At 43.3% G+C, this 118,336-nt stretch overlaps 3 protein-coding genes across 3 annotated transcripts; all 3 read right to left on the bottom strand.

The window, feature by feature from the left end:
* Positions 1-37,076: 37,076 nt before the first annotated feature.
* LOC135548908 (exocyst complex component 3-like) lies at positions 37,077-73,816 on the bottom strand. The gene is made up of 13 exons (XM_064978982.1): positions 73,710-73,816; positions 63,681-64,180; positions 62,750-62,970; positions 57,561-58,284; positions 57,037-57,151; positions 56,731-56,841; positions 56,429-56,529; positions 56,207-56,317; positions 55,732-55,867; positions 55,420-55,542; positions 55,105-55,260; positions 41,296-41,417; positions 37,077-38,745 (listed from the first exon to the last, which is right to left on the bottom strand). Exons 2-13 carry the CDS (start codon positions 64,151-64,153, stop codon positions 38,427-38,429), a joined length of 2,712 nt encoding a protein of 903 aa, XP_064835054.1. The 5' UTR covers positions 64,154-64,180; positions 73,710-73,816; the 3' UTR covers positions 37,077-38,426.
* A 5,110-nt stretch (positions 73,817-78,926) lies between these two features.
* On the bottom strand, positions 78,927-90,016 carry LOC135548907 (protein phosphatase 1 regulatory subunit 14A-like). Its single transcript, XM_064978981.1, has 4 exons — positions 89,731-90,016; positions 85,158-85,238; positions 84,999-85,031; positions 78,927-79,474 (listed from the first exon to the last, which is right to left on the bottom strand). The coding sequence occupies exons 1-4, from the start codon at positions 89,995-89,997 to the stop codon at positions 79,304-79,306; spliced, it is 552 nt and encodes a 183-aa protein (XP_064835053.1). The 5' UTR covers positions 89,998-90,016; the 3' UTR covers positions 78,927-79,303.
* Positions 90,017-92,963: 2,947 nt separating this feature from the next.
* LOC135547893 (delta-like protein B) lies at positions 92,964-98,861 on the bottom strand. The gene is made up of 7 exons (XM_064977103.1): positions 98,811-98,861; positions 98,477-98,716; positions 98,312-98,369; positions 97,937-98,194; positions 96,780-97,141; positions 96,219-96,435; positions 92,964-93,685 (listed from the first exon to the last, which is right to left on the bottom strand). Exons 1-7 carry the CDS (start codon positions 98,859-98,861, stop codon positions 92,964-92,966), a joined length of 1,908 nt encoding a protein of 635 aa, XP_064833175.1.
* Between the last annotated feature and the right edge of the window lie 19,475 nt (positions 98,862-118,336).

Here is a 118,336-nt window from a genome sequence, read left to right as displayed (position 1 = left end):
GAAAAATTCCGATAGAGGCCAATAGAGAGAATTGAACTACTTGGCTACTTTTGACTGACTCTGAGATTTACTGATTTAATGAGACATTTACAATGTTTATTCTTAAAGAATCCATCTATGTAGGCCTCCCAAGCGGTGTAGCAGTCTAAGGCACAAAGCCGGCTGTGTAGCCCCATAGGGCGGCACACAATTGGCCCAGCACCATCTGGGTTTAGGGGAGGGTTTGACCAGAAGGCTTTCCTTGGCTCATCACCCTCTAGCAACTCCTTGTGGTGGGCCGGGCACCTTCAAGCTGACTTCGGGCATAAGTCGAACGATGTTTCCTCCGACACATTCGTGCGGGCGGCTTCCGGGTTAAGCCAGCAGAGTGTTAAGAAGCCGCATGGATTGGCGGGTCATGATTTGGAGGATGTCTCGACCTTCACCTCTCCCTAGCCCGTTGGGGAGTTGCAGCGATGAGACAAGATCGTAACTACCAATTGGTATATGAAACTGGGGAGAAAAATGGGGTAAAATCCATTTACATGTAACAGTGTTGCTTCTGTCCTGGGCTTGAACCAGGGACCCTCTGAACACCGACATCTGCCTCCCATGAAGCATTGGCTGCACAAATGTAAAGGCACTTGCAGAGAAACAATTACTTCAAGGTGTCAGTGAGTGAAGTCACCAATTGAAACGCTACTAGCACGCACCGGTAACTAGCTAGCCATTTCACACCAGTTACATATAGGCTATCGAAATTGATCAGCAGGAAATCCTGTGGATTTGTGGCTTTAAGTGACAATAAAAGAGAAACATAATTCTGTTCATTTGGAGGGTCATAAAAATGTTGTTGTTTTTTATTAGATTTTAGGTGTATCACACTGCAAACAACTTTGGAAATAATTGATTTAGCATCCTAGCCTTTAATGCTATACTCTGCCTCTTCTAGCCTCTGGGTAGCGACAATGAGCTGTGTTTGTAATATCACTACAAGCCAGACTGGTGTAAGCATTCAGCAATGCATGCAGTCCCTCGCTGGATTAACAAATATTCACGTCAATACATCTTAGCATTCTTAGATAAGAGCGACAGAGAGGAAAAAGGGAATGAGAGAGAGAGGGAGAAAAAACACAGAAAGGGGAATACCTTCCAGTTGCGGAGACAAAAGAAGAAGATGAGTAGGCACCCGTCTCAAAGGTCTTGTGGTCTCATTGTAAACTGTGGAAGAGCTTTGCGGTTGTGTGAAATCAGAGTATGCACCCCCAAATGGCTGTTCCGGTGCCATTTGGGACGAGGTACCAGAGGGATGAGGCGGCAGGGCCGTGTGGGGACTGGGGAGGATGTCATGTTAACAAGGTCAAACCACAACTCCCTAATGATGAAAGATGGAAGGGGGTTCACACAGACGTGACAGGCGTCACAGAGAAATCATGTTTTTCTTTTGTCCCAAGGCAAGGCCCCTGAACAGGCAGTTAACCCACTGTTCCTAGGCCATCATTGAAAATAAGAATTTGTTCTTAACTGACTTGCCTGGTTAAATAAAGGTAAAAAAAAAAAAATGACGGTCCATATCTCTCCAGGGAGAGCATGATGTCCCCGCCACATGTTTGGGACTCATTTAGCAATTAATATTATTCCGAAAAACACCCTTCCACAGTAAATTAGCCAAATGTTCATGTTGTACGATGTACCCTCTTCTGCCTTGTAGCAACCTGGACACATGCGCTGCTATATTAGTTTGTTTACAGCAGTAGGCCTACTACGATTCCAAGACAATTTCCCCCCTCTCCTTGCTTATCCTATCCATTCGTGTCCTATCCTATCCTATGATTAGGGACTGTCTTGATGTACTGCATGTTCAACAATAATCATGTTGACTCACAATAGTGGGCTTTATCGATAAACCACAACAATACATGTAGTCTACATTTTGACAACAACAATAAAACCCGATAATGAGTCCCGGCGGTATTCATTAAGCACCAAACCGAAGACAGCGGACTGAAACAAGGAGGGGAGGGGATTATATCTGTCTGTCAATTACAGATGAAAAAGGAATACCCAGCCATGATCTGTCCAACGATGCCTCTCTACCAGACAAACTCAATGCGTGCTTCGACAAAAATAACAATGGGCCGTGCTTGAGGGCCCTTGGCGACACAGGGGACTGGGTGATCTCTCAGAGGCCGACCCGAGGAAAGTTTTAAATCAGGTCAACACTCTCAAGGCCGCGGGACCGGATGTTATTCCAGGGCGCATTCTCAGAGCGTCCCCTCCGGTACTCCCTGTTCACCCATGACTGTGTGGCAGCGCACGACTCCAACACCATCATCAAGTTTGCTGACGACATGGATGTGATAGGCCTGAGACAGCCAACAGGGAGGAAGTCAGTGACCTGGCAGTATGGTGTCAGGAAAACAACCCTCCACGTCAATAAGACCAAGGAGCTGATAGTCGGGCTGCAGTGGAGTGGGTCGAACTGTCAAGTTCCTTGTGTCCAAATCACTAAGGACTTAAAATGGTCCACACACACAGTTCTACAGCTGCACCATTGAGAGCATCTTTACTGACTGCATCACTGCTTTGTATGGCTACAGAGGGTGGTGTACATACCCAGTACATCACTGGGCCCAGCTCCCTGTCATCCAGGACCTCTATATCAGGCAGTGTGAAAGAAAGGCCCAGAAAATAGCCACCCACGCCATAGACTGTACTCTGCTTCTGTACAGCAAGCATCAAGTCTGACACCAGCAGGCTCCTGAACAGCTTCTATCCCCAAGCCAATAGCTAAGAAAATGGCTACACAGACTATCTGCATTGACCCTTCTATTTTATTTTTGACTTTTGCACTGACTCTATGCACACTCACAGGACAACACACTCACACTGACACTCCAACACACACACACGCACACGCACGCACGCACGCACGCACACACACACACACACACACACACACACACACACACACACACACACACACACACACACACACACGCACACACACACACACACACACACACACACACACACACACACACACACACACACACACACACACACACACACACACACACACACACACACACACACACACACAACACACACACACACTTAATTTGCTCACACACACATAACACGCACACACATTCATACTGACTCTACACACAAGAACACACACTCACATACAATCATCATATACACTGCTGCTACTCTGTTTATCATATATCTCCTGACGCCTAGTTACTTTACCTCTATACTGTACATATCTACCACTCCAGCATCCCTGCACATTGTAGATATGGTATTGGCACTGACCCTGGAACTGACCCTGTATATAGCTTACTTTTCTTGTGTTCTTCTTCTTTCTGTTTCTCGTGTGTCTTTGTTCTACTTCACTTTTTTTTAAGTACTACTGATATTGATTTCTGCGTTGTTGGGAAAGAGCGTGCAAGAAAGACGTGTACATGTGACAATAAAACATGAAACTAAGAAACAATCAGTTTTGTTTTCCGTTGTAAAATATTTTGTTACAGTGTGCCCTAATGAATACAACCAAGTAGTAGTTTCACGTTGGCTGACTTCAGTGAGGATGCCAAAAAGTTCCATAGGTCAGCATGTCTCCACAGGAGGGGGAAGTGGCAAGCTGAGTGCATGGTGCTCTCAGCTCGGGGATCTCCGATAAGGATCACACTGGGGGTCTAATGCTGTGTGTTTACCCTTGATTCTACCTCAGGTTTGGGCTTCCTGCAACGCCTCGAGAGAGCAGGGAGCACAACCTTGCTTACGTAAATAAGGCAGGGGGAGAAAAGCACACAGAGCCAAAGGTGAGACCCTGTTGCTATATTTCAAGACAGCCACCATTGTTTGTGTTCCAGACTTCTTTCTTGTCATGTAAAGTAGCTTCCGTTCCTGGGATCGGATCGCGCCAATAAATGTGTTGTTCTGCAGAAACAGACACATTTTTAGGAGGGAGGTGAACGATAAAACAAAACACAGTGGGGGAGGTCCCTTAGAGAACAACTGTCTTTATTGTACTCTTTGTCTAGCTATTAGCTCAATTTGTTCACAACTCAGCATACAAGCTGTGTCCACCATAAACTAAAAGTACAGGTATCATGCTCACTAACAAATTCCAGTGTTCAAAATCCATATTAATAGATTATGTTTTAGAAATAATGTTTTGTTGTTGCATTTAAAGGAATAGTCCACTCAAAACCACAAATTCCTATGATTTACATAGTTAAATAATATAAATAGAGTACCATTCAACAGTTTGGACACACCTACTCATTCTAGGGGTTTTCTCTTTATTTGGACTATTTTCTACATTGTAGAATAATAGTGAAGAAATCAAAACTATGAAATAACACATATGGAATCATGTAGTAACCAAAAATGTGTTAAACATCAAAATATATTTTATATTTGAGATTCTTTAAAGTAGCCACCCTTTGCCTTGATGACAGCTTTGCACACTCTTGGCATACTTGACGGGTACTGTAGATGGATGGATGAGTTCCATACAAGTATGCCCATACCATCTATTGGCTGATCTGGAGTGCAGGTCATTGTTTTTATAAGCTTTATGAAATGTGATGGTGTGTTATCCCCTGTCTCCAGTGACAGAACTATATAGCTATAACACGTTCCTACACAATTTCCTGATTTCACAGACCGATCACATAGAAGTTAAATCATGGTGAAAATTGTTATTTTACCCGCTGAGATAACATAGGCTTTCACCAAATTGACAGGCGTTTCAAGAGGTCAGCATGTGGGAGAAGTCGGAGGTCAGGGATGATAGACGAGTTTCCCACTAGTAATTACCAGTTGGAGGGGTGTTCAAGTGGACCTTTCCCAGTCATATGTGGTAAATACCACCTTTCCACTTTGTTAGGAACACAGGGTAAGACCAGTTTTCAGTGAATTTATGTAAATCGGGCAGGACTATTCTCAGCAACAAAAGAGTCATCAAATTAAGATCCTACATCTGTAGTAGGAGTGTTAATCAAATGTAAAACATTTTTTGACAACGTAATAAACTCAAGCTCACATCAACAAACACAAATCTATTAACCACGTGTCATTAGGTTCATGAGGTTTTGGAAATGGCTCTCAGACTGCTACTCTTACAATATCACTTTGCTTACAGGCTCACATAATATATCTTTCCTTTTAGTTCACCGTTTCAAATGTTTGGTGTGTGTGTAGAAAAACTCAAATACCCGACTAAGTGTAAAAGTGAGAACTATAGCCCCCTAGCATGGCCCATGGACTTCCCCTTCTATAGTGAAAACACTGAGGATGTCAGTTTGTCCACCCTGTTTTCCATTTAAAGGTCTGAAGTCCCTGGAGTTATAGGTCTACTCGGGCAGATTATAGGCATTCCCCTTCTATAGTGAAAACACTGAGGATGTCAGTTTGTCCACCCTGTTTTCCATTTAAAGGTCTGAAGTCCGTGGAGTTATGGGTCTACTCGGGCAGATTATAGGCAGACTATCACATTCAACCTGTGAAGGATCCCTTTTAGCCCGTCCATCCTATTAAAAATGGACTGAAGACAGAAACAGATAACTTGGATCCATTTAGTTTGTCCAGACAAGCAAAATGCATGTCTTCCTAGCTCCAACAGTGCAGTAGTATCTAACAATTCACAACAATACACAAATCTAAAAGTAAAAGAATGGAATAAAAAATATATACAAATATTAGGACGAGCATGTTTGAGTAGCATTGACTGAAACACAGTAGAATACAGTATAGACAATGAAATGCGTTAAACAGTACGTAAACACCATTAAAGTGACCAGTGATTCCATGTCTATGTACATAGGGCATCAGCCTCTAAGGTGCAGGGTTGAGTAACCGGGTGGTAGTTGGCTAGTGATGGCAATTTAACAGTCTGATGGTCTTGAGATTGAAGCTGTTTTTTTAGTCTCTCGGTCCCAGCTTTGATGCACCTGTACTGACCTCGCCTTCTGGATGATCTAACGGATCCTTGCAGACTGGCGGCACTGGCGGCTCCTTGCAGACTGGCGGCACTGGCGGCACCTTGCAGACTGGCGGCACTGGCGACTCCTTGCAGACTGGCGGCACTGGCGGCCCCTTGCAGACTGGCGGCACTGGCGGCTCCTTGCAGACTGGCGGCACTGGCGGCCCCTTGCAGACTGGCGGCACTGGCGGTGCTGGGCAGACTGGTGGCACAGGCGGCCCCTTGCAGACTGGCGGCACTGGCGGTGCTGGGCAGACTGGCGGCACTGGCGGCTCCTTGCAGACTGGCGGCACTGGCGGCCCCTTGCAGACTGGCGGCACTGGCGGTGCTGGGCTGACTGGCGGCACTGGCGGCTCCTTGCAGACTGGCGGCACTGGCGGCTCCTTGCAGACTGGCGGCACTGGCGGCCCCTTGCAGACTGGCGGCACTGGCGGTGCTGGGCAGACTGGTGGCACTGGCGGCTCCTTGCAGACTGGCGGCACTGGCGGCCCCTTGCAGACTGGCGGCACTGGCGGTGCTGGGCAGACTGGCGGCACTGCTGGCGCTGGGCAGATGGGCGGCTCAGACGGCGCTGAGCAGACGGGCGGCTCTGATGGCGCTGGGCAGACGGGAAGCTCCGGCAACGCTAGAGAGGAAGGCTCTGGTAGTGCTGGACTGAGGAGCTCTGGCGCATCTGGAATGAGGGGCTCTGGCGCCTCTGGACTGAGGGACTCTGGCGCCTCTGGACTGAGGGGCTCTGGCGCCTCTGGACTGAGGGGCTCTGGCGCCTCTGGACTGAGGGGCGGGAGCTCTGGCAGCGCCAGACAGACGGACAGCTCAGATGGCGCTGGGCAGACGGACAGCTCAGGCAACGCTGGAGAGGATGAAGGCTCTGGCAGCGCTGCTCAGGACTGAGAGGAAGCTCAGGCAGGTTGATGGATCTGGCAGATCCTGGCTGGCTGGTGGTTCTGGCAGATCCTGGCTGACTGGTGGTTCCGACAGATCCTGGCTGACTGGCTGTTCTGGCAGATCCTGGCTGACTGGCGGATCCTAGCTGAATGGCGGATCCTGGCTGACTGACGGCTCTGGCAGATCCTGGCTGACTGGCAGTTCTGGCAGATCCTGGCTGACTGGCAGTTCTGGCAGATCCCGGCTGACTGGCGGATCCTGTCTGAATTAAGGATCCTGGCTGACTGGCGGCTCTGGCGGATGCTGGCGGCACTGGCGGCTCCTGGCTGACTGGCGGCACTGGCGGCTCCTTGCAGACTGTCGGCACTGGTGGTTCCTGGCTGACTGGCTGAGACGTGGGAGCATGACGACCTAGAGCGCCGGAGAGAGAGCATATGTGACGGTACCCCCTCCCCGGCGCGTTCGGCTCCAGCCGCAGGACACCAACCAAAGGGACGATCCCAGGGATCCAGAGCGGACCGGTCACCACCACTGAGGTGCTGAAACCTGACGAACTGGCTGGGGCGTGGGAGTCCGTCGAGCCCGCTGAGGCATAGCAGTCCGTCGAGCCCGCTGAGGCATAGCAGCCCATCGAGCCCGCTGAGGCGTGGCAGCCCGTCGAGGCCGCAGATGCAGGGGAACCCCACAAACCTCCCAGGTAGCTCCGGTTCAGACACCCAAACCCGACATCACCTCCAACACATTTTTTGTTTTAAATTAAAAACACCCCCTGATGCTTTCCTTTGGTGAGGCGTCATTCTATAGCGATGTGCGCTGGGAGTCGGGAAGAAAGTTTAGGGAGTGTATAATTTAATAACAAATAACAAAATAAAAATAATAATAAAACAAGAAACACGAACAACGCACAGACAGGAAACTGAAACAATGACGCCCGGGGAAGGAACCAAAGGGAGTGACATATAAAGGGCAGGTAATCAAGGAGGTGATGAGTCCAGGTGAGTCTGAAAACGCACAGGTGCGCGTAATGATGGTGACAGGTGTGCGCCATAACGAAAGGGCCTGGTAACATAGAGGCCAGAAATGGAGCACACGTGACAGCCAGACTTATTTCCCATACCTTTCCCATACCTTTCCCATACCATGTGGGGTCAAAAGACATCAGGATGGCTAGCTTGGAACGTTTGAAAATGGATTTTACAGAACTGATTTTAGCATTAAAAGACACTAAAAAACAGCCAATCATTTCAGGTCTAGTACCATCGTTGGGCCACGGGTGTGAAGGATTCAGCCGACGCTGGCATTACACATCTGGATAAAAGATTACTGCATCTCTGCTAGAGTCACTTTTATAGATAACTTTGACACCTTATAGGAAACAGAAGATACTCTACAGCAGTGGTTCCCAAACTTTTTATAGTCACATACCCTTTCAAACATTCAACCTCCAGCTGCGTACCCCCTCTAGCACCAGGGCCAGCGCACCCTCAAATGTTTGTTTTTTTGCCATCATTGTATGCCTACCACACACACACTATGCATTTATTAAACATAAGAATGAATGAGTTTTTGTAACAACCCGGCTCATGGGAAGTGACAAAGAGCTCTTATAGGACCAGGGCACAAATAATAATATAATAATCAATAATTTTGCTCATTATTTAACCATATTACATATAAAACCTTGTTTGAAAATGGTGAATAACTCACTGCAGGGTTGTATTGGAGAGAGTCTCAGTTGTAAATCATTCCCACACACAGTCTGTGCCTGTATTTAGTTTTCATGCTAGTGAGTACCGAGAATCCACTCTCATATAGGTACTTGGTTGCAAAGGGCATCGGTGTCTTAACAGCACAATTTGCCAAGGCAGGATACTCTGAGTGCAGCCCAATCCAGAAATCTGAAAGTGGCATCTGATTAAATAAAATGTTTAATTTCCTTTTCACTTGTTGCGATTTCGATGAAGCTGTCTTGTTCAGATATCGGTAAGTGGACTGGAGACAGGGCATGAAAGGGATAAGGAATACAGTTGTTTGTGTCTTCCGTTTTGGGAAAGTACCTGCGTAATTGCATTCAGGTACTTCGCTATATCACATTTGATATTGTCCGTAAGCTTGAGTTCATTTGCACACAAAAAAATTATACAATGATGGAAAGACCTGTGTGTTGTCCTTGTTAATGCAGACAGAAAAGAGAGCCAACTTCTTAATCTTAGCCTCAATTTTGTACCGCACATTGAATATAGATACGGAGAGTCCCTGTAATCCTACATTCAGATCATTCACCCAGATAGCCCAGTCATGTGAGAAACTCGCTTCATACTCGTCGCCAAACCCATAGGCTCCATGTCATCTACAAGACCCTGCTATGTAAAGTCCCCCCTTCTCTCAGCTCGCTGGTCACCATAGCATCTCCCACCTGTAGCACACGCTCCAGCAGATATATCTCTCTATTCACCCCCAAAACCAATTCTTTCTTTGGCCGCCTCTCCTTCCAGTTCTCTGCTGCCAATGACTGGAACGAACGACAAAAATCTCTGAAAACTGGAAACACTTATCTCCCTCACTAGCTTTAAGCACCAACTGTCAGAGCAGCTCACAGATTACTGCACCTGTACATAGCCCACCTATAATTTAGCCCAAACTACCTCTTTCCCTACCATATTTATTTTATTTATTTATTTATTTTGCTCCTTTGCACCCCGTTATTTTTTATTTCTACTTTGCACATTCTTCCACTGCAAATCTACCATTCCAGTGTTTTACTTGCTGTATTGTATTTACTTTGCCACCATGGCCTTTTTTGCCTTTACCTCCCTTATCTCACCTCATTTGCTCGCATCGTATATAGACTTGTTTATACTGTATTATTGACTGTATGTTTGTTTTACTCCATGTGTAACTCTGTGTCGTTGTATGTGTCGAACTGCTTTGCTTTATCTTGGCCAGGTCGCAATTGTAAATGAGAACTTGTTCTCAACTTGCCTACCTGGTTAAATAAAGGTGAAATAAATAAATAAAATAACCAGTACACTTCTGTATGTTGTAAAAGTGTTACATGGTCGCTGTCCATATCATTGCATACACAAGAGTTCAGGGGCCTTGCTTTAACAAAGTTAACAATTTTCACTGTAGCGTCCAAAATGTCTTTCAAGCTGTCAGGCATTCCCTTGGCAGCAAGAGCCTCTTGGTGGATGCTGCAGTGTACCCAACTGGCGTCGGGAGCAACTGTTTGCATGCACGTTACCATTCCACTATGTCTCCATGTCATGGCATTTGCGCCATCGGTACCGATACCAACATGGGCAGCAGCTACGTTTTGCTACATACGGACCGTTAGTGGAATTCCTGTGAGAGAGTAACGGTATGTGATTGGATGTTAATTATTTGACTAGGCTACCTGTGTTTGACATTGTGTTGTTATTTCGCTGAACACTAGATGGTTTCATTTTATTTTTGGCAGTGAAACAAGACAACTCAGGCGAGAGAAAAAAACTAACCCAAATGTATAGCCCTGTTGGAAAAAATAAATAGACTGTTTGAAAATATGAAGGAAAAAAAATATTGAGTTGAAGTACAAACCGATTGTCCCACGCAGTCCCACGCAGTCCCAGTCCCATACATCTCAGGAAGGAGACGCGTTCTGTCTCCTAGAGATGAACGTACTTTGGTGCGAAAAGTGCAACTTAATCCCAGAACAACAACAAAGGACCTTGTGAAGATGCTGGAGGAAACAGGTACAAAAGTATCTATATCCACAATAAAACGAGTCCTATATCGACATAACCTGATAGGCCGCTCAGCAAGGAAGAAGCCAATGCTCCACAACCGCCACAAAAAAGTCAGACTACGCACATGGGGAAAAAGATCGTACCTTTTGGAGAAATGTCCTCTGGTCTGATGAAACAAAAATAGAACTGTTTGGCCATAATGACCATCGTTATGTTTGGAGGAAAAAATCGGGAGGCTTGCAAGTCAGAAGAACACCATCCCAACTGTGAAGCATGGGGGTGGCAGCATCATGTTGTGGGGGTGCTTTGCTGCAGGAGGGACTGGTGCACTTGCCAAAATAAATGGCTTCATGAGGCAGGAAAATTATATGGATATATTGAGCAACATCTCAAGACATCAGTCAGGAACTTAAAGCTTGGTCGCAAATGGGTCTTCCAAATGGACAATGACCCCTCAAAATGGACAATGACCCCAAGCATACTTCCAAAGTTGTGACAAAATAATTTAAAGACAACAAAGTCAAGGTAGTTGGAGTGGCCATCACAAAGCCCTGACCTCAATCCTGCAGAAAATGTGTGGGCAGAACATAAAAAGTGTATACGAGCAAGGAGGCCTACAAATCTGATTCAGTTACACCAGCTCTGTCAGGAGGAATAGGCCAAAATCCACCCAACTTATTGTGGGAAGCTTGTGGAAGGCTACCCAAAACGTTTGACCCACGTTAAACAATTTAAACGCTACAAAATATTAATTGAGTGTATGTACACTTCTGACCCACTGGAAATGTGAAGAAAGAAATAAAAGCTGATATAAATCATTCTCTCTACTATTATTCCAACATTTCACATTCTTAAAATAAAGTGGTGATCCTAACTGACCCAAAACAGGGAATTTTTACTTGGATTAAATGTCAGGAATTGCGAAAAATGTGAATTTTATTTGTATTTGATAACGGTTTGTGTAAACTTCTGACTTCAACTGTATATATATTTTTAAATGTGAACCACATTTTATTTGGCGTACCTGCCACGCCCTGACTTTAGTTATCTATGTTTTCTTTATTATTTTGGTAAGGCCAGGGTGTCACTGGCCTTACCAAAAGTGTGGTTGGTTTAGTTTTTGTATTGTCTAGATGTTTGTTACTGTAATTTAATTATACCAATATGTTTTAATTAATTGAATTCCCTTAATCTATTTTATGAGAATTTGTAAGATTCTTGTTTGCATAAAATAGACGAAGACCAATCCTATCAATAATAGGTAACAGCATTTATTCTCGGAGTGCGCTGCCACGTTACCACGAGCAACAGTTTATATACAATAACATGACGTCATTTCATTGCTTCTAGAATGAATCTCCTCTCGACTGTGACAAAGGAACTTTAAAACTTAATTCAAAGTTCATTCTGACCCCCTAGCACATACACAGGACACGCAACACAACTAAATTAACTTTTGACCCCTCACCATTATCGATCACCACTTAGCTGACAGTTCTAGTTAACAGAAAACCTAGGAATGCACTCACTGCCTTATCTAAAACACCCCAGAGCTAAGTTTCGTCGGTTCAACCATAGGTTCTGCTTACTTCAGACTAGACTAGACCTCTCCAGACTAGTTTGGAATGGTGTTCGTTATATTTAATTACTCCTTGTCCGTGTCACACAATCCCTTCTTATGAACTCATATTGTTAATCAGATATAATAAAACAGAGTATAAGTTTACTTAGTAATAGTTTAATTTAAAATGAGAACATTGTTCAGTCATTTATTCATAATATTCCTAACAGTGTTTTTGTTCTGTCTAAGTTTTTTTGTATATCTATGGGGTTTTAGTACATCTAGGTATATGTAGGTCTATGGTGGCCTGAATTGATTCCCAATCAGAGACAGCTGTTTATCGTTGTCTCTGATTGGGGATCCTATTTAGGTTGCCATTTTCCATTTTGGTTTTGTGGGTTATTGTCTATGTGTAGTTGCCTGTCAGCACTCATGGCGCATAGCGTCATGGTCATTTTGTTGTTTTGTTAGTTTGTTTAGTGTTCTTTGTGTAAATATAAGAAGAATTTATTCATATCACGGTGCACCTTGGTCTCCTCATTATGACGAACGTGACAGAATAACCCACCAAACCAGGACCAAGCATCGTGAAAAGGAGGAACAGCGCTTAATGGGGAAATGGACCTGGGAGGAGATATTAGATGGAGCAGGACCCTGGACACAGCCGGGGAGTATTGCCGTCCTAAGGAGGAGTTAGAGGCAGCGAAAGCGGAACAGCGACGATATGAAGGTACACGGATAGCACGGAAGCCCGAGAGGCAGCCCCAATAATTTTTTCGGAGGGAGCACATGAGGAGATTGGCTGAGTCAGGTAAAGACCTGAGCCAACTCCTCGTGCTTACCATGGGGAGTGTGTAACTGGTCAGGCACTGGTCAGTGTTATACAGAGATGAGCATGGTGTCTCCAATGACGGGCCACAGTCCGGAACCTCCAACGACGGGCCACAGTCCGGAACCTCCAACGACGGGCCACAGTCCGGAACCTCCAACGACGGGCCACAGTCCGGAACCTCCAACGACGGGCCACAGTCCGGAACCTCCAACGACGGGCCACAGTCCGGAACCTCCAACGACGGGCCACAGTCCGGAACCTCCAATGACGGGCCACAGTCCGGAACCTCCAACGACGGGCCACAGTCCGGAACCTCCAATGACGGGCCACAGTCCGGAACCTCCAACGACGGGCCACAGTCCGGAACCTCCAACGACGCTGGAGACCCAGGGCTGGGTCTCCAGCGGCGGTCCCTAGTCCGGGGTCTCCAGCGACGGTCCCCTGTCCGGGGTCTCCAGCGACGGTCCCCTGTCCGGGGTCTCCAGCGACGGTCCCCTGTCCGGGGTCTCCAGCGACGGTCCCCTGTCCGGGGTCTCCAGCGACGGTCCCCTGTCCGGGGTCTCCAGCGACGGTCCCCGGCCCTGGGTCTCCAGCGACGGTCCCCGGCCCTGGGTCTCCAGCGACGGTCCCCTGTCCGGGGTCTCCAGCGACGGTCCCCTGTCCGGGGTCTCCAGCGACGGTCCCCTGTCCGGGGTCTCCAGCGACGGTCCCCAGCCCTGGGTCTCCAGCGACGGTCCCCAGCCCTGGGTCTCCAGCGACGGTCCCCGGTCCGGGGTCTCCAGCGACGGTTCCCAGTCCAGAACATCCGGCGATGATCCACGCAGCGAGAGTCCCCAGCCCAGGGTCTCCGACAATAATCCACAGGTCAGTGATACAAGAGCGGACTCAGTGTAAAGAAGGGGGGCGGCGTCCAGAACCAGAGCCGCCACTGAGGTTAGATGCCCACCCAGACCCTCCCATATAGGTTTAGGTTTGCGGCCGGGGGGGTACTGTCACGCCCTGACCTTAGTTATCTTTGTTTTCTTTATTATTTTGGTCAGGTCAGGGTGTAACAAGGGTGGTTGGTTTAGTTTTTGTATGGTCTAGTTTTTTTGTCAGCCTATTCAGTGAGACCCACAGAACTGTGAAGAGGTTACACACACATTAGTGTCATAGCTCTTATTACAGGACTTTGAATGTGGGAAATCACCTCACTATTCAAGTTCAATTTTAAACTTTATTGTCCCAGAGGGCAAATGGTTTTGCAGAAAAGAAGCATAAAAAACAGCATTGACCATATACAATCCTCATGGATCACAATGACCCACAGTTATTGTTAATTCAACGATCTAGCAATACAAATATGTGTGATTTTGCAAATACGGGCCTTTTTGTGTCTCAGGATTAGATTATGTAGATAAAATGCGAATGTAGATTTTATTTTTTATTTTACATCATTAAGTAGAGACGAAAATAAGCTTAACCATTTTTTTTCTTTCAATATTTCTTTTTCTTTTTTTATTAAGCATTTCATGTCTGGATTTAGTTTTTCACTGTAGTGGAAAATAAGTATTTGGTCAATAACAAAAGTTTATCTCAATACTTTGTTATATACCCTTTGTTGGCAATGACAGAGGTCAAACCTTTTCTGTAAGTCTTCACAAGATTTTCATACACTGTTGCTGGTATTTTGGCCCATTCCTCCATGCAGATCTCCTCTAGAGCAGTGATGTTTTGGGGCTGTTGCTGGGCAACACGGCCTTTCAACTCCCTCCAAAGATTTTCTATGGGGTAGAGATCTGGAGACTGGCTAGGCCACTCCAGGACCTTGAAGTGCTTCTTCCGAAGCCACTCCTTCGTTGCCTGGGCGGTGTGTTTGGGATCATTGTCATGCTAAAAGACCCAGCCACGTTTCATCTTCAATGCCCTTGCTGATGGAAGGTTCTCCTTTGTGAAGACTTACAGAAAACGTTTGACCTCTGTCATTGCCAACAAAGGGTATATCTTCCGGCGCCGACAGAGATGGCCGCCTCGCTTCGCGTTCCTAGGAAACTATGCAGTTTTTTATTTTTTACGTGTTATTTCTTACATTAGTACCCCAGGTCATCTTAGGATTCATTACATACAGCCGAGAAGAACTACTGTATATAAGATCAGCGTCAACTCACCATCAGTACGGCCAAGAATATGTTTTTCGCGACGCGGATCCTGTGTTCTGCCTTACAAACAGGACAACGGAATGGATCGCATGCAGCGACCCAAAAAACGACTCTGAAAAATAGGGAAACGTGGCGGTCTTCTGGTCAGACTACGGAGACGGGCACATCGCGCCCCACTTCCTAGCATTCTTCTTGCCAATGTCCAGTCTCTTGACAACAAGGTTGAAGAAATCCGAGCAAGGGTAGCATTCCAGAGGGACATCAGAGACTGTAACGTTCTGTGCTTCACGGAAACATGGCTCACTGGAGAGACGCTATCCGAAGCGGTGCAGCCAACGGGTTTCTCCACGCATCGCGCCGACAGAAACAAACACCTTTCTGGTAAGAAGAGGGGTGACTAACATCAAGGCGGTGGCCCGTTCCTGTAGGTTCATGCTCTACAACATCCGCAGAGTACGACCCTGCCTCACACAGGAAGTGGCGCAGGTCCTAATCCAGGCACTTGTCATCTCCGTCTGGATTACTGCAACTCGCTGTTGGCTGGGCTCCCTGCCTGTGCCATTAAACCCCTACAACTCATCCAGAACGCCGCAGCCCGTCTGGTGTTCAACCTTCCCAAGTTCTCTCACGTCACCCCGCTCCTCCGCTCTCTCCACTGGCTTCCAGTTGAAGCTCGCATCCGCTACAAGACCATGGTGCTTGCCTACGGAGCTGTGAGGGGAACGGCACCGCAGTACCTCCAGGCTCTGATCAGGCCCTACACCCAAACAAGGACACTGCGTTCATCCACCTCTGGCCTGCTCGCCTCCCTACCACTGAGGAAGTACAGTTCCCGCTCAGCCCAGTCAAAACTGTTCGCTGCTCTGGCCCCCAATGGTGGAACAAACTCCTCACGACGCCAGGACAGCGGAGTCAATCACCACCTTCCGGAGACACCTGAAACCCCACCTCTTTAAGGAATACCTAGGATAGGATAAAGTAATCCTTCTCACCCCCCCCCCTTAAATGATTAGGATGCACTACTGTAAAGTGGCTGTTCCACTGGATGTCATAAGGTGAATTCACCAATTTGTAAGTCGCTCTGGATAAGAGCATCTGCCAAATGACTTAAATGTAATGTAATGTAATGTAATGTAATGTAATGGGTGGGGGTGTATGCCTTATGGCTAATGAGGCATGGTGCAATGAAAGAAACATACAGGAACTCAAATCCTTCTGTTCACCTGATTTAGAATTCCTCACAATCAAATGTAGACCGCATTATCTACCAAGAGAATTCTCTTCGATTATAATCACAGCCATATATATCCCCCCCCAAGCAGACACATCGATGGCTCTGAACGAACTTTATTTAACTCTTTGCAAACTGGAAACCATTTATCCGGAGGCTGCATTCATCGTTGTTGGGGATTTTAACAAGGCTAATCTGAAAACAAGACTCCCTAAATTTTATCAGCATATCGATTGCGCAACCAGGGGCGGAAAAACCTTGGATCACTGTTACTCTAACTTCCGCGACGCATATAAGGCCCTGCCCCGCTCCCCTTTCGGAAAAGCTGACCACGACTCCATTTTGCTGATCCCTGCCTACAGACAAAAGCTAAAAAAAGAAGCTCCCATGCTGAGGTCTGTCCAATGCTGGTCCGACCAAGCTGACTCCACACTCCAAGACTGCTTCCATCACGTGGACTGGGACATGTTTCGTATTGCGTCAAATAACAACATTGTGAATACGCTGATTCGGTGTGCGAGTTCATTAGAACGTGCGTTGAAGATGTTGTTCCCATAGCAACGATTAAAACATTCCCTAACCAGAAACCTTGGATTGATGGCAGCATTCGCGTGAAACTGAAAGCGCGAACCACTGCTTTCAATCAGGGCAAGGTGTCTGGTAACATGACTGAATACAAACAATGCAGCTATTCCCTCCGTAAGGCTATCAAACAAGCTAGCGTCAGTACAGAGACAAAGTAGAATCCCAATTCAACGGCTCCAGACACAAGAGGCATGTGGCAGGGTCTACAGTCAATCACGGACTACAGGAAGAAACCCAGCCCAGTCACGGACCAGGATGTCTTGCTCCCAGGCAGACTAAATAACTTTTTTGCCCGCTTTGAGGACAATACTGTGCCACTGACACTGCCTGCAATGGAAAAATGCGGTCTCTCCTTCACTGCAGCCGAGGTGAGTAAAACATTTAAACGTGTTAACCCTCGCAAGGCTGCAAGCCCAGACGGCATCCCCAGCCGCGCCCTCAGAGCATGCGCAGACCAGCTGGCTGGTGTGTTTACGGACATATTCAATCAATCCCTATACCAGTCTGCTGTTCCCACATGCTTCAAGAGGGCCACCATTGTTCCTGTTCCCAAGAAAGCTAAGGTAACTGAGCTAAACGACTACCGCCCGTAGCACTCACTTCCGTCATCATGAAGTGCTGAGAGACTAGTCAAGGACCATATCACCTCCACCCTACCTGACTCCCTAGACCCACTCCAATTTGCTTACCGCTCAAATAGGTCCACAGACGATACAATCTCAACCACACTGCACACTGCCCTAACCCATCTGGACAAGAGGAATACCTATGTGAGAATGCTGTTCATCGACTACAGCTCGGCATTCAACACCATAGTACCCTCCAAGCTCGTCATCAAGCTCGAGACCCTGGGTCTCGACCCCCGCCCCTGTGCAACTGGGTACTGGACTTCCTGATGGGCCGCCCAGGTGGTGAGGGTAGATAACAACATCTCCTCCCCGCTGATCCTCAACACTGGGGCCCCACAAGGGTGCGTTCTGGAGCCCTCTCCTGTACTCCCTGTTCACCCACGACTGCGTGGCCACGCACGCCTCCAACTCAATCATCAAGTTTGCGGACGACACAACAGTGGTAGGCTTGATTACCAACAACGATGAGACGGCCTACAGGGAGGAGGTGAGGGCCCTCGGAGTGTGGTGTCAGGAAAATAACCTCACACTCAACGTCAACAAAACTAAGGAGATGATTGTGGACTTCAGGAAACAGCAGAGGGAACACCCCCCTATCCACATCGATGGAACAGTAGTGGAGAGAGTAGCAAGTTTTAAGTTCCTCGGCATACATATCACAGACAAACTGAATTGGTCCACTCACACAGACAGCATCGTGAAGAAGGCGCAGCAGCGCCTCTTCAACCTCAGGAGGCTGAAGAAATTCGGCTTGTCACCAAAAGCACTCACAAACTTCTACAGATGCACAATCGAGAGCATCCTGGCGGGCTGTATCACCGCCTGGTATGGCAACTGCTCCGCCCTCAACCGTAAGGCTCTCCAGAGGGTAGTGAGGTCTGCACAACGCATCACCGGGGGCAAACTACCTGCCCTCCAGGACACCTACACCACCCGATGTTACAGGAAGGCCATAAAGATCATCAAGGACATCAACCACCCGAGCCACTGCCTGTTCACCCCGCTATCATCCAGAAGGCGAGGTCAGTACAGGTGCATCAAAGCTGGGACCGAGAGACTGAAAAACAGCTTCTATCTCAAGGCCATCAGACTGTTAAACAGCCACCACTAACATTGAGTGGCTGCTGCCAACACACTGACACTGACTCAACTCCAGCCACTTTAATAATGGGAATTGATGGGAAATGATGTAAATATATCACTAGCCACTTTAAACAATGCTACCTTATATAATGTTACTTACCCTACATTATTCATCTCATATGCATACGTATATACTGTACTCTATATCATCGACTGCATCCTTATGTAATACATGTATCACTAGCCACTTTAACTATGCCACTTTGTTTACATACTCATCTCATATGTATATACTGTACTCGATACCATCTACTGTATCTTGCCTATGCTGCTCTGTACCATCACTCATTCATATATCCTTATGTACATATTCTTTATCCCCTTACACTGTGTATAAGACAGTAGTTTAGGAATTGTTAGTTAGATTACTTGTTGGTTATTACTGCATTGTCGGAACTAGAAGCACAAGCATTTCGCTACACTCGCATTAACATCTGCTAACCATGTGTATGTGACAAATAAAATTTGATTTGATTTGTATATAACAAAGTATTGAGATAAACTTTTGTTATTGACCAAATACTTATTTTCCACCATAATTAGCAAATAAATTCATTAAAAATCCTACAATGTGATTTTCTGGATTTTTTTCCTCATTTTGTCTGTCATAGTTGAAGTGTACCTATGATGAAAATTACAGGCCTCTCTCATCTTTTTAAGTGGGAGAACTTGCACAATTGGTGGCTGACTAAATACTTTTTTGCCCCACTGTAGATGTGCATAAGCCACTTGTTACTTTTTTTGCGTCTCTAAGTATTGGGTCATTACCACCACGACAAGCAAATTACATGAAAGTAATGTTATTTTAAAAGTTTGTTCTTGGTTACCATGGATGTGAATAGTGACAGTGGACCACATGGATGTCATGGAGGGAGATTCACATTTTGATGCCTGGAATGACAGTAAATACGACTTGAGAAGATAATATTTATATTGTATGTCATTACCAAAAAGGTAATTACCCCAAAAATGTAAATTATGTTTTAATTATGTGTATTTAGGATACATTGTATGCTAGCTGTTCAACTGGAGTTAGCATGCTAGAATCCCTTTTATTTATGACCAAATACTGTAAAAATGTAATTCCACCACACGTCATTACCACCACATAATGAACTGTGATGTTAAGGACAGAATGTGGTGGTAATGACTAAATGTATTAGATCTTACATTTTGATTTACCTTAAGACCCGAAAATACACACAAATTACAAATACTGTATGATCGTGGTTAAGTTGAAATCGAACACTTATTTGCTAAATAAGACTATTACATTTTGTATTATGTTAGGATGATTGAGTGATTTTGATGTCTATTTATGTGACTTGCTATGGTTATTACTGACTTGAAATATTATTATTATAATTGTTTTCTATAAGATGCCCACTAAATCAACCAAGGAGAGGACAAGGACATACACTATATACACAAATGTATGTGGACACTCCTTCAAATTAGTGGATTCGACTATTTCAGCCACACCCGTTGCACACAGCCATGGAATCTCCATAGACAAACATTGGCAGTAGAATAGCCAGTACTGAAGAGCTCAGTGACTTTCAACGTGGCACCGTCATAGGATGCCACCTTTCCATCAAGTCAGTTCATCAAGAGCTGCCCCGGTCAACTGTAAGTGCAAGTGTAAGTTATTGTGAAGTGGAAACGTCTAGGAGCAACAACGACTCAGCCGCAAAGTGGTAGGCCACACAAGCTCACAGAACGGGACCACCGAGGTAAGATTTGTCTGTCCTCGGTTGCATCACACTACCAATTTCCAAACTGCCTCTGGAAGCGATGTCAGCACAGGAACTGTTTGTTTATTGTTAAGCAATAGAGTGCATTAAGGACAAAGCCTAATCTTGAGTGAGCACACACCTGTCTCGTGTGTCTGAATCCATAGACTGCAGCCAGAACAGTAATGTGTTTAATGTCAACCAGTGTTTTCAACCTTGTATATGTATTTATGCCTAATGCATTAAATCCCAAATTGTTCTAAAATATGCTTTAAGTTCTTGAGGCATGTAACCTTTGTTTTTTGAGGTTCTAAATGGTCTGTTCTATACCTTCAATAAAATTAAACATGTAAAACTGTGACAAAATGTTTAATGGTATTTTATATTAAATGTAATTTCCACCACAATCTGCCATTACTACAAAACGGTACATATTTTTGAGGAAAATGTATTGATATTGATGATTTTTCCTATATGTGAACCTTATATGCATGTTCAAAAGATAATTCCTAAAATAATGTAAAATATTAAGATTTTGATTTGGTAAATACATGTTTTTGAGTATCATTCCCTTGGAAGCTGCAGTGAACCCAAGTGGCGTCGGGAGCAACTGCTTGCACGAGCATTACCACTCCACTATGACCATATTGAGCAGCAGCTACGTTTGGCTACAGACCGTTAGTGGAATTCCCGCGAGAGAGTAACAGTTAATGTGATTGGATGTTAATTATTTGACGAGGCTCCCTGTATTTGAAACCGTTATTTCACTGAACACTAGATGGTTTAAGCGAGGCTGTTCAGGCGATAAAAAAAACCTCACCCAAATGTATAGCCCCGTTGGAAAATATAAAGAAAATATAAAGTTTAAAAACATGTTTTTTTTTAAATGTGACATTTAAAAAATATGTGAATCACATTTTTACTTGGCGTACCCTCGGCGGCATTGCGATTCCCTGGTTGGGAATACCTGTTTAAGGGTATCTGTACTTTTCTATTTATATTTTGTGACAATTTTTACTTTTCACTGCAATCCTAATCTGGCGGACTCACTAAACACAAATGCTTTGTTTGTAAACTGTTTGAGTGTGCCCCTGATTTAAATTAAAAAACAAGAAAATTATGCTGTCTGGTTAGCTTAACATAAGGAATTTGAAATGACATTTGAAACTTTGACTTTGACTTTTGATACTTATATATATATATATATATATTTTAGCAGTTACATTTAAAACCAAATACTTTTTGACTTTGATTTAAATTGTTTTATTGGTTGACCTTCACATTCACAATCATTTTTCTATTAAGGATGACAATTGTGTACTTTTTTCACTACTGCAGCACTCAACCTACATAATGCATAGTGCATTTAATATCTTTTTTTTTTTACTGAAATTGAAAACCATTACTATTTTTCTATAATCAAACCCAAAACTGAACTAATCGCTCAGAACTAGTTGCCGTACCATCACATAAAATAAAATGTTAAGACGGACTACAATATTTATAAAAAGAGAGTCATTAAGGTCCTGTCTACATGGAACTTACTATCTTAATATATATATATAACTTAATATATTATGTCATATATTATCTCAGAATGTAGTCTGAACATGTGGGAAACATAGAAGAACCTGGATCATTTGAAATGTAAGAACACTGCACACCAACGGAAAACACATTCATTTCAATAGCTAGGTTTCCATCCAGTTGGTGACAGATTTTCATGTGAATACTCTAAAATCTGCATAAAAACAATATGTGCATTTTCCCACCAGCGATGTGTTTCCATCAAATTGACTTCAGTTTTTTGGTTAAATCCCCATGTGCCAAATAAAAAATACAACTTAAACAACTCTACTGACGGTTTTCAAAAAATGTTGAGTTATATAGCGAGTGTGCACTCAGCACTCAGGGCGCAGACTATATATACACTAAACAAAAATATAAACGCAACATGCAAAAATGTAAAATATTTTACTGAGTTACAGTTCATATCAGAAAATCCATCAATTGAAATAAAGTCATTAGGCCCTAATCAGATTACAGAATACAGATATTCATCCGTTGGTAGGGGTGTGGCTTTAAAAAAGGTAGGGATGTGACATCAGCAAACCACTCGCCCACACAATGCCATACATGCTGTCAGCCATCTGCCTGGTACAGTTGAAACCGGGATTCATCCATGAAGAACACTTGTCAGTTGTCATCGAAGCTGAGCATTTACCTGAAGTTTACTGAAGTCGGTTACGACGTGGAACTGCAGTCAGGTCAAGACCCTGGTGAGGACAACAAGCACGCAGATGAGCTTCCCAGAGATGGTTTCTGACCGTTTGCCTGCAAAAATGATTTGGTTGTACAAACTCACAGTTTCACCAGCTGGGAGGCTGGTCTCAGACAATCCCGCAGGTGAAGAAGCCGGATGTGGAAGTCCTGGGTTGGTGTGGTTACACATGATCTGCAGTTGTGAGGCCGGTTGAACGTACTGCTAAATGTTCTAAAACGATGTTGGAGGTTGGCTTATGGTAAATAAATGAACATTAAATTCAACAGCTCTGGTGGACATTCCTGCAGGCAGCATGCCAATTGCTCGCTCCCTCAAACCTTGAGACATCTGTGGCATTGTGTTGTGTGACAAAACTGCACATTTTAGAATGGCCGTTTATTTTCCCCAGCACAAGGTGCACCTATGTAATGATCAAGCAGTTTAATCGGCTTCTTATGCAACACCTGTTAGGTGGATTATTTTGGCAAATTAGAAATGCTCACTAACGGGAATGTAACCAAATTCCTGCACAGAATTTGAGAGAAATAAGCTTCTGGTGCGTATGGAAAATGTCTTGAATCTATCGGCTCGTGAAACATGGGACCAACACTTTACATAATGCGTTTTTATTTTTGTTCATCGTGTGAAGTTCATTGTGATTTATTTTATCTGTAGCCTAATAAACCGCATGCTTTCCTGATGAGTTGAAGTGGGAGGACCTAATTTACCTAGATGTGATTCTGATTTTATCAGTACTTTTGCATAAAAGCATTTCCACCAGCATTTCTCACATAATGTGAATTTTCTCACAAATGATGAGTTTCAACCAAACTGACTTGTTGCAGATAAAAATCAGTGCGTGATGACGTAGTGCACACAACATTTTTTTTAGCTTAAGTTTTCATGTACCAAATAGAAATCTGAAGTTCAATGTGTTTCCATCACATTTTCAACTCTACCGATAGTTTTGTAACAAAAACTGTTACATGAAATAGCAAATGTGCCTACTATGGTCAGTTTGCAGATACAGTGCGGGTAGGCTGTGTGGATAGGCTAGTCTACATGAGGAGCTTTGTATTTGTCTAACAGCATTCCAGCATTGATCATCATGTCACCAGAATTAGACCCTCAATATTTATTGGAAAGGAGCATCAAGATCACTGCACTTTCACCACCCTATGAATTTTAGCGTAATTTATTTAATCTGTAGCCAAAAAACTGCATGGTTTCAGTAGTCGTAGTGGGACTCCAAGTTTACTTCGATATGGTGGTTGTTATATCACTATTTCTGCATAAAGGCGTTTCCACCACCATTTATCGCATAATACTGTACATTTTACAGACACAAAAACATCCTTCCATGTCGAACAAACTAATTATCTGTCGGCATTTATAAAACTGTACCGAAACTTCCTGTTTCAATCACAACTGACTTGATTTTTAAAAATGAGGTATGACTCACATAAAAACTGTGAATGGAAATGTGGTTCGTGTAATTTAATATTTATGCTGAACATACAAAATCACCATAACCATTTCATGTAATATCATTGAAATGAGTCAAATTGCTTTACAAATTTCCCGTCTAATATTTGCATTGCTGGTATGACTGTTTTGACTTCACAACCGCCTGTTAGTGCTCTGTTATTTCCAAAATAAACATCAGGTAACATTTTTCAAGAAGAGACAGTTAAAGGGTAAAGCTGAAAGTAAAGTGAAGGTATATCATTTGATTGTGTAGCTTAATTAAGTTACTTTAAGATGATTTGTGCAGGTAATTTAAAACCTTCTAATTTTGACTTTGTATTGACTTGCATTGGTGATTGGAATTTGGTGACAGCAGCCAGGTAAACTGAACCAAAGCATGGATTTGTGTCTCTTCTTGTCCAAAGACTGCTTACAGGGTAAGGACACAAATATGTAATTGTGTAATTTGGGTGAACTATCCCTTTAAGTGTGTCCAATTGAGATACAATATTTTCCTCAAAAGAGACATGGAAAAGGGATGACATTTACAGTGTTAAGGTTTGGACAGTCTGATGACCTAAAGGAATAGTTAAACTTTCTTACTCATCATTATTCATGATACATAAAGTACATGAATTTCTAAACGGTATAACAGATATGAATGAAAATACCCTCAAATAAAAGGTGGCATTCTGTATTGTAACCTCAGATAAAATGTTTGATCTCAAATCCAGAATATTGGTGTTTAGAGCCAAATTAAACGTTTGAGCTTCATTGTCCAAATTAATTCGTAGTGGAGTGTATCTCTCCTACCTCCCCTGTCATGTCTGTTCAGTAAAATATAGGAAATATTCAGAGTTAAACACAACAACAAAAAATATAGACCGTGATGGACCCCAACAGAGTATTTTGGGCATATAAATAATATCATTGTATTTCTATAAGTTCGAACTCCTGTTTGCATTATGAAAACGAGGTGGGGTGATCTGTCCTGTGTGTGATGAGTGTAGACAGGGCTCCTGTATCGCAACCAGATCTCTAAGGACAGGGGATGTGGTCGCATAAAGAAAGAAAGCTGCATACGCACGCAGGATGAGTAAGGCATCCCTCTGTGTTTTTCTCACTATTATTCAAATGTCCAAACAGTTTACTCAAAGGAAAACAAATATCCCAGCCACTTTGGATGTTTACAGTGTCAGTGACATCATGCAACGCAGGCCCAACAAAATATTTATAGGAACATACTTTGGCCAATTCAGTCTTGTGTTTCGTGGCATTGTATTATTATTTTAGAAATATGGGCGATCTCTCTCACTCTGTCAGAATTATGAATTGCCCTCAAGCCAGAATGAATCTTGTGTAGAAAAAATGTAAACACAATTAACTAAGTAAAGAAATGAATGAATGAATAACTTATTATTAAACCCTGAGCTTATTTTTGATAGGGTTGTTTATAGTTCCCCTTATCCTTCTGTACGTTCTCATATTGAGTTTGATCCGTTTTCACAATGAATATGTATTTTTGTGCATGACATGACACATTTTAAAAACACAAGCATGGAACCTTAAATTTGACTTTGTGGCTTACATGATTTCGTCTTAGAGAGGACACTTGTGGAAGACGTCTAAGTCAGATTAGATTTTATCAAGGTTATTTTACTATGCCCTCTGAAGAAAAGTGTGCATCAGCATCTCATGTTCTGGTCAAGGGTAATAATTTAAGGTGGACATGGATACTGACACAAACAGGGTGGGTGATCCACCAGCCAGGAATCCAGAGAAAAATACGGAGGCTGTGCATCCCAAATGGCACCCTATTCCACTTATAGTGCACTACTTTTGACCCAGAGGTCCTGGTCAAAAGTGGTGCTCTGTATAGTGAATAGGGAGCCATTTGGGATGCACACTGAGTCTTATTCTCAGTTCACAGGTTACGGAACCATATGTCTCCTACAGGGCTAAATAAAGAGTAACCTGATGGATACACTGTGATAACATAAATCAGGATATCCCATCGGGTTTGACGAAGTGCCCTATTGTTTTGATTCAAGTGGGTAGCCATCCTGACAGACGCAGAGCAGACGTATACAGTAGTGGAAGAGGACATGGGGTTCTATTGAGTCTTCCTCTGTCGGCCTGCGGCGTGTTATGGCGGGCTGCATTGTGATGCGTTGTTTATAGGAACGTTGTTAAGCAAGCTATAGGCAGTCGATGCCACAACCCTGCCCTGCTGGGTCGTCACCCACTAGGAGAGAAAGAGTGCCCACTGGGCACACACTGGTTGAATCAACGTTGTTTCAACGTAATGTGATGTGGAATCAACGTGAAAAATACATTGTATTTGAAAAACATAATCAACCAGTACTGTTTTCCTTCTCAATTCAACCAGCGTTGTAAACAATGTCGTGAACAGAATGAAAAATATTTTTTACGTTTCTATGTGGAATTTTTGATGCAATTTCAACTTATACATAGTTCTGATGATTATGTTTAAATTAGATTGATGTAACAACCAGTTAGTCAGGTTAAGTCAATGTATTTACGGGTATGTTTTACCCTAATTTCAATGTTGAAAATAGTACTGGTTGATTACTTTTTTCAAATCCAATGTATTTTCCAAGTTAATTCCATATCACAATACTTTGACAAATAGTGTTGAAACAATGTTGATTCAACCAGAATGTGCCCACGTGGGTGGACACAACTCAACCTTGAGGCACACTCAGGCCAGAACCTTGTATTTATAATCAAAGGGAATAGATGGTTGCTGTGCTCCAGACTGGGCCGACCCCTTCTCTCCCTCCCTCCTCAACAGAGCCAGGCAAAATCCAGAGCAAACAACAACAACAAAAATGTAGGAACCAAACCATGAAAATGTGTATTCATTGAGCGGAAAAAGAGAGGGGGAGGCGGTTGAGGCTTTGTTCCGAAAACAAACAGTGGATTGTTGGTGATTAAGTCAGATGTGTTTTCCAGTGCTGGCCAGTATTAATTAGGAGGAAGCTGGGTGGTTCTTCCCAGGGACTTCATTGTGATGTTCTGTTGCCGTTGCGCCATTAAAGGACCTGATCAGTGGGAACCTCCATGTACATGAGCTCATTTGGTTCCTACCCCTACCTGCCTGCCTCTGCCAAAAAGGTTGGTCCTTGCCTGGAATACACACCGGTGGCGTCCGTGTCCGTAGTGTTCTAGGTATATGAAAGGATTTCTGATGATTCCGTGAGATATCCATATCAAATTGAGTCAGCCAGCCAAGCTCAACATTTAAAGCAATGCCAGACTTAAATTGACTTACTTCCTGTCCTTTACAAGACTTGCCTAAATGGACAAAACATTGTGCTTTTCTAGGTCAAATAGCCTAGTCTCACTGTGTTCTGTACACTTTGGATGTTTCAACAGGGTTAGCATTGGAGCTAACATGGCTACAGCTAAAGGGTTAGCTCCAATCAACCGGTGGTGTAAAGTACTTAAGTAAAAATGCTTGAAAGTACTACTTAAGTTGGATTGTTTTTGGTACCTGTACTGTACTTTATTTATATATTTTTTTTACTTTTACTTTCACTACATTCCTATAGAAATAATGTACTTATATTAATGTACTTATATTTTCCCTGACACCAAAAAGTAGTCATTACATTTGGAAAGCTTAGCAGGGCAGGAAAATTGTCTAATTCACGCACTTATCAAGAGAACATCCCTAGTCATCCCTACTGCCTCTGTAACCGATGTGAAATGGCTAGCTAGTTAGCGGTGGTGCGCACTAATAGCGTTTCAATCGGTGACGTCATTTGCTCTGAGACCTTGAAGTAGTGGTTCCCCTTGCTCTGCAAGGGTCGCGGCTTTTGTGGAGCGATGGGTAACGATGCTTCTTGAGTGACTGGTTGATGTGTGCAGAGGGTCCCTGGTTCGAGCCCAGGTTGGGGCGAGGAGAGGGACGGAAGCTATTCTGTTACATCGATGCTGTTGACCCGGATCACTGGTTGCTGCGGAAAAGGAGGAGGTCAAAAAGGAGGTGAGTGTAACCGATGTGAAATGGCTAGCTTAGTTAGCGGTGGTGCGCGCTAATAGCGTTTCAATCGGGGACGTCACTTGCTCTCAGACCTTGAAGTAGTGGTTCCCCTTGCTCTGAGACCTTGAAGTAGTGGTTCCCCTTGCTCTGAGACCTTGAAGAAGTGGTTCCCCTTGCTCTGAGACCTTGAAGTAGTGGTTCCCCTTGCTCTGAGACCTTGAAGAAGTGGTTCCCCTTGCTCTGAGACCTTGAAGTAGTGGTTCCCCTTGCTCTGAGACCTTGAAGTAGTGGTTCCCCTTGCTCTGAGACCTTGAAGAAGTGGTTCCCCTTGCTCTGAGACCTTGAAGTAGTGGTTCCCCTTGCTCTGAGACCTTGAAGTAGTGGTTCCCCTTGCTCTGAGACCTTGAAGTAGTGGTTCCCCTTGCTCTGAGACCTTGAAGTAGTGGTTCCCCTTGCTCTGAGACCTTGAAGTAGTGGTTCCCCTTGCTCTGAGACCTTGAAGAAGTGGTTCCCCTTGCTCTGAGACCTTGAAGTAGTGGTTCCCCTTGCTCTGCAAGGGCCGTAGCCTTTGTTTGAGCAATGGGTAACGATGCTTCGAGGGTGACTGTTGATGTGTGCAGAGGGTTCCTGGTTCGTGCCCAGCTTGGGGCGAGGAGAGGGACGGACTAAAGTTATACTGTTACACCTCTGATCTGGCAGACTCACTAAACACACATGCTTTGTTAGTAAATTATGTACGAGCATAACTGTGTCCCTGTGTCACGCCCTGGCCTTAGTATTTTGTGTTTTCTTTATTATTTTGGTCAGGGTGTGACATGGGTATTTATGTGGTGTGTTTTGTCTGGGGTTTTTTGTAGGTTATGGGTTGTGGTTTAGTGAAGTAGTCTAGGTAAGTCTATGGTTGCCTAGAGTGGTTCTCAATCAGAGGCAGGTGTTTATCGTTGTCTCTGATTGGGAACCATATTTAGGCAGTCACATTCTTTGTGTTTCATGGGTGATTGTTCCTGCCTCTGTCTGCACCAGATAGGGCTGTTTCGGATTTTCACGTTTATTGTTTTTGTATACTGTTCGTATTTTCATCTTTCATTAAAGATGTTTATGAATAACCACGCTGCATTTTGGTCCTCCTTCCCAGGAAGAAAACCGTAACACCCTGGCTATCCGTAAATTTAAAAAACAAGAAAATCTGGTTTGCTTAATATAAGGAATGAAAAATGATTTATACTTTTACTTTTGATACTTAAGTACATTTAAAACCAAATACTTTTAGACTTTTACTCAAGTAGTATTTTACTGGGTGACTTTCAGTTTTACTTGAGTCATTTTCTTTTGAGGTATCTTTACACTTACTCAAGTATGAACATTGTGTACTTTCTCCACCACTGCAATTCATTTTTATATTGACTAGTTAAGTTTAAGCTTTGATCAAAGCTTCAAATTTTTTTATTGTGAGCAAAAGTCGCACCTATTATTTATCTTAGGTCAATATATGAGGACATTTCTTGATCTAAACGAACCCCCGAAGTGATGCTGCAAGTGCAAGCTAAGTATTAGTAACTAGTTTTGATTATTTTCTGAGTCCTGTCTGTTTCAAATGTTTAGGTTACTTTGCGTTTACAAGAGGAAATGTCAACCATAGTGTTTACTTAGCATAGTGACAGGAGGCAAGATGCAATAACCATTGGCAGGAAGAAACTGAAAGTTAGGCAAAAATGATATTGTAGTACAATTTAAGTATTTCTCCCAACTTGTTTAGGCCTGTATTACAGATCTATTCCACGTTATGGCCGACTCATCTCAGAATCGGCTTCCTATCGCATCACTGGCCTGGGGAGACTACAGTATGTAGCAAACCTGATACACAAACACAAGAGTACCTCGAAACTGTTAAAGGGGGAGAGAGAGAGAGGAGAAGAGGGAGGATTAGGAAAGGATTGATGACAACCCCAGTCAGAGGAAGAGCGAGGAGAGACATGACAGACAAAGTGAGCTGACAGGGGAGATAAGAATGCTATGGACGGAAACTTTCATGTCTGGTATTCTAACCATGGGGAATGAAGTCTGTAGACTAACCTTTCCTCTTTGTTTCAGATGACAGAGCAGCCTGGCACCAGGGACAGTTGGTTGTCTGACAACTGAAGACTTCCTAACTCTATTGTTTACCCATAGGGTTGCAAAATTCGAGTAACTTTCCCAAAATCCCAACCTTTTTCAGATGACATGTTGGAGGATTCCTGCTAATTCTCTCTTGATTCCAGAAAACTTCCAGACAGGACATTGGGGAAGTTAATAGAATTTTGCAAACCTACCCTGGTAGTTCAGTGTCCTTGTGGTTAGTATACGCCCTGAGATTGGAAGGTTGGGAATCCAATCACCGTCATACCAATGATGCATCTCCGCTTGGCAGAGGAGAAACAGCGCCTTACAAAAGTATTCATCCCCCTTGGCGTTTTTCCTATTTTGTTGCATTACAACCTGTAATTTAAATAGATTTTTATTTGTATTTAATGTAATGGACATACACAAAATACTGAAATGAAAAAAATTACTTGTTTCAAAAAATTCCAAGAAAAAAAAAAGTGTTGTGTGCATATGTATTCACCCCTTTGCTATGAAGCCCCTAAATTAGATCTGGTGCAACCAGTTACCTTCAGAAGTCACATAATTAGTTAAATAAAGTCCACCTGTGTGCAATCTAAGTGTCACATGATCTCAGTATATATACTACTGTTCTGAAAGGCCCCAGAGTCTGCAACACACTAAGCAAGGGGCGCCATCAAGCAAACAACACCATGAAGACCAAGGAGCTCTCCAAACAGGTCAGGGACAAAGTGGGGGAGAAGTACAGATCAGAGTTGGGTTGTAAAAAAATATCAGAAATGTTGAACATCCCACGGAGCACCAATAAATCCATTATTAAAAAATGGAAAGAACATGGCACCACAACAAACCTGCCAAGATAGTGCCGCCCACCACAACTCACAGACCAGGCAAGGAGGGCATTAATCAGAGAGACAACAAAGACACCAAAGATAAGGAGGGAGCTGTGAAGATCCACAGCAAAGATTTGGGTATCTGTCCATAGGACCACTTTAAGCTGCACACTCCACAGAGCTGGGCTTTATGGAAGAGTGGCCAGAAAAAAGCCATTGCTTAAAGAAAAAAATAGGCAATCACGTTTGGAGACTCCCCAAACATATGGAAGAAGGTACTCTGGTCAGATGAGACTAAAATTGAGCTTTTTGGCCATCAAGGAAAACGCTATGTCTGGAGAAAACTCAACTCCTCACATCACCCCGAGATTACCATCCCACAGTGAAGAACGTTGGTGGCAGCATCATGCTGTGGGTATGTTTTTCATCGACAGGGACTGGGAGACTGGTCAGAATTGAAGGAATGATGGATAGCTCTAAATACAGGGAAATTCTGGAGGGAAACCTGTTTCAGTCTTCCAAAGATTTGAGACTAGGATGGAGGTTCCCCTTCCAGCAGGACAATGTCCCTAAGAATACTGCAAAAGTAACACTCAAGTGGTTTAAGGGGAAACATTTAAATGTCTTGGAACGGCCTAGTCAAAACCCAGACCTCAATCCAATTGAGAATATGTGGTATGACTTAAAGAACTCGAAGGAGCTGGAGCGGTTTTGCCTTGAAGAACGGGCAAAAATCCCAGCTGCTAGATGTGTCAAGCTTATAGAGACATACCCCATGAGACTTGCAGCTGTAATTGCTGCAAACGGTGGCTCTACAAAGTATTGACTTTGGGGGTGGATAGTTATGCACGGCCAAGTTTTCTGTTATTTTTTCTTATTTCTTGTTTGTTTCACAGTAAAAAAATATTTGTATCAAAGTGGTAGGCATGTTGTGTAAATCAAATGATACAAACCCCCCAAAATCTATTTTAATTCCAGGCTTTAAGGCAACAAAATAGGAAAAACGCCAAGGTGGGTGAATACTTTCGCAAGCCACTGTACACTATACAGAGCCTTCGGAAAGTATTCAGACCCCTTGATTCAGACCCCCTTCCACATTTTGTTATGTTACAGCCTTATTCTAAAATGTATTTCTTCTTCATCAATAGTGACAAAGCAAAAACAGGTTTTTAGACATTTTTGCTAATTAATTAAACACAAATAACTGAAATATCACATTTAGATAAGTATTCAGACCCTTTACTCAGTACTTTATTGAAGCACTTTTGCCAGCGATTACAGCATCAAGTCTTCTTGGGTATGACTCTACGAGCTTGGCACAGCTGTATTTGGGGAGTTTCTCCCAATCTCCTCTGCAGATCCTCTCAAGCTCTGTCAGGTTGGATGTGGAGCGTTGCTGCACAGCTATTTTCAGGTCTTTCCAGAGATGTTTTATCAGGTTCAAGTCCGGCCTTTGGCTGGGCCACTCAAGAACATTCAGGGACTTGTCCCGAAGCCACTCCTGCGTTATCTTGATTGTGTGCTTAGTGTCATTGTCCTGTTAGAAGGTGAACTTTCAACCCAGTCTGAGGTCCTGAGCTCTCTGGAACAGGTTTTTATCAAGGATCTCTCTGTACTTTGCTCCATTCATCTTTCCCTTGATTCTAACTAGTCTCCCAGTCCCTGCTGCTGATACTTTGTTGAACATCCCCACAGCATGATGCTGACACCAACATGCTTCACTGTAGGGATGGTGCCAGGTTTCCTCCAGCTGTGGTGCTTGGCATTCAGGCCAACGAGTTTAATCTTGGTTTCATCAGACCAGAGGAACTTGTTTCTCGTGGTCTGAGAATCTTTAGGTGCCTTTAGTCAAACTCCAAGGAGGCTTTCAAGTGCCTTTTACTGGGGAGTGGCTTCCGTCTGGCCACTCTACCATAAAGGCATAATTGGTGGAGTGCTGCAGAGATGGCTATCCTTCTGGAAGATCTCCCATCTGCACAAAGGAACTCTAGAGCTCTGTCAGAGTGATCATCGAGTTCTTGGTCACCTCCTCGACCAAGGCCCTTCTCCCCCAGTTTGGTCGGGCGGCCAGCCATAGGAAGAGTCTTTGAGCGGGTTGAGAGTTTCAAGTTCCTTGATGTCCACATAACCAATGAATGATCATGGTCCAAACACACTAAAACATTTGTGAATAGGGCATCACTGCCTGGTATGGCAACTGCTTGGCATCTGACATAAGGTGCTACAGAGGGTAGTACGTACGGCACAGTACATCACCGGGGCCAAGATTCCTGCCATCCATGACCTATATACTAGGCGGTGTTAGAGGACGGCCCAAAAAATTGTCAAAGACTCCAGTCACCCAAGTCATAGACTGTTCTCTCTGCTACCGCACGGCAAGAGGTACCATGTACACTGCTGCTTCTCACTGTTTATTATCTATCTTAAAAACCTGTTTGGGATAAGGGGCAGCATTTTCAGCATACTTCCTTTGACATGTTTCTCCGAACTGTAATATGACTTTTCTTCTGAACTTTCGCCTGGACTTGTCCACGTGTAGTGTGTTTTGATTTGTGAACTGAACATGCTAATAAAAGGAGGTATTTGTACATAAATTATGGACTTTATTGAACAAATCAAACAATAATCAAATTTATTGTGGAACTGGTATTCCTGGGAGTGCATTCTGATGAAGATCATCAAAGGTAAGGGAATATTTATAACGCTATTTCTGACTTCTGTTGACTCCACAACATGGCGGATATCTGTATGACTTGTTTTGTTGTCTGAGCACTGTACTCAGATTATTGCATGGTTTGCATTTTCAGTAAAGTTTTTTTGAAATCTCACACAGCAGTTGCATTAAGGAGAAGTATATCTCTAATTCTGTGCACAACACTTGTATCTTATTTTAAAGTTTATGATGACTATTTCTGTAAATTGATGGGGCTCTCTGGATGTTCATTCACCGGATGTTTTCGAGGCACAACATTCATTACTGAACAATAACGCGCCAATGTAAACTGAGATTTTTGGATACAAAATATGAACTTTATCGAACAAACATACATGTATTGGTTAACATGAAATCCTTTGAGTGCCATCTGATGAAGATCATCAAAGGTTAGTGATTAATTTGATCTCTATTTCTGCTTTTTGTGACTCCTCTCTTTGGCTGGAAAATGGATGTACATGTTTTTGTGACTAGGCTCTGACCTAACATAATCATATGTTGTGCTTTTGCTGTAAAGCCTTTTTGAAATCGGACACAATGGGTAGATTAACAAGAAGTTAAGCTTAATTTGGTGTATTGCACTTGTGAATGTATGAAAGCTAGCGGAACCCCTCGCCATAAGAAGTTTAACAGCTTCTACCCCAAGTCATAAGACTGCTGAACAATGAACTTCTTATGGCTGCAGGGGCAGTATTGAGTAGCTTGGATGAAAAGGTGCCCATTGTAAACGACCAGCTCCTCAGTCTCAGTTGCTTATATATGCATATTATTATTAGTATTGGATAGAAAACACTAGTTTCCAAAACTGTCAAAATATTGTCTGTGAGTATAACAGAGCTGATATTGCAGGCGAAACCCTGAGGAAAGTCAAAACAGGAAGTGGCTACTATTTTGAAAACTCCATTTTCCATAGCCTCCCTTTGCTCTAGTTAAAGGGATATCAACCAGATTCCTTTTCCTATCGCTTGCTCAAGGTGTCAACAGTCTTCAGACATAGTTTCAGGCTTTTATTTTGAAAAATGAGCCAGAACGATAACATCACGTCAAGTGGTCGCATGAATTTTGCTCGTGCAACAGAGTTGCCATTGCTTTTCCCTCTCCTACTGATAAAGACATTTGCGGTTGATATATTATATCAACTCGAGGATTGATTATAAAAAACATTTGACATGTTTCTGTGGACATTATGGAAACTATTTGGAATTTGTCTGCGTTGTCGTGACTGCTCTTTCCTCTGGATTTCTTTTTTTTTAATTACTCCTTTTTCAAGGTATCCAATTGTTAGTAGCTACTATCCCGCCACAGGAGTCGCTGGTGCAAGCATTGGCTAGAGTGGTGTAAAGCTCACTGCCATTGGACTCTGAAGTAGTGGAAAAGCATTCTCTTGAGTGATGAATCCTGCTTCACCATCTGGCAGTCCGACGGACAAATCTGGGTTTGGTGGATGCCAGAAGAACGCCCCATTGCATAGTGCTAACTGTAAAGTTTGGTGGAGGAGGAATAATGGTCTGAGGCTGTTTTTCATGGTTCGGACTATCCCCTTAGTTCCAGTGAAGTGAAATCTTAACGCTACAGCATACAATGACATTCTAGACGATTCTGTGCTTCCAGCTTTGCGGCAACAGTTTGGGGAAGGCCCTTTCCTGTTTCAGCACAACAATACCCCCATGCATAAAGCGAGGTCCATACAGAAATGGTTTTGTGTGGAAGAACCTGACTGGCCTGCACAGAGCCCTGACCTCAATCCCATCGAACATCTTTGGAATGAATTGGAACGCCGACTGCGAGCCAGGCCTAATTGCCCAACATCAGTGCCCAACCTCACTAATGCTCTTGTGGCTGAATGGAAGCAAGTCCCCACAGCAATGGTCCAACAACTAGTGGAAAGCCTTTCCCAGAACGGTGGAGGCTGTTATAGCAGCAAAGGGGGGACAAACTCCATATTAATGCCCATGATTATGGAATGAGATGTTCGATAAGCAGGTGTCCACATACTTTTGGCCATGTAGTGTAGATTGGGGGTAGGGCCCTGTGATAGACTAGAATCCTGTCCAGAAACAGACTCCTGCTCCTACTGTATGCACCGTTCAGACCCGTTCAGAGGCTTTTTTTACTTACCCTGGTTGGTCTGCTGCAACCCTCCAGGACCATGCGGGCTGGTGCAGGTGAGTCATGAATACTCACAGTAGGTAAATGGGACACTGTGTGCTATTGGTCACCATTGAAAATCAAGGATGTTCAAGTGGTCAATGTGAACCATCTGCTCTGAGTATAGAATTTTCTGCCATGTGTTGTAATTTTCCCATGGAAAAGGGTAAGAAAGCTACACATAGACATACAGTGACATAGGCTTTTAGAGATACAGGCCAATTTAGGGAAGCGAATACACAGCACATAACCCATACTGAGGTTGTCTGACTTGTTTCGAACAGCCCAGAGTGTTTATAAAGCATGAAAAAGATCCAACGTGCCCGAACCCCAACCAGCAAAAGGAAGTTCCCTCCTAGTGCGTGGCGTAAACTTGGCTCCAATAAAAGCATCCGTTTGCCACCTCGGCGGTTTGTTTACCACAAAACATCGACGAGTCTGAGGTACGACCCTTCAGTTTCCCTTTCCTCAAGCACCATATTGGAGCCACGGTGGAACCCAAATGGACATACAGCCATAACACATGGTGAAGCATTCTTGATACACACAGGAAACTGTTTAGTGTGAAAAACCCAGTAGCGTTGCAGTTCTTGACACAAGCTTATGCGACTGGCACCTACTAGACACTTAAATATTTTGTCTTGCCAATACACCCTCTGAATGGCACACATACACAATCCATGTCTCAATTGTCTCAAGGCTTAAAAATCCTTCTTTAACCTGTCTCCTCCCCTTCAGCTACACCAATTGAAGTGGATTTAACAGGTGACATCAATAAGGGATCACAGCTCTCAACTGGATTCACCTGGTCAGTCTGTCATGGAAAGAGTATGTGTCCTTGATGTTTTGTACAGTCAGTGTATACCCTTCCTCATACACTATATCAGTTTGTCAGACTGCCCTTTGGTTTGTATTGTTCACCACTGCTGTTTTCAAGATGTTCAGCATTCCTCCCTTGGGCAGGAAACCACCTTTCTGTCATCAAACATATGCTTCTCAGCACATTACATTTTGTATTTTAAAGATGAGTTTGCTCCCAAACGTGACCAAATATACAGTATGTACTTCTATATATGCCCCTATCAAATGAGAAGTTAGTTCAATCCACCCAATCAATGGGGGTTTATTTACTCTTTGGCAACATAATAGATCATATTCATTCACAGTTGAGTGTTCAAAACATTTACAAACCATGTCATATATATATATATATATTTCCATACATATGTGTATCAAACAACAATACAAAGTTAGAGAAAGAGCAGAGAAAAGCTGTGCGGTATCCAAGACAAGGTTAGGATTAGGTTAAATTACCCATAGAATAAAGAGATATTGAACAACATATATATCCATAGGTCATACATTGCATTGGAATCTACAAAGCATTCAACTGGACAATAATTAGTTGGAATATGATGACAACAGTTTGAATAGTTTTGGTAACACTTTACCTTATCAGGTAAAACTTTACATTAAGGTGTACTTAAAATTATTCTTAAATTCAGAGTTCTCTGATACAGAGGGGTTGGGTTAAATGTGGAAGAAACATTTCGGTGGAATCCATTCAGGTGTGTTGACTAGGTACCCCCTTTGTTAGTTATAAAAGTTAAACAGTTATAACACATAAGTTAGCTCTAAGTTATTGTTAAATGAATAATTAACAGTTTATTAACTACTTATTTATGTATAAAAGTATACCTTAATACAGTATTTCTCAATCCTGGTCCTGGGGACCCAAAGGGGTGAACATGTCTGTTTTTGCCCCAACACTAACACACCTGATTCACATCGAAAAGCTTGATGTTGAGTTGATTAGTCGAATCAAGTGCTAGGGCAAGAACAAAAATGTACACCCTTTTGTGTCCCCAGGACCATCATTAAGAAACACGGCCTTAATGTAAAGCGTTACCCAATAAGGTTTACAAAACCATTGAAGTGATACATTCATAGATGATACGAAATCTGTGTTTCAAGTATGCCTTAAAATCAATCCAAGCAATGCAACTGTGTACTGGTTCTCATTCCAAACATGAAGAAATGTCTGAGCTTGAGGTGCAGTAGATGAGCTTGTAGGTGCTATACCTGAGGTCATTTTTTATCACATTCCTTTAAAATGTCTGTAAATGAGTGAGTCAATTTACAGATGAATTAAAAACGGCATTTGATAGTTTCACGTTTCTTTGGAGACTTGAATTTCTTTTTAGTAGTATGTTTCACAGTATTCGGCCCCACAGTAGCAGTCGCAGCACAGTCGTCGCAGCACATAATATGACAGATATTAGGATTGAGTGCTCAACAAACCTCTACCTATGTTATTTACAGCAGAAAGCCAAACAATTACATTACGCACCATCAGTATTAGTTAGTCATACAAAAGAACACATTGATACAGAGTGTTACGGGTGAGCCTCTGTTCTACCAATGTGCTCCATGTCATTTTCCTTGAAGTCAATCACCATCCATATCCTTGTCCTTGGTCAGGCGTTCCAGTGGCCGCGTGGTTCTGTTCCTGGGGGTCTTCTGGCGGTGTCGTCGAGGCCGGGCCTCTGAGAACCAGTTGGCGAGGGTCATGGCGACGCGGATCAGGCCCAGGTTGATGCAGTGCACCTCGGAGGTGACAGGGATGTCTGAGAAGAGGGCGTGATCCCGGCATAGCATGGCAGAGCTGCCGCTGCTCTCGAAGTCTCGGACTATGTTCAAGATCTCCTCACGCTCCGCCGGACGCATCATGCCTCGCACGTTCAGCAGGGTGGAGACGTGCTTCTTCCTGCAGGGAGGGAGAGAAGTGGAGGAAAGGGAGGGAGATAGAGACTGGAGTTAGTGTGTTTCAGTGGTTTTGATGCTGATTCGTGATTCAATTATCAAAGGGCCATAACTTATTATGTTCAGTTGATCTATTGATAAAAAATGATGTGTATTTCACGTCAATTAGACATGATTCAACAAAGATGTGACAAAATATTAATTGTTTCTTCACCCGGTACATCTACCAGACTTTCCAAGTAAATTGAATTTAAAGTGTGTTGCGATTTTAAATTCACTTTAACTTCAGTTTGATTTGATTTGCTGAATGTTTCAATATGAACAAGAGGAAGGGTTTGTTCACAAAGCAATCAAGGGTGAAACTGACTGAGCCTGTAAACAAAGGTGTTAAACAGTGGTTGGGGGGGGACATATGGGACATATGGGGGAGTCCCAGTGGTGGACTGCAGACTTTGATCTCTGAAAATACCAATGGCGAGTTGCGAGCAAGAAAACAAAAGGCACTCCTTGTGCCTGAATGAGTTAACATCGTATCGACCTGCTTTAGCTCCATCCTTTGATTCCAGAGAGTGGCACCAGACTGTCTCCCGTGGGGTGGCAGGAAAAGGAAATGCTCCGCAGCAGCTTCCTGTCTGCCGGGCCACGGGTCATGCGTCACATATTGGGTACGCTGCCAGCTAGCAGTCCAGTGGCTGACCCCATGAAACACACAAACAACGAGGGGCCAGGGACAGTACCTTATGGGGCTAACCAGCCTCTGCCACTCAAAACAGCCCCTCGGTCCTCTCCAAGAATAGCAGGGTTAATATAAGTATGTTTCCGTGCTTCTTTTCCTTGTGTTGACCCATTGTGTCAATAGGAAGTCTACAATGAGTGCACAAAACTTTAGGAATACCTGCTCTTTCCATGACATAGACTGACCAGATGAAAGCTGTGATCCCTTATTGATGTCACTTGTTAAATCCACTTCAATCAGTGTAGATAAAGGGGAGGAGACAGGGTAAAGAATAATTTTAAAGCCTTGAGACAATTGAGACATAGATTGTGTGCCATTCAGAGGGTGAATTGGCAAGAGAAAATATTGAAGTGCCTTTGAACGGGGTATGGTAGTATGCCAGGTGCATCGGTTTGAGTGTGTCAACAACTATGACTCTGCTGCGTTTTTCACGCTCAACAGTTTCCCGTGTGTATTAAGAATGGTCCACGAAGGTGAACGGAAAGGCTCTGGAGCAACGAACCGCCCTTGCTGTCTCTGCCTGGCCGGTTCCCCTCTTTCCACTGGGATTCTCTGCCTCTAACCCTATTACAGGGGCTGAGTCACTGGCTTACTAGGGCTCTTTCATACCGTCCCTAGGAGGGGTGCGTCACTTGAGTGGGTTGAGTCACTGATGTGATTTTCCTGTCTGGGTTGGCGCCCCCTCTTGGGTTGTGCCGTGGCGGAGATCTTTGTGGGCTATACTCGGCCTTGTCTCAGGATGGTAAGTTGGTGGTTAAAGATATCCCTCTAGTGGTGTGGGGACTGTGCTTTGGCAAAGTGGGTGGGGTTATATCCTTCCTGTTTGGCCCTGTCCGGGGGTGTCATCGGATGGGGCCACAGTGTCTCCTGACCCCTCCTGTCTCAGCCTCCAGTATTTATGCTGCAGTAGTTTATGTGTCGGGGGGCTAGGGTCAGTCTGTTATATCTGGAGTATTTCTCTTGTCATATCCGGTGTCCTGTGTGAATTTAAGTATGCTCTCTCTAATTTTCTCTTTCTCTCTTTCTTTCTCTCTCTTGGAGGACCTGAGCCCTAGGACCATGCCTCAGGACTACCTGACATGATGACTCCATGCTTTCCCCAGTCCACCTGGCTGTGCTGCTACTCCAGTTTCAACTGTTCTGCCTGTGAGTATTATTATTTGACCATACTGGTCATTTATGAACATTTGAACATCTTGGCCATGTTCTGTTATCTCCACCCGGCACAGCCAGAAGAGGACTGGCCACCCCACATAGCCTGGTTCCTCTATAGGTTTCTTCCTAGGTTTTGGCCTTTCTAGGGAGTTTTTCCTAGCCACCGTGCTTCTACACCTGCATTGCTTGCTGTTTGAGGTTTTAGGCTGGGTTTCTGTACAGCACTTTGAGATATCAGCTGATGTATGAAGGGCTATATAAATAAATTTGATTTGATTTCGATTTGATTTTAACCAAAGGACCGGGAAGCACTGGAGTCAACATGGGCCAGCGTCCCTGTGGAACTCTTTCAACACCTTGTAGAGTCCATGCCCCAACAAATGGAATCTGTTCCGAGGGGAAAAGGTGGTGCAATTCAGTAGCAGGAAGGTGTTCCTAATGTTTATACACTCAGTGTATATGTGGACTTAAATGGTGCTACCTTTGCCCACATCCCAAAAACAGCACTTATGAAACTGCACTGTGGAATGTAGGTTCTGTGTACTGTGGCATTGCGTATATAGGAAATGGGGACCAATGAATGACACTTGGCAAATTAGTTCACTTAACAACGTTTCTAAACAGTGCTCTATACTGCATTCCCCAAATGATTGAAACCTTTACCGTATGTCTGGAAACTCCTTCACCAGAACAGCAACCTCCATCTGGATGGACGGAGTGTCCTCCAGTAGAATGATGTCAGCTAGATGAGCGAGGACACTGTCCAGCCAAGAGGATCCTGACTCCTGAGAGAAGAGATATAAGATAAGTCATCATAAAAATGTGTAACACGAATGACCACCCAGAGACATATAAAAGCATTTGAAAACGCATATGCATTCATCATTGTCCGTTTTTGTCCTTAAAAGGTTTAGCTAATTTCATTGTTCTGGATGAGTTGCATACTGTAAGTACAAAGGTCAATCATCTCCGTTGTCCATCAGCCATCAACAGATTGAAAAACCATTGTCTCAATCCATGATTGTTGGACAAAGAATCCACCAAAACCACTCATTCCTTTTAATGTAGTGTTAAATATCACTAATATGTGACAATAATGATTTTTGTGAACAAATGTTTCATTTTGGCGTTAAAATAAGATTGGTAGCAACATGGAAAATCATTGTGGAAATCTGTTGCAGCTCGACTACAAAATCCACTAATCAATTCTCTATCTATGAGCTGACTGGCTAGCTAGCTAGGTAGCTAGCTAACATTAGCAAATGTAGCTACACACAATAATACCAAAGACAATGTTAGCATGTAACATAACATGTAGCTAGTTAGCTGTAAAATCGCCTAAACAAACTGTACTATCAATTTAGGAGTCTACGATCTTTGGCGACGGGATTGCTTATTTTTGTCTTTAAGCAATGGCTTTTTTCTGGCCACTCTTCCATGTTCAACCTGCAGATGAATGTGCCTCATAGTGGAGTCTATCAAGCTGACCACACCGACGCGAGCGTTGCAAAATAAAATTTGAAATCTATGTTATTAAAATTATAAAATTATTGCACCCACACTGCTCGCACTCGCCAACGAGCATCTGCGTTGCCACGGGCTAAAATAGAAATCAGTTCTATATCTGATGCAGAGCACGCTGCAAGTCCTGCCTCTCCTATCTCCTCATCGGTTATACCCACATGGGTGACTGAAAGACGAACAAGGTCAGTGGCGGTAATGCACCTAATTTATGAAGGATGCCAATCGCAATATAAAGTCAGCAGAAGAAAAAGCCTGGAAGGAAGAGAGATGACGAGAAACGATTCGGTTGACCGTTTTATGTGTGGATTAATTGTTGCAGTAGAGGACCATGTGCATTTCAGGTTAGCAACAACAAGCTAGCTAAATAGGACAAATTAGCTAGCAAGTGCAAGCTAACTAGCTAAATTGCCATAAATGTTTAATCATTTTCGACCTTTGTTCAGAGTTTGTTTTGATAATTTAACCTGTGTGTCGTGATCGCATTTGGTGTGTGGGGACAAAATACATGTATGCACGATGGCGCACGATGGCGCACACGCACAGCCGATTTGGGTCCCGTGTAACATTCGCAACGGCAGATACACTTTTGATGAGATGGAAAATGTTGTCCATGGCATGTCAATGGTCCATGCAGTGCATTATGGGTGATTCAGAGACAAGGAGTGCTCTCCTACAAGGACTGAATGGGAGTCTTTTGGATGCCGAGCAGGCATGTAGGATGTAGGCATGTAGGATGCCGAGCAGTTGCCATACCAGGCGGTGATGCAACCGGTCAGGATGCTCTAGATGGCGTAGCTTTAGAACCTTTTGAGGATCTAGGGACCCATGCCAAATCTTTTCAGTCTCCTGATGGGGAAAATGTGTAACCATGCCCTATTTACGACTGCCTTGGTGTGTTTGGACCATGATAGTTCGTTGGTGATGTGCACACCAAGGAACTTGAAACTCTCAACCCGCTCCACTACAGCCCCATCGATGTTAATGGGGGCCTGTTTAGCCCTCCTTTTTTTGTCTTGCTCACATTGAGGGAGAGGTTGTTGATCTGGCACTACACTGCCAGGTCTCTGACCTCCTCCCTATAGTCTGTATCATCGTTGTCGGTGATCAGTGTTGTGTCATCAGCAATCCTAATGATGGTGTTGGAGTCGTGCTTGGCCACGCAGTTGTGGGTGAACAGGGAGTACAGTAGGGGACTAAGAATGCACCCCTGAGGGGCCCCGGTGTTGAGGATCAGTGTGGCAGATGTGTTGTTGCCTACTCTTACCAACTGGGGGTGACCCGTCAGGAAGTCCAGGATCCAGTTGCAAAGGGAGGTGTTCAGTCCAAGGGTCCTTAGCTTAGTGATGAGCTTAATGGACACTATGGTGTTGAACACTGAGCTGTCGTCAATGAAGAGCATTCTCACATAAGTGTTAATTTTGTCCAGGTGGGAAAGGGCAGTTTGGAGTGTGATTACATGACAACGTGAACACGATTGGTCAACAGTCTGTTGGGTGGGGCGTTATACGTTCCGTCATTCATTGTATTCCTTTCTCCTTTCTATAATATCGCTGGCAACGGCACCATGCAATGCACCCTGCACTAAAGAGGCAGACACATAGGAAAATTGGGCTAGACCCTCCTTTAAATGACACATTTCTCAAAGTAGGAATATCGCAAAAATATGATCAATGGATCATTCGCGAGAAGACAACCTCCAGAGTTATAACATCGGCTAGTATTGAAATCTGACATGTTTAGATGGTTTAGCGATGTAAAACTTGCAAAACCCAGGGAATCGATCAAACATCTCTCAGAGATACACAAAAACAATATAATATTCAAAAAGGGTGAACCTTAAGGGTCCTCTTAAAGCTAGGGGGAAGAACTTTAACTTTTGGATAAATAGCGTGCCCAATTTCCACTTCCTGCTACTCATGCCAAGAATATAAGTTATGCATATTATTCATAGATTTGGATAGAAAACACTCTGAAGTTTCTAAAAATGTTTGAATCATGTCTGTGAGTATAACAGAACTTATGTAGCAGGCAAAACTCAGAGGACTAACTGTTCAGAATTCCCCCCCCTCTCTGTTCCCTGTATTGTCTTTGCCATGGGATATTTCATAGGAACCGATTTTCAGTTCCTACCGCTTCCACTGGATGTCGCCAGTCTTTGGAATTTGGTTGAGGTTACTCCTTTGTGCAATGAAGAAGTAGGCCAACTCGGAAGTGGGGACACTTTTGTGAGTTGCGCAGACGTGAAAAGCAGCGCTGGTTTGTTTTCTTTCCTGTATTGAATACAGATTGCCCCATCTACATTTTGATCCATTATTAACGTTTAAAAATACCTAACGTTGTATTACAAAAGTAGTTTGAAATATTTTGGCAAAGTTTATAGGCAACTTTTGAAATATTTTGTAGTGACGTTGCTGTTTTTTTCTGGATAAAACGTGCTTTATAATGGACATTTTGGATATATATGGACGGAATTAATCGAACAAAAGGACCAATTGTGATGTTTATGGGACATATTGGAGTGCCAACAAAAGAAGCTTGTCAAAGGTAATGCATGTTTTATACACTGCTCAAAAAAATAAAGGGAACACTAAAATAACACATCCTAGATCTGAATGAATTAAATATTCTTATTAAATACTTTTTTATTTACATATTTGAATGTGCTGACAACAAAATCACAAACTTATCAATGGAAATCAATGAGAATGAGAATGGGGGCGTGCTCGGACCTCATTTTCCTGTGGTCCTCAATCATCTCCTTTGTCTTGGTCACGTTGAGAGAGAGGTTGTTGTCCTTGCACCACACGGTCAGGTCTCTGACCTCCTCCCTATAGGCTGTCTCATTATTGTTTGTGATCAGGCCTACCACTGTTGTGTTATCAGCAAACTTAATGATGGTGTTGGAGTCTTGCCTGGACGTGCAGTCATGAGTGAAAAGGGAGTACAGGAGGGGACTGAGCACGCCCCCTGAGGGGCCCCCGTGTTGAGGATCAGTGTGGCGAATGTGTTGTTACTGTCAGGAAATCCAGGATCCAGTTGAAGGAGGTGTTTCGTCCCAGGGTCCTTAGCTTAGTGATGAGCTTTGAGGGCACTATGGTGTTGAACTCTGAGCTGTTGTCAATGAATAGCATTCTCACATAGGTGTTCCTTTTGTGCATGTGGGAAAGGGCAGTGTGGAGTGCAATAGAGATTGCATCATCTTTTGATCTGTTGGTGCGGTATGCATATTGGAGTGGGTCTAGGGTTTCTGGGATAATGGTGTTGATTTGAGCCATTACCAGCCTTTCAAAGCATTTCATGGCTAGAGACGTGGTTGCTACGGGTCGGTAGTCATTTAGGCAGGTTACCTTAGTGTTCTTGGGCTCAGGGACTATGGTGGTCTGCTTGAAACATGTTGGTATTACAGACTCAGACAGGGAGAGGTTGAAAATGTCAGTGAAGACACATGCCAGTTGGCCAGCGTGTGCTCAGAGTACACGTCCTGGTAATCTGGCCCAGCGGCCTTGTAAATGTTGACCTGTTGAAAGGTCTTACTCACATTGGATGTGGAGAGCGTGATCACACAGATGTGCAGAACAGCTGATGCTCTCATGCATGTTTCAGTGTTACTTGCCTCAAAGTGAGCATAGAAGTTATTTAGCTCGTCTGGTAGGCTTGTGTCACTGGGCAGCTCTTGGCTGTGCTTCTCTTTGTAGTCTGTTATAGTTTGCAAGCCCTGCCATATAAGACGAGCATCAGCGCCGGTGTAGTACGATTCGATCTTAGTCCTGTATTGAAGCTTTGCCTGTTTGATGGCTCATCGGAGGGCATAGCGGGATTTCTGATATGCTTCCGGGTTAGAGTCCCGCTCCTTGAAAGCGGTACCTCTACCCTTTAGCTCAGTGCGAATGTTGCCTGTAATCCATGGCTTCTGGTTGGTGTATGTACGTACAGTTACTGCGGGGATGTTGTCTTGATGCACTTATTGATAAAGCCAGTAACTGATGTGGTATACTCTTCAATCCCATCGGAAGAATCCCGGAACATATTCCAGTCTGTGATAGCAAAACATTCCTGTAGTTTAGCATCTGCTTCATCTGATCACTTTTATATAGACCGTGTCACTAGTGCTTCCTGCTTTAATTTTAAGCTTGTAAGCAGGAATCAGGAGGATAGAGTTATGGTCTGATTTGCCAAATGGAGTCAGAGGGAGAGCTCGGTAGGCATCTCTGTGTGTGGAGTAAAGGTGGTCCAGAATGTCTTCCCTCTGGTTGTACATTTAACAAGCAGATAGAAAATAGGTAAAACTGATTTAAGTTTCCCTGCATTAATGTCCCCGGCCAATAGGAGCGCCACCTCTGGATGAACGTTTTCCTGTTTGCTTATTGCGGAATACAGCTCATTAAGTGCGGTTTTAGTGCAGCCTCGGTCTGTGGTGGTATGGAGACAGCTATGAAAAATTAGGATGAAAACTCTCTAGGTAGATAGTGTGGTCTGCAGCTTATCATGAGCTACTCTACCTCAGGCAGGCAAAACCTTGAGGCTTCCTTAGATATCGTGCACCAGCTATTGTTTACAAATATGCATGGGCCCCCGCCCCATGTCTTACCAGAGGCTGCTGTTCTGTCCTGCCAATGAAGTGTATTATCCGTCAGCTGTATGTTCTTAATGTCGTCGTTCAGCCACGACTCGGTGAAACATAAGATATTACAGCTTTTAATGTCCTGTTGGTAGGATATACGTGCTTTCAGTTCATCCCATTTATTTCCAGCGATTGAAGGTTAGCTAGCAAATCAAATCAAATGTATTTGTCACATACACATGGTTAGCAGATGTTAATGCGAGTGTAGCGAAATGCTTGTGCTTCCAGTTCCGACAATGCAGTAATAACCAACGAGTAATCTAACCTAACAATTCCCCAACTGGTTTAAGTCAAGTTGTAACAGATCTGTTCAGTAGACACTTTTTTTATAACCACCGAAGGAAGACTTGCTCTTGCTTGTCAAGCTATGGCTCTGATTTCTTGTACATTCAAGCCTTTTAAATACCCATCAGTTCACAAACCATCTCTAAGCTCTTTATTGAAGCACAACTTCAACTAATATTGGATCATTAATTAGACAAATAAATCAGAGGAACACTGCTGTTCTGTATCTACCGATGGGACACATCGCTATCTGGAGTCGGTCGGTGTGGTGATTGTCTCACTGAACTGTAGCGAAGCTTTCATCCAACTGATATTCATGAGCATCATAACAATTGACTTAAATGGAAAAAAAGTCTGGAGCTTCTCGCACCCTTTGTAAATATGCTCTAAAGTGGCAAGAGCATCAAAATAACTGTCAGGGACTGTATGGGGAAAATGGTTCTAGTGTTAAAGGTTCTTTGTTGAAAGGGTTCTCCCTGGAACCAATAAATGTGTCTCCTTCAGGGACAGCCAAATAACACTTTATGAATCCTATTTTTTTGTAAGCTATATGTTTTTTCAGAGATACTTTCTCAGAAAGAAAGACAACAGGGTACAGTGTCCTACACAGCTTAAGCTCTCCATCCACTAAAAATATCCTCTTCCCTTTTAGACAGTGATTAAAAATGTATTCAACCCCCAGTTTCCACAGATGTCTCGTTCTGCTTCTCAAGCGAAAGGCAATCTAGGCTACCTAGAAACACATCAAAGTCGTCCAGCTGACAGGAACAGGAAGTTCCTCAAAACACAGAGACTTCCTGTTGTCAGCCCGAGGTGACAGATATTTGTTTCAACTGGCTCATGGAGAGGGGCAAATGCCATGCTGGCAGAACCAGTTCCTCACAATCTCCCACACCCTGGCTAACACTAACGTAGACTTGCACTAATTCATCTCCATCTCTCTGACAGCGGCCATTCTTCAGCCTTCTAGCCCGTATCAACACTGTCTGAGTTACGCCTGACCTGGCAACCCCCAGGGTCACGGGACCATTCGTAACAGACAGGCCTCTGCATTCCAAAGCCGAAGTCCTTTTGTTTCGTCTTTTAAAAAACGTTTTTTTTTTGTTTTTTTTATCTGCTTCAAAGTGATTTTTCAGAACAAGGTCAATGAAGAGTATAGGGAAGTCAGTTTCTCAGTGGAAAGACTGACAGGCCCTATGTTCCCTCAGCATATCTTTTCTGAGCCCTATGTTCCCTCAGCCTTATCTTTTCTGAGCCCTGTGTTCCCTCAGCCTTATCTTTTCTGAGCCCTATTTTCCCTCAGCCTTATCTTTTCTGAGCCCTATGTTCCCTCAGCCTTATCTTTTCTGAGCCCTATGTTCCCTCAGCCTTATCTTTTCTGAGCCCTATGTTCCCTCAGCCTTATCTTTTCTGAGCCCTATGTTCCCTCAGCCTTATCTTTTCTGAGCCCTATGTTCCCTCAGCCTTATCTTTTCTGAGCCCTATGTTCCCTCAGCCTTATCTTTTCTGAGCCCTATGTTCCCTCAGCCTTATCTTTTCTGAGCCCTATGTTCCCTCAGCCTTATCTTTTCTGAGCCCTATGTTCCCTCAGCCTTATCTTTTCTGAGCCCTGTGTTCCCTCAGCCTTATCTTTTCTGAGCCCTGTGTTCCCTCAGCCTTATCTTTTCTGAGCCCTGTGTTCCCTCAGCCTTATCTTTTCTGAGCCCTGTGTTCCCTCAGCCTTATCTTTTCTGAGCCCTGTGTTCCCTCAGCCTTATCTTTTCTGGGCCCTGTGTTCCATCAGCCTTATCTTTTCTGAGCCCTGTGTTCCCTCAGCCTTATCTTTTCTGAGCCCTATGTTCCCTCAGCCTTATCTTTTCTGAGCCCTGTGTTCCCTGAGCCTTATCTTTTCTGAGCCCTGTGTTCCCTCGGCCTTATCTTTTCTGAGCCCTATGTTCCCTCGGCCTTATCTTTTCTGAGCCCTGTGTTTCCTCAGCCTTATCTTTTCTGAGCCCTGTGTTCCCTCTGCCTTATCTTTTCTGAGCCCTGTGTTCCCTCAGCCTTATCTTTTCTGAGCCCTGTGTTCCCTCAGCCTTATCTTTTCTGAGCCCTGTGTTCCCTCAGCCTTATCTTTTCTGAGCCCTGTGTTCCCTCAGCCTTATCTTTTCTGAGCCCTGTGTTCCCTCAGCCTTATCTTTTCTGAGCCCTGTGTTCCCTCAGCCTTATCTTTTCTGGGCCCTGTGTTCCCTCAGCCTTATCTTTTCTGAGCCCTGTGTTCCCTCAGCCTTATCTTTTCTGGGCCCTGTGTTCCATCAGCCTTATCTTTTCTGAGCCCTGTGTTCCCTCAGCCTTATCTTTTCTGAGCCCTATGTTCCCTCAGCCTTATCTTTTCTGAGCCCTGTGTTCCCTCGGCCTTATCTTTTCTGAGGCCTGTGTTCCCTCGGCCTTATCTTTTCTGAGCCCTGTGTTCCCTCGGCCTTATCTTTTCTGAGCCCTGTGTTTCCTCGGCCTTATCTTTTCTGAGCCCTATGTTCCCTCAGCCTTATCTTTTCTGAGCCCTATGTTCCCTCAGCCTTATCTTTTCTGAGCCCTGTGTTCCCTCAGCCTTATCTTTTCTGAGCCCTGTGTTCCCTCAGCCTTATCTTTTCTGGGCCCTGTGTTCCATCAGCCTTATCTTTTCTGAGCCCTGTGTTCCCTCAGCCTTATCTTTTCTGAGCCCTATGTTCCCTCAGCCTTATCTTTTCTGAGCCCTGTGTTCCCTCGGCCTTATCTTTTCTGAGCCCTGTGTTCCCTCAGCCTTATCTTTTCTGAGCCCTATGTTCCTTCAGCCTTATCTTTTCTGAGCCCTATGTTCCCTCAGCCTTATCTTTTCTGAGCCCTATGTTCCCTCAGCCTTGTCTTTTCTGAGCCCTGTGTTCCCTCAGCCTTATCTTTTCTGAGCCCTATGTTCCTTCAGCCTTCTCTTTTCTGAGCCCTATGTTCCCTCGGCCTTCTCTTTTCTGAGCCCTATGTTCCCTCAGCATGTCAGCCCTATGTTCTCTCAGCCTTATCTTTTCTGAGCCCTGTGTTCCCTCAGCCTTGTCTTTTCTGAGCCCTATGTTCCCTCTGCCTTATCTTTTCTGAGCCCTGTGTTCCCTCAGCCTTATCTTTTCTGAGCCCTATGTTCCCTCAGCCTTATCTTTTCTGAGCCCTATGTTCCCTCAGCCTTATCTTTTCTGAGCCCTATGTTCCCTCAGCCTTATCTTTTCTGAGCCCTATGTTCCCTCAGCCTTATCTTTTCTGAGCCCTATGTTCCCTCAGCCTTATCTTTTCTGAGCCCTATGTTCCCTCAGCATGTCAGCCCTATGTTCTCTCAGCACCTCAGCATTCACTTAACCAATTTCAAACAAAATTGGCACGTGTATCGTATTTTATTAGAGGTCTGTTATAAATGCTTAGGGTTTACCAAATAATTGTTGCGAGTGTTAAGCTTAATCATCTTATTTCATTCAGACAGTTGTTCCCTTTCAGTCGGTCACTTGGTATAATATACTACGGCATGTCAACGACCAATCCTATTCACCTGAAGAAAAATGAAAATGAAACGGGCCAATGGATGCTGGGGCTCGAGATTCAGCTCCGCCTTAGGTGTCTTTTAGTGGGGGGAGAGTACTTTGAGTTTTTTTCTGTTTGCTGAAAGCTAAGCACTTTCTGCTCTGCTTGTGTAGCTAATGCTTCCTTGCTTGGATAAGAGGACCAGTGGTAAGAGTTCAAAAAGGCTAACCAGACAAATTTGAACCTGCAACCTCATGCATGGAGTTTCACAATGAAAAGTAAGTGCTGTCCTGTTTGCCTGGAGTGGAACCACACTCAGAACCACACTCAACACCCTGACCTTGACTACCTGAAATTTTGACCTTTGACCCTAGATGTCATTTATTTTACCTCCTCTTTCATATGAGCCCATAAGTTTTGTATGGAAAATTTTGGGGTCCCCATTTACCAAGGTATCGCCTCTCGAGGCGTGAACCCCGAAAATGTTATAATTCATTTTTCGGCGTAGGTGAAAAGTTTTTATATTTTCAAGAGCCTAATTGGATTCCGAACACGACAATATCAAATTTATACCCGTCACTTACAATGACCACGTTTCGTCCTTGTTCCTCACCAGTTCTCACCGAAAATCCTTTTCTCAATCATTTATTTCCTTTAGGATTTTTAAATATTTTTTTTTACTGTAATAGGCCATCCTCTCAAATGAGCAAGGCCAAAAGAAAATTTCAATTCCGACAATTTTCATTCTGGTTTCTCTGGCAGTGTTCAGAGTCTGGATTCCAGGAATGATATACTATCCCTGATTGGCTCTGGATGGTTCTCAGAGTGTGAATCGGATGGCCTCTGTACAGGGAGCCTAAGGCACCGGTTTTAGATTCGGTGGGGGAGTGTGAACCATTGGTGGTTAATGCACCTTTGATGGAGCTGTGTCATAGGCTGGCAGATCACCTGGGGTGGATTGGCCATCTTCTCATCCACAGCGGAGTTCCTCCAGGTTTGGGTGAAGTTATTTACCTCCTGTCCATGCAGCGCTTACCCATGTTTAAAGATTTCGCTGATGACCTGGGATTCCCCTCATTCAACCAGGCTGGTGCTACCAGGTTATGGTGAGCTCAATAATGTAGAGGGTACAGAGGAGGCGGGGTTCATTTACACACTGCCGATGGATGGAAAGCTGACAGGTTACATAGCTCCAGAGGCGAACAAGGGGGCTTATTCTAGCATTGTGATTCCAAATACGCAGTGCCGGTTCTCGGCGGATCAGTTGGACAAAATGTATCAGGCTGAGGGTGTGGCGGCCCTTTCGTTGAATGTGGTCCAGTGCTGCAGATGTATCATATCGATTTGCTGCAGAAGCTAAATAAGACCGTGGAGACGGGGAAGCTTCACGACGAAATCCGTGCTATGGTTGATTTCGTGCTGCGTCTGTCCTGCTGTACTATCCTGGCTGTGGGGGAATGTATGGGGGCAATGGTGTTGGCTTAGCGGGGCTCTCCCCCCAAGAATTTGCTTTGGCAACAGTGCCTTTAAGTGGATCGGTCAATGGGGCCAAGTTACTGGTTGCCGAAGTCCCTGAACTCGGTGTGGGCCGGGCATCAGAACAGAGGTAATACAAAAGCACATTGTTTCTACCCAAGGATCCTTGGTGACTGTGTTTTTTGCCAGGTGTGGGCATAACAAAAAACGAGTTCCTTCCCCACATTCAGACACACGGTTGTCAAGAGTGGTGGATATGAAAAAAAGCACGATAAAAAAATGAATTATCCCAGTCCTCAGGGCGGCGCTTGACCTTTTCAAGAGATAAAGTATGGAAGACTGGCAGCATACTCCAGTCCAGTGGGGGGCAAGCAGTTTCACCATGGGTGATGAGGACGGTGACAGGGGCTCTGAGGTTCGCCTCTGTAGTGCCTCTGGGACTTCTATTGATGCTTTTGTTTTTGTGCTGGGTGACTGCTACGTGTCTGGACGTATCTCCATATCAGTATGCCAGCAGCATACCACCCTGCATACCACTGCTGGCTTGCTTCTGAAGCTAAGCAGGGTTGGTGTTGGTCAGTCCCTGGATGGGAGACCTGATGCTGCTGGAAGTGGTGTTGGAGGGCCAGTAGGAGGCACTCATTCCTCTGGTCTAAAAAATATCCCAATACCCCAGGGCAGTGTGTAGGATGCTGTCTTTTGGATGGGATGTTAAATGGGTGTCCTGACTCTCTAAGGTCATTAAAGATCCCATGGCACTTATTGTAAGAGTAGGGGTGTTAACCCCAGTGTCCTGGCTAAATTCCCAATATGGCTCTCAAACCATCACGGTCACTTAATAATCCCCAGTTTACAATTGGCTCATTCATCCCCCTCCTCTCCCCTGTAACTATTCCCCATGTTGTTGGTGTAAATGAGAATGTGTTCTCAGTCAACTTACCTGGTAAAATAATGGATACATAAAAATGCTGCCACTGCCATCAGCTGCTCATGGTATCCCAGTCATGCCTAAGGGTGTTAATTCCTTGGAGGGACCTGCAACTATTGTCGCAGGGGGTTCTCATGGACTGGGTACTGTCCCGCAGGTTGATCATGACATATGCATCCTTACTGGGATGGGTTAGCTCTGTGTGTGGGCTACTCAGGAAGAGGGATTTGATAAACAGAGCAAAGGGCACTCAATCAATTACCTAGAGCTACTGACTGTTTTCTATGGCTGAGCTGCTTCCTTCCGATGTTGGAGGGCCAGTATGTGTTGGTAAGATCTGACAACAGGACGGTGGTGGCATACATCAACAGGCAGGAGGGGATGTGGTCTCTCTCTCATAAACCTGTCCCGTCATCTGCTCGTATGGAGCAGTATACATTTCCTGTCGCTTAGGGTGAAGTATCTTCCCGGATCTCTCAACGTAGGTTTGGACCTGCTTTCCAGGGGGTGGTCCTATCTCTACGGAGTGGAGACTGTACCCCTCGATGGTTGCCCAGAATGGGACCGGTGTGCAGGGCTGGAGTAGATCTTATGCATTGTGAGAGAACACGTATTCTAGTCTGTTCTTGTCGATGATGGATCTGGATCCTCCATTGGGAACTGATTCTTTGGAGTATCAGTGGCCTTGGATCCTGCTCTATGTGATGGTTGAGGATCCCTACCTGCTATCAGTACACCCTTCCGGGCTTTCGAGCAGTTCCCTTTCTCACCTCCTCTGTTTGCTTCCAATGAACAACCGAGGTTGTATGCCCTGTGTCTGGTGCACGCTTTACGCACGTGCTGTATATGAATAGGACCGTGGATATCTGTGTTTGTGACCAGCTTTTTGTATTTTTTGCTAATCCAGCACGGGGTAGGGCACTTTCTCCCTGGCATATGACAAAAAAGGACAAGGATTGCCTAGCGGTGTGCGTGCTCACACCACTAAGGGTGAGGCGGCTGCTTGGGCATTGTTCGGGGGCATGACAAGGTTTTATCGCTTGGATGCAACTGCTGCCGGTGTGGCTCACAGTGTTCTTATGGCTGGGACTAGGAGTGGGTGTTAGGCAGCGTGCAGGTTGTGCAATTTTCCAGGTTAAAGCAAGTTTCCAGTGGGATGGAGCCCCGGGCTGCCGTGATTCACTCTGGTCGATGCCAAGTCACAACAGCTGGTCTGATATTTTGGACTTTCGGTTCCGTGTACTAGTTCTGATATTTCAAGATCGCAAGGTAAGTATTGTTTTTGGAACCATGGGGTCTATGGACTTTGGCTGCAGTGGCAGCATGTCAGTGTGCATAGTCAAGTTGCAGCAGGTTCTGGTTCCCTATATGGGGCTCTGACAGTTCAGGCCTCATGAGGCTCTGACAGTTCAGACTTCTCAGGTAAGTATTAGGGAAAAGGTGGCTTCTATACCCCCTTTTAGAGGTGGTGGAACCTTTCTGTGCTTGAGCTGCCCTGGGCATCCTAATTTGGTACCCTCTGAGACGGCTTGAGTCGTTGCTGCTCTTAGACATTTCCACTTCACAATAACAGCACTTACAGTTGACCAGTGTGCCAAGCTTATAGAGACATACCCCAAGAGACAAAGTGGTAGGCATGCTGTGTAAATCAAATGATAAAATCCCCCCAAAAATCTATTTTAATTCCAGGTTGTAAAGCAATAATATAGGAAAAATGCCAAGGGGGTGAATACTTTTGCAAGCCACTGTATAGTGTATGTTATACCAAGTGACTGACTGAATGGGAACATAAAGTTATGAATATAACTATTGATCGCTGAAGGAGGGAACAAAGTATTACATATTATCGCCCTGTGCCGTCAGGGGATTTGGGCTCGATGAAGAGAGGCACCAAATTGAGGAAATGAATGCGAGCCCTGGTAATATACCCAGAAAGGCAGGGCTTCCAAGGGCGGGCTTGGCATCCATTGGCCAATTGGGTAGGAGTTCAGTTTTCAGGTGAATAGGATTGGTCGTTGACTCCCCATAGTGTGTTGTACCTTGTTCCCTCCCTTTGGGAACAGTAGTTATATTAATAAGTGTACATTTGTGGTCATTATGACCATAAATCAGAGGGATGACTGACCAGGTCTTTGAAAAGTCCTTTGAGCTGTTTGGCCTCGTCCTGAAGTCGGAACGCCATCCTCTTTCTCATCTTCGATGATGTGCAGATGACCCGTCCTCGCATGATCGCACGCACATACTCCACCAGGATCCGCCTGTGTGCCTCCCCCACCAGTATCTGTCAATCAAATAATCAACCAGTCAATCATTCAGTCAGTCAATTGCAATATAAGTGTTGATAACCAAAAAATATTGGGATAGAAAGGGTAAATATTTATTATTTTATGTATTTTGCACAACATGTTATCGTGCCAGGTATGTGGTCATTGGTGGATACCTGATAAGGTGGGCAGTCCATTCTCCTGAACTTCTTAAAGTGTTGCTTGATGCTTGCTTCGATGGCCTCAAATGCCTCAGTGTTGTTTAGCCACTTTCTCTTCACCAGCTTGTCACAGAACGGCTGGAATAGAAATACACAGCTTTCATTCACATGAAGTTGATGAACAGCTTCTCCTATATCAAAACATTTGTGCTAACGTTAGAGCATGTTTGTTTGTATTTGATCAGTCATGAATAAGTGTGGAATTGGTGAGTTGTGTATTGAGAAGGTTTTACCGCCCTAACAAAAGAAAAAAACACATTGCCTCACCCTGATGTGCTCAAATAGTTTTTCCGTCAGAACCCTCACTGATTGGTTGATGATCCTATTGAGGGAGGAGTTAGCTCTCTGTGTGGACTCCTCACTGCCCTGTGGGTCACACTGCCTGCAGCGCTGTACAAAGGACCTACACAAAAATTGGAATGCAAACACTGTTGGTCTCAGAGTGATCATATGTCTGACATGGAAAAACCATTTGAACCATTTACAACCTTAATCATGTGGATAACCTAGTTTGATCATGTTGTTAACTTTAGCAAGATAGTTAACTTATTATTCGCAATGTTAGCAAGCTTCTCTATCGGGCTGGATTATCTAGCTAACTCATTTGTCTATGCACTCGAATGCTCTCTTGTCGCATTTACGACTTCACCAACTTGAAAATATACGTTTTCGATGAGCATTTGAATGGAGCATCAGTCAACACAGTTGCCACAAGAGATGACCACTCTGTCTGGGTATCCACCTTAGAGGAGGACAACAGTTGACCAGAGCGATGGTCCTGGAGATGTATCCATCACCGCGGTCCCCAAACTCAGCCTGGGTCTCATGGAACATCTCCACTTTCCTCTGGAAACTGGACACACAGTAAAATCGTGAAATGAAATCCATATATATTGATTTACATACAGGTTATTGATTGAATATACTCATTGTCCATGTCTCTATAAGTACATCTTCTCCTCACCTGTACAGGAAGTCAGACAGCCCATTAAGACTGCAGCGGGCCACCCTGGCCCCCAGAAACGAGCTTACAGCTGTGGATCTGTCTAGGTCCACCGTCAGTCTCTGTTACAGCCACACACATACACACTAATAAGGGTAGGAACTTCAAAATCCAACCAGCCAAAATAGGTCATTCCTGAATATGCATAAAAGATTTACAAATGTCTTAGAGTTCTTTGCCACAATGTCAACAGACTTCCATGGTAATTGTGACCTACATATATATACTGTACGGTAGTGTCTCTGAGTGACAGTGTGACAGACCTGGATGATGGAGCGGGCCAGATTGGATTGGTACTCCTCTATGTGCAGCATTTGGGCCCACCGCCTCTCCTCCTCGTCCAGAACCTGAGTGAGTTCTGTGGTCACCTTCTCCTGAGATAAACAACAGAACCCACACAACCATGAAGTCCATTGTCTATCCAAGCATGGGCAGTTCCACTACCATTAGATTAGTGCCAGAAACATTACCTCTGTCAGTGGGCAAGTTTTCACCTGACAGTGTTCAGTATTAAAGGAAGTGTGATTTTCACCTGACAGTGTTCAGTATTAAAGGAAGTGTGATTTTACCCTGACTGTGTCCAGGCAGTCCTGTTCCAGTCGGTCCACTGTATCTTGGTGCAGTAGGGGTTCCAGTGGGGAGTAGTTAATGGGGGTTTTCATGCCAACGGTGCCCAGGACATCCCTTAAAAATACCAGCGGAGAAGGGAGGAAGTGCTACTGTCTGTCACTATTCATTCAAGTCTCAGTTTAAATACCTGTAAAGATCTATATGTTCATATACACGTACATGAACTTACTGACTCTCATAAAATAAAAAGGTTTCTTTGTTTGTTCCCATAGGAGAACCCTTTGTTTGTGAAGAAGGTTATACAAATAACCTTTCAGAGGTGAAACGGTTTCGGGTAGAACCTTGAGTTAGTTAAAAGGGTTCCACTTGGAACCAAAAACAGTTATTTTCAGAGGGTTTTCCCATGTGGACAATTGAATAACCTTTTATGGTTCTAGGTAGTACCTTGTTTTATAAAAGTGTAACCTGTTGTACATGTCATAGATGTTCTTAATGTTGTTATGTTATGAGTTCTGACCCTGACCTGTTGTAGATGTTATAGAACCAGTCCAGCAGGGAGTAGACATCAGTGATCTGCAGCTGGGAGCTGGTGATGATGTTCAGGCGTCGGGCCACTGCCCGGTGGTAGCTCTGCACGTACACCTGGAAGGCCTGGAACTCCTCCGGGTAGACCGACACAACGTTCCTCCGCGCCGCGTCCAGGTCGTCCACCATGCGGTCCCTCAGCCTCTCTAGGTACGAGGCTAGCTGCCCTGCCGGAGTTCTCACCTGCTGGGGCAGGCTCCAGTCAGACGCCTCCCCCACTGCCTGCCGCCATTTCAGCTTGAGCTGACGGGGCCGCTGGCTAGGATGGGGCTGGAGGCCCTCCGTCACGGGCTGGGTCTCCTCTTTCTGTGCCTGGGCGGTGTCGGCCTGCTCCTCCTGCTGGATGACCAGCACCACCAGTCCCAGGTTGGGCCCGGCCGTGGGCTGTCGGAGTGACTCCCTCACCACGTCCCACATCTCCTTCTGCAGGGCCTCGTACAGCAACTCCACATCCTTGGCCTTGCGATGGCTGGCGTCTCTTGACACATTGGGGCTGGAGGGGTCATCGAAGGACCCGAGAGGGTTCACTCCGGGAGGCGTGAATGAGGGTGTGGGGGGGTGGGGCAGGAGGGCCATCAGCTCGCACTCACGCTCCAGCTCCTGGATGTGTGTGTCTGCCAGGAGGAGGTCCCTCTGGTTGACCAGCTGTAGGATCTCCAGTACTGAGGGAAGGGGAGAGTTAGGAATCAATGTCATACTGTTTAGTCTATTGGTTTGTACAGAGTATTAATGTATGGGTAGGAACGGGTGAGGTAAGTGAAGAGATCAGGCTATATTATGTGTGAAATATCAACATTGACATATTGAACGGTGCTGATACGTGTGATATTGAGTATACAAATGATCCAAGCCCAGCAAATGTACATTATACCGGGGTGTTGGTAGACACAATGTAAGTAACCTAATGTATGTCCCTCTATCTGCCCTGAATGCCTCTGCTGATCCTACAGCTATTGTCTGCAGTAATCACGTGTCTATGAACCAGATTTATGCTGTTAGCACTGAGGCGGTGTGCCCTAGGAGGAAGTCCACTGGGTACAGCTCACCCTGCACTAACATCAATAACATGAGCATGTCTACTTCTTCCAAGCTTCCCAGTAAAGCAACAAAAACAAGTAAGCATTCCAGAAGAAAAGTGCTCAAAATAGACCACGTTAACATATGTAGCTTAAGAAACAAGGTTCATGAAATCAATGATTTGCTAGCACCAGATGATATTCATATTCTGACTATCTATGAAACTCACTTAGATAATACTTTTGATGATACAGTGGTAGCAATACAAGGTTATAACATTTACAGACAAGACAGAAATGTCAATGTTAGAGGTGTATCTGGATAGCACGTGTGAAATGCTTGATAATGTATGTGATATCAAAAGAGAGGTATATTTTCTGGGTGATTTAAATATTGACTGGCTTTCACCAAACTGCCCACTCATGAAAAATCTTCAAAACTGTAATCAGTCCCTGTAACCTGGTTCAGGTTATCAGTCAATCGACAAGTTACAAACAGCACAGGAATGAAATCCTCAACATGTATTGATCACATCTTTACTAATGCTGCAGAAATTAGCTTTAAAGCGGTATCCAAATCCATCGGATGTAGTGATCACAATATACTAGCCATATCTAGGAAAACCAAAGTTCCAAAGGCTGGGCCTAATACAGTGTATAAGAGGTCATACAATAAGTTTTGTAGTGATTCATATGTTGTTGATGTAAATCATATATGCTGGTCCGTGGTGTGTAATGAGGGGCAACCAGACGCTGTTGGTCTGTGGTGTGTAACGAGGAGCAACCAGACGCTGCTGGTCTGTGGTGTGTAATGAGGAGCAACCAGACGCTGTTGGTCTGTGGTGTGTAATGAGGAGCAACCAGACGCTGCTGGTCCGTGGTGTGTAATGAGGAGCAAACAGACGCTGCTGGTCTGTGGTGTGTAATGAGGAGCAACCAGACGCTGCTGGTCTGTGGTGTGTAATGAGGAGCAACCAGACGCTGCTGGTCCGTGGTGTGTAATGAGGAGCAACCAGACGCTGCTGGTCCGTGGTGTGTAATGAGGAGCAACCAGACGCTGCTGGTCTGTGGTGTGTAATGAGGAGCAAACAGACGCTGCTGGTCTGTGGTGTGTAATGAGAGGCAACCAGACGCTGCTGGTCTGTGGTGTGTAATGAGGAGCAACCAGACGCTGCTGGTCTGTGGTGTGTAATGAGGAGCAACCAGACGCTGCTGGTCTGTGGTGTGTAATGAGGAGTAACCAGACGCTGCTGGTCTGTGGTTTGTAATGAGGAGCAACCAGACGCTGCTGGTCTGTGGTGTGTAATGAGGAGCAACCAGATGCTGCTGGTCTGTGGTGTGTAATGAGGAGCAACCAGACGCTGCTGGTCTGTGGTGTGTAATGAGGAGTAACCAGACGCTGCTGGTCTGTGGTGTGTAATGAGAAGCAACCAGACGCTGTTGGTCTGTGGTGTGTAATGAGGAGCAACCAGACGCTGCTGGTCTGTGGTGTGTAATGAGGAGCAACCAGACGCTGCTGGTCTGTGGTGTGTAATGAGGAGCAACCAGACGCTGCTGGTCTGTGGTGTGTAATGTGGAGCAAACAGACGCTGCTGGTCTGTGGTGTGTAATGAGGAGCAACCAGACGCTCCTGGTCTGTGGTGTGTAATGAGGAGCAACCAGACGCTGCTGGTCTGTGGTGTGTAATGAGGAGCAAACAGACGCTGCTGGTCTGTGGTGTGTAATGAGGAGCAACCAGACGCTGCTGGTCTGTGGTGTGTAATGAGGAGTAACCAGACGCTGCTGGTCTGTGGTGTGTAATGAGAAGCAACCAGACGCTGTTGGTCTGTGGTGTGTAATGAGGAGCAACCAGACGCTGCTGGTCTGTGGTGTGTAATGAGGAGCAACCAGACGCTGCTGGTCTGTGGTGTGTAATGAGGAGCAACCAGACGCTGCTGGTCTGTGGTGTGTAATGTGGAGCAAACAGACGCTGCTGGTCTGTGGTGTGTAATGAGGAGCAACCAGACGCTCCTGGTCTGTGGTGTGTAATGAGGAGCAACCAGACGCTGCTGGTCTGTGGTGTGTAATGAGGAGCAAACAGACGCTGCTGGTCTGTGGTGTGTAATGAGGAGCAACCAGACGCTGCTGGTCTGTGGTGTGTAATGAGGGGCAACCAGACGCTGTTGGTCTGTGGTGTGTAATGAGGGGCAACCAGACGCTGTTGGTCTGTGGTGTGTAATGAGGAGCAAACAGACGCTGTTGGTCTGTGGTGTGTAATGAGGGGCAACCAGACGCTGCTGGTCTGTGGTGTGTAATGAGGAGCAAACAGACGCTGCTGGTCTGTGGTGTGTAATGAGGAGCAACCAGACGCTGCTGGTCTGTGGTGTGTAATGAGGAGCAAACAGACACTGCTGGTCTGTGGTGTGTAATGAGGAGCAACCAGACGCTGCTGGTCTGTGGTGTGTAATGAGGAGCAAACAGACGCTGCTGGTCTGTGGTGTGTAATGAGGAGCAACCAGACGCTCCTGGTCTGTGGTGTGTAATGAGGAGCAACCAGACACTCCTGGTCTGTGGTGTGTAATGAGGAGCAACCAGACGCTGCTGGTCTGTGGTGTGTAATGAGGAGCAACCAGACGCTGCTGGTCCGTGGTGTGTAATGAGGAGCAACCAGACGCTGCTGGTCTGTGGTGTGTAATGAGGAGCAACCAGACGCTGCTGGTCTGTGGTGTGTAATGAGGAGCAACCAGACGCTGCTGGTCTGTGGTGTGTAATGAGAAGCAACCAGACGCTGCACTTGACACATTTATGAAATAGTTTATTCCAGTTACTAATAAACAAGCACCCAAAGAAAATGACTGTAAAAATGGATATATCCCAGTGGATTGAGGAGGAATTTAAAATTGTGTGGTTAAGAGGGATGAGGCTAAATGAATGGTAAATAAGTCTGACTGTACAACCGATTGGCAAAAATACTGCAAATTGAGAAATCATGTGACCTAAACTGAATAAAAAGAAGAAGAAACTACACTATGAAACAAAGACAACATAAAGAGCGATAGTAAAAGGCATTGGTGCACCTTAAATTACATTTTGGCTAAAAAGGCAAACTCAGCTCCATCATTCTTGAATCAGATGGATAGTTCATCACAAAACCGACTGACAATGCCAACTACTTGAATAGTTTTTTATAGCAGACTTAGGCATGACATGCCAGCAACAAATGCTGACACATCCAAATATGGCTGACCAAATTATGAAAGACAAGCATTATAATTTTGAGTTCCGCAATATGAGTTTGGAAGAGGTGAAAACATTATTGTTGTCTATCAACAATGACAAGCCTCCGGGGTCTGACAACTTGGATGGAAAACGACTGAGGATAATAGTGGACGATATTGCCACTCCTCTTTGCCATATGGAACAGCAGGGACTGTGAAGCAACATAAACATAGGCACAGACACATGCATACACACACACAATAACATACACACTATACAGACATGTACACGTGGATTTAGTACTGTAGATATATGTGGTAGTGGTGGAGTAGGGGCCTGAGGGCACACAGTGTGTTGTGAAATCTGTGAATGTATTGTAATGTTTTTAAAATTGTATAACTGCCTTAATTTTGCTGTACCCCAGGAAGAGTAATGGGGATCCAGAATCTCTTGACCTGGCATTTTGGATTGTTGTGAACACTATTGATTGTCCCTTGTCTGTTTTGGTCCCTATTGAGCTCTGCCGAACAGTAGCTCTGGATGAAGTTCTATCTAAAGGAATCTGCAGTGGGAGGAAGTCAGTCATTTCCGTCTTTCATAGTCTGGTGCTGATTGAACCTGATGACTCAGGGGGTCCGGGGACCGCACACAGCTCATCAGAAACCAGCATGGGATTGGAGGAGGAAATACTGCAGGACCTGACCAGGAAGTTCCTGACTCGTAAAGTAAACACTGAAACTTACAAACACTGACTGTAGGAGGTCTAAGGTGCTCATGCCACAGACAGAAGTAACCTGCACTGACCCTTCCATAATTCAGATGTTTCGATTAGGTGATCTGTGATTGGTTGGCCCTGCAGGAAACATACCATATCTCCCCTCTTGATTGGTTTGTTTTGGAGCGCCATGTATACCTGAGAGAGGTTCCCTGGGTTTGACCACTAGTGGCTCCTCCTCCAGCTCCTCCTCAGCCTCCTGGGAGTTGTGGTCCGACAGGGACTCCCTCTTCAGCTTGCCAAGGCTGACCATCCTGAGGAAGGAGGGCCGGCGGCAGGACTCAGTCTCGCTGTCGGCGCTCAGGTTACCACAGGGCAGGCTCTCTCTGCGTTGCGTCTGCTTCCTCCGCCCTGCAAATCTACAAGCAGAAGAGAACCATTAGGAGAGGGTCGGAATTATATTATGCCTTGCTTTGAAAGGCAAGAATGGCTATGTGTGGATTTACAGAGTCTGAAATATTGTGTGGAAATAAAGGTACCATCTAAAATAGAAATGGATACATAATTATTACCAAGTGTTCAATGTTAACGTGTGACCACCACATCTAGACTAGGCTTCCTATGCTATAAATAAGCAGGTATTTAAATGCTTGAGAGGCGATTGTGGAGGTGTCAAAGTGAAAACTGTTTATAAATAGTGCTTAGGTACACAACATAGTATTAGCAAACAAAGCAGTTCTGTTCATAAACATAGTAACTCATGGAACATTTTTATATTCCATAACCAAATAGGAAATAATTATGCTATATGCTGTGAGCATTTCCGTCATTTTGTTATAGCTTGATAGGAGTTCTCAGTCCTACCAGGTAACAGGAAAATCAGTTTGGATAGGCAAGCAAATCAGTAATTAATGGACCACAACGAAAGCTCTTTGGTCGAGACATTACGAATGAAAATAGTTCCTGAGTCATATTATATATAGACATTACATGTATGTTAATCTGTGTCTCTGAGCCCGTATTTATAAAGCATCTCAGAGTGGGAATGCTGATCTAGGATCAGGTCCTCCCTGTCCATGCAATCTTCATTGTGATCTAAAAGGCGTAACTGATCCTAGATCCCCCGTACCGGAGCAGGGTCATGATCTCCTCTGAGCTCCTGCGGAGGCCCTTCCTCTTCTCTTTCTCAGGCTGGGGTGAGTGGGGGTCTGTGGGGCATCGCTGGGACGGGAATGTCCCCCATACGCTGCACCCCGACATACGCAGCCCCTTCCCCAGCTTCCCCAGGGTCTTCAGGGGCGAAGAGCCGCACAGCCGCTCAAGGGTTCCCCTCAGGGGCCTCCCCCCTCCTCCTTTAGGGGCCTCAGGGCCATGCCTCTCCGCGTTCACCTCATTCTCCTCCTCTTCCCCATCATGTGACGACCTGCTCTGGAGGATTTTTCCCCCGCATACCCCCAAATTGGGGGGCTCACCCTCGTTCCTCTCCTCCTCGAGGTCCACCTCCTCAAAGGGGTTCAGGTCCAAGTTTAACCTGGGCAGGATGAGCTCACCATTCCCATGGTTACTCTTGATCCTCCCCGGGAGGTTCTTAAGGATTGGCATTAAAATGCTGTGCTCAAGAATCAAATACTGCAAAGACACAAGGCAAGTTAGTCAGAAGAGAGAATGAGATCACAGATCATTTGAACAAGCTAGTTAGGCTACCAATACCAAGAGCTCAGTAGGAGTGTGCTGGAGAAGGTTGAACAGATAATGAAAGCTAAAACCAGAATGAATGGTAGAGTAATGTTGTACTCGAGGATCTACAGAATATTGCAATAGCATAGGAACAGTTGTAATTATACTATTCATTACGGACTTAACTCAGAGCTAAAATACCAACACAGATGATTAGCCAACAGCTCTTTTAAGTAATGACAGGACAACTTTCTATAGTAATGTACAGGTAAGAGCCAGAATAAAGGAAACACCAACATAGAGTGTCTTAATAGGTCATTGGACAGTGGTGTGGGGGCTGTGCTTTGGCAAAGTGGGTGGGGTTATATCCTGCCTGTTTGGCCCTGTCCGGGGTTGTCCTCGGATGGGGCCACAGTGTCTCCTGACCCCTCCTGTCTCAGCCTCCAGTATTTATGCTGCAGTAGTTCGTGTCGGGGGGCTGGGGTCAGTCTGTAATATCTGGAGTACTTCTCCTGTCCTATTCGGTGTCCTGTGTGAATTAAGTATGCTCTCTCTAATTCTCTCTTCTCTCTTTCTTTCTCTCGGAGGACCAGAGCCCTAGGACCATGCCTCAGGACTACCTATGACTCCTTGCTGTCCCCAGTCCACCTGGCCGTGCTGCTGCTCCAGTTTCAACTGTTCTGCCTGCGGCTATAGAACCCTGACCTTTTCACCGGACTTGCTACCCCCTCTACCCCCTCTACACCCCCCACCCCCTCTACACCCCCCACCCCCTCTAGCTGGCGCTCCAGAATGACCATGGTCAAGAAGAACGTGCACATTTGAACATCTTGGCCATGTTCTGTTAAAATCTCCACCCGACACAGCCAGAAGAGGACTGGCCACCCCACATAGCCTGGTTCCTCTCTAGGTTTCTTCCTAGGTTTTGGCCTTTCTAACGAGTTTTTCCTAACCACCGTGCTTCTACACCTGCATTGCTTGCTGTTTGGGGTTTTAGGCTGGGTTTCTGTACAGCACTTTGAGATATCGGCTGATGTAAGAAGGGCTATATAAATAAATTTGATTTGGACCACCACGAGTCAGAATAGCTTCAATGCACCTTGTCTGGAACTCTATTGGAGTGATGTGACACCAATCTTCCACAAGAAATCTTATAATTTTGTGTTTTGTTAATGTTGGTGGAAAGCGCTGTCTCCAGAATCTCCCACGAGCGTTCAATTGGGTTGAGATCTGGTGATAAGATGGCCACGGCGTAGTGTTTCCATTGTTTTCATGCTCAACAAACCATTCAGTGACCACTCATGCGGGTCATATACTTGCCCCGAAGCATGATGGGATGTTAATTGCTTAATTCAATATACTTTGTTTCCATACATTACTCAAGTGTTTCCATTATTTTGGCAGTTACCTGTAGATAATCCATACAGTACATAATGACTTTCACCTGTACAGTACATTTACAACCACCTGTTTATCCCATGTACATTATGTAGGACCTAATGCTCTAAGATCTTAAATTGTTTTAGGTTCCTGTACGTCTTCAGAGAGAAGTGGTTCAAAGTTACATACAGGGCATTGGGAAAGTATTCAGACCCCTTGACTTTTTCCAGATCTTGTGACGTTACAGCTTTATTCTCATCAATCTACACACAATATCCCATAATGACAGAGCAAAAACAGGTTTTTAGAAATGTTTGCGAAAGTACTGAAAATAAAAAACAGAAATATCACATTTACATAAGTATTCAGACCATTTACTCAGTACTTTGTTGAAGAACCTTTGGTAGCGATTACAGCCTTGAGTCTTGGGTATGACGCTACAAGCTTGGCACACCCGTATTTGGGCAGTTTCTCCCATTCTTCTCTACAGATCCTCTCATGCTCTGTCAGGTGAGATGGGGAGCGTCGCCGCACAGCTAGTTTCAGGTGTCTCCAGAGATGTTTGATCAGGTTCATGTCTGGCTGGGCCACTCAAGGACATTCAGAGACTTGTCCTGAAACCACTCCTGCATTGTCTTGGCTGTTTGCTTAGTGTCGTTGGCCTGTTCGAAGGTAAATCTTCGCCCCCAGTCTGAGGTCCTGATCGCTCTGGAGCAGGATTTCATCAAGGATCTCTCTGTACTTTGCTCCATTCATCTTTCCCTCAATCCTGACTAGTCTCCCAGTCCCTGCCTCTGAAAAACATCCCCACACTATGATCTTGCCACCACCATGCTTCATCATAGGGATGGTGCCAGGTTTCTTCCAGATTTGACGCTTTGCATTGAGGCCAAAGAGTTCAATATTGGTTTCATCAGACCAGAGAATCTTGTTTCTCATGGTGCCTTTTGGCAAACTCCAAGCGGGCTGTCAAGTGCCTTTTACTGAGGAGTGGCTTCCATCTGGCCACTCTACCATAATGGCCTGATTAGTCGAGTGCTGCATAGATGGTTGTCCTTCTGGAAGGTTGGTGGTTGCTGATAATGGGCCTCAGTACGCCTATGTAGATGTTCCATTAAAAATCTGCCATTTCCACCTACAATAGTCATTTACAACATTAACAATGTCTACACTGTATTTTTGATACATTTTATGTTATTTTAATGGATAATTTTTTTGTGCTTTTATTTAAAAAACAAGGACATTTCTAAGTGACCCCAAACATTTGAATGGTAGTGTATATACATACTGGCAAGAAAAAGTTTGTGAGCTCTTTAGAATTACCTGGATTTCTGCATAAATTGGTCATAACATTTGATCTGATCTTCATCTGAGTCACAACAATAGACAGTCTGCTTAAACTAATAACACAAACAATTATAATTGTTCATGTCTTTATTGAACACACTGTGTAAACATTCACAGTGCAGGTGAATGTAAGAATGTCTATATACAGAGTGTGTAAATGGCATGAGGAGGTAAGGCAATAAATAGGCCATAGTAGCAAAGTAATTACAATTTAGCAGATTAACACTGGTTCACCAACTACTTCACAGACAGAGTTCTGTCTGTAAAATCGGAGGGCCTGTTGTCCGGTCCTCTGGCATAAATGTACAGCTGCAGCGATCGGTTAGCTGCTCTGACAGCTGATGTTTAAAGATAGTGAGGGAAATGTAAGTCTCCAGCTTCAGTGATTTTTGCAATTCGTTCCAGTCACTGGCAGCAGGGAACTGGAAGGAAAGGCGGCCAAAGGAGATGTTGGATTTGGGGATGACCAGTGAGATATACCTGCTGGAGCGTGTGCTACGGCTGGGTGTTGTTATCGTGACCAGTGAGCTGAGATAAAGCAGAGCTTTACCTAGCATAGACTTATAGATTACCTGGAGCCAGTGGGTCTGGGGACGAATATGTAGCGAGGGCCTGCCGACTACAGCATACAGTTCGCAGTGGTGGGTGGTATAAGGCTCTTTGGTAACAAAACGGATGGCACTGTGATAGACTACATCCAATTTGCTGAGTAGAGTATTGGAAGCTATTTTGTAGATGACGTCGCCGAAGTAGAGGATTCGTAGGATAGTCAGTTTTACTAGGATAAGTTTGGCGGCATGAGTGAAGGAGGCTTTGTTGCGAAATAGAAAGCCGATTCTAGATTTGATTTTGGATTGGAGATGTTTGATATGAGTCTGGAAGGAGAGTTTACAGTCTAGCCAGACACCTAGGTATTTGTAGTTGTCCACGTATTCTAGGTCAGAACCGTCCAGAGTAGTGATGCTAGTCGGGCGTGCAGGTGCGGGCAGCGAATGGTTGAAAAGCATGCATTTGGTTTTGCTAGCGTTTAAGAGCAGTTGGAGGCCACAGAAGGAGTGTTGTATTGCATTGAAGCTCGTTTGGAGGTTAGTTAACACAGTATCCAAAGAAGGGCCAGATGTATACAGAATGGTGTTGTCTGCGTATAGGTGGATCAGGGAATCACCCGCAGCAAGAGCGACATCGTTGATATATACAGAGAAAAGAGTCGGCCCGAGAATTGAACCCTGTGGCACCCCCATAGAGACTGCCAGAGGTCCGGACAACAGGCCCTCTGATTTTACACACTGAACTCAGTCTGCTAAGTAGTTGGTGAACCAGGTGAGGCAGTTATTTGAGAAACCAAGGCTATTCAAACCAAATCTATTGAGTCTGCCGATAAGAATACGGTGATTGACAGAGTCGAAAGCCTTTGCCAGGTTGACGAAGACGGCTGCACAGTACTGTCTTTTATCGATGGCAGTTATGATATTGTTTAGTACCTTGAGAGTGGCTGAGGTGCACCCATGACCAGCTCGGAAACTGGCATGCAGCTCTTTCAGAACATCTGGGATCTGGATTTGGGTAAGGAGAAGATGGGGAGGCTCGGACAAATAGCTGCGAGGGGTGCGGAGCTGTTGGCTGGGGTTGGGGAGAAATGAGAAATGCTTGTTGAAATTTTCGATTATCATGGATTTATCGGTGGTGACCGTGTCGCCTAGCCTCAGTGCAGTTGGCAGCTGGGAGGAGGTGCGCTTGTTCTCCATGGACTTTACAGTGTCCCAAAACTTATAGCAACAGGATGCAAATTTCTGTTTGAAAAAGCTAGCCTTAGCTTTCCTGACTGACTGTGTGTATTGGTTCCTGACTTCCCTGAACAGTTGCATATCGCGGGGACTATTCGATGCTATTGCAGACCGCCACAGGATGTTTTTGTGCTGGTCAAGGGCAGTCAGGTCTGGAGTGAACCAAGGGCTATATCTGTCCTTAGTTCTTCATTTTTTGAAAGTGGTATGCTTATTTAAAATGGTGTTGAAATTACTTTTACAGAACGACCAGGCATCCTCGACTGACGGGATGAGGTCAATATCCTTCCAGGATACCTGGGCCAGGTCGATTAGAAAGGCCTGCTCGCAGAAGTGTTTTAGGGAGCGTTTGACAGTGATGAGGGGTAGTCGTTTAACCATGGACTCCATAGCGGAGGAAGGCAATGAGGCAGTGATCTCCGAGATCCTGGTTGAAGACAGCAGAGGTGTATTTGGAGGGTCAGTTTGTCAGGATAATATCTATGAGGGTGCCCATGTTTACAGATTTAGGGTTGTACCTGGTGGTTTCCTTGATAATTTGTGTGAGATTGAGGGCATCTAGCTTAGATTGTAGGACTGCTGGGGTGTTAAGCATATCCCAGTTTAGGTCACCTAACAGAACAAACTCTGAAGATAGATGGGGGGCAATCAATTCACATATGGTGTCCAGGGCACAGCTGGGAGCTGAGGGGGGTCTATAACAGGCAGCAATGGCGAGAGACTTATTTCCGGAGAGATTCCTTTTTAAAATTAGAAGCTCGAACTGTTTGGGCATACACCTGGAAAGTATGACAGAACTTTGCAAGCTAACTCCTCCCCCTTTGGCAGTTCTATCTTGATGGAAAATGTTGTAGTTGGGTATGGAAATCTCAGAATTTTTGTGACCTTCCTAAGCCAAGATTCAGACACGGCAAGGACATCAGGGCTGGCGGAGTGTGCTAAAGCAGTGAGTAAAACAAACTTAGGGAGGATGATTCTGATGTTAACATGCATGAAACCAAGGCTTTTTCGATTACAGAAGTCAACAAATGAGAGTGCCTGGGCACACGCAGGGCCTGGGTTAGCCTCCACATTACCCGAGGAACAGAGGAGGAGTAGGATGAGGGTACGGCTAAAGGCTAGCAAAACTGATCATCTAGTGCGTTGGGGACAGAGAATAAGAGGAGCAGATTTCTGGGCATGGTAGAATAGATTCAGGGCATAATGTGCAGACAGGGGTATGGTGGGGTGCGGGTACAGTGGAGGTAAGCCCAGACACGGAGTGATCATAAGAGAGGTTGCATCTCTGGACATGCTGATTATACTGATTATACTGGACGAGGTCACCGCATGTGTGGGAGGTGGGACAAAGGAGGCATGTACAGTGGGACTAGGGGCTCCACAATAAACTAAAACAATGATAATTATCCTAAACAACAGTATACAAAGCATATTGACATTTGAGAGAGACATAAAGCGAGGCATAAAGCAATCATAGGTGTTGATTGGGAGAGCTAGCTAAGACAACAACGGGTAAGACAACAGCTAATTAGCTAAGACAACAACAACAGGTAAAATGGCGATGAATGGGCAGAGAGGGCTGGTTAACTACACACAGGGCCTGAGTTCGGGGCTAGGGCCGACAGATAAACAAATGTAAACAAAGTGGAGTACTGTGATACATGAACAGTCCAGCAGGCATCAGCTATGTAGCCAAGTGATCATAGGGTCCAGTGTACAGCAATAGATGGAACAGGGAAGCCGCGGAGTAGTCGTTGCTACGCTAGCACGCCAGATGGTATTGTAATTTTGTTTGCTAGCTGGAGATGCGCCTGGCTCAGGGCTAGCGTCGGGGCTGGTTCACTCAGTGGCAGCTAGCTAGCTGTGATGATCAATGGTCCAGGTTTTACGACAGGAATCTGGCGTTGTAGTGGAGAAAGACAGTCCGAGGCTGGCAGGTATTATCCAAGCTAAAATAAATGTCTGGTGCCTGAGCATACTAAATAGCTAGTATGTGAGCCTTTGGATTTAATAACAGGTTGACCCTCCTTTGACAACAATAACCTCAACCAAACATTTTCTGTAGTTGCGGATCAGACCTGCACTGGAGGAATTTTGGACTATTCCCCTTTACAAAACTGTTTCAGTTCTGCAATATTCTTGGGTTGTCTTGTGTGACCTCTCTTGAGGTCATGTCACAGCATCTCAAATCGGGTTGAGGTCAGGACTCTGACTGAGACACTTCAGGAAGATATATTTTCTTCTGTTGAAGCCATTCTGTTGAAGATGTTGCATCACACAACTTCTGTTGAGCTTCAATTAGCAGACAAATATACTTACATTCTCCTGCAAAATGTCTTGATAAATTTGGGAATTTATTTTTCCGTCGATGATAGCAAGCTGTCCAGGCCATGAGGCAACAAAGCAGCTCCAAACCATGATGCTCCCTTCACCATACTTTACAGTTGGGATGAGGTTTTGATGTTGGTGTGCTGTGCCTTTTTTCTCCACACATAGTGTTGTGTGTTCCTTCAAAACAACTCAACTTTAGTTTAATCTTTCCACAGAATATTTGACCATCTGGAACATCCAGATGCTCTTTCGTGAACTTCAGACGTGCAGCAATGTTTTATTGGACAGCAGTGGCTTCTTCCGTGGGGTCCTCCCATGAATACCATTCTCGTTTAGTGTTTTACGTATCGTAGACTCGTCAACAGAGATGTTAGCATGTTCGAGAGATTTCTGTAAGTCTTTAGCTGACTCTCTAAGATTCTTCTTAACCTCATTGAGAATTCTGTGCTGTGCTCTTGCAGTCATCTTTGCAGGACGGCCACTCCTAGGGAGAGGAGCAACAGTGCTGATCTTTCTCCATTTATAGACCATTTGTTTTACGTGGACTGATGTACATCACGGCTTTTAGGTATACTTTTGTAACCCTTTCCAGCTTTATGCACATCAACAATTCAAACGTTGGAAGTGTTTTTTATAGGGTAGGGCAGCTCTAACCAACATCTCCAATCTCGTCTCAATGATTGTACTCCAGGTTAGCTGACTCCTGACTCCAATTAGCTTTTGGAGGAGTCATTAGCCAAGGTGTTAACATACTTTTTCCAACCTACACTGTGAATGTTGAAATTATGTATTCAATATAGACAAGAAAAATACAATAATTTGTGTGTTATTGGTTTAAGAAGACTGTGTTTGTCTGTTGTTGTGACTTAGAGGAAGATCAGCTCAAATTGTATGACCAATTTATATAGAAATCCAAATAATTCCAAAGGGTTCACAAACTTTTTCTTGCCACTGTAGGGTTAAAGATCAGTAAGGGATCATCAAAGGAAAATATTCACAATTATATTTATTTAAACAAATGTATAAGTTGTTAGGTATATATATATATGTTATATGGATTTTTGCTCACAGTTTAGAGATAATTGGGATAGATCCCATTTTGAATGAGTTAAAACTACAGTTTGTGAACATTAGGAACAAATGCTGTGAAATATTTCAGCTTATTTGAACATTAAGTGAGTTTGGAATGAACTATTTGCACATTTTTGTCGGATTCCAAAATGTTATTTTCAAATGTAATTTTACAATGCTCAGCTCGAATCTTAACAGTGATTGTTTCCTTAACTATTAGTGTGTTTCAGAGGAACACTGTGAATCCATGTGTTAAACCATTGATTAACATCTCAGTTCAGAATGCCAAAAATATGTCCAGTGTATGAATATTGGATTGTGTTGAGGCCAATGTTCAGCTGGTGCAGACACATTGAACAGCAACACTGGGAGCAGGGGGTTAGTTTCTAAACAAACACTGGACATTCTGCTCCCTAATAGTTTAGAAAACAACAGGAAATATAAGTAGTGTCTGTAGCTGGCTACATTATTTTATTTTACTAAAACACTTAACTATTTTAACAACTTGGTTTAACATCCAACTATGTCTATGATTTAATCACTTAAAATTCCTCCCTAAGTTCAGAGTGAAAGAATTGATGGGGTCAAATGGTTTTAGTGCCTGGTTGCCTGGGACACAAGCTTGCTGACACTGCATGTAATTACATTTAGTACTGCAACCTACTATATAAACATGTTTAACCATACACTACAGGTATAGGTAATGTGGGACACAGAGGTTCTGTCCAAAAATAACATAATAATGAAAATATACACTGTGTACAAAACATTATGAACACCTGCTCTTTCCATGACGTAGACTGACCAGGTGAATCCAGATGCTACGATCCTTTACTGATGTCACTTGTTAAATCCACTTCAATCAAGTGTAGATTAAAGGTTAAAGATGGATGGTTAAGCCATGAGACACAATATCGAAGTGCCTTGAACAGGATATGGTAGTCGGTGCCAGGCACACCGGTTTGTGTCAAGAACTGCAACGCTGCTGGGGTTTTCACACTCAACAATTTCCGGTGTGCATCAAGAATGGTCCACCACCAAAGGACATCCAGCCAACTTGACACAACTGTGGGAAGCATTGGAGTCAACGTGGGCCAGCATCCCTGTGGAACGCTTTCAAAACCTTGTAGAGTCCGTGCCCCTACGAACTGAGGTTGTTCTGAGGTTGCAACTCAATATTGGGAAGGTATTCTTAATATTTTGTACACTCGATGTATAACTGCTGTTTAGCAGATGCATTTATCCAAAGCTTGCATACATTTGACGTAACATGGTAAGTAAAATATAAAGTAGCACTTAAAGTCTTGGGAGATGGAAACATGAAATGTATATGGAAATAATTGAATTATCAGCCCAGTCTAGAAATATGTCATATTAATTTTTTCTTCTGAGAAAATCAGAACATTCGCACAGACCATCACACTATGGTACAACAAAGCTAACCTGAACATATGATGATTGTATAGCCGTTTAGAGAATTTGAGAAAGGACAGCAAGAGGTTCAGAAATCAGAAGTACAGCGTACGTCCCACTTTTCATAACATGAGAAATATCTGGATTCCTCTTACCTTGTGTAGTTAATGCACAGTGTCTCAGTGGAATGTCATCCCGATGTGTGCTGTATGTATGTGTGGCAGAGTGTGTGTGTGTATCTCCTCTGTGGCTCAGCAGAGCACTGTGCTCACCCGGCTTCCTGACTCTGGCTGTATTGTAGCTGTAGATGATGCGTTTTCCTGAGGAAATTTCCCCCCACACACACACACACACACATACACTCACATGCATGTTATGGGAGATTGCAAATTATACTAATTGCATGACTACTGGCAGCACATTCTTCTACAATGGCTCCTTCTTTTTTAATTCAGCACGTTTCTTTGTGTGTGTGTGTGTGTGTGTGTGTGTGTGTGTGTGTGTGTGTGTGTGTGTGTGTGTGTGTGTGTGTGTGTGTGTGTGTGTGTGTGTGTGTGTGTAGATTCATCTCTGTCTGAGGGTCAGTTGATGTTGTCCGTGTTGTGCTTCTACATTCTGAGTTGACCTGAGTAACACAGAATATTTCCAAGGGCTTCAAAGCTAATTTCCTATGTGACGCTTTTCATCAATTGCCTTCACTACTCTGACATGAGGTCAGTCTAACATACAACATACAGATTTTTTTTTTTACTGTTTGTAATATAGACCTTGAAGAGAGCATTTAAGGGTTGGTGTGTTTGATATCTTACATGACCAATCAAAAGTAGTTTGAGGCCCACAGTATGTCATGAATCAGACATCTGGAACTAACATTTAGTTAATATTCAAAGATGCTAGGTACATTTCATAAGATGGTTGCTTTGCTTAGAAACCTTTACAGTGGAAAGAAGTTAACTTTAGTTTGTACTTACAATTTTGCATGACAAGACTATTAGGTTGATTCCATGGCAACTTGAACAGCAGTAAGCTTCAAACTCTTGCACCTCCAGTGTTCAATTTTGCCCTCCTGCGCCCACTAGTGGTAGAATTGTGGACCATCTGGATAATTGCCAATATCCAACACAAGGGGGATGTCTTGAGGAAGGGGGATGTCTTGACGTCTGTTAGTTCAGGATGTTGATACACTACATGAACAAAAGTATGTGGACACCAGCTCTTCAAAGATCTAATTTCAAAATCACGGGCATTAATATGGAGTTGGTCTATGGAGTCTGTTAGTTCAGGATGTTGATACACTACATGAACAAAAGTATGTGGACACCAGCTCGTCAAAGATCTAATTTCAAAATCACGGGCATTAATATGGAGTTGGTCTATGGAGCCAGATACCTGCCAAAAGGTTGCGCGTACAACAGTGAAGTTTCAGTTCGCTAGGTGTATCTCTACAGCATGGGCATATATTTGAGTGACGTGGACATCCCTATGCATGCACCTTATCAAAATATGACTCATTCAATATTGCACATCCCATTCTCTGGGCTCTGTCAGTAGTACATACCAGGAATAATGAAACATTGAATAATAATAATAATAATAGATGTTTGGTGAATCTATGAATTATGTATGAATCTATGCATTACTCCATACATTTTCCCTGATACTCAAAAGTAGTCGTTACATTTTGAATGTTTAGCAGGACAGGGAAATAGTCTAATTCACACACTTATCAAGAGAACATCCCTCTGCCTCTGATCTGGAGGACTCACTAAACAGAGAACATACCTGGTCCTCCCTACTGCCTCTGATCTGCTGGACTCACTAAACAGAGAACATACCTGGTCATCCCTCTGCCTCTGATCTGGTGGACTCACTAAACAGAGAACATACCTGGTCATCCCTACTGCCTCTGATCTGGAGGACTCACTAAACAGAGAACATACCTGGTCATCCCTCTGCCTCTGATCTGGTGGACTCACTAAACAGAGAACATACCTGGTCATCCCTCTGCCTCTGATCTGGAGGACTCACTAAACAGAGAACATCCCTGGTCATCCCTCTGCCTCTGATCTGCTGGACTCACTAAACAGAGAACATACCTGGTCATCCCTCTGCCTCTGATCTGGTGGACTCACTAAACAGAGAACATACCTGGTCATCCCTACTGCCTCTGATCTGGAGGACTCACTAAACAGAGAACATACCTGGTCATCCCTCTGCCTCTGATCTGGTGGACTCACTAAACAGAGAACATACCTGGTCATCCCTCTGCCTCTGATCTGGAGGACTCACTAAACAGAGAACATCCCTGGTCATCCCTCTGCCTCTGATCTGGAGGACTCACTAAACAGAGAACATACCTGGTCATCCCTACTGCCTCTGATCTGGAGGACTCACTAAACAGAGAACATCCCTGGTCATCCCTACTGCCTCTGATCTGGAGGACTCACTAAACAGAGAACATCCCTGGTCATCCCTACTGCCTCTGATCTGGAGGACTCACTAAACAGAGAACACACCTGGTCATCCCTACTGCCTCTGATCTGGTGGACTCACTAAACAGAGAACACACATGGTCATCCCTACTGCCTCTGATCTGGTGGACTCACTAAACAGAGAACATACCTGGTCATCCCTACTGCCTCTGATCTGGTGGACTCACTAAACAGAGAACATCCCTGGTCATCCCTACTGCCTCTGATCTGGAGGACTCACTAAACAAAGAACACACCTGATCATCCCTACTGCCTCTGATCTGGTGGACTCACTAAACAGAGAACATACCTGGTCCTCCCTACTGTCTCTGATCTGGTGGACTCACTAAACAGAGAACATCCCTGGTCATCCCTACTGCCTCTGATCTGGAGGACTCACTAAACAGAGAACATCCCTGGTCATCCCTACTGCCTCTGATCTGACGGACTGGAAAACACATGCTACGTTTGTAAATGATTTGTTGGAGCCCCTTGCTAGCTGTAAATAAAAAACAAGAAAATGGTGCAATATGGTTTGTTTTATATAAGGATTTTTTAAAATTATTTATCATTTTACTTTTGATACTTAAGTATATTTGAGCAATTACATTTACTTTTGATACTTAAGTGCATTTTAAACCAAATACTTTGGACTTTTACTCAAGTAGTATTTTACTGGGTGACTTTCACTTTTACTTCAGTCATTTTCTAGAGGTATCTTTACTTTTACTCAAGTATGACAATTGGGTACCTTTCCACCCCTGAGGAGGGGTTAATATGAATTTTAAACAATTTGACATGATTTGCATGAATCGGGTCATGAGCATATGGACTTGAAAAGAACACGGGAGAGGGCTCCCGAGTGGCGCAGTGGTCTAAGTCACTGCATTTCAGTGCCAGAGGTGTAACTACAGACCCGGGTTAGATTCCAGGCTGTATCACAACCGGCCGTGATTGGGAGTCCCATAGGTCAGCGCACAATTGGCCCAGTGTCGACCGGGTCAGGGTTTGGCCGGGGTAGGCCGTCATTGTAAATAACAATTTGTTCTTAACTGACTTGCCCAGTTAAATAAAGGTTTAAAATAAAAAGGTTAAATGTAGGCCAAGTCTGGCATGAGCTTATTCCCACAATAACTCTGTTGCAGTGGTCTTAGGAAGTCTCCGTATAGCCATGCGTCTTCAGAAAAGCACCCCTCAGCCTCAGAAGATGTCCTTCTGGGGGCATGCATCCATGGAGTCATTATACCTAATGTAACCTAATGAATCACCATGGCTCCATGGATGCATGCCTCCAGAAGGACATCTGAGGCTGAGGGGTGCTTTTCCAAAGGCGCATGGTGCTGCATGGAGATCACAAGCTCTTCAACTGGGCAGCAGTGTCATGATGGAGGGAATAGCCTATACAGAGACTACCCAAGACCACTGCAACATAATTATTATTAATTATTAAAGTGTGGGAATAAGCTCATGCCAGACTTGGCCTACGTTTAACCTCTCCCTACATTAAGTTCATATGTTCATGACTCGATTCCTAGAAATCATGTCAAATTATGTTTCCCACAGAATACGTTTTGACTCGATTTTGAGTGATGAAATACATTTCAAAATATTCTATAAAAGATTGACTGTCAAAGACTCCAGTGGGTCATACATAATTCATAGATGTTTCATTATTCCTGGTAGGGTCCTGTGTGGCTCAGTCGGTAGAGCATGGCGCTTGCAACGCCAAGCGTCGTGGGTTCGATTCCCACTGGGGCCACCCATATGCAAAAGTAGTGGCCCCAGCCGACTTGTAAGTCGCTTTGGACAAAAGCGTCTGCTAAATGGGATATATTATTATTATTATATACACTACTGGTTATGATTGCAGACAGAGCCCAGAGAATGGATTGTGCAATATTGAATTAGTCATATTTTGATTAGGTGCATACATGGGGATGTCCACGTCACTCAAATATATGCCCATGCTGTAGAGATACACCTAACAGACTGACTCTTCACTGTTGTAGGCATAATACAGTTAGTGCTATCTAGACCTGCGCTGGCAAACAAATCCATTGCATTAGCGACCTCAATGTGAAGTAAACTCAACTGAGGAGTACTAGAGAATGGAGACTTTTGACTTGAATACGTGCAGGATACCTCTTTCCGTTTTCCCTGACTTCAATCTTTTTTAAATACTGTGTTATGCTTGTTGAGTAACATTCCTCACAGACCATTTCGCGTACGTTATTTTTTGTTGATGAGATTAAACTGATAAAACTCTGGAAGGTGTTAAGGTATGTCAGAATTGCAACGCAAGATTTGCCTAAAATTTTAGTCCGTAATCGTAACATGGTGATTATCTGTTCAAAGATAAAAATGTCACGTTTACGTTTAATGTTTCACACATTACTTTTCTTACGACCCTGACAATAAGTACGTTCAACCTTTTGGCGGCTATCTGTCTCCATAGGAACCCCCTTCTAAAAGATGACATGCCTGACCCAGCCCTGGCCTGTCATGCAGACAAACCTGTACAAAAGAAGGACGGGCGTACTGTAGGCTACGTCACATGCAAGAGCCCAGAGTAGTAACTCTGTCGCCTCTAGAGCCAAAGATAAACTCCCTAGAACAGTGCATGTAAAGCATGACAACCATAGAAAGAGGAGTTGCCTAAAGCACATACAGATCTCCAGGCCCATATTCAGCGTCCCAGAGAAAGAGTGTTGATCTAGGATTAAGTTCCTCTCTCTATTTAATCTTCTTCATTATGATCTAAATGGCAAATCGATATCCAAGATCAGCAATGCTACTGAATTCAGGACCTGTGACCAGGCTAGGCTGTTCTTTTAAAACCTTGTCGAAGCAGCCTATCTACAGCGTCTTTTTGAATGACAACAACGACAATACAGGCCAATATAGTGATTGACATATGTTTTATTTACCTCCATTTTAATATGATGAATTAATTTCATTAATTTAAATTCACTCAAAAATAAAGTTGACAGTACAAACAAGAGGGCAAACTGGCTGGGGGCCAAGATCACTGCCAAGATGACTGGGATGAAATGGCGTGACAGGGAAACAAATTTACAGAAACATTCCCAAAATTCCCAGGTTTTCTAGAAATCCCGACTGTAGGATTCCCGGGAATACTTGGTTACTTGGTACCTGCTTATTCCCTCCTGATTCCAAAAATTCTCCAACCAGAATTTATGGAAAACGTGGGAATTTTGGGAAGATTTTCAGAGTTTTACGATCGCAGTCAGAGGTCATATGTCAGGGGTTTGGTGAGCTCATGGGGTCTGGTGGGTGTGGGTTCGGGGCCAATGGGGTCTGTTAAAGTGGTAGGGCTGATGGTGGTGCTGGGCGTGGTTGTAGTGGGAGGGGTGTTCGATGCCCTCGGTAGCCAGCTCCTCCTGCTTGTGAAGGCCCTCCAGCTTGACCAACAGCTCTCCGATGAAGGCCTGGCATGGAGGGACATATAGTAGCATCATGTACAGTACTAGTCAAAAGTTTGGACACACCTACTCATTCAAGGGTTTTTCTTTATTTTTACGATTTTCTACATTGTAGAATAATAGTGAAGACATCACACTATGAAAGAATCCATATGGAATCGTGTTGTAACCAAAAGTGTGTTAAACAAATCAAAATATATTTTAGATTCTTCATAGTAGCCACCTTTTGCCTTGACAACAGCTTTATACACTCATGACATTCTCTCAACCATCTTTATGAGAAATGCTTTTCCATATGCTGAGCACTTGTTGGGAGCTTTTCCTTCACTCTGCTGTCCAACTCATCCCAAACCATATCAATTGGGTTGAGGTCAGGTGATTGTGGAGGCCAGGTCATTTGATGCACCGCCGTCACCCTCCATTTTGGTCAGATAGCACTTACACAGCCTGGAGGTGTGTTTTCGGTCATTGTCCTGCTTAAAAACAATTGATTGTCCCACTAAGCACAAACCAGATGAGATGGCGTAATCGCTGCAGAATGCTATGTTAGCCAAGCTGGTTAAGTGTGCCTTGAATTCTAAATTAATCACAGATAGTGTCACCAGCAAAGCACCCCCACACCTCCTCCTCCATGCTTCTCTGTGAGAACTACACATGCAAAGATCATCTGTTAACCTCATATGGCTGCAGGGGCAGTATTGAATAGCTTAGATGAAAAGGTGCCCATTGTAAAACGGCCAGCTCCTCAGTCGCTAATATATGCATATTATTATTAGTATTGGATAGAAAACTCTAAAGTTTCCAAAACTGTCAAAATATTGTCTGTGAATATAACTGAGCTGATATTGCAGGCGAAACCCTGAGGAAAATCAAAACAGGAAGTGGCTCTATTTTGAAAGCTCCATGTTCCATAGCCTCCCTTTGCTGGATTTAAAGGGATATCAACCAGATTCCTTTTTCTATCGCTTCCTCAAGGTGTCAGTCTTCAGACAGTTTCAGGCTTTTATTTTGAAAAATAAACATTGCGTCAAGTGGTCACATGAGTTTTGCTTGCACAACAAAATTTAGACAGCCATTTTTTCCCCTTTCCTACTGTGAAAGACATTTGCGGTTGATATATTATCGATTATATATTTTAAAAACAACCTGAGGATTGATTATAAAAAACGTTTGACATGTTTCTGTGGACATTATGGAAACTATTTGGAATTTTCGTCTGCGTTGTCGTGACCGCTCTTTCCTGTGGATTTCTGAAACTAACGCGACAAACAAATGGAGGTATTTTGGATATAAAAATCATCTTTATGGAACAAACGGAACATTTGTTGTGTAACTGGGAGTCTCGTGAGTGAAAACATCTAAAGATCAAAGGTAAACGATTAATTTGATTGCTTTTCTGATTTGTGACCGAGTTACCTGATGCTAAGTGTACTTAATGTTTTATTTGTGCGATCGATAAACTTACAAACGCTTGGATTGCTTTCGCTGTAAAGCATAATTTCAAAATCTGACACGACAGGTGGATTAACAAAAGGCTAAACTGTGTTTTCCTGTATTGCATTTGTGATTTCATGAATATAAATATTTATAGTAATATTTATTGAATGTAGCGCTATGCTATTCAGCGGTTGTTGATGACACTTATCTCGATATCGGGATTGCAGCCATAACAAAGTAACCTACTCTGTATCTCAGAAAGACACAGCGGTTGGAACCAAAAATCTCAAATTTTGACTCACCGGACAAAAGGACAGACTTCCCCCGTGGTAATGTCTATTGCTCGTGTTTCTTGTCCCAAGCAAGTCTCTTCTTCTTATTGGTGTCCTTTAGTAGTGGTTTCTTTGCAGCAATTCAACCACAAAGGCCTAATTCACACAGTCTCCGCTGAACAGTTCCTGAGATGTGCCTGTTACTTAAACTCTGTGAAGCATTTATTTGCACTGCAGTCTGAGATGATAATGAACTTAGAGTTAACTGCAGCAGAGGTAACTCTGGGTCTTCCTTTTCTGTGGCGGTCCTCATGAGAGCCAGTTTCATCAACAGCAATTGACGGTTTTTGCAACTGCGCTTGAAGAAACTTTCAAAGTTCTTGAAATGTTCCACATTAACTGACCTTCATGTGTTAAAGTAATGATGGACTGTCGTTTCTCTTTGCTTATTTGAGCTGTTCTTGCCATAATATGGACTTTTACCAAATAGGGCTATCTTCTGTATACCACCCCTACCTTGACACAAAGACAACTGATTGGCTCAAACGCATTAAGAAGGAAAGAAATTCCCCAAATTAACTTTTAACAAGGCACACCTGTTAATTGAAATGCATTCCAGGTGATTACCTCATAAAGCTGGTTTAAAGAATGCCAAGAGTGTGCAAAGCAGTCAAGGCAAATGGTGGCTACTATCTAAAATATATTTTGATTTGTTTAACACTTTCTTGGTTACTACATGATTCCATATGTGTTATTTCAAAGTTTTGATGTCATCACTATTATTCTACAATGAATCAGTAGGTGTGTCCAAACTTTTGACTGGTACTGTATCTACCAGTGGAGGCTGCTGAGGGGAGGACGGTTCATAGTAATGTTGGGAAAGGAGCTAATGGAATGGCATCAAACACGTGTTTGATGTATTTGATACCATTCCACCTATTCCACTCAAACCATAAGCCTGTCCTGCCCAATCAAGGTGCCACCAACCTCCTGTAATTTGTATTTTTCCCTTTCACATTAGATACATACACTGTGTCACACCTCTATCTGTTTCACCTGTCTTTGTGTTTGTCTCCACCCCCCTCCAGGTGGCTCCCATCTTCCTCATTATCCCCAGTGTATTTATACGTGTTCTCTGTTTGTCTGTTGCCAGCTCGTCTTGTCAGGTCTTACCAGCGTGTTTCCGATCGCCCTGCTTGCTCAAGTTCTGTTTCCTCATTTCCCCGGTTCTGACCATTCTGCCTGCCCTGATCCCGAGTCTGCCTGCTGTTCTGTACCTGTCTGACTCTGACCCATTTACAAAACTCTGCCTGTCATAAACCCCGCGTCTGCCTGCTGTTCTGTACCTGTCTGACTCTGACCCGTTTACAAACCTCTGCCTGTCATAAACCCGGAGTCTGCCTGCTGTTCTGTACCTGTCTGACTCTGACCCGTTTACAAACCTCTGCCTGTCATAAACCCGGAGTCTGCTGTTCTGTACCTGTCTGACTCTGACCCGTTTACAAAACTCTGCCTGTCATAAACCCGGAGTCTGCCTGCTGTTCTGTACCTGTCTGACTCTGACCCGTTTACAAACCTCTGCCTGTCATAAACCCGGAGTCTGCCTGCTGTTCTGTACCTGTCTGACTCTGACCCGTTTACAAAACTCTGCCTGTTTTAAACCCGGAGTCTGCCTGCTGTTCTGTACCTGTCTGACTCTGACCCGTTTACAAACCTCTGCCTGTCATAAACCCCGCGTCTGCCTGCTGTTCTGTACCTGTCTGACTCTGACCCGTTTACAAAACTCTGCCTGTTTTAAACCCTGAGCCTGCTTGCTGTTCTGTACCTTATTGAGTCTCCCTGGATTACGGACCTCTGCCTGCCCTTTGACCTGTCTTTTGCCTGCCCCCTGTTTGGGTCAATAAACATATGTGACTCCAGCTGTCTGCATCTCGGTATTATCCTGAGTTCTGATACACTGAACAAAAATACAAATGCAACTTGTAAAGTGTTGGTCCCATTTTCATGAGATTAAATAAAAGATCCCAGAAATTATTCATATGCACAAAAATCTTATTTCTCTCAAATATTGTGCACAAACCCCGCTGCTCTAGGTTTGGTCTCCAGAATACCTGGATTCACCTGGTGTGTGTGTGTGTGTGTGTGTGTGTGTGTGTGTGTGTGTGTGTGTGTGTGTGTGTGTGTGTGTGTGTGTGTGTGTGTGTGTTTGGTTTGGAGCGTGTGTGTGGAAGCATGTGTGCGTGCATGCCAGAGTATGAGAGCGGAGCAGAGTTGGAGCGTTCCCAATTTGACTGGGGTGGGGAGCGAGATTCCCAAAGGCTGGAGCATCGGCCTTCTCGCCTGCTCCAATTTCGCTCCATTAGCACTCACTTCATGAAGTCAGGGCATGCCCACCCCAGCTTGTATTTGTAGTCTGCTTGTCGTAGACTACAAATGCATGTGCTAAATCAAGGTGCTAAATCAAGGTGACTTACAAAAAGGAGGACCAAGAGCAAGAGAGCGAGTACAGTGATGTCCACAACTAAAGAATCATTGTGGAATCTGAAAAGACACTTATCCCAAAAGCATGATTGATTACTATGAACTTACATGCTAAAAGAAAGGAACGAGGTGGATAGATAACTGGGTGTGTCATTGTAGCAAAGTATTTATAAACAAAACTCTGATCTCTTAAACGTTGAATTCATTTTTGTTCTATTATCTATATAATAGGCCATAATTGATTTTGGCCCATTAAGCCTGATACCCTAACCCTTACCCTACTTTCAAATAGGCTTCATGTCATATTAAACACTGGTCAGGAGCCAGACAGGGAGCCTAAGAAGGAACGAAGAGGAATTATTTAGGCTATATTATCTAAATGTTTTCAAGGCTATAGCCTACAAAGAAACACATTGTGAAGCATTTGCAAGTGCGACACAATAGGCTGGTAAGGACATAAAACCCGCAGCATTTAAACAACATTTTGTTGTATTAAATCATTATAGTCTATAAATGAGGTATATAAGCTGTGACTTAAATACAAATTAAATGAAAAATGCCTTAGAATTATTTTTTAAATTCGTTTTTAGAAACAAGAGTCAGGCTCATGCGATGGTGACTGGACAGCTGGCCAGTAGCGGAGAATATCCTCTCGTTTTTCTATAAAAGTTTTTTAGGCAAAATATCTCAATCAAAACTGAAAGCTCCTTGAAACTATGTTCGCTTCTTACATTAAATTTTCATGTTTATTCAAATACTTTTCATTCAGATCCATATGGTTTGGTTTCAATACTTTAAAAACCAATTGATCAGTCCAGGTAGTTACACAAAAATATGGGTGTTGGTTCAATTGTGATTTTAATGAATGTAAGTGATTTTGGAGCGGGAGTTTTTTCTCCTGTGAGTGTGGAGCGGTTTTTAGCTGAGCGGTAGGAAAGGACAAGGAGCGCCAGAAGCCCCACTCCGTGATTTCCAACAGCTCAACTGTGCTCACATGCTCTGGTGCATGCGCATGCGTGTTTGGGCCTGAGCGGGCCAGTGTGGGCCCTGTCCTTTGTCAAAATAGGTCCTTTGTTACAACAGAGAAGAGGGGACAAAACAGAAGAGAAGAAATAGGGAAGAGAGAGAGAGAGAGAGAAGGCTAGGACAGACGGTCATTGTAAGGCATGTGGAGTGACAGTGGAAGGAGGTGTCAGACACTGCTGCCTCCTATCTGAGGCCTATACAGTGTGTGTGTGTGTGTGTGTGTGTGTGTGTGTGTGTGTGTGTGTGTGTGTGTGTACAGACTAAATAAAAGGTATGACTTAATATGCATGATTATTCCACATCATAAAACATACCTCTGTGTTGTTGCTGCACGTCTGAAGGATCTCCTGATGGTGAACAGAGTTTAAAGAAGAGAAAATTCCTTGTATCAAAATTCCGGCAGTTAACTTATCTGTCAAAGTCTGGTTGGTCTGAGTCCATGATCAGAACAACTTTGGGTGGGCGGGGCCTACCTTTAACTTTTTCACTCGCTCTTCATTGCTAGCCAGGTCCAACAGATGATCAATGTTTACCTCATCTGGCATGGCATCCTCCTGCAAAACACAAGTCGGAGGTTTACATACACTTAGGTCGGAGTCATTAACTAGTTTACATACACTTAGGACGGAGTCATTAACTAGTTTACATACACTTAGGACGGAGTCATTAACTAGTTTACATACACTTAGGACGGAGTCATTAACTAGTTTACATACACTTAGGACGGAGTCATTAACTAGTTTACATACACTTAGGACGGAGTCATTAACTAGTTTACATACACTTAGGACGGAGTCATTAACTAGTTTACATACACTTAGGACGGAGTCATTAACTAGTTTACATACACTTAGGACGGAGTCATTAACTAGTTTACATACACTTAGGACGGAGTCATTAACTAGTTTACATACACTTAGGACGGAGTCATTAACTAGTTTACATACACTTAGGACGGAGTCATTAACTAGTTTACATACACTTAGGACGGAGTCATTAAAACTCGTTTTTCAACCACTCCACAAATGTATTGTTAACAAACTATAGTTTTGGCAAGTCAGTTAGGACATCTACTTTGAGCATGACACAAGTAATTTTTCCAACCATTGTTTACAGACAGATTATTTCACTTATAATTCACTGTATCACAACGATTTTAACTGTAATTTTGGCAAGTATTCTTGCCTGAGTGGATGGAAGTTCAATATATACAGTTGAAGTCATTAAAACTCGTTTTTCAACCACTCCACAAATGTATTGTTAACAAACTATAGTTTTGGCAAGTCAGTTAGGGCATCTACTTTGTGCATGACACAAGTAATTTTTCCAACCATTGTTTACAGACAGATTATTTCACTTATAATTCACTGTATCACAATTCCAGTGGGTCAGAAGTTTACATACACTAAGTTGACTGTGCCTTTAAACAGCTTGGAAAATTCCAGAGAATGATGTCATGGCTTTAGAAGCTTCTGATAGGCTCATTGACATCATTTGAGTCAATTGGAGGTGTACCTGTGGATGTATTTCAAGGCCTACCTTCAAAGTCAGTGTTTCTTTGCTTGACATCATGGGAAAATCAAAAGAAATCAGCCAAGACCTCAGAAAAAAAATTGTAGACCTCAACAAGTCTGGTTCATCCTTGCGAGAAATTTACCAACGCCTGAAGGTACCACGTTCATCTGTACAAACAATAGTACACAAGTATAAACATCATGGGACCATGATGACAAACACAGTTGACAGTGAGAGGACGTTTCTTTTTTTTGCTTATATGTAAAATGTTTTCCTTTTGTCACAAATTCAGCCGTCATACCGCTCAGGAAGGAGACGCGTTTTCTCCTAGAGATGAACGTACTTTGGTGCGAAAATTGCAAATCAATCCAAGAACAACAGCAAAGAACCGTGTGAAGATGCTGGAGGAAACAGGTACAGTCAGGAAGTTAAAGCTTGGTCACAAATGGGTCTTCCAAATGGACAATGACCTAAGCATACTTCCAAAGTTATGGCAAAATGGCTTAAGCACAACAAAGTCAAGGTAATGGAGTGGCCATCACAAAGCCCTGACCTCAATCCTATAGAAGAATTTGTGAGCAGAACTGAAAAAGCGTGTGCGAGCAAGGAGGCCTACAAACCTGACTCAGTTACACCAGCTCTGTCAGGAGGAATGGGCCAAAATTCACCCAACTTATTGTTGGAAGCTTGTGGAAGGCTACCCGAAACATTTGACTCAAGTTAATCAATTTAAAGGCAATTCTACCAAAAAATAATTTAGTGTATGTAAACTTCTGACCCACTGGGAATGTGATGAAAGAAATACAATTTTAAATAAATCATTCTCTCTACTATTATTCTGACATTTCACATTCTTAAAATAAAGTGGTGATCCTAACTGACCTCAAACAGGGAATTTTTACTTGGATTAAATGTCAGGAATTGTGAAAATCTGAGTTTATTGTATTTGGCTAAGGTGTATGTAAACATCTGACTTCACAACATACTGTATGACTGAAAACATTTAAAATCGTTTTACTGTACTATATGTGCGAGCGCTCCAACAAAGAATTACAACTACTTTAATATTTGGCTACAGTGTATGTAAACTTCTGACTTCATCTGTATATTAAAAACGCACACACATGTATACTGTATATTATCAGAGTAGAAAAGTAATAGTAGCAATGTCCATGTATCCAACTCTCCAAACTGTATCAGTGGCCTAGCCAGACAGAACTGAGCTCTGTCGTTCCAGACCAGTTGAAGATCAGCCTCCTCTCGTACCTGCTCGACTTCTGTGTGGCTGGATTTTACAGTCATAAAATCCATTAAAATTCTCTCTTAAGGGCATATCCTAAAATGATAGTTGCTGATATTATTGTTTATCTGATGTAATGCTTAGCTGAGATCAGGCACGGGCCAACAAGGTGCACTTGTGTCCCTATAGGGTTGAATGTCCTGCTTTACACTAGTAGTGTACTAAAATCAAATCAAAGTTTATTTGACAAATGCACCAAATACAACAGGTTTACCGTGGAATGCTGACTTACAAACCCTTAACCAACAATACAGGTAAGAAAAAATAACTTTAAAAAATAAAAAATAAACTAAAGTAATAAAATAAAATAAAATAAAAATATCAAACGTAAGCTGTCATCATTGCAAATGGTGGCTACTTAGAAGAATCTCAAATATATTTTGATTTGTTTAACACTTTTTTTGATTACTACATGATTCCATATGTGTTATTTCATAGTTCGGATGTCTTCACTATAATTCACTATTATTCTACAATGTAGAAAATACGTGTGCTCCCTCTCTGGCCTCCTGGTCACCAGACTGTTCGTTATGGCGCACACCTGTCACCATCGTTACACGTACCTGCGCATCATCAGACTCACCTGGACTCCATCACCTCCTTGATTACCTGCCCTACATATGTCACTCCCTTTGGTTTCTTCCCCAGGCATCATTGTTTCTGTTCCTGTGTAATTTCTGTGCGTTGTTCTTATTTGATATTATGGTGTGTTTATTTATTAAAACACTCACTCCTTGAACTTGCTTCCCGACTCTCAGCACACATCGTTACAAAACCCTTGAATGAGCAGGTGTATTCCAAACTTTTGACTGGTACTGTAGGTCCTGGATGGCAGAAAGCTTGCAGTATTGTTACAAGGTGCAGTATTGTTACAAGTTTTGTGTCCAAAATTGCAGCCTATTCCCTATATAGTGCATAACTTTGACCATAGAGCTCTGGTTAAAAGTAGTGCACTACATAAGGAATAGGCTGACATTTCAGATGCAGACAAGAACACGGAGCAGAATGTTATAATAATTTATCAGACACTTTTACCCAGAGCGACTTACAGGGGCAATTCCTCAAGGGCACATTGACAGGTGTTTTACCTAGTTGGCTCAGGAATTTGAACCAGATACTTTTCGGTTACTGGCCCAACGCTCTTTACCGCTAGGCTCCCTGCCACTAGGACACCTGTATCCCCAAACCATCACAGCAGAGCAAAACATCTGGCTAGTGATGTCACATGGCCAGCTGCAGTATGTTTACCCTACCTCAAGGAGTATTAACCCCATCCTCTGTACGTTCTCTTCCTGTTTCTCATCCTTCATCCCTCATTCCCTCTCTGTAAGGGAGGGAATGAGGGATGAAGTTCCATTTCTGTTCCTTTCCCTTTTTCCAAGTGGCCATGTAAGGCAGCGAGTTAGCATCCCCCAGCCACCATGTATACATGTGTCTCTGTCAGGAGGAGGCTGCTGCAGTGGTGGCTCAAGACTTAGGCTACATCTGACATGGCACGTTATTCCCTAGTGCACTACCCATAGATCCCTGGTCAAAAGTAGTGAACTATAGGGAATATGGTGCCATTTTGGACAGAGCCTTAGTCCACAGTGCACCTTGCATCTTCTCCGGTCCTTTTATGGACACTGTGCCCTCTCATAACATACATATTGTATACGCCTTGTATATACATCTCATATACCACGCCCACAACAATGTGAAAGTCTGCTTAGTCCTGTTAAGGATGACGCAGAACAGCTGGTTTAGAAATGCCTCTGTAATTTCAAGTACAAGTTATTGTGTTGGAATATACTACAGTAGTTATTCAACATTGTTTGTGTCTCAGAGGAGTGTTCATTTGTCTGCCTGTTAGACATGGGTTATAAAGCCCTGTAATGCCCTCAGTGCTGTGAAAAGTACAAGTTTAATGTTGAGATCCATGTGTTATGTACAGTGTGTCTATACAGAGCAAAAACCCAGCATTTTTTATATGAATATCCAACTCAAAGCCTTGTTTTTAAACATAAAGGGAACTATTTTTTTTATAAAATTCTAATGATTTTGTCAAAGGTGAAAGATCAAAGTTCTCATTCTTAAAGGATGGGAAACTTTCAGCTAATATTGCCTGATTCGAAAGTTAACTTGCCATGATACCCCAAATATCTAACAGTCTGAAACCTATTGCCTGAGCACTTACAAGACACTTTGTGTGGTGACCATTATTATGATCCATAGGCTATGACGGCACTCACTTTGCTCAAGTACAGCTTATCCAAGCAGTCATCGATCCATTTCTCCACGTCTAGTCGTCTCTGTAGCTCTTTTCTGTTGTATTTCACAGTCACTCGAGCTTGTCTCTTCTGTAGTTTGACTCCGTGTTCTCGAGACGTTTCCAAATCTGATGAGTGGACTTCCTCTGCTCTCATCCGTCCGACCCTGTCGGCTGCCATGTCTGGTCTGACTGGTTCCCAAGCAAATGGGAGCTTGAAACGCTGTGTGGGTTGAAGTGAGAATGTCATTGTGGATTCGACAACATTCTATGTAGCAAACCTAAAACAGTCTTCGGGTTCTAGTTTCAACTCTTTCTTGCGGAAGCGCACCGAAAAAAAGCGCACAGTTAAAAGTGACCGAAAGATTGTAGGTTGTTAAACCAACACAGACAGAAATTGGGACAGATTCTGGGAAGAAAAAAATAAATATTAGAGAAACATGTGTTTGAGCAAGCGTTCGAATAATTTTGCTAATTGGGTAGGCCTACCTTGCGTACATTATGCAATGGCAGGTTACTTATCACATTATATACCAATCGTTTTACATAAACCCCTCATTATAGGCTTATTTTCAAACCCAGACAAATATGCATGTGTAAACAACATTTGAATTGAATGACATTTATACCTTTGTCTATCATAGGGCCAACTTGCTCTATGTTGATACTCAATCGACGACAAAAGCGGATGATTGTATAGTTTTTATTCAACACAAACACTCACAGCAACAAAAAAAAACGTAACATATTTTTTTTAGCAAATGCCTGACAAACTAACTTTGGCATGAACATAAATTCACACTGGCTGTTCTTCAGAAACAGCAATAATCATAATCCGTGTATCAAAGTCACATGTTCATTGATTTCAGGTCACAAATAATTTCCCCGGAATATTCCTGGTGTATTTAGATTACACAGAATAATCAAAGATGTAGAACAAGTTGTTTATTGAGGATCACATAAATATATCTCTGAATTTGTGACAAAAGGAAAACATTTTACATATAAACTCAGCAAAAAAAAAGAAACGTCCTCTCACTGTCAACTGTGTTTGTCAGCAAACTTAATGTGTAAATATTTGTAGGAACATAAGATTCAACAACTGAGACAAACTGAACAAGTTCCACAGACATGTGACTAACAGAAATGGAATAATGTGGCCCTGAACAAAGGGGCGGGGACAAAATCAAACATAACAGTCAGCATCTGGTGTGGCCACCATCTGGTGTGGCCACCATCTGCATTAAGTACTGCAGTGCATCTCCTCCTCATGGACTGCACCAGATTTGCCAGTTCTTGCTGTGAGATGTTACCCCACTCTTCCAAGGCACCTGTAAGTTCCCGGACATTTCTGGGGAGAATGGCCCTAGCTCTCACTCTCCGATCCAACAGGTCCCAGACATGCTCAATGGGATTGAGATCCAGGCTCTTCACTGGGCATGGCAGAACACTGACATCCCTGACTTGCAGGAAAGCACACACAGAATGAGCAGTATGGCTGGTGGCATTGTAAGGCTGGAGGGTCATGTCAGGATGAGCCTGCAGGAAGGTTACCACATGAGGGAGGAGGATGTCTTCCCTGTAACGCACAGCGTTGAGATTGCCTGCATTGACAACAAGTTCAGTCTGATGATGCTGTGATACACCGCCCCAGACCATGACGGACCCTCCACCACCAAATCAATCCCGCTAAAGAGTACAGACCTCGGTGTAACGCTCATTGCGTCGACGATAAATGCGAATCCAACCATCACCCCCAGTGAGACAAAACATTGACTTGTCAGTGAAGAGCACTTTTTGCCAGTCCTGTCTGGTTCAGCGACGGTGGGTTTGTGCCCATAGGCGACGTTGTTGCCGGTGATGTCTGGTGAGGACTTGCCTTACAACAGGCCTACAAGCTCCCATACCAGCCTCTCTCAGTCTATTGCGGACAGTCTGAGCATTGATGGAGGGATTGTGCGTTCCTGGTGTAATTCGGGCAGTTGTTGTTGCCATCCTGTACCCCTCCAGCAGGTGTGGTGTTCGGATGTACCGATCCTGTGCAGGTTTTGTTACACGTGGTCTGCCACTGCGAGGACGATCAGCTGTCCATCCTGTCTCCGTGCAGCGCTGTTTTAGGCGTCTCACAGTACGGACATTGCAATTTATTGCACTGGCCACATCTGCAGTCCTCATGCCTCCTTGCAGCACGCCTAAGACACAATCACGCAGATGAGCAGGGAACCTGGGCATCTTTCTTTTAGTGTTTTTCAGAGTCAGTAGAAAGGCCTCTTTAGTGTCCTAAGGTTTCATAACTGTGACCTTAATTGCCTACCGTCTGTAAGCTGTTAGTGTCTTAATGACCGTTTTACAGGTGCATGTTCATTAATTATTTATGGTTCATTGAACAGGCATGGGAAACAGTGTTTAAACCCTTTACAATGAAGAGCTGTGAAGTTATTTGGATTGTTACAAATTATCTTTGAAAGACCTGAAAAAGGGACATTTCTTTTTTTGCTGAGTTTAATAAATAACATAAATAAAATGGTATAACGAATGATAGTTTCATCTTAGGAAATGGTATGTTGACAAAATAATAGTTAATTTTAAAATGAAAAATATATGTTTTATCTTTTGGAATTGCTAATATCAGAGTTCTGGTGAAATGAGCTTACAAACAAAAACAGTGGAAAAAGTTGAATATATTTGCTGTATTAATTTCCTTGAAGGTCATTGATAAGTCTATTGTCTTCCAAAAAAAGTACAGATCAGAGAATCAGGTCTTCCTGTATTTGGTTTAAATGGTTCTTCCAGAGTCATTTGGTCAATATCACTGTGTTGGAGCAAGTGCATTGATAGGTCAGTGTCCATCGTAAGTAGTTATGTGGAATTGGTAGTCATCTCTTTGGGTTATTTGACATGGAAGACCTTTCTCTGAGAAGATTTCCTAAAGTTCCCATACTTCAAGAGGTCATTTACTATTCTTCTTCATGACAGAAGGTTGTTTTCCAACAAAAACAATTGTCAAAATGTGTAGCAAACATTTTCAGAATGAGGGGAATAATTTCCAAACATTCAAGCAGTTTGTCTTTTTCTTCATTAACTTAACATTTCAAAAAGAGAGCAAAATAAGTGGTAATGATCCCCTGTTCTTCCTCCCAGTTTTTGTCTCTCCCTCCCCAGGTGTTTGGCTGTCCAGTCTCCTTTTTCTGTCCATCTTGGGTCCAGGCCAGTGGCTCATCTCAGCCCAGCCCCGCTGTCCCCCCTCCAGAGGTAGTCCTGTCCAGGGGAGAATGAGTGGCGCTCCCCCCCAAGTCCCCGGCCCGTCCTGTCATCTGTGGGTCTAAGCGATGCAAGTGATGCCATGCTGAGGCGCGGATCACTGTTGCTGATCTTGAACAGGCCACTAGCCGCCATGAAAGCCTCTCTCTCGCTGGGGAAGCGGTTGATCCCCGTCTTCAGGTCGTTGAACACCGCCGTGTCGTTCAGCTGCTTCCTGCCAGTCAGCCGGCGCCGCCGCATCACCACAATGCCCATCGCCAAGCCAAGGGCGAGTAACGCCAGGACACAGGAGGCTGTCAGGGTGGTGGAGGAAGGTTTATTGGTCAGTCGGGGGGCAGGATGGAAGCTGGGCTGCAGCGTGAACTCGCAGCTGGGTCCCATGAAACCCGGCGGGCACTGGCACACGGGCCCCGTGAAGTGGGTGAAGCAAGTGCCGCCATTCTGGCAGGGCTGGGCGCTGGCACCGCGGCCACAGGCATCTGAGCGCAGGCTACAGTTCTTGCCGGCGTAGCCCAGCGTGCATGAGCAGGTGTAGTCGTCCACACCGTCCTGGCAGGTGCCAGCGTTCTGGCACGGCGCTGAAGCACAGTCGTCGATGTTGAACTGGCAGTTGGCGCCGGTAAAGCCAGAGTGGCAGCGACACAGCACGCTTTGACCCAGGTCTAGACACTCACCACCTGGAAGACAACATATCACACGGCGCCAATTAGTACACTGCACCACATTCTGAAGTAGCACAAGATGTGATATCACACTGTTGGCACTTCATGACATCATGAATTCATATACCCTGAAAACATGTATTAATTCATTGTTCTACCAGCCATGTGAAGTACTTCATTATCAAGTACTTCAAGCAAGTGCAGGTGCGTACTTCAACCACTAGATGTTGCCAGAACCAAGGCAAGCTCCTCTCCATCCACTTTCACCTGTTTCCAGTTATTTGGGGAGCTGGTGGACTGTTTTAAATTCCTTGGCATAACCATCTCATTCGATCTGATATGGCCAGCCAACACAAACGCTGTGATCAGGATGGTACAGCAGAGGCTCTATTTCCTGAGGCTACTGAAGAAGTTTGGCATGAGTACCAGCACTCAAGTCAACTTCTACCAATGCACAGTAGAGAGCATCCTGACTGGATCCATCAATGTGTGGTATGGTAACACCAGTGCATAAGACTGCAAAAGGTTTCAGAGGGTAGCACACACTGCAGAGAGAATCATTGGCACTACCCCCCGTGTCATTGAGGCCATCTATGCAGACAGATCCCTACCTAGGGCCCAAAAGACCCCAGCCACTCGGCGAGTGCACTATTCTCACAGGAGCATCAAGACCTCCACTACCAGGTTCAAGAATAGTTTTAATCAGAGTGTAATCCTCCTTTTAAACCAAGCAACCTGGCTGCTGTTTTTCTCCTACTTTTGGAAGTTTACATAAATGCGTTTTAATGACATCAACCTAAGTTTTTCAACCACTCCACATATTTCTTGTTAACAAACTAGTTTTGACAAGTCGGTTAGGACATCTACTTTGTGCATGACAAGTAATTTTTCCAACAATTGTTTACAGACAGATTATTTCACTGTATCACAATTCCAGTTGGTCAGAAGTTTACATACACTAAGTTGACTGTACCTTTAAACATATTGGAAAATTCCAGAAAATTATGTCATGGCTTTAGAAGCTTCTGATAGGCTAATTGACATCATTTGAGTCAATTGGAGGTGTACCTGGGGATGTATTTCAAGGCCTATCTTCAAACTCTGTGCCTCTTTGCTTGACATCATGGAAAAAAATCAAAAGAAATCAGCCAAGACCTCAGAAAATAAATTGTAGACCTCCACAAGTCTGGTTCATCCTTGCGAGCAATTTCCAAACGCCTGAAGGTGCCACGTTCATCTGTACAAACAATAGTGCACAAGTATAAACACCATGGGACAACACAGTCATACCGCTCAGGAAGGAGACGCGTTCTGTCTCCTAGAGATGAACGTACTTTGGTGCGAAAAGTGCAAATCAATCCCAGAACAACAGCAAAGGACCTTGTGAAGATGCTGGAGGAATCAGGTACAAAATTATCTATATTCACAGTAAAACGAGTCCTATATCGATAAATCCTGAAAAGCTGCTCAGCAAGGAAGAAGCCACTGCTCCAAAACAAAGCCAGACTACAGTTTGCAACTGAACACTGGGAAAAAGATTGTACTTTTTGGAGAAATGTCCTCTGGTCTGATGAAACAAAAATAGAACTGTTTGGCCGTAATGACCATCGTTATGTTCGGAGGAAAAAGGGGAAGGCTATCTATTCACAAAATAGATGGCATCATGAGGCAAATGACGTGGATATATTGACGCAACATCTCAAGACATCAGTCAGGAAGTTAAAGCTTGGTCACAAATGGGTCTTCCAAGTGGACAATGACCCCAAGCATACTTCCAAAGTTGTGGCAAAATGGCATAAGGACAACAAAGTCAAGGTATTGGAGTGGCCATCACAAAGCCCTGACCTCAATCCTATAGAAAATTTGTGAGCAGAACTGAAAAAGTGTGTGCGAGCAAGGAGGCCTACAACCCTGACTCAGTTACACCAGCTCTGTCAGGAGGCCTACAACCCTGACTCAGTTACACCAGCTCTGTAAGGAGGCCTACAACCCTGACTCAGTTACACCAGCTCTGTAAGGAGGCCTACAACCCTGACTCAGTTACACCAGCTCTGTCAGGAGTTACGGGCCAAAATTCACCCAACTTATTGTGGGAAGCTTGTGGAAGGCTACCTGAAACGTTTGACCAAAGTTAAACAATTTAAAGGCAATGCTACCAAATACTAATTAAGTGTATGTAAACTGCTGAACCACTAGGAATGTGATGAAAGAAATAAAAGCTGAAATAAAATCACTCTACTATTATTCTGACATTTCACATTCTTAAAATAAAGTGGTGATCCTAACTGACCTAAGACAGGGAACTTTTACTTGGATTAAATGTCAGGAATTGTGAAAAACTGAGTTTATTGTATTTGGCTAAGGTGTATGTAAACATCCGACTTCACAACATACTGTATGACTGAAAACATTTAAAATCTTTTTACTGTACATGTCTATGTACTGTACTATATGTGCGAGCGCTCCAACAAAGAATTACAACTACTTTAATACCTGCAACTAAACTATAAACTTCAATTTGAGCTTGATCCATTGCAGTCAGACTCACCATTCAGACAGGGGCTGTTGCTGCAGCGGTCCAGTTTCTTTTCGCAGTTGGAGCCAGTGTAGGTGGGAGGGCAACGGCAGGAATAGCCCCCCGTCAGCATCTCCATGCAGGTGCCTCCATTGAAACAGGGCCCATCGGCACACGTCATGGCGATGATCTCACAGTTCTTCCCATAGAAGCCCTGGGGGCAGGTGCATGAGTAGTCGTTCTCCAGGTCCTAAAGAGAGAGATGATTGAGAGTATTTTTGATAATGTCGAGAGACAGACACCTTGACCTAGCTTTGGCTTTCTACAATTCATAGATTAACCATGATTACTGATCATGTTTCTGACATTGTGTCTTATTTAAACAAGTTTATTACTGTGTTACACTGTGTTTGTACCTTGAACACATTTCTATTTTACCTTCAAATGGAAGATTAAGAAAAAAACAATATAACATGGAATGCCAAATTAACTGAAATACAACATTGTTTAATTAACACCCAATTGAACATATTAAATAAAATCTGAGCCAATATTTAACTATCCCCATTTCCTGTAAACTGTAATATTACTCACATTGCAGCTGCCTCCGTTCTTGCAGGGGTTGCTGTCACACTCGTTGGTCTCCAGCTCACAGTTGGTGCCACCGTAGCCCGGGCGGCAGATACAGGTGAAGCTGCCCTGGCCTGTGTTGGTACAGGTGGCACCGTTGGCACACGGCCGATGGTTGGTGCAGTAGTTTAGGTCCTGGTCGCAGAAGAGGCCGCCCCAGCCCTCCTTGCAGTCACACTGCCACGGCTGGACGCAGGTGCCATGGAGGCAGCCCGGGTAGCGCACACACCCGGTGCATGAGGGCCCCTGCCAACCCATTCTGCACTTGCAGTCCCCAGGGGCCTCGCAGTAGCCATGCCTCGCGCTGCAGTCTGCCGAACAGATGGCTGGTGGGAGGAGGAGGGGGGGGGTGATTACATTGAATGGGCAGATTGGGCACGCATGCACCCACCCACCAACTCTGTCTGAGCCCCCCCACTGCCGGCACTCCCAACTGTTTGTTAAGTATTAAACCAAGCAGCTGGTGAGCACTCGGCCGTAGGAACAGAAGCCAGGACTTTCTTTTCGCCCTCTGCCTCACACACACACAGACACACACACACAGCATCTCCAACATGTGTCCCTGGTGAGGCATGGTTCTTTCTCCCTTTGTTATAGGGGAACAAAGGGCAGATCGAACTCCACAAGCCTTCCTTACTATAAAGTCTACAAAGCAACAACAGGAGGCTTTCTGAGATAAAAGTACATACTTAAGGCTCATGCAATTATGCCTGTCTAAAATAGTAGAGTGGCTGGTTATGGGATTAAATTGAAATCCTTGAGGCAGAAGAGTAATCTTAGTTTAGAAATAACTTGGCACAAACATTTTCATAAAATGTACAATTAAAATGTGTTGCACATGCTTAATTATTGATGTGATTATATATAAGCCTGTATGTACAAATTTTTGCCACCAATCATTCAAGTCTATATACTGCCCTTGTGACGCCTTCAAAGAGCATTAATTGTTTTCACTAAGGAGAATGCCAAAATTAACATTTGCCTCATTTATCAATGAATCCTTGTGTGCACTGTGCAGTCTATTTACAATAGGCCTATACAGTGCAGACTGAGACAACCTGGTTGACAGAATCTGAGTCGGGACAGTAATGTAGCCTAAAGTCATTGACGATTGAACTTACGATCAGAACAGTAGTTGCCCTTCCAGCCCTCCAGACATTGTTTGTTTCCCTCCACGTCACAGTTGTAGTGGCCCAGAGTGTCATCGCGGGGTCTGCAGTATTCGGCGCAGCTGTCGCCAAAGTAGTACTCGTCACAGAATGCGTGATAGGAGTAGCGCAGCTCGCTCTGCTCTCCGAAGTGGACGTCTTGAGACCAGTCCTCGCCTATGGCCAGTCTTCTTCTGGTAGCCAAGCGGCTGACCAGGTTGTTTTGATTGTCTGAAAAAGTATAAGAAACGTAGTATTGTAGTAGCCTATTGGCATACTGATTTTTTTTAAGTAACAGGAAGGCTGTTAAAAAAGTGCTATAATAAGCCTACTCCAACAACACCTTACCTGTGTATTCTGTAGGGATTTCTGCGTTCCATGCTTCAATAATCAGCGAAAATGTTCCCTGTAAATAGGTAAATCCTGTATTAAAACGTTTATGCAAGAATGATAGAGTAACATAACATTTATATTTCCTTGTGTAACAGTATTTATGAATAAAATATTATTTACCGGCCACTTAAAATGGAACGGTATTCTAATAGGAGCGCTGCTGGAAATTGAGGTCTGATCTGCGCTTATGACGTTGGTGTGTCCTGTTCCAAAAGTGCATGGTGGCTCCGCATGGATGACGTCCTCTGAGTGTTTGAGACAAATTCTGAAAAAGATGTGACAGTCCCTATGCCTTCTGCATATGCGTTGAGCAGTGTTGAACGAATGGACTTTCAGCTCGAACACACCAGAAGATGATACCTGCCAAGAGAAGAGCGAATTGGACATTAGAGATATGCTGTGCATAAAGCACGGCAATATTGAATGGTTCCTTATTGTTACACTTCGTACTTACCACTTGCACTACAGCCAAAGCAAAGACACATCTAAGAGGTAGCGAGGCCATTTCCGCCAGGTGTTTGCATTCGTTGTGTCCAATAGAAATGTGACAGGCGCGTATTCCCAAAAAACAGGATAGAAAAAAATCCTTGCAGTCACACCATAAAATTAGTATGAAAAGGTATAGCAGTCCAAGCAACGTCCTCACTCTTCCCTATGTCCTGGTCGCTGGTCTTCACTTGTTTTGGTTCTGGTGGTTAATGAGAGTGAATGAATTTTATACCCCTGATGCGCGCCCCTGTCACGCGTCAGGAGGCGGGGCACGGTAAGACCCAAGGGACAACCACGACGCGTCGGAACATGTGTGTGGATTTGGTGCTGATTAAATTTATCAGCAAAAATAACATAAGGCCTATACTTAGAGCATAATCATATTTGAAGTGTGATTGGCACATATTTTATACAGTTATACAGCTGCAACAAGCTGCAACAAACAGTCAAACGGGACAGTTTTATTTCAATCTCTTCATTTAAAAACTCAATCATGGACACTTACTGACAGTTGTGACTGCTTTGTGTGATGTATTATTGTCTCTACCTGCTTGCCCTTTGTGCTGTTGTCTGTGCCCATTAATCTTTGTACCATGTTTTGTGCTGCTACCATGTTGTGTTGATACCATGTTGTTATGTTGTGTTGCTACCATGCTGTGTTGTCATGTGTTTCTGCCTTCCTATGTTGTTGTCTTAGGTCTCTCTTTATGTAGTGTTGTGTTGTGTCTCTTGTCGTGATGTGTGTTTTGTCATATATTTATATTTAATTTATGCATTATTTTTAATTCCCGCCCCCGTCCCCGCAGGAGGCCTTTTGCCTTTTGGTAGGCCATCATTGTAAATAAGAATGTGTTCTTAAATAAATAAATAAAACATAAATACAACTAACTAGCCAAATGTCCACGATTTTGGAGTCGAGCTATGAAATGTGTGACACAAGCATCGAAAACTGAATTGTTAGGCCTACATATTTAATTATTCAACTTCAATCAGACAAATAATAATATAGGCCTACAAAAGCATGCGATTTTTAACCAGTATAATGAATAGGCTTCACAGCCTAACAGCTCTACAGTATCTATACCTACTGGAAACATGTAACAGAAAAAAGGTGTTAATTTATTAAGCACTTTAGCCTACCGGCATAATGATGGTAAATTAAGTGTTAGACAGCATCACATGATAATAAACATGTGGGTTATGAGTGGTTATAACCTAGGCTACTATTCGATATCACCTATTCTTAAGTCTTTCAATTATATTCCAAATAAGTTGTTTTCACAAAACGTTGGCATAAGAACATGTATTGTTCAGTATCAATTCATTGTTCAGTATCAATTAATTTGTGGTAAATATCGATCTGAAGGAAGTTGAGAAGAAGAGCATGATCCCCCCTTTCTTCCGTCACAAAAGTGTAATTGCTCAGACGCGTGCGGGCAGGTTATGGATGAGACCGTTCATTGTGAGCTTCAGGGATATTCGGGGGTCTATTGTTGAGGTTGAGTCAGGGGAGGGGCACTCTCTCTGGACCCTGCAGCGGGCTAGAGTTTTTGCCTTTGTGTGAACAGCTGTATGGTAATCAATGGCACATTATCCACGGTCCTTCTCAATTTGTCCTTCCCAACTGCACACAACTTTCTTAATGCATATTGATTTAGGGGGCATCAACAGGGGTATTTCCAGCATATGTCGTGCTTATTGCAATTATAGCCTATACACTTTTAGAAAAAAAGTGCTATCTAGAAGTAGTTTAGTTATAGGACTAGGCTCCCTTACACCATGCACTTTAAGATCTTTGACCACTTTCAGATCATATGTCTTTCCTGTATTATTAAAATTAACTCTAATAAACCCAAACAATTACTATTGGATATTGGACTACAGTCAATTTAAAATATTACTATGAAATCCAACCAATCAAGACTTAACAATATGGGTAGCCTGCTGAGTGCACTGTCGTTTTACGCAGAGTAGACTCATTATTCATGGTTTTAAAGTGCGAAGAGATGTAGAAGTCTCCTGATTATTGAGAACAAAACCTTCTATCAAGCAGCACCACTTGAAAAAAAGTGCTTCACGCGAAAGTGTGTGTGTGAGAGAGAGATTTAGAGGGGAAGGGCCACCACTGCTTCTCGTTCGTGCATTGATATTCTAATGAGCGAGGGGCGCGTGCCGTCACTGACCCACACATCATTCCTGGCACACTTCTCTGCTACAACAATAAATCAAGTAATTCCATGAAGTTGCGCACAAATAAATCACAAGTAGAGCATAATGAAAGAAGTCCTCAATGGCAAAGAAATACAGAGAAATTTTCAACTGAACTATGCAAAATATAAAGGACACCATGTAAACTTGACACAACTGTTCAAAAGCATTGGAGTCAATATTGGGCAACTCAATAGTAGGAAGGTTTCCCCAATGTTTGGTATACTCGGTTTATATCTATTTATTACGCATGGGAAAAGTTTGGAACAGATTTCGAAAATTAAAATCACTTGGAGCTAATTTGCATGGTGTATTGACATTATTTGTTAAATTTGACTTGGCAAGTCAGTTTAGAACAAATTCTTATTTTCAATCACGGCCTAGGAGCAGTGGGTTAACTGCCTTGTTCAGGAGCAGAACGGCAGATTTTTACCTTGTCAGCTCTGGGATTCAATCTTGCAACTTTTCAGTTACTAATCCAATGCTCTAATCACTCGGCTACCTGCCGCCCCATTTTATGTCAAAAAAATAAAACAAATGTATACAAAAACACTACCATTCAAATGTTTTGGTCACTTAGAAATGTCCTTGTTTTTGAAAGAAAAGCATTTTTTTGTCCATTAAAAATGACATCAAATTGATCAGAAATACAGTGTAGACATTGTTGATGTTGTAAATGACTATTGTAGCTGGAAACGGCTGATTTTTTTATTCAATATCTACATAGTCATAAAGAGGCCCATTATCAGCAACCATCACTCCTGTGTTCCAATGGCACGTTGTGTGAGCTAATCCAAGTTTATCATTTTAAAAGGCTAATTGATCATTAGAAAACCCTTTTGCAATTATTAAACTTCCGACTTCAACTACATGTGTAGTGGGGTGCACAGTGTGTTCTTTTACATGTTCTTCACAGAAAATGAGCTAAGACCAATGAGTCTCAAGATGAAAAAAATCTTTAATTGTATCATTTGTCTTTTAGCAAACATTGAAAATGGGTCCCACAACCCGGACATCACACAAGGGTTAATCTAACACTGCATTTAATGTCAAAATAAATTGGCAGTTGTAGTGTAATGTGTCTAGGTGAAGCAGGTAAGGCGGAGTCAGGCGCAGGACACAGAGATGAGTAGTATTCGTAACTTTTCCTCAAACAAAACTAGGGATAGGGAACATATAATTAAGGAATGGAAACCAGGTGTGTACAATGAAGACAAAACAAACGGAAAATGAAAAGTGGATTGGTGGTGACTAGAAAACCGGTGACGTCTACCGCCGAATGCCGCCCGAACAAGGAGAGGGACGAACTTCGGCGGAAGTCGTGACGTGGAGCCTACCATCCAATGAGGCCTATGCACTGTCATGACGTTGGCCAGGGGGTAGGTTTATGACAGTCAAAAATACCTCTTCCCCTATTTTTCCTCTCTACCCTACTGAGGTTACATTTGCAAAACCCTTGGTTAACATAGAGATTCTGGGAACATCAGAAGGTGGGGGGAAATGAACTATATTCTGGCAATCCGATCAATTGAACATATGCGATGGTACTTAATGAACATGATGTCAGTTCGGTTGTCATCTGAGACAGTCGCATCAATGATAAGATGACAAACTCTCAATTGGAAAGTCTACACATCAGAGCTATCTGATTCACATGGAATTGTTGTTCAATTTAAATGTTTGAATATGGAATTATTCGTGATGGGATGAAATGTGATTTTAGCTTCTAAAATGTGAGATTTGGGTTTTCATAAGATAGGGCTCTGCTCAATCAGTGGCCCGCCCCTGTGAAGGGACATGGGCTATAAAACTTTTCAAACACGCCCTCCTCTCCCTTCCTATATAAGCCCTTGACGACAATATAACCTCCTGTTCCGAGGACTTGAGGACGACGGTCCTATGTCAGAATGGTTCAGATAATAACTACAGAACGAAGCCAACATCAGCGTGAGCTTTGGTTGCGAATGGTATGAACTTTGAACTCTTATTCACTACAGAAGTGATACCTCCTAGCCGTTGAATTAGCAACAGCAGATGCAAACGAGGGTTAGGAAGGAACAGACAGAGTATCCCGTCTATCACCCAACGACATTACTACAACGTACCCAATTGACAACCTGAGACACTCTTCAAAGGACTCGGTTGGGCAACATGGCCTTCCATCTACCACCAACCTACCGAAGCGCAGCTCAGAGTAAATATTTATTGCATTTTCCTTTTCCAAATGGGCGGTAATTTAGAATGCATAAGATACTGTATTTACGATAGCACAGCTTCTTCCCTTTGTTCCTCAGTCTTCCCGCTCTTTCACTCAAACCCAGCCCCTTTTCTTTTGTGTAACCAGCTGTCATATCTGTTCCGCCCGCAAGGGACGTTTTCCTTTATGACGTAATGTATAATCAAGTTATGATTTAATTATGTGTATGTGTAATTCTGTGTGATTAGTTAGGTATTTAGTAAATAAATAATCAAACCCAATTTTGTATTGCTGATTCAAATTGTTAGCCAGGGTTCGTGCAGATAACCAAGAAATTACAACTTTCAGATGAAACTGAATTAAGATGACGATTAATATTGACTGCTATTGATGTAAAATATTACTAGGTCTTTAAGAGTTTATTCGGAAGATAACAGCTCTATAAATATTATGTCGTGGTGCCCGACTCTCTAGTTTATTACATTTACATGATTAGCTCAATCAGGTGAAAAAAATAAATTATTGTATAGAATAGCATGACAAATCACTTAATCCGGCATAGCCAAAGACACGACAGCACTCACAATGGCCAATGTGCATATTAGCTCGCTCAACACAGCAGCAGGCCCCAGAGAAACAGGTACGGGGCAGGCGGGAAGACACTTTCATTACAGGAATCATAAGGATAATGTACTTTACTGTTTGACCAAATCATGGTTTTAGCCTTATAAAAAATAGGATGTTTTTATTGAGGTGAATATATGTGCTGACTGCAACGATGCAAGCAATATTTTTTTTTACTCCCACATCTAGGTGTCAAAGAGTCGCAAAATGTGACTCTTTTGAGGAAAATAGGTGTATGTCGCTCGTCACTACTTTACTGGAGAGGCATTTGAATATTTCATTTTTTTAAATCAAAATGCGTTATTTGACAGAAATGCATTCTGGAACATGTGAATTTTTATGTGCCTTAATAACAAACTTGTATGCCATCTGTAAATACAGATACAATTAATAAATTATGAGCATAGTTGTTTTAGCCACGGAAAAAGTTAGGAGCCTTCCCACTAGCCATGATTGGCTGAGATAATGGCTGGACTGGACAAGCCGAGAAATTCGTTCGGATTGGTCACGCTTATGTCTATAACATGAGCTGCTCAGTATGTGTATGTAATCTTTTCTTACACTGACATTTTGAAAGATATCAAAAAGAACTGCATAAGGCTCTCCACTTTCTGGAGGACAGTGTTTTGAAATCAGTGGAATGCCCGGTAGAAGCAGAGTATGATAGCTAAGGAGATGGGAAAAAATCTGCTGTTTGATTGCAAATAGTAAAGAGGCAGTTGAACAGAGAACACACAGAAGAAGGCTGTTGTGGGGAAGTTTGGATGAATGAGGTGCCCAATGTAAACTGCCTGTTACTCAGGCCCAGTCAAAACTGTTCGCTGCTCTGGCCCCCCAATGGTGGAACAAACTCCCTCACGACGCCAGGACAGCGGAGTCAATCACCACCTTCCAGAGACACCTGAAACCCCACCTCTTCAAGGAATACCTAGGATAGGATAAAGCAATCCTTCTCACCCCCCCCCTTAAATGATTTAGATGCACTATTGTAAAGTGGCTGTTCCACTGATGTCAGAAGGTGAATTCACCAATTTGTAAGTCGCTCTGGATAAGAGCGTCTGCTAAATGACTTAAATGTAAATGTAAATGTAAAAGTTAGGATATGCATATAATTGGTATTATTGGATAGAAACACTCTAAAGTTTTGAGAGCTGTTAAAATAATGTCTGTGAGTATAACACAACTGATATAACAGGCAAAACCCGAGGAGAATCCATCTGGAATTAATTTTTTGGGAGGTGACACCATTTAAAATGCCTGTCTATGTGGAAATCAAATCAAATCAAATCAAATGTATTTATATAGCCCTTTGTACATTAGCTGATATCTCAAAGTGCTGTACAGAAACCCAGCCTAAAACCCCAAACAGCAAGCAATGCAGGTGTTGAAGCACGTTGGCTAGGAAAAACTCCCTAGAAAGGCCAAAACCTAGGAAGAAACCTAGAGAGGAACCAGGCTATGAGGGTTGGCCAGTCCTCTTATGGCCGTGCCGCGTGGAGATTATAACAGAACATGGACAAGATGTTCAAATGTTCATAAATTACCAGCATGGTCAAATAATAGGTCTGGGACAGGTAGCACGTCCGGTGAACAGGTCAGGATTCCATAGCCACAGGCAGAACAGTTGAAACTGGAGCAGCAGCATGGCCAGGTGGACTGGGGACAGCAAGGAGTCATCATGCCAGGTAGTCCTGAGGCATGGTCCTAGGGCTCTGGTCCTCTGAGAGAGAGAAAGAAAGAGAGAAAGAGAGAATTAGAGAGAGCATACTTACATTCACACAGGACACCGGATAAGACAGAAGAAGTACTCCAGATATAACAAACTGACCCTCGCACCCCGTCACATAACCTACTGCAGCATAAATACTGGAGGCTGAGACAGGAGGTGTCCTGTGGCCCCATCCGATGATACCCCTGGACAGGGCCAAACAGGAAGGATATAACCCCACCCACTTTGCCAAAGCACAGCCCCCACATCTGGAATACCTCCCAGATTGCAGTTCCTAGAACTTCCAGTAGATGTCAACAGTCTTTAGAAAGAGTTTCAGGCTTGTTTTTTGAAAAATTAGCTTGAATTTGTGGTTTTTCTAAGTGGCTCCCATTTTGGCTGTAGTGTTGTGGTGAGCGTCGGTGAGGCGCGCACTTCGTTATTTATCTCTGATAATGAACATACTATTCTCTGTCTTAAATTTGATTGTTTATTTACATATTAGGGTACCTGAGGATTGATTACAAACATTGTTTGACCTGTTTGGACAAAATCTATTGGTAACCTTCAGGATTCATTTGTATGCATTTTGAACGAGGGAAACCAGTGGATTACAGAGTCAAGCGCGCCAACTAAACTGACTTAGTGGGATATAAAGAAGGACTTTATCGACCATTTGTTATGTAGCTGGGACCCTTGTGATCGCAAACACAGGAAGATCTTCAAAGGTAAGTGATTTATTTTATTACTATTTCTGACTATTACTATTTCTGACACAACATGATGCACCACCCCCATGCTTCACGGTTGGGATTGTGTTCTTCGGCTTGCAAGCCTCCCCCTTTTTCCTCCAAACATAATGATGGTCATTATGGACAAAAGGTTCTATTTTTGCTTCATCAGACCAGAGGACATTTCTCCAAAAAGTATGATCTTTGTCCCCATGTGCAGTTGCAAACCGTAGTCTGGCTTTGTTATGGCGGTTTTGGAGCAGTGGCTTCTTCCTTGCTGAGCAGCCTTCAGGTTATGTCAATATAGGACTCGTTTTACTGTGGATATAGATATTTTTCTACCTGTTCCCTCCAGCATCTTCACAATGTCTTTTGCTGTTGTTCTGGGATTGATTTGCACTTTTCGCACTAAAGTACGTTAATGTCTAGGAGACGGAGCGCTTTTCTTTCCTGGGCAGTATGACAGCTGCGTGGTCCCATGGTGTTTATACTTGCCTACTATTGTTTGTACAGATGAACGTGGTACCTTCAGGCGTTTGGAAATTGCTCCCAACGATGAAACAAAATTGTGGAGTTCTACAACTTATTTTCTGAGGTCTTGGCTGATTTCTTTTGATTTTCCCATGATGTCAAGCAAAGAGGCACTGAGTTTGAAGGTAGGCCTTGAAATACATCCACAGGTACACCTCCAATTGACTCAAATGATGTCAATTAGCCTATCAGAAGTTTCTAAAGCCATGACATCTGGAATTTTCCAAGCTGTTTAAAGGCACAGTCAACAAAGGCACAGTGTATGTAAACTTCTCACCCACTGAAATTATGATACAGTGAGTTATACGTGAAATAATCTGTCTGTAAACAATGGTTGGAAAAATGACTTGTGTCATGCACAAAGTAGATGTCCTAACCGACTTGCCAAAACTATAATTTGTTAACAAGAAATTTGTGGAGTGGTTGAAAAATGAGTTTTAATGACTCCAACCTAACTGCATGTAAACTTACGACTTCAACTGTATGTAACATATTGACGAGGGTTGACATTGGTTATGATTATGAATTTGCATGCATTTCAATCTCACAAAAGTATACCTATGACACAAGATAGGACTCCAAACTGATGTAAATAACAAGTATTGCATATCCAGCAAGCTAGCTGGCTAAGTTTACTAGTAAACAGTGAGGAGAAACAACAATACAACTATATACCGTTGTATATCTCTAAAACTGAAGCTGGTTTTACTATAAAAAATATTTGCCTACGCATGCCTGATACATATGGCTGTAGGGAGATGCTGTCTGCCTTCCTACCTAGGCTCATTTGTACGGTCTGGTCACTGTGCAAAGGTTGAGGGTTCTGCCATATTTCTTTCTATTTGTCTAGATTTTGTTGTACATATAATCTCTGTCCCTGTGCCCATGTATGCATGTTCAACTAGTCTATCCTAATGTTGATGTTATGCTGACACGGTTAAACTGTTTATTTTTTGTGTTACAGACAATACCATATGATGCCTGGGCTTCTTCATGGAGTGGATTCTAGATACAGAAACCGACTTCCCTTGCCTGCATGTGGCATTGTAGTAGAACTGTATCCCATGAACTGTATTCCTCTCGAAGGATTCGATATTATGCTGGATTTCAAGCAGATGACTCACAAGGAGCTGAATAGCAGTTTGATCATGACAACACTCCTTCCAAAACATTACAAGTATTCGCTGAACTTACTGTATGTTTCTTTGGAATGGCATTTTTATTATGATCACCTCCCCCATCATCTGCTGATCGCCAGTTCTCTTAGCTACAGGTTGTTACACCAGTTGTGATTTAAACAAAGATTTTTGGAATCCATTACTGGAAGTTACTGTATAGGGGTACTCAATCAAATGTATTTATAAAGCCCTTTTTTACATCAGCCGATGTCACAAAGTGCTAGACAGAAACCCAGCCTAAAACCCCAAACAGCAAGCAATGCAGATGTAGAAGCATGGTGGCAAGGAACAACTCTCTAGAAAGGCAGGAACCTAGGAAGAAACATAGAGAGGAACCAGGCTCTGAGGGGTGGCCAGTCCTCTTCTGACTGTGCCGGGTGGAAATTATAACAGTACATGGCCAAGATGCTCAAACATTCAAAGATGACTAGCAGGGTCAAATAGTAATAATTACAGTAGTTGTAGAGGGTGCAACAGGTCAGTTTAGTGTAGTTTAGTTTCGACCAACCTTAGAGAACGGAAGTCTCATAAAATGTCTGTGTCCAGTTGCAGGGGGTCCGTTTGAATTTAGAAAATGCTCCGCTATTAAAATAAAGACTTTTTTTGCTCCATAAAGTAATCAAACTGTCCCGCCTGCCCCCCTGGCATTCATGGGCGCCAGGCTCCCCAGCATTACGCACTCCTGCCTTACCCATCACGCGTTTCAGCGATTATTGGACTCACCTGGATTCAATCATCTGTCATTACCTCCCCTATATCTGTCTGTTCCCCTGCCGTTCCCCACTTCAGCATTGATTGTACCCGTGTGCTGATGCTATTCCTGTCTTGTTCCATGCCTGTTCCGATTAAATTTTGACTCCCCGTACCTGCTTCTCTACTCCAGCGCCGGTCCTTACACAAACAATATGTGCCTCGCCATCATGTCTATCTCAAGTCTTCTCACTCATTGATTGAGACAGGACTCTGTCATCATGACATGCAGCACATTGGTGTGAAAACCCACCTGTCTCGATGAGGGAAGACTTGAAATCGATAAGATGTCGGCAAAAATCTTTGGGTAATTATCTGGTGTAACAATCTGTAACTACAGTTCTCTGTACTTATGAGTCTCTACACATCTGAGACACTGTACTACACTGTTCATAAAATTTGTTTTGGTATGTATATTTTACCATATAAAGTTGTTGAATACCCAGTTATTTTGAGTTAGCATTAAATAGTGTACACTATTTTAGATTTTGACAAATTAACAAGCATTCTTTGGATATCTGAATGTCTAGCATCTGTTTGACCCATAATTATTTTATGGTGGTTCAACATCATGGCTCTCCAACCCTGTTCCTGGAGAGCTACCATCCTGTAGGTTTTCATTCCAACCCTACTCTAGCACTGTAACATGTGCGCTGGGAGTCGGGAAGCAAGTTCAGCATAAATAAGTTGTGAAAAGTCTTGGGAAAGCAGTTCTTACAGCATGAATTGCACCTCAATCGCTCTCATACACAACAATACATTTACTGTCTAAGCACAACCCTGTACAATCAAAACTCCCTTCCTCATCTCAAAATACTGCCTGTTAACCTCCCCCAGCCTGTAGACTTTGACAGATCATTCTTGTCAATAGTAGCCCCTTGCAAAGGCATTTTCTAGCCATTTCTTTGTATTGTGTTTTGAGAATCTGCAGAGAGAATGAGGTGGTTGTGTCATTACTGTTGTAGTCTTGATTTTATACATTTCAGTGTCCCACACAATCTTGTTGTGCTCCATAACTGGAAGGTGTGTCTGCTCCCTCATACTTGTGTACCCAAAATGCCACCACTTTTGGGTATTTTTCAGCAGGGCACTGTGGAATGACTCCAGATAACCTGAGTTTTACAAAAAGAAAAGAGGGGTAGACAATTGATTACATGGTCTGGAAGGTATTCTGTGGTCCTCAGACTACCTCTAACCACCTGCTACCCCATAACACAAACCATACAAACACTACCCAATTCATGTTTATACCATAGTTACTGTCAATTGAGCTAACTTTGCCATCAGCTTGTGAATATTTTGTCCAACCTACCTTCACCTTGTGCAGAACTAGGGGTTGGAAGAGGTGGAATCAGATTCTGTACCACCTACAACTTAACAGACAACAATGCAACAATTGAATCACCCCTAATTGTATTGTTTGATTGATTTTATTAGACAATTGTTTTAATACATACATAAGAGCGCTCCAGCCGGTGACGCCTCCACGTAAAATTTAAGAAAATCATGAAGGATAACACAATAAAGCTTATTTCCGTTGCGTTCCTTTTGAAGAGGGAAGAGGTAAGAGGGAATGCAACATGGCAGCAATTGTAGTGGCAACAGAAAATGACAGACAAAATTGTTGTTGGTTTCATAACATGAGACAATTAGTACAATTCCCTTTCCTAATAAACAACTGTGGCATGATGAAGCAGTTTTTCAGCGGCAGGAACTGGAAGATTATGATTTGAGTGGCCCCGCCAGAGGCCGGACTTGAACGAGATCAAACATTTCTGGAAAGATCTAAAAGTAGCTGTGAAGCAACGCTCCCCATCCAACCTGACAGAACTTGAGAGGATCTGCAGAGAAGAATGGGAGAAACCCCTCAAATAAGGGTGTGCCAAGCTTGTCGTGTCATACCCAAGAAGGCTCAAGGCTGTAATCACTGCCAAAGGTGCATCAACAGAGTACTAAGTAAAGGGTCTGAATACTTATGTAAATGTGATATTTCAGTTTTTTAATTGTTTAAAATTAGGAACAAATTCTAAACCAATTCTTGCTTTGTCATCATGGGGTATTGTGTGTACAGTAGATTGATGGGGGGGGGGGTGACAATTGAATACATTTTTAAACAAGGCTGTAATGTAACAAAATGTGTAAAAAGTCAAGGGGTCTGAATACTTTCCGTATGCACTGTATACAAGACAATCACAATATGATAAACAGGCACCAAAAGGCCATGTGCTATCCCGGAAATTTCCTTCTCAGCCATGTACTATAATCTTACGACTCACTTTTGACACATGCTACTATTTAGCCATTTTTTTCAGTGAGAACTTGAAACTACCTGGAGGTAGTTTCAAATCATTCGGAAGGCTATTCCAAAGAATGGCAGCTGAGAATAAAAAATGTTCTTTCCCCACTTTTATATCTAAAAGGAACAGCGTCAGTTTCACTACTTCTAGTGGAATAGTTATGGTTATCCCATACCAAGTTAAAGTTACATAGGGGACCATACTGTTGACATTCTTGTACAAGACACAATTTTCCACTTTGAGCCATAATGCGTAAATGCTGGAAGTTTAAGAATAATCTTGACTCAATTGTTCTGAGATGTCTGCAATTTGTTTGATTATCTTGGGGGCACTATTTTCCCAGTAAGAGCACGCATAGTCAAAGTGGCACTGTACAAGAGTCCCTGCCAATGCTCCTGTTGCATTCTTATCCAGATATTTGCAGGTTCTAGCCAGAAATCTAATTTTATGGTTCACTTTGGAGATAATGTTTTGTGCTATGTTCTCCCGTCAGATTATCAAGCACACATCCAATATAAGGAACAGAGTGTTTTGCTGTGACTACTATGTCACCTACTACCACCTTAAAATCAGGGGATTTCCTCAGTTTCCCTTTGGACCTGAAAACGATGGACAAGATGTGTTTCCAAGGTGAAGTGACAGCTTATTGTCATATAGCCATATACTGACATTCAGACGTTCGGCTCTTAAGGCTTTCTCAACCACATTTTTGTCTATGTGGGAAACCAACAGTGCAGAATTATCTGCATAGAAGAACATTTCACATGTACAAGCAGATTTCAGATACAATTTATAAACAATTTGAAAAAAAGTGGACCCAGCACACTCCCTTGGGGTACCCTGCAGTTCAAGATTTTGGGTTTAGACAGGATCCCATCCACATCCACTATCTGTTTTCTTCCTTGCAGATAAGAACAACCCATTTTACTGCTAACTTGTTAATTAAAGCCCATGTCTCTTAGTTTGATTAACATAATCTCATGATCCACTGTATCAAACGTCTTTTGGAGATCTAACATAACCATACCACAAAATGCCCTTCCATCTACTTCCTTGCTTATGTGGTCTTAGATATATCTAACATAATCTTTTCCAAGACCTTCGATAAAACGCATAGGATTGAGACAGGCCAATGGTTTCCATGATCTAATTTATTTCCTTTTATATATGAAGGAATGATCCTTGCAAGTTTTAGTTCAATGGGAAAACACCCTAGTTCAATAGACAGATTTACATTGTGACTTACACAGGGGGTGATAACTACCGGAGAATCCCTTCGAAATCTGGCAGGAATGTTGTCAAGGCCAGTTTCTTTGGAATGGTCAAGTTCTTCTTTAGCACAGTTGACGGAGACACTTGAATCCCCTGCTATGAGTAAAACTGCTGGGCATGACTTTCCCAATAGCAACCTGATTGACAAGGTAACTTGCTAACTAATGTATTAGCTATAGTTCAGACTGTCTGCAACCTTGGTCTTGTCTGGCATAACCTTTCCTCTAATGTCCAAGCTAAAATGTCAAGCTTTGGTATTTAATCTGTTACAGTAACCTAACAGCTTCAGACACTTCCATAATTTACTCGGATTGTTCCTATTTTCAATTATTTTGTCATTAAAATAATCTTTCTTGGCCTTCTGTATCATCCGGTTGACCCCATTTCTTAAAGTCTATAAATATATAATCTGCCCTGGATTTCCTGAACTCCAGAAAGCATTCATTTCTATGCTTAATTGCCTTTAAAATGTTAGCGGTTATCCATGGTTCTGTTCTTTGACTAATACAAATAAATAAATCTGGAGCTTGCTTATCTACAGCATCAAAAAACAATGATTTAATGATTGCCCCAGGCATTTTCCACCTCATTGCATTTCAATACAGCAGACCAGTCCAATTTGCTCAAACAATTAACAAAAATATTTGACTCTAATTCTTCACATACCACATTTTTATTGAGTTATGACAATTAAAAACTGTTTTCTGATCCTTCCTACGACAGACAGTTATGGAATGATCACATTGAACTCTATTAGACTTGCTAGCTAAGCATACCTAACATGGACATTTCAATATTGCCATCTTGCTGTTAGCTAACTGGCATTACTAAATTGGCAGCAAGATTGCTAGCCAGCTGAGACTGGCTGAGTACAAACTAACCACCCATAGATGATTTATACACATTCATCATTGCTACCAACACACAGTGAGTTAGCTTTATTTTTAGTAATGGAGCGTTTTCCAATCAAGGGTGGAATATATGGCTACCAAATTGAGATACTCTTTATTTGGCAACATTAGCTAGCTAACGTTAGTCAAAGAACAGACAAACATGTTTACTCTGAAGGTAGCTAGCTACCAGTCTAGCAGTGACTAAAATGGCATAGGCTGAATTGACATTGTGTATACCAAAATGTAGCTATATATGATTTAGCTAATGGCTTTCAGTTAAATACAGGACTAACGTTAGTTAGTTAACTAGCCAGCTAACATACCGAAGTAGGCTAGCAAGCTAGCTAAAGTTAGGTTACCTATAATTGAGAATCGTCAGTTTTGTTGTGAAGGAAAACAAGTGTTGATATACTTCACTTCTCAGCTGTCGTCAAAATGTATTCACCAACATCCTGAAAACCTGTCTGATAATCTTTGGTCATCGTATCATTCTTGATAGCCGCAAGCCACTGGAAGAATCGGGGTGAATCTCTGGTCGGTAGAAGAGTGAAAGATTGTCACATCAGCCTTCGCTCTGGCTCCCCCTCCTGTCCAGTTGAGGTGTTCAGCTCCGCCAGCCTAGCTGCTGCCGAACCTGCTGCTGGAAAACGCCCTTCACTCATCAACTCCGGACTTGCCTCGTCATCGTTACACACCTAGTTCCAATCCCCACTCTATCACTGTATATATACTCCCTCTGTCATTTGTCTTTGTATGTCATTGTAAATGTTGCTTGTTTTCCTGAGAGGAAGTATCTCCTAGTATTTCCTGAGTACTTTATTTTGCACTTTGGGTTTTGTCCTGCTTTTTTTTAATATATGGTGCTTGAATAAATTCAGCAATTCTAAACATTCGACTGCCTCCTGCCTACTCCTCTCTATACTTGTGACAAAGATAACTCATTTTAGATAATGACTTCAAAAAAATCTTGCCTAGAGAAGTTCTGAGGTTACTGTGTGTTTGTTGGTATTTTGAAGTAAACAATGCCATAATTCAAGTTTGTGGACACTACCTGGCAGGCTGTATCAGCATTCACTGAATGCCAAACTTGCTGGTTCACTATGGGCAGACCAATACAGAGTGAAACGTGTTAGTTTTAGCTTGTGGTTTGGATAATTGTGATGTTTATGATAAAAACTTAATGTTGACAATATAGCAATGGCTATATGCCGTGGCAGAGCCAGGGTGAAATTCCCCTTTTAACTCAAGGTTTTAATACATAACCATTACTTTTGAATGTTCTATATTTTCTCTGGTTATTATTCTTATCGTCCTATGGTCTTTAAATACAGTAATTATGTTTTTATTTTACTCTCCGTCTCATACTGTGTATTATACCTTTTCATAGTATAATAGGTCAAATCATCTTATCTCAATATCTCACTCTGTTCCCCAGTTATTAGCATACCCGTTGTCTTTGTATGCGAACCAATGTGGTGCATATCAATAGGTATATCTGAGAGGTCTTTGTGTCAAGGAGCAGATGGACTCTGTGCCTGGTCTCTTTCCCTCTCTGATGTTGTTTCATCTGTATCCCCTTGAGTGGTGTGACACAAGCCAGCCACAGGGCATGGGAACCTGGGAAGAGGAGTCACGCAGTCACCTCCCATCACTCCCATTAAAATGACCAGCATCTGTTTGGTTCACAATACCCATCCAGAGACCATTACCCCCGCGAGGGAGAGGCGAGAGCTGGGGGAGAATCAGGCCCAGAGCCCCAGACCCTCAGGGGAAAAGCCAGGCTGCTTCGGCCACCACTCCTAGCCCCTCCCACCCCCCAGCCTGCAGTCTGACTGTGTTACAGGACAAAAGGAGGAGTGGGGATTGTGCTGGAGCATGTGGCTGGGTGTGGTCGGTTGTGCAATTGATATGCTGCTCATGTGTCAACGTGTGGATTAAGTATGTGTGCGTGTGTAAGGACATGGTACATGTCTTATGACACTGTAATGAAACGAGTGAGAAGTACAAGGTCCCTAGCTGGCCCCAAACTCTGGTCGCCTGGCCCGAAGACAACTGCCTTAACCACAATCCCAATCCCAATAAGGATATCTCTTTTGTCAAAGATTGTAAGTCGTGTATCAACTAGGGTCATTACAATACGTGCGTGGACGTGTTTAATAAGTCCCCACAATAATCATAAATTAACAAAAATTTGACCAACTGGGGACATTTTATTAGTTCCCACAAGGTCAAATGCTATTACCAGGGGGTTTAGGGTTAAGGTTAGAATTAGTGTTGGGGTTAGAATTACATTAGGGTTAGGAGCTAGGGTTAGGGTTAAGGTTAGGGTAAGAGTACGGTTTATTTTTTATTAGTTATTTAACCTTTATTTAACCAGGTAGGCAAGTTGAGAACAAGTTCTCATTTACATTTGCGACCTGGCCAAGATAAAGCAAAGCAGTTCGACACATTCAACAACACAGAGTTACACATGGAGTAAAACAAACATACAGCCAATAATACAGTATAAACAAGTCTATATACGATGTGAGCAAATGAGGTGAGATAAGGGAGGTAAAGGCAAAAAAAGTCCATGGTGGCAAAGTAAATACAATATAGCAAGTAAAACACTGGAATTGTAGATTTGAAGTGGAAGAATGTGCAAAGTAGAAATAAAAATAATGGGGTGCAAAGGAGCTAAATAAATAAATAAATGAAACACAGTAGCGAAAGAGGTAGTTGTTTGGGCTAAATTATAGGCGGGCTATGTACAGGTGCAGTAATCTGCGAGCTGCTCTGACAGTTGGTGCTTAAAGCTAGTGAGGGAGATAAGCGTTTCCAGTTTCAGAGATTTTTGTAGTTCGTTCCAGTCATTGGCAGCAGAGAACTGGAAGGAGAGGCGGCCAAAGAAAGAATTGGTTTTGGGGGTGACCAGAGAGATATACCTGCTGGAGCGTGTGCTACAGGTGGGAGATGCTATGGTGACCAGCGAGCTGAGATAAGGGGGGACTTTACCTAGCAGAATCTTGTAGATGACATGGAGCCAGTGGGTTTGGCGACGAGTCTGAAGCGAGGGCCAGCCAACGAGAGCGTACAGGTTGCAATGGTGGGTAGTATATGGGACTTTGGTGACAAAACAGATTGCACTGTGATAGACTGCATCCAATTTGTTGAGTAGGGTATTGGAGGCTATTTTGTAAATGACATCGCCAAAGTCAAGGATTGGTAGGATGGTCAGTTTTACAAGGGTATGTTTGGCAGCATGAGTGAAGGATGCTTTGTTGCGAAATAGGAAGCCAATTCTAGATTTAACTTTGGATTGGAGATGTTTGATAGTTTAGGGTTAGGGGAAAGTGTATTTTCAATGGGAATGAATTGTGTATCCCCACAAGGTTAGCTGTACAAGACTGTGTGTGTGCAATGCTTCATTTGTAAATGAGCCCGAGAGGGAGGTGACCCGGGGTGCTCTGAGGTACCAGAACGCTTGAAAGAATATCACCTTTTATTATAAAGCATTGAATCATGCTTAATCATACTTTTGCGTACTAGCATAGATCACTAGAGTAGAGGTGCTTGCAAAAGTTGTGCACACACATGGGGAACATGTGGTTTGGGAAAAATGTGGCCTTTATAAACACATTTCATGCAATTCTATTATACAAAGGCCTGATTTTGCTGTATGATATTCACTGACAGATTTGCCACGCGTTCCCGACTGTAGGCATGCCTCGTGATTGGGCTACACACAATCCACAGCTAGGCAATTTTTTAAAATAAACTATTGATAATCTGTGACTAAATTATAGTTCCTGGTGTAGTATTAAGAATAATTGTATTTATTTCTGAACAGATAGCAGTAATTCTATAACTTTGGCAAATGTAGGCTATTTCAATTTATATAGGGTGCTGCGGCACCTCCAGAACCATTTGCTCGGATATGATTCTATAAGGAAATCTTTTTTTGAAATCTGACACAGCGGTTGCATTAAGGAGAAGTTTATCTATATTTCTATGTATAACACTTGTATTTTCATCAACATTTATAATGAGTATTTCTGTAAATTGATGTGGCTCTCTGCAAAATCACCGCATGTTTTTGAAACTACTGAACATAACGCGCCAATGTATACTGAGATTTTTTTATATAAATATGAACTTTATCAAACAAAACATACATGTACTGTGTAACATGAAGTCCTATGAGTGTCATCTGATGAAGATCATCAAAGGTTTGTGATTAATTCTATCTCTGTTTCAGATTTTTGTGACTCCACTCTTTGGCTGGAAAAATGGCTGTGTTCTTCTGTGACTTGTCTCTGACCTAACATAATTGTTTGTGGTGCTTTCGCTGTAAAGCCTATTTGAAATTGGACACTGTGGGATTAACAACAAGATTACCTTTAAAATGGTATAAGATACTTGTATGTTTGGGGAATTTTAATGAGATTTCCGCTGTTTTGAATTTGGCGCCCTGCACTTTCACTGGCTGTTGTCATATCGATCCCGTCAACAGGATTTCAGCCCTACAAAGTGTTAAGATCTCCTCTATTTCAATTAAGGTTTGTCCCTTGTATGGTCTTTTCATATTTGTGCAAATCTTTCTAAAATGGATACAATTCAATGAATATCAACCAACAGAGGTAAAAATATGTAGGCTATAATAATATGTTGAAGGCTAGCTTTATTGGGTGCAGATGACTGAACTGCTCACTTTGTGTCTGTCTGCAGGTATACATACCAGAAGGCATACAAAGGTATGTTATGCAGATCACATTTACCATCCTCCTCCCTTACCTCTTCAATGAATATCCCATATGCCTCTACATTATGGACAATGTATGTGTATGAAAACTTATCAACACAGTTTTTTTCATTCACATTTACCACAGGTATGAATGTTGTCGTGTGCATATTTTGTTAAACATCTGTTTAATTACTATTTTTGACAACTAAAATATTGATTAATACTAATAATAATAATAACAATAATCGGGCCCCCATAAATGTACCGCAAAAGTTTATTTGAGAAACTATTAAAGGGGGTTCTTTGAAGAACACAGAGGTTCTCCCACAGATTAAATTTGAAGAACCCCTAAAAGATCTTCCAGGAGCCTTTTCTTTTT

Source organism: Oncorhynchus masou, chromosome 11 (assembly GCF_036934945.1).
Source record: "Oncorhynchus masou masou isolate Uvic2021 chromosome 11, UVic_Omas_1.1, whole genome shotgun sequence".
Classification (NCBI taxonomy): Eukaryota; Metazoa; Chordata; class Actinopteri; order Salmoniformes; family Salmonidae; genus Oncorhynchus; species Oncorhynchus masou.
The sequence above is the reverse complement of the archived record's forward strand: the minus strand, read 5'-3'. Positions and strand labels throughout refer to the sequence as shown.

Bases quoted from the DNA above. Each gene is read 5' to 3' on its own strand.
- LOC135548908 (XM_064978982.1), bottom strand. From the start codon at position 64,153: ATGCCAATCCTTAAGAACCTCCCGGGGAGGATCAAGAGTAACCATGGG. The intron at 62,971-63,680 runs GTACGGGGGATC...TTCTGCTTGTAG, and splicing joins GAGATCATGACCCTGCTCCG to ATTTGCAGGGCGGAGGAAGC. The intron at 56,842-57,036 runs GTAAAATCACAC...TGTTTATCTCAG, and splicing joins ACTGCCTGGACACAGTCAGG to GAGAAGGTGACCACAGAACT.
- LOC135548907 (XM_064978981.1), bottom strand. From the start codon at position 89,997: ATGACATTCTCACTTCAACCCACACAGCGTTTCAAGCTCCCATTTGCT. The intron at 85,239-89,730 runs GTGAGTGCCGTC...TGTGTTTTGCAG, and splicing joins ATAAGCTGTACTTGAGCAAA to GAGGATGCCATGCCAGATGA. The intron at 85,032-85,157 runs GTAGGCCCCGCC...GTTCACCATCAG, and splicing joins AGCGAGTGAAAAAGTTAAAG to GAGATCCTTCAGACGTGCAG.
- LOC135547893 (XM_064977103.1), bottom strand. From the start codon at position 98,861: ATGGCCTCGCTACCTCTTAGATGTGTCTTTGCTTTGGCTGTAGTGCAA. The intron at 98,370-98,476 runs GTAAATAATATT...ACCTATTTACAG, and splicing joins CGTTCCATTTTAAGTGGCCG to GGAACATTTTCGCTGATTAT. The intron at 97,142-97,936 runs GTAAGTTCAATC...TCCTCCCACCAG, and splicing joins GGGCAACTACTGTTCTGATC to CCATCTGTTCGGCAGACTGC.